The sequence below is a fragment of the Pan paniscus genome, chromosome 1 (genome assembly GCF_029289425.2).
Source record: "Pan paniscus chromosome 1, NHGRI_mPanPan1-v2.0_pri, whole genome shotgun sequence".
Classification (NCBI taxonomy): Eukaryota; Metazoa; Chordata; class Mammalia; order Primates; family Hominidae; genus Pan; species Pan paniscus.
In genome coordinates, this window is record NC_073249.2 from 48,142,391 (window position 1) to 48,251,843 (window position 109,453).

The 109,453-nt window shown below is 49.2% G+C and overlaps 2 protein-coding genes across 9 annotated transcripts; one reads left to right on the forward strand and one right to left on the reverse strand.

The window, feature by feature from the left end:
- Nucleotides 1–9,172: 9,172 nt before the first annotated feature.
- IGFN1 (immunoglobulin like and fibronectin type III domain containing 1) lies at nucleotides 9,173–46,348 on the reverse strand. Its single transcript, XM_063603424.1, has 26 exons — nucleotides 46,243–46,348; nucleotides 46,032–46,130; nucleotides 43,953–44,177; nucleotides 42,246–42,385; nucleotides 40,907–41,006; nucleotides 38,847–38,891; nucleotides 38,572–38,617; nucleotides 37,813–37,987; nucleotides 36,394–36,507; nucleotides 34,334–34,502; nucleotides 32,887–33,159; nucleotides 28,703–32,158; nucleotides 27,116–28,594; nucleotides 24,485–27,061; nucleotides 23,805–23,929; nucleotides 22,950–23,091; nucleotides 22,261–22,560; nucleotides 21,345–21,644; nucleotides 20,638–20,811; nucleotides 19,470–19,598; nucleotides 16,374–16,676; nucleotides 15,293–15,381; nucleotides 13,248–13,443; nucleotides 11,998–12,297; nucleotides 10,913–11,239; nucleotides 9,173–9,738 (listed from the first exon to the last, which is right to left on the reverse strand). The coding sequence occupies exons 1-26, from the start codon at nucleotides 46,346–46,348 to the stop codon at nucleotides 9,725–9,727; spliced, it is 11,403 nt and encodes a 3,800-aa protein (XP_063459494.1). The 3' UTR covers nucleotides 9,173–9,724.
- Nucleotides 46,349–66,542: 20,194 nt separating this feature from the next.
- TMEM9 (transmembrane protein 9) lies at nucleotides 66,543–103,386 on the forward strand. 8 transcript variants are annotated; one of them, XM_055109891.2, is made up of 7 exons: nucleotides 66,681–67,117; nucleotides 67,538–67,650; nucleotides 84,171–84,272; nucleotides 86,292–86,383; nucleotides 91,304–91,412; nucleotides 94,210–94,341; nucleotides 102,326–103,386. In XM_055109891.2, the coding sequence occupies exons 3-7, from the start codon at nucleotides 84,207–84,209 to the stop codon at nucleotides 102,476–102,478; spliced, it is 552 nt and encodes a 183-aa protein (XP_054965866.1). In that variant the 5' UTR covers nucleotides 66,681–67,117; nucleotides 67,538–67,650; nucleotides 84,171–84,206; the 3' UTR covers nucleotides 102,479–103,386. The 8 variants fall into 8 exon arrangements, with proteins under 8 accessions (XP_057157737.1, XP_054965866.1, XP_003823090.1 ...); XM_057301754.2 differs by lacking the exons at nucleotides 66,681–67,117; nucleotides 67,538–67,650 and adding an exon at nucleotides 66,543–66,612; XM_003823042.5 differs by lacking the exons at nucleotides 66,681–67,117; nucleotides 67,538–67,650 and adding an exon at nucleotides 83,566–83,685.
- The last annotated feature ends 6,067 nt before the right edge of the window (nucleotides 103,387–109,453 follow it).

A 109,453-nucleotide genomic window follows, 5' to 3' on the forward strand; every position in this document is an offset into this window, starting at 1 on the left:
AATTCACACATAAAAATATTAACTTTAAATGTAAATGGACTAAATGCTCCAAATAAAAGACACAGACTGGCAAATTGGATAAAGAGTCAAGACCCATCAGTGTGCTGTATTCAGGAAACCCATCTCACGTGCAGAGACACACATAGGCTCAAAATAAAAGGATGGAGGAAGATCTACCAAGCAAATGGAAAACAAAAAAAGGCAGGGGTTGCAATCTTAGTCTCTGATAAAACAGACTTTAAACCAACAAAGATCAAAAGAGACAAAGAAGGCCATTACATAATGGTAAAGGGATCAATTCAACAAGAAGAGCTAACTATCCTAAATATATATGCACCCAATACAGGAGCAACCAGATTCATAAAGCAAGTCCTGAGTGACCTACAAAGAGACTTAGACTCCCACACAATAATAATGGGAGACTTTAACACCCCACTGTCAACATTAGACAGACCAACGAGACAGAAAGTTAACAAGGATACCCAGGAATTGAACTCAGCTCTGCACCAAGCGGACCTAATAGACATCTACAGAACTCTCCACCCCAAATCAACAGAGTATACATTTTTTTCAGCACCACACCACACGTATTCCAAAATTGACCACATAGTTGGAAGTAAAGCTGTCCTCAGCAAATGTAAAAGAACAGAAATTATAACAAACTGTCTCTCAGACCACAGTGCAATCAAACTAGAACTCAGGATTAAGAAACTCACTCAAAACCACTCAACTACATGGAAACTGAACAACCTGCTCCTGAATGACTACTGGGTACATAACGAAATGAAGGTAGAAATAAAGATGTTCTTTGAAACCAATGAGAACAAAGACACAACATACCAGAATCTCTGGGACAAATTCAAAGCAGTGTGTAGAGGGAAATTTATAGCACTAAATGCCCACAAGATAAAGCAGGAAAGATCCAAAATTGACACCCTAACGTCACAATTAAAAGAACTAGAAAAGCAAGAGCAAACACCTTCAAAAGCTAGCAGAAGGCAAGAAATAACTAAAATCAGAGCAGAACTGAAGGAAATAGAGACACAAAAAACCCTTCACAAAATTAATGAATCCAGGAGCTGGTTTTTTGAAAGGATCAACAAAATTGATAGACCACTAGCAAGACTAATAAAGAAGAGAGAAGAATCAAAGAGACGCAATAAAAAATGATAAAGGGGATATCACCACCAATCCCACAGAAATACAAACTACCATCAGAGAATACTACAAACACCTCTACGCAAATAAACTAGAAAATCTAGAAGAAATGGATAAATTCCTCGACACATACACCCTCCCAAGACTAAACCACGAAGAAGTTGAATCTCTGAATAGACCAATAACAGGCTCTGAAATTGTGGCAATAATCAATAGCTTACCAACCAAAAAGAGTCCAGGACCAGATGGATTCACAGCCGAATTCTACCAGAGGTACAAGGAGGAACTGGTACCATTCCTTCTGAAACTATCCCAATCAATAGAAAAAGAGGGAATCCTCCCTAACTCATTTTATGAGGCCAGCATCATCCTGATACCAAAGCCGGGCAGAGACACAACCAAAAAAGAGAATTTTAGACCAATATCCTTGATGAACATTGATGCAAAAATCCTCAATAAAATACTGGCAAACCAAATCCAGCAGCACATCAAAAAGCTTATCCACCATGATCAAGTGGGCTTCATCCCTGGGATGCAAGGCTGGTTCAATACACGCAAATCAATAAATGTAATCCAGCATATAAACAGAACCAAAGACAAAAACCACATGATTATCTCAATAGATGCAGAAAAGGCCTTTGACAAAATTCAACAATGCTTCATGCTAAAAACTCTCAATAAATTAGGTATTGATGGGATGTATCTCAAAATAATAAGAGCTGTCTATGACAAACCCACAGCCAATATCATACTGAATGGGCAAAAACTGAAAGCATTCCCTTTGAAAACTGGCAGAAGACAGGGACGCCCTCTCTCACCACTCCTATTCAACATAGTGTTGGAAGTTCTGGCCAGGGCAATTAGGCAGGAGAAGGAAATAAAGTGTATTCAATTAGGAAAAGAGGAAGTCAAATTGTCCCTGTTTGCAGATGACATGATTGTATATCTAGAAAACCCCATTGGTTCAGCCCGAAATCTCCTTAAGCTGATAAGCAACTTCAGCAAAATCTCAGGATACAAAATCAATGTACAAAAATCACAAGCATTCTTATACACCAATAACAGACAAACAGAGAGCCAAATCATGAGTGAACTCCCATTCACAATTGCTTCAAAGAGAATAAAATACCTAGGAATCCAACTTACAAGGGATGTGAAGGACCTCTTCAAGGAGAACTACAAACTGCTCAATGAAATAAAAGAGGATACAAAGAAATGGAAGAGCATTCCATGCTCATGGGTAGGAAGAATCAATATCGTGAAAATGGCCATACTGCCCAAGGTAATTTATAGATTCAATGCCATCCTCATCAAGCTACCAATGACTTTCTTCACAGAATTGGAAAAAACTACTTTAAAGTTCATATGGAACCAAAAAAGAGCCCGCATCACCAAGTCAATCCTAAGCCAAAAGAACAAAGCTGGAGGCATCACGCTACCTGACTTCAAACTATACTACAAGGCTACAACAACCAAAACAGCATGGTACTGGTACCAAAACAGAGATATAGATCAATGGAACAGAACAGAGCCCTCAGAAATAACGCCGCATATCTACAACTATCTGATCTTTGACAAACCTGAGAAAAACAAGCAATAGGGAAAGCATTCCCTATTTAATAAATGATGCTGGGAAAACTGGCTAGCCATATGTAGAAAGCTGAAACTGGATCCCTTCCTTACACCTTATACAAAAATTAATTCAAGATGGATTAAAGACTTAAATGTTAGACCTAAAACCATAAAAACTCTAGAAGAAAACCTAGGCATTACCATTCAGGACATAGGCATGGGCAAGGACTTCATGTCTAAAACACCAAAAGCAATGGCAACAAAAGCCAAAATTGACAAATGAGATCTAATTAAACTAAAGAGCTTCTGCACAGCAAAAGAAACTACCATCAGAGTGAACAGGCAACCTATAAAATGGGAGAAAATTTTCGCAACCTACTCATTGACAAAGGGCTAATATCCAGAATCTACAATGAACTCAAACAAATTTACAAGAAAAAAACAAACAACCCCATCAAAAAGTGGGCAAAGGACATGAACAGACACTTATCAAAAGAAGACATTTATGCAGCCAAAAAACACATGAAAAAATGCTCATCATCACTGGTCGTCAGAGAAATGCAAATCAAAACCACAATGAGATACCATCTCACACCTGTTAGAATGGCAATCATTAAAAAGTCAGGAAACAACAGGTGCTGGAGAGGATGTGGAGAAATAGAAACACTTTTACACTGTTGGTGGGACTGTAAACTAGTTCAACCATTGTGGAAGTCAGTGTGGCAATTCCTCAGGAATCTAGAACTAGAAATACCATTTGACCCAGCCATCCCATTACTGGGTATATACCCAAAGGACTATAAATCATGTTGCTATAAAGACACATGCACACGTATGTTTATTGTGGCACTATTCACAATAGCAAAGACTTGGAACCAACCCAAATGTCCAACAATGATAGACTGGATTAAGAAAATGTGGCACAGATACACCATGGAATACTGTGCAGCCATAAAAAATGATGAGTTCATGTCCTTTGTAGGGACATGGATGAAATTGGAAATCATCATTCTCAGTAAACTATCGCAAGAACAAAAAACCAAACACCGCATGTTCTCACTCATAGATGGGAATTGAACAATGAGAACACATGGACACAGGAAGGGGAACATCACACTCTGGGGACTGTTGTGGGGTGGGGGGAGGGGGGAGGGATAGCATTAGGAGATATACGTAATGCTAAATGATGAGTTAATGGGTGCAGCACACCAGCATGGCACATGTATACATATGTAACTAACCTGCACATTGTGCACATGTACCCTAAAACTTAAAGTATAATAATAATAAAATAAAAAAAAAAGAAAATGAAAGGAACTGTGAAATGAAAAAAAAAGATAATTAAGTGAGAAAAGATAATGAGGTAACAGATTAAGAATAAAAAGAAGATACATGTTTCTACTATGAAGAATGAAAGAGGATATCACTACAGAGCCTACAGATAGTAAAATGATTATAAGGGAATATTATAAACAACTTTGTACCAACAAATTCAACAATGTAGATGAAATTGACAAATTCTTTAAAAGTCGCAAGTTATCAAAGTTCATTCAGGAAGTCATTGGTAGCTTGGATAGCCCTATATATTTGTTGAAAAAATTGAGTCTGAGATGAAATCCTTCCCACAAACAAAACTCCAGGTCCAGTGGCTTTATTGGTAAATTCTACCAAACATTTAACGAAGATGTAACATCAACTCTAAACAAACTTTTCCAGAAAATAGAAGAGGAGTAAGTAATAAAGAGTCTAAGACGACCCACACATGTATGGTCAATTGACTTTCAACAAGCATTCCAAGGTAATTCAATGGAGAAAAAGAAACTCTGATAAAAAAAACCCAGCTTGACTTTTAATACCTCACACCACACACACCACATACAAAAATTAACTTAAAATGCATAGAATGAAATGCAAGAAGTAAAACCATAACACTTCTAGAAGAAAACAGGAGAAAAATCTTTGTGACCTTGATTAGGCAACTCCTATTCTTAATTTACAAATGAAGAACAAGGCATAGATAGGTTAAAGATCTTGCACAACTAGTTAGTAGTGGAACTAGTCTTTAAACCCTTAAACTTATGCTTAGATTCTTTTTTTTTTTTCATTATACTTTAAGTTCTAGGGTACATGTGCACAACATGCAGGTTAGTTACATAGGTATACATGTGCCATGTTGGTTTGCTGCACCCATCAATTCGTCATTTACAGTAGCTATTTCTCCTAATGCTATCCCTCCCCCAGCCCCCCACCCTCCAACAGGCCCTCGTGTGTGATGTTCCCCACCCTGTGTCCAAGTTTTCTCATTGTTCCATTCCCACCTGTGAGTGAGAACATGCAGTGTTTGGTTTTCTGTCCTTGTGATAGTTTGGTGAGGATGATGGTTTCCAGCTTCACCCATGTCCCTGCAAAGGACATGAACTCATCCTTTTTTATGGCTGCATAGTATTCCATGGTGTATATGTGCCACATTTTCCTAATCCAGTCTATCATTGATGGACATTTGGGTTGGTTCCAAGTCTTTGCTATTGTGAATAGTGTTGCAATAAACATACGTATGCATATGTGTTTATAGTGGCATGATTTATAATCCTTTGGGTATATACCCAGTAATGGGATCGCTGGGTCAAATGGTATTTCTAGTTCTAGATCCTTGAGGAATCACCACACTGTCTTCCACAATGATTGAACTCCCACCCACCAACCAACAGTGTAATTTACACTCCCACCAACAGTGTAAAAGTGTTCCTATTTCTCCACATCCTCTCCTGCATCTGTTATTTCCTGACTTTTTAAGGATCGCCACTCTAACTGGTGTGAGATGGTATCTCATTGTGGTTTTGATTTGCATTTCTCTGACGACCAGTGATGATGAGCATTTTTCCACGTGTTTGTTGGCTGCCTAAATGTCTTCTTTTGAGAAGTGTCTGTTCATATCCTTTGCCCACTTTTTGATGGGCTTGTTTGTTTTTTTTTTCTTGTAAACTTGTTTAAGTTCCTTTTAGATTCTGGATATTAGCCCTTTGTCAGATGGGTAGATTGCAAACATTTTCTCCCATTATATAGGTTGCCTGTTCACTCTGATGGTAGTTTCTTTTGCTGTGCAGAAGCTCTTTAGTTTAAGTAGATCCCATTTGTCTGTTTTGGCTTTTGTTGCCATTGCTTTTGGTGTTTTAGTCATGAAATCTTTGCCCATGCCTATGTCCTGAATGATATTGCCTAGGTTTTCTTCTAGGGTTTTTATGGTTTTAGGTCTAACATTTAAGTCTTTAATCCATCTTGAATTAATTTTTGTATAAGGTGTAAGGAAGGGATCCAGTTTCAGCTTTCTACATATGGCTAGCCAGTTTTCCCAGCACCATTTATTAAATAGGGAATCTTTTCGCCATTTCTTGTTTTTGTCAGGTTTGTCAAAGAACAGATGGTTTTAGATGTGTGGTGCTATTTCTGAGGCCTCCGTTCTGTTCCATTGGTCTATATATCTGCTTTGGTACAAGTACCATGCTGTTTTGGTTACTGTAGCCTTGTAGTATAGTTTGAAGTCAGGTAGCATGACACTTCCAGCTTTGTTCTTTTTGCTTAGGATTGTGGATATGTGGGCTCTTTTTTGGTTCCATATGAACTTCAAAGTAGTTTTTTCCGATTCTGTGAAGAAAGTCATTGGTAGCTTGATGGAGATGGCATTGAATTTATAAATTACTTTGGGCAGTATGGCCATTTTCACAATACTGATTCTTCCTATCCATGAGCATGGAGTGTTTTTCCACTTGTTTGTGTCCACTTTTATTTCATTGAGCAGTGGTTTGTAGTTCTCCTTGAAGAGGTCCTTCACATCCCTTGTAAGTTGGATTCCTAGGTATTTTATTCTCTTTGTAGCAATTGTGAATGGGAGTTCACTCATGATTTGGCTCTCTGTTTTTCTGTTATTGGTGTATAGGAATGCTTGTGATTTTTGTACACTGGTTTTGTATCCTGAGACTTTGCTGAAGTTGCTTATCAGCTTAAGGAGATTTCGGGCTGAACCAATGGGGTTTTCTAGATATACAATCATGTCATCTGCAAACAGGGACAATTTGACTTCCTCTTTTCCTAATTGAATACCCTTTATTTCTTTCTCTTGCCTGATTGCCCTGGCCAGAACTTCCAACACTATGTTGAATAGGAGTGGTGAGAGAGGGCATCCTTGTCTTGTGCCGGTTTACAAAGGGAATGCTTCCAGTTTTTGCCCATTCAGTATGATATTGGCTGTGGGTTTGTCACAAATAGCTCTTATTATTTTGAGATACGCTCAGATTCTATACTTGACTGGCAGGGACTTTTTTTGGCTTTGTGTGGAAATGAATGAAAATGCCATGGCCATTCCTTTTGTCTTCATATCCCACCCCAGTTACAGAAGTATGCTAGCCCCTCCCAGGGACACCTAACCTGGCCTGCCCCAGGATATTGGCACTCTGCTGTCCACTGCCAAAAGAGACAACTGCTTTCCACTGTCCCAGGCCTCCGAGGGCAGGAACTCTGCCTCCATCGTGGTTGGTGCCCAGAGCACACATGCACCTGTAAATTTGTAGAATGTTTCCCTTTGGCATTAGACCAAAGGGCTGTGATAGCTACATAGGTCACCCTGAATTGTCTAATCTGAACCATTTTCCAGCCCTGGAACCCAATTTGTGCTTCCCTACCTCCTTGCCTTTGCTCATGGTGTTCTCCATCGTGATACACCCTTGCCCATTCCTGCCTGTCCAGTTGCTACTTTTCCCTCAAGCATGTTACCACTTTACGAAGCCCTCCTTGAGGTTCTCAGTCTGCAGCATCTCTCCTCCTCTGAACTTTATTGGTGCCTTTCTTAGAATATGCATTACAGGCTACCTTGGATTATGGCTCTTGGTATTCAAGTCTTGCGTCCCTGCCATGGGTCCCTTGGCTATAGGACTCATATCTGAGTCATCTTCATCTCCACCTCCACAGTGCCTGATCCAGGCTCATAAAAAAAAAAATGAAGGTGTCTTACGAAGCCATCATGAGTTATAGTCTTTTGTCCTTATATTGCCTCAATAGGTCAGTCCCCTGTAGCCCACCCTTAGAGGTACAGAAAGGTCTCTCTTCTCATCCTCAAGATGAGTGTCTGCTCAGAGCTAGGCATGCCACAGGCACTGGGTCACCCCCTCTGTGCAAACGACCTCTTCTCTGCATTTCTGAAACCACAGACTATTGGCCTGAGGCCCTGCCTTCCTTCAACTCCAGGACCGTGCAGCATGGAAAGAACTCATGAGAACTGCCCCACACAGGCTGAGGTGTCCAACCACTGCCTCTCAGTTTCTAAGAACTTCCTTCTTTTCCTATGGCCATGGTGTTGGCCTGCTGTGTTAGCAAGGTAGAGATAACAAGAGAAATTCCAAGGAAAACAGCTCATGCAGGTTTCTTTGGTGGGGGAAGGAATGAGCTATAAAAGGTTGTCTGGTCTGTGTCCCTGCCTCTGGGGGACACTCTTGGTCTATTTTAGGTGAACAGTTCTCTCTCCGGATCAGAGAACCTTCCCTTGGTCACATATTCTCACTCTTCAGAAACAGATTTTTGGCATTAACCCCTCCTCCTGTGATTCACCCTCCTTCCTTCATGCATCTGACCTGCAATTAGTGGCAAAGGGAGGCTGAGGGAAGCAGAAGCCAGGATCTGAGCAGAGGGAGTGAAGGGCAGACAGTGTTCTAGCTCATCGGGTCACCTGCTTGGCCTCAGAGCTGATGCCCTGGGAGAGAGTGGGGTTCAGCCTTCCCCGGGGCTCCTTCCTTTCTTTTGGCTCCTGGAAACTCTGGAATATTTCCTGGGAGCCTGAGAGTTTGGGGGCCATGCCTTGAGGATAATGGAGTGCAAGAGTTCTGGGGACAGTGGTGGGGTGACCCACCTGGGAAAGGGAGGCATCCCATCCCTCCTGTGACATGGGGCAGTGGGGACTGTGAAGAAGGTGAGGAGGCCTCATGCAGCCTTGAGTGAGAGTCACACCCTCATGCACTTGAGAGCCTCTTTCTTCTCCTTCTGACAGGGGCTCAGATCCTGGAGTAGGATTCTCCCCAACTCAGACTCTTTCTGGTCCCGGGGAGTGACAGACATAGGCCAACCCTAGGCAACCACAGCCCTGTGGTCCCCACACACGTAACACCTGGGGAGGCCTCCAGCCCTGCTGCTCACAGGATTTCTGCCAGTCAGAAGAGTGCAGGAAACACAGGCCAGGAGGAAGAGAAGCCTCTCCATTACCCTCTAACCCTTCTTGGCTTTCTCACCCTTGCAATCAACTATGCAGGCCTGGGCTGCAGGAGAAGAGTCCAGTTCTGAGCCCGTTCTTCCTCCATCCAGAACCCACCCATCCTCCCAACTGAAGCCTGGAATAAAGGCTCCGCTTTGGAAATCTTTCCTCCAACACACCCATCCCAAGTAAATTTGCCAATGATCTGCCTGTATTAGCCTAATGTTTTAATGAAGAAACATACAGAAAGCACATGCTGCAACCCTGGAATCTCTTGAATCCAGGAGGTGGAGGCTGCCCCCACCCCCACACACGCCCTTGATGCCCTAGTCCTCACCCATGTCCTCTGACCTCCTCTCCTCTTCCCTCCCAGTGGTCACAGCAGGCCCAGCTGTGCCCACCCTCCCTCCAAAGGGCTCAGCCCAGGAAAATAAGGAGCCGGCCCATCCTGCAGGCAGGTGCCCTCTGGATCTCCTGAAGCGAAGAAGAAAGAAACCCATATGGTGAGGGTCCAGGAGGTTCGCTGTCATTCTGTTGAGTGACTTAGCTTGGAGCCAGGAGGTGGAATGCCCTCCTCCCTTGTTTTTCTTCCCCAAGGACTTCACGTCCTCCTGGCCAAAACCTCGCCAGGCATCTTCTCACTCCCATTTTCCTGGGGCTCTGGGCACAGCCTCCATCCTTGGGATTGGCTTCCCGGGCCAGTGCAGGTGTCGGAAGTGAAGCTTCAAGGGTCCAGGACCATCCCAGGGTGAGGTGAGGCTAGGTGCTGGGTTCTGCAAGACACAGGATATTCCAGTTGGTCCAGAGGGGCAGCCACCCCACCCTGCATCTGTTCAGTGGTGAAGAAAACTCAGAATGGGGCTTAGACTACAGGCTCTGCCATCAGGGGGTGTGGGTTCAAATCCGGAGCCACCACGTGCTCTCTAAGCTTGGGCAAAACCCTTTGCTGGCCCCTCGGGGAACCATAATCACCCCCAATGCCATCTTCATTCCGGGACTACACGTGTACACAAGCTGGGGTGCTTTGAGAGTGGCTTCCTAAATGCCTAAGCACAGGTCCTACAGAGAGGAGAGATGCTCTGCTCCAGTGCAAAGGGGCCGTTTTTCCACAAAGGTCAATTGAGGCTTGCCTTTTATTGCTATTCAAAATATAAGGTGTTTTAAGTACTATCGAAGGAAAAACCTTTATTAACATATATATCTGTGCTACTGAAAAGGAGACTACCAATGAGAGAATCAGCATGGCTTTCTAGGCACTAAGTGTTCATATCTTGACATACTTAAGAAAGAGCAATACGGATGCCTGTTCATCTCTCAGCCTGCAATGTGTCGCGTGGCCCCACTGGGAAGCTTAGGTGAGCAGTACACAGCCCTTCAATCAAGAGTTGCTCACCAAGTTCAAATACCTCATTTTAAAAGTGGGCAAATCTGCTGGGCACAGTGGCTCACACCTGTAATCCTAGCTCTTTGGGAGGCCGAGGCGGGTGGATCACCTGAGGTCAGGAGTTTGAGACCAGTCTGGCCAATATGGTGAAACCCCGCTTCTACTAAAAATACAAAAAAATCCGCCAGGTGTGGTGGCGGATGCCTGTAATCCCAGCTACTCGGGAGGCTGAGGCAGGAGAATCTCTTGAATCCAGGAGGTGGAGGCTGCAGTGAGCCGAGATCATGCCATTGCACTCCAACCTGGGCAACAAGAGCGAAACTCCGTCTCAAAAAAAAAAAACTAAAACTAAAAATAAAATTTTTAAAAAGTGGGCAAATAAAGACCACATGTGGGCCGGTGTTGGTAGGTTAAATAGCTGAAAGTTCATAGAGTCAGGCAGAGAGTCCTGGTCTCCTGACTCCCCTGAATCCCTCTAGGCACCCCCCGGAGCCTCCCTGACAGGCAGGTGGTTGCTCTCCTGGCTCTCCTTCCTGCCCCACTGCCAGGGCAGCCACCATTACCTATGACAATGAGGGTGGCAGTGCTGACTGCCTGGCCCAGCGTGTTCTCAGCCACAGCCTTGTACTCCCCGCTGTCCTTCGGGGATACGCTGGGGATGGTGAGGGAGCACACGCCCAGCAGGTCGGTGCTGTACACCGCGGGGTTTCCTTCCAGGCTGCGGTCGTTCTTGAACCAGGTGACGTGGGGCCGGGGTGAACCCTGCACGGCACAGCTCATGCAGCACTCGCAGCCCTGGGGCAGCAGGTGGGACCGCAGGCCCACCAGGAACCGGGGCTTCTGGCTCAGGTCGGGCTCCCGGTAGCTCGGAGCCTTCACTGTGAACCTGTCTGTGGTGAAAGCCAGGGTGAGAGAAGAGGGTGAGAAAGCGAGGAAGGCCTGGCTGAGACCCGGGTCTGGGTAAAGAGTTCATGAAGCTACCATGTAGGCCTTATCTGGGATTTCCTGCCACATCTTGCCTGCAAATTTGGACCCCAAGGCTTGCCCCATTCTATCCTTTTCCTAAAATTCTTTATGGATTTTTTTTGTAGCTAATACACATTCACTGTGGACAATTAGAATACACAGAGAATCAAAGGAGAAAGAATAAAAACCAAATCATAATCTCACTACCTATAGATGACTATAGCTGACATTCTGGTGTAGAGCTTTCCTGAAATTTTTGTATTTTATGAAAATGAAACCTTGATTTGATTTTATAGCCTGCTTTTCTGTGACTGATCTTAAGGTCCACATCTACTTTGCTGTAAAATATACACTTTGTTTTCAGAGAAACATTAACCTCTATTTGCCTTATTGTCTGTGGCTGCTTTTGAAAATCCTCCCAAAGGCACCTCAGACACCAAAACACCCACACCAATCTCATTCTTCCCACGGAGGTCAGGGGTGCAGAGGATGCCAGTACAGGTGGGTGTGAGGCAGGAGCAGGAGGAGCAGCAGCTCGGGGCTGCTGGCTGTTATTTGGCATGCTCCAGGCCATCCCTGCCACAGTCCCTATCCTGCGCGCTTGCCATGCTTGGGTTCATCCCACTGCATTGCAGAGCGCAACCCCCACCCTGCCTGCTCCTCCCTCTCAGGGGCTGCTTACCGCGCTGCCGGGGGATGCACCAGGGCTGGCTGGTGTCCGAGGGTTTGCTGGCCCCCAGCTCATTCTTGGCCACCACCCTGAAGTGGTATTCGTGGCCGGGGAGGATGCCCAGGAGGGTGAAGTGGTTGGTGTGGATGCGGTCGGCTGCCTCGCGCCAGGGACCGTGCGCTGAGGAGCGTGTGAACACCGCGTAGTGCAGCGGGACATCCTGGGCCTCGTCAGGAGAGGGTTCCCACTCAGCCGTCACCGTCCCAGGCACGTTCTCCTGCAGGTGGATGGGCCCAGGCGCCTGCGGGCATGCTTCAGGAGAGACGGCAGAGGGAGGTCACGTGGAGGGGACCCAGCAGGGCTGCTACCAGCTCCCCTCCAGGTCCCAGGACTTCTGAGGGTCCTGGGGAACGCAGTCTTGCCACACAAGTAGCTGGACCCAGAGTAAGCTTGGCCAGCGGTCCACAGTTATCTCTAGAGGGTAGAAAATCTCCCCAAAAGAGTAATTTTAATTCACTTCAGTGTGTTTGTTTGTTTGTTTTTTGAGACGGAGTCTGGCTCTGTCACCCAGGCTGGAGTGCAGTGGCACGATCTCGGCTCACTGCAAGCTCCAACTCCCAGGTTCACGCCATTCTCCTGCCTCAGCCTCCCAAGTAGCTGGGACTACAGGCGGCCACTACCATGCGCGGCTAATTTTTTATATTTTTCGCAGAGATGGGGTTTCACTGAATTCACTTCAGTTTTTAAGTAAAATGACACAGGACAAGGCATGCATTTTTGGACAGAGGCAGGGCTCTCATGAGGCTGCATTACAGAGCCCCCACTGTTAGTCTATTTGATCATTTCTGGATATCCAGAAGCTCCTCCAGGGCAAGGGCTGTGTGGAGCCACAGCTGGGGAGGAAAGCCTTTATCCTGTGCAACGGCTGCAGACAATTTTGTCCCCTGGGTCTTTGGAGTGATGTAACAGTGGTAACTGCCTCTGCTCACTGACTCAACGGGAAGGATAACTGAGGTTGGAGAGGAGACATGACATGACTGTCTCTAGGCTCCTGAGGCAGAAGGACAATGGAAGTCCCCAGGGGATCTTCCGGGGTCCTTTCTACTTTCTATCATCAAGCATGGAGGAAAGGTGGAGAATGGTCACTTTGCATACCCAGCCCTGGTAGAGTGGCTGAGACCTATGATCAGACCAGTGGACACCTCTTTGCCTTGGTGAGTGGCCGAGCCAGCGTCCAGAGCCCAGAGCAAGGCCTGCCTCACCTGCCACCCTGATACGGAAGCTGTGGGCAACCTCCTTCCCCTGCAGGGTCCTCAGCACCACAGTGTATAGACCACTGTCCAAGAGTCCAGCCACAGGGATCAGAAGCTGCGTGAGGCCATCCTTAGTGACAGTCACACTTCTTTTGGGCAAGGGCAAGCCATCCTTCAGCCAGGTCACCTCAGGCATGGGCATGGCCTGAGACAGGAGAGGAAAGAAAAGTTGAGAAGGGGAAGCTGGCAGTTTCATGGAGGTGATGGCATTTAAGCTAGGCCAAAGGTAGAAGCGGTGAGAAGAGTCTTCTACAAGGAGAAAGTCGACCAGAAAACACAGAACATCAACAAGAAAACACAAGTGGGAAAAAGGGGTGGTGATAAAGTGTGAGGTTGGCAGGCGGGTATGGTAGGGGGGCGGTAGAACAAGGAAGTTGGACGAAGAGGTTCGGCAAAAATGCAAAGTGCCCTCCACGTCACACCTCTACAGACATCTGGACATTATCCTGTAAGCCAGGAGCCGCTGTTGTCAGATTCTGAGCAGGAAAGCATAATGAGTTCTGGATTCACATGGCAGGGGGTGGGATGGGAATGAGAAGGGATGTGTGGGGAGGGGAGTGTTAACCACCCTGGCAGCCAAGACCATGTAGGAGATAATTTGGCAATAGTCTAGGAGGAAGATTGCGGTGTCCTGGCCTTGAACTGTGGTGACCCTGAGCAGGGTGGGAAGGCCAGCCCAGCTGCTTGGTGACCATGCCGTCAACTCCCTACGGGGCCCTAAGTACAGGGCATGGTGGGCACCAGAGTCAAACGAAGATGCTGATAGTCACTAACTGACCTCACAGGATTGTTCTGAGAATTTAAGGCGTTAATAATAAATACACGGAAAGCAGAGAGAACAAGGCCTAGGACATGGTAACTACTCAATGTGCATTAAATATTTTTGTCATCATTATCATTGTCATTATTGTGGTTAAGAACAAGTCATTTAGAGTAAGATAGACTGGTTTGAATTCCTACACAGATGATGATGATTTTAAACAATAATAATATTAAAACATATTGGGTGCTGTCATATGCCAGGCCCTACATATACACTTTCAATATATTAATTCCTTGAACCCTCAGACCTTTGAGGTAGGTTACTATTATTATCCCCTTTTGACAGATGAGGAAGGTGAAACACAGAGATGTTAAGATATTTGTTCTGGCTGGGCACAGTGGCTCACACTTGTAATCCCAGCACTTTGGGAGGCCGAGGTGGGCAGACTACGTGAGGTCAGGAGTTTGAGAGGCCAGCCTGGCCAACACGGCGAAACCCCATCTCTACTAAAAATACAAAAATTAGCTGGGCGTGATGGCGGGCGCCTGTAATCCCAGCTACTTGGGAGGCTAAAGCAGGAGAATCGCTAGAACCCGGGAGGTGGAGGTTGCAGTAAGCCGAGATCGTGCCACTGCACTCCAGCCTGGGTGACAGAGTGAGACTCCATCTCAAAATAAATAAATAAATAAATAAATAAATAAATAAATAAAATTTGTCCAAAGTCAAACGGCTGTGAGTGATGACATCAAAATTTGAACCCAGGCAGTTTGTACTTTTAGCCACCACCCTACTGTTGTAAAGTCAGGTGGTGTTGGTGTTGGTTAAGGATCACCCTGAGTCAAATATAGGTCATGTGCTTGCACAAAAATACATTGTAAAGTCAAAGGGGATCATCTGCACGACCGGCTCCCTGAATTCCCAGACTAGGAGAGGAGGAGAACCGAAGAGCCTTAGTTTGGAGGTGCAGTAGCTGAAGCTACCACTAGAGGGATTTGCAGGCCTGGAGCAGAATGGCCACCCAGCCGCCAAGTGAGGGCGGTACCTTCAAGGAGGACCTGAATCCTTCCTGCCTCATGTCTCTCACCTGATTTCCACAAGCCCAGTCAGTGATTTCCACAAGCACTGACTAGGGGCCAAAAAGGAACAGGGAAGAAAAGAGAGCCACAGGGCTGAGTCTGGCCCCCTTGGCCTCTCTGGGCTTCCCTCCCCACACCCCTGTAGGTACACTCACTTCAAAGGAGACGGGCACACGAACCGTGTCCCCGACCTTGACTGTCAGCAAGTCCTTGGTGCTGGAGTCCACGAGGAACTTGGGACAGACTGAAACGCACAAGAGGACTGGTTACCTCCCTCCTCCCTCACAGTTGGACCCCAGCCCCAGGTCCCCAGCAAGGTAGGGCTGGAGGGGAAGACTGGGCCAGTCGGATTGATGCTGAGATCCCAACACACTGGGGCCTCTAAAGGACTGGGGTGCAGCTGGGAGCAGAATCTTCAGGGGAGACCCCAGGGGCTGGTGGGGAGATGCTAGCAGGGGAGGGACAGGAGCTGAGAAAGGAACCCCGCAGGGAGAGGGGTGGACTAGGCTGGAACAGAGGAAGATGCAGATATGTGGCAGAGTGCTTATGTTTTGCAGATGAGATAAACACCAATCTAAGACAGGAAATGACTTGCCTGAGGTCACACCTTGTTCGGGAGAGAGCCAGGACAAGATTCTGGGACTTTGGACTCCGTGTGCTGTGTTTGTGACTCCCTACTGCCACAGTGATGACTAGAGTCAGCTGGGGTGGCCCAGTGTCAGCTTGGGTCAAAGGCAGATCAGGTGCTTGTGGTGGTTAAAGCCCAAAGGGAAAGACAATCCTCTTTTCAATAATAACGGGGAGCTGGGCATGTCCCATTCTGAACGTGAACCATGGGAGCTGAGCTGCACTTAGGCCTTCGAAGGCCATGCCCGGGAAGCAGCCACTCTCTTTCCTACAGAACATCAACTTTGGAGTCTCCAGGTTTAAATCCTGGCTGTACCACATACCATTAGTGACAACTAGGGCAAAGTACCTTGAAACTCAGTTTCCTTCTCTGTAACTTAGGAATAAAAACATTAATATTGTAGTATAGTTATGAGTCGTAATGAGAAAACATTTCTAAGAAGGGACTGCCCAGCCCAGTACCTAGCACCTAGTAGGTGCTCAATAAATGTTACTTCCTGAAACTGAGGGTGGGGATCCTGGCTTAGCAAGTGCATTGCGGCTACTCAGGGGCCCCCTCTTAGGAGGGGCCTGCAGGGCTCAGGGGTCGGGGAAGGAGGCAGCACTCACCAGTAACAGGCATGGCTTGCACTAATGTGTCCAGGGCAATGGGCTGACTCTGGCCTCCTTCATTAACTGCTGTCACCCGCACGAAGTAGCCCTCTCCAGGCCGAAGCCCCTTGGCCGTGTAGGTGGTGACTGGCATGGTGCCCACATGGCACGGGAGCCACTGGAGACTGTCTGGGCTGCACAGCTCCACCACATACCCCTGGGCTTCATCCCCGTCCTGGGTGTCTGGCCCAGCCCAACTCAGAGTGATGCTGGTGTTCGATCTGTCTGTGACTTGGAGATTCGTCACCGGCCCAGGGGGTCCTGCCAGGCACCATGGGAGAGTCAGGAATGGCATCTCCTGAGGGAGGCCACTCAGTGTGGATATTGATTAGCCTTCCTTGTGGGAGACTGGGAATTGTTTTCACTTAGCAATTCTGCCTTTAGATTCTTCCTGAAGCACCTACCTTGTTCCAAATTCTTACTGTAACCAGCACTTTGTCTCCGTTATGCACACAGATCCCAGGCCACCTCCACCAGGAAGCCTCCCTCAACTCATTCCCCTCATTCATTCACCAACCTGCCAAACGCCTTCTCCTAACTATCCTTCTGTAATTCCTGAAAACTGATATTTTGGTTGATGACCTCTTGGGTTCCATTATCCCGTATGACTAGACTTCTATGTGTTTTTATTCTGGACTCTAAGCTCTTAGAGTCACGACTCTGCCTTTTGGGTACTCAGTGCAGGCTTCTTGTTCTCCACTTATTACATGAGAACAATAATAATAGCCCCACCTACCCACAGAGGTTTTAGAACAAGCAAAAAGCACAATGAGTATGAAAGGGCTCTGGCCCTCAAGCCTGGCTGCACGTTGGAATCACCTGGTGAGCTTAGAAATACTGGCACCTAGATGCCACCCCAGAGATTCTGATTTAATTAGTCTGGGGTGCAGTCTAGGCATCAACATTTTTAAGAGTTTTCCAGGTGTTTCTACATATGCAATGAAGTTTGAAAACCACTGGGCTAGGGCAGTACTTCTCAAACTTTAATTAGTATAGAAGTTACCTGGGGATTTTGGTAAAAAATATAGACCCTGATTCAGTAGGTCTGGGGTGAGGCCTGAGATTCAGCATTTCTCATAAGTTCTAATAAGATGATGTTGCTGGGCCATGGGCCTTGCTTAGCAGCAAGAATCCAGAAAATGTAGTGATTGCTGTGGCTACTGTTAGACACTGCTTATCCTATCTATTGTCTCTACTTCCCACCACTGATAAAAGAGATTAACAGGCTGTGGTCCCATGGCTCATGCCTGTAATCCCAGCACTTTAGGAGGCCGAGGCAGGAGGATAGCTTGAAAGCAGGAGTTCAAGACCAGCCTGGGCAATATAGTGAGACCCTGTCTCTACAAAAAGATAAATTAGCAGGGTGTGGTGGCACATGCTCATAGTTCCAGCTGCTTAAGAGGCTGAGGCAGGAGGATTGCTTGAGGCCAGGAGTTCAAGGCTGCAGTGAGCCGAGATTGCATCACTGCATTCCAGCCTGGGTAAAAGAGTGGACCCTGTTAGAGAGAGAGAGAAAGAAAGGAAAGAAAGAAGAGAGGGAGGGAGGAAGGGGGAGAGAGAGAAAAAAAGAAGAGAGGGAGGGAGGAAGGGGGAGACAGAAAGAAAGAAAAAGAAAGAAAGAAAGGAAAAAAAAGAAAGAACAGAAAGAGAAAGAAAGAAGACAGGGAGGGAGGAAGGGGGAGAGAGAGAGAGAAAGAAAGAATGACAGACAGAAAAAAAGAAAGAAAGAGAGAGAGAAATAGAGAAGGAAAGAGAGAGAGAAAGAAGGAAAGAGAGAGAAAGAAAAGAACAGAGAAGAAAAGAAAAGATAGGACAGGCTTGGTCCATTTGCAAGGAGTAAGTTGCATGGGCCGGCTTTCCTCCCCCATCCCTCCATTCCACGTCCTGCCCTTCCTAGGACTAAAACTCAGATACCACTTGAACAATGAAATGTACAGAATGTTCCGGTCTTGTTGGGTTCATTCAAACAGCCTGAACACCTGCAGTGGGCTGGGCCCTGTGGGGCACAGAGATGCTCTCCAGGTGTTGACCACTTGGCCCATCCGTCAAGTGCCAGAAATGTGCTGCTCCCTAGAGGACTTGGCGTAGGCAAACTGATTAGGGGATGAGAAATACAGAGCAGCATTTTCTAAGCTGTATGCCTTGGAGTGACGCTTTTAATAGGTATTTTGTGAAAAAGCTAGATTTGGATCAAGGTTAGACAGGTTTTTTTCCCCTGCAGGACTTGGAAACATCAAAAGCTCACATCATACACATCTTTAATCACAGACATTTTTTGCTGTTCCTGTTGTTCTCAGAATGTCTGTTGGCATCTCTCAATACACTCCATGTTCCCAAGACCACAGGTCTCAGATAGAAAATCCTATCTCAGACTATAAGTTTCTCAAGGGCAGAGACCAGGATTGATTTACCTACTTCCTGGCACAATGCTGGCCATTTAGTAGGTGATGGGCAAATATTCATTGGATAGAGAATTGATGCTGAGTTTCCCCTGTTACCTGCCCTCCGCCCTGCCTGATGGGCAACACTAGGGTGAGTGGATGCTTATGAGACTGGGGCAGGTGGGCCAGCTTGGGGGCTGGCCTGCCTAGAGGCCAAAGAGTGAGTGAAGTGATCTTGAAAAGGACTCTGCTTTTTTTTTTCTTCTTTCTTTTCTTTTTTTTTTTTTTTTTTTTGTAACAGGGTCTCCCTCTGTCATGCAGGCTGGAGTGCAGTGGTGCAATCATAGTTCACTGCAGCCTCAAACTCCCGGGCTCAAGCAATCCTCCTGCCTCTGCCTCCCAAAGTGCTAGGATTACAAGTATGAACCATTACTTGGCAGGGAAGGAATCTTCTAATCCCACTGCCTGGCTTCTGGGCCTGTTTGAGCTCATGTAGGGCCCCTAAGATGTGGCTCACCCGAGAGGGCTTTTGATTTTTATATCCCAGCCCTCCTGACCATCTCTTTCAGGACTGCGCCGACCTGTGACCTTTGACCTCCCATCAAGTCCCACCCAGCTTCAGGGCTATCCCGTGCTCACCTCCACCCCCATCCTGGGTTGGTGCCCTACTTACTCATGGGGTCCCGAGCAAAGACGGCATCTGATGGAGGTCCAGGCTCTCCGGGACCTGAGGGAGCCACAGCTGTGACCCGGAACTCATACTGACAGCCCTGCCGCACCTCCGCCACCGTCCATCTCCTCTCTGTGAACAGCCCGCCCATGTGAGTCCCACCCTGATGGGGCTGGACATGGGGAGATAGCTTGGGTGCCTCCAAGTTCTGAAGGAGACCAAGCCTGGGGTCCTAACACATCCCTCCCTACATCCCTCCACCCGCTGTGACTCAGTTCCCTCCAAGGTGGAAAGAGCACTGCTCAGGGCGTCAGGAGCCTCTGATCCCTGTCTGGTTCCACCACTAACTTGCTGGATATTCTTGGGCAAGTACCTTAATCTCCCTGGTTGTCTCTGCCTTACAGAGTTGCTGTCATATTTAAATAAAGCAGAATCACTAAATAGTGAAATTGGGAGAATGTTCATTTCTCTCTTTCTAGAGATAAGGAAACTGAAGCCCTGACAGGCCTCAGCTCCTAAGTAGCAGAACTATGACCTGAATCCAGGTCTCCTGGCAAGCTGTTCTGAGCCCGTTCTTTCCTCCTCAAACCTGGACTTCCGCAGCACGCATGCAGAGCAAGGAAATGCTAAGGGTTATCACAAGACCCTTCAGCATCTGCCCAGCCCTTTGGCTTTTCCAAGTTCTTTCTGATCTCAGAATGCAGTTTGTTTCTTTGGAAACTACTTAGTGGGGCAGGGGATCCTTCTCTCCACTTTATGGATATGGAAATTCAGATCTAGAGAAGAAGTGAACTGTCCAAGGTCAAGGCCAGAAGTAGAGGGGCCAGGGCTAACAGCTTCATCTCTGGCTCTCAGCTGGGATTTCTGAATCAGGGCTCACCTCAGCACAGTTGAAATTTTTTTGCCAGATTCTTCTTTGGGGTTTTTGAGAGGAGGAGGTGGGCTCTGTCCTGTATACTGCAGGATGTTTAGCAGCATCCCTGACCTCTTTGCACTAGATGCCAGTAACATTTACCCTCCACCCCATTGTGACCATGAAAAATATCTCCAGACGTTGCCAAACCACCCTAGACGAGAAGGACTGTATTAAACCAATCTGAACTGAAAAGTCCCTGGGATCCTGGAGCCAGGAGGGGTCTAAGGAAGCTCTGGAAGCCAGGACAATGCTCACCAGGCACCGGCTGGTCGTTCACTGCTGTCCAGGTGTTGCTCCCCTTCTTACGCCTCTCGATCAGGTAGCCCAGGATGTGGGCGCTGCCAGGGCCCCGAGGTGCTGTCCATGTCAGTGTGATGCCCTGGCTGGAGGCCGACAGGATGGCTGGCGCGGAAGGGGCCTTGGGGAGAGCTGGGGGTAAGAAAGATTCCAGTCGGCCAGAGGCCTGGGAAAGGTGCCGGCTCATGGGGAGCCCCTGGGGGTAGGGGGCACAGGCATCTGGGACAGGCCACACTCCGCCCTGTCCTGGTGAGTGTCGGGGCTGAGCCAGCCCGCCCTAGGTCAGTGTTCTGGCTATTCAAGGGAAGGAACGAAAGGACAGAGAAGGCACTGCAGCCTCGGAGCCTAGAACCAGCCCTGAGACCCCTCAGCCTCCAGTCCTCTGATAGGATATTGGAGGCGCATGCTCCTCTCTCCCCGGGACCCGCGACAGTGGGCTTTGCTGGCCCATACCCTCACTCCCGGAGACTCTGTAAAACACTTCCTGATCTGGGTGCCAGATCCCAAATGCAGCTGAGGGAAGGAGTCTCCAGAGTGCTACAGAAGGGCCTCCGAAGCCCCGAGCACAGGCTGGTGTCACTCAGCCTCTGGGACAGCCTGCCCTCCTCGGCACAGTGGGGAGCCCAGGAGTGTCCCCCACCCCCAGCCCCAGCCTTTTCTCTCACCCTCAGGAGCCACCAATATCTCCTCGGACTCCAGGGCCTCGCCAGCCCCCTCTGAGGTCACAGCCCGCACTCGGAAGGTATACTTCCTGCCTGGCTCCACATGGGCATCCGTGAAGGTGGTGCTGTCAGCGGGGGCCTCGCCCACCTTCAGCCAAGTGCTCCTGCCAGCCTGCCGTCTCTCCACCACGTAGCACTCTACAGTCCGGCCCCCATTGTCCCTTGGGGGCTGCCAGCGGAGGCAGACACCAGCCCTATGGCAATCCTGAACCTCCATGGGGCCTTGTGGGGGATAAGGCTTGTCTGGAGACCCACAGAGAGGAGCGGGAAGAGGAGGGGTCAGAGGAGCTGGAGGGGAGCAGCGCCAACCCCCCCCAACTCCCCCCCACCCCGACTCCCCCCCACCCCCATCCACTCATCAGCAGATAAGCCTGCAATGGGGCAGACTGTCCAGAGAGCCTTGGGCATTACCCAGAGGGCCACACATTCTTGAGATGTCTCCACCCCCAACACACACATGCACCCAGGGATGTGCCATGGAATGCACCAGCCCCTCCCGGCCCCACCGTCTGGTGGCTGGTATGGGCACCTGCTCGGCCCAGAGCAGTCCTACCTTGCTGGCACCACTCAGGGCTGGGGACCACCATCCTACCCAGCAACTTCCTGAGGGCCCAGTGTATTGGGGTCAGAGAAGCATAACTGGCTCCTCCCCCCGAGCAGGAGCCCAGCACTGTGTTCATCTCAATTGCTTCTTCCTAAGCAGTCTGAGCAGAGTTAGGGGTAGGTCTGGATCTTAAACAGCATGCAAATGAGGATCAGAGCCAGCAGAGATCATACCCCAGGCCTGCCCTTGATGGCAGGGAGGGCCCAGAACCCCAGGGACTCTCAGGCCTTAGTTGGGGGAAGACAGGGCTGGTACCTATGACTTGCAGAGTGAGCTCGGCCTGCACAGAGCCTCCCTCGCTCCTCAGCGTCACGCTGTACTGGCCACAGTCCTTCCTGCTTGCGCTGGGGAGGCACAGCCGCGTGTAGCCATCCCCCAGGTCCACCTGGGCCTCCCTGTCACTGCTGCCCACCACCTCAGCCCCGTCCTTCCTCCAGGCAGCCTGAATGGGGAGGTGGCTCTGGAAGGGGATCTTCACTATCACCGGCTTCCCAGCCTTGACCACCAGTGGCTCTCTCAGTTTCTCTGTCACATCTGGAGCAATGGTAGGGGAATCTAGAAATAAAACAAGAGAGTCAAGGAAGACCAGGGCACTGGGCACCTGGGGAATATAGAAAGGAGGACCCAGAGAAGGAAGTTTGGGGGAAGAGTAAGGAATCCCCTGCCCCACCACATGAGGACAAACAAGGGGAAGGGGCTTCATCTGCAGCAGGAGAGACCAGGCTTAGACCTCACCAAGGACTTCCCGACAGGGAAAGAGCTAAGACGCTGGAATAGGCAGGGTATGAGTCGGCTTTTTAAATCATCTTCTCTGGGGATGAGATTAGATACTGGCTGCAGACTAGCCACAAATTCAGGTGTTTTAAAGCAAGGCATATCACCTGGTACAAAGAGACTGTGGGACAGGACAGGGCAGGGCAGGGCAGGGCAGGGCTGGGCCTTACCCTGGACAGTCAGGGTGGCCTCGCTCTGCTGGTCACCAGCTACAAAGGTGTACCTCCCAGCTTGGGTCCCCTGCACATGCGTGATGAAGAGGCTGTGCACGAGACCATCTTGCTTAAAGATGACTCCATCCTGGGTGGTGAGCTGGAGACAGGGCCACAGCAGGAGAAGGTCACCCCACTCCCATCCCAGTTCCTTCAGGCCAGCTAACCAGAGCCCTTTACTGATGCTGGGATCCTGATAACAGCTGTGTGAATGGAATGCTTATTGTGTGCCAATGCTCTCTGCGCTTAGCACCTTATTTAATTGTCATAACAGCCTTATGAAGTAAGTACTATTATTTGTCCCACTTTATAGATGAGGAAGCCAGACTGTTTGGCAGCTTGCTTGAAGTCTTATAACTGGTAGTGGCAGAGCTGGGATCTGAAGCCAGACTTAGCTGATACTGAGCCCCATGCCCTGAGTCACTGTGATGTCTCTCTTGGGGTGACAACTTTAATGGAGGACAGGGGATTGTGCAGGGAGACGAGGGCCCCCTTCTGGTTGGGATGAGAAGATGGCATTTGTACGAGGCCTTGAAGGATGGGTAGGATTCAGCAGGTATGGGTATAGAAGAGGTGTTTTGGATGGTGGAAGAACAAGGGGTATGCTGAGGGGTGTAGGATACACATCATTTAAAAATCCAATTTTATTTTAAACACACCAAGTTATTGGCTATTTAAACTTCTCCTGAGGTGGATACATTAGCAAAATGAAGAATGAAAAATCTTTCTTTCAAAGCCTCTATGCTCTTGCCCCTCTCTGCTTTACCTCTGTCCCTCCCACTGGTAAAGAGAAGGTGTGAGGGGAGGCAGTACCTTGACGCCATCCTTAAACCAGGTGCCGGGTCCCAGGTCACTGGTGAGGGTACAGGAGAGTGTGGCAGCCTCCCCCGGCTGCACTTCCATGTCAGCCAGGCCCTGGGAGAAGTGGCCCATGGGGCCTGAAGAGACACAGAGGGAATCCCCAGGGCCGAGCCCCCCAGGCCATGGCCTGCGCTGTGCCCCGCAAGGCCACCATGGTCCTGCCAACTGGGCTTGGCTGGTGTCAGCAGGGCTGGTTCCCAGCACCTATGCTATCTTGGCTCCAATGCCCTGGTCTTCCCAGACAGGAGCCCAAGCATTGCTGCTTTTCTCAGCAGGACCTAGGCTGGTCCAGGAGACCTGGGGTGTAAGGTATATGAAGGGCCCCCCCGCCACAGGTGAGAAGTCTGGTAACCCACAGAGAGTTGGGTCAACAACTCTGGTGCTGTGGACATAAGGTTTCAAGAGCAGATACCTAGGAGACCTCTGAGCCTCTCACAGGCTGGACCCCATCTGCGTAAAGAGGAAGAGGTTGCTTCCTAAATTTGCAAAAGATTCCTGAGAATGGGGAGCACTGGCAGGGACAAACTCCTGGGGCTGGAGGCAGAACTGGGACAGACCCAAGCATCCCAGTGGCCAGGGAGCTCCCCACTGTCTCTAGCCCATGGGAACCAGCTCAGCAGAGAAGCACCTACCTCGGGCATCCTTGGAGAAACTGCCAGTGCCAGGCTTGTATCTGGATGTGGAACTCCGGGTAGCATCTCTCCTCTCTCCACAGATGTCCAACCTGCCGTCTTTGCCACTTCTCCTGCTACCAAGGTGACCAGGCGGCTCCCGGCTCTGATCTTCATTCAGCATCTCCTCCAGGCACCCCCAGTTCTCTCCCATAGGCTGCCACCCCATGCTTCCAGCCTCGTCTGCTTCCCTTCTCTTTCCTCCTCCAACCTCAGCCCCTGACTGTGCCTGAGACCTACTCCTGAGTGAGCCAGGCCTCCTGCCTGACCTCCCAGCCTCTTCCACTCCCTGCCCTTCATCCTCCTTTAGGGCCCCAGGACCCTGGACCTCACCATTCTCAGCCCCCAGGGACCCCTGCTCCCCGAGGGACCTCTTTCCTCCTCTCTGTCCCTTGCCTCGCTGAGAGCTTAGGTCCTGGGTCCCTCCTGACCTATCTCTAGAGGCTTTTCTGCCAAAGGGACCATCTAAGCCATTCCAGGCTCCCTGAGGTCCGGACTCCCCAGGTTTTGGGGTGAGGGCATTCCCCCACTCAGTAGAATTCCCCTTGCCCAGGATACCTGAGTCCTCTGCATCAACAGAACTGCCCCTTCCAGGACTTGAACCTTTGCTATCCAGGGACCATGGGCTTCGGCATCCACCAGCCGCCTCTTGGCCTGGTGCACCCTCCCCGCCCTTAAAGCCCCCTGGCCCTTCATGGGTCCCACCAAAAGCGGCATCTTTCTCCTGCAGAGAACTGGAAGCTCTGGAGCCTGCGGGCTGCTTCCCAGCATCTATGCTGCCTTGGTTAAACCCCTGGTTTTCCCAATCAGGAGCCCAAGCATTGCTCGTCCCTTGTCTATCAGCAGGCCCTGATGTTGACTTGCCCCTTCCCCCAGGCATAGAGCCGCTGTCCAGATCCTGACCTGTCCCCACTGAACTCCCTGAGCCTACCCTTCTGCCTCCCAAAAGTGAGTCCCCACCTCCCTGAGATGCCAACCCCCCCTGGCCAGCAACTCTACCCCTGTCTGTCATTCCTGGGCCTGCTTTCCAGATGTCCCGTTCATATCCAGACCCTAGAGCAGCCATTCCTGCCCAGGTCTCACCTTCCACTGCCCCCTTGCCATCAAGAAACCCAGAAGCCCCCATTATCCCTGCTTGGTCTGGAGACCTATCCTTCGCCCTGGGAGCCCCTCTGTCTCTAGAAGACCCTGGAGTCCCAGAACTGTCTTGCCATTCTTTGACATCTGGTTTTCCCTTGGCACCAGCAGCCTCCGAGGCCTCAGGGATCCCTGAAGTTCCATAGCCCCCAAGATCTTTGGTGGAGCCTCGCTCATCTGAAAGAGTCTGTCGCCCTCCCTGAGACCCCAGCACCCCTGTGCCCCTGGGGCTGTCTCTGTGTGCCATGCCACCTGCAGTGCCTGGCATTCCAGCCATCCCAGGTTCCACCCCAGGTCCTGCCCCATCCAAAAGCCCGGTTTCCCTGGCTCGCTCTGGACCATGCTTGGAGCTCATGCCACCCTCTGATGCTACCCAATATCCTGACCTGTGACCCATGGCTTTATGGCCTCTGGGCCCAGCCTCATGTCCTATTCCAGCCAGTGAGCCTGGTACTCCAAGCCTCCCTGAACCATCTCCATAACCCATCTCACCCTCTGGTCCCGTTTCCCCAGATCCTCCTGAGCCTCCTCTATAACTGACCTCACTCCCTGACCCCATGCCACTAGTTCCCCCAAAGCCTTGCCTAGAACCTACCTCATTCCATGACAAAATGTACCCAGAATCCTCCAAACTACCCCTAGAACCTGCCTCGCTCCCTAGTGGATTCCTCCCAGAACCCCTTAAAACATTCTTATAACCTGCCTCATCCCCTGAACTGATTTTTCCAGAAGTGCCTAAACCATTCCTGTAATCTGTGTAACTGCCTGAACCCATTCCCTTAGGAGCTCCCAAATCCTTCCTATAACCTGCCTCATCCATTGACCCCATTTCCCCAGAACTCCCTAAACCATCCCTAAAACCTGCCTTATTCCCTGAACCCATTCCCTCAGGAGCCCCCAAATCCTTCCTATAACCTGCCTCATTCACTGACCCCATTTCTACAGAAATCCCTAAACCATCCCTAAAACCTGCCTTACTTCCTGAACCTATTCCCTCAAGAGCCCCCAAATCCTTCCTATAACCTGCCTCATCCATTGACCCCATTTCCCCAGAACTTCCTAAAGCATCCCTGAAACCTGCCTTACTTCCTGAACCTATTCCCTCAGGAGCCCCCAAATCCTTCCTATAACCTGCCTCATCCATTGACCCCATTTCCCCAGAACTCCCTAAACCATCCCTAAAACCTGCCTTTCTCCCTGAACCCATTCCCTTAGGAGCCCCCAAATCCTTCCTATAACCTGCTTCATTCACTGACCCCATTTCTCCAGAACCCCCTAAACCATCCCTAAAACTTGCCTTACTGCCTGAACCCATTCCCTTAGGAGCCCCCAAATCCTTCCTATAACCTGCCTCATCCATTGACCCCATTTCTTCAGAACCCCCTAAACCATCCCTGAAACCTGCCTTACTCCCTGAACCCATTCCCCCAGAACTCCCTAAACCATCCCTAAAACCTGCCTTGCTCCCTGAACCCATTCCCTCAGGAGCCCCCAAATCCTTCCTATAACCTGCCTCATTCACTGACCCCATTTCTACAGAACTCCCTAAACCATCCCTAAAACCTGCCTTACTCCCTGAACCTATTCCCTCAGGAGCCCCCAAATCCTTCCTATAACCTGCCTCATCCATTGACCCCATTTCTTCAGAACCCCCTAAACCATCCCTGAAACCTGCTTTACTCCCTGAACCCATTCCCTTAGGAGCCCCCAAATCCTTCCTATAACCTGCCTCATTCACTGACCCCATTTCTGTAGAACTCCCTAAACCATCCCTAAAACCTGCCTTATTCCCTGAACCCATTCCCTCAGGAGCCCCCAAATCCTTCCTATAACCTGCCTCATTCACTGACCCCATTTCTACAGAAATCCCTAAACCATCCCTAAAACCTGCCTTACTTCCTGAACCTATTCCCTCAGGAGCCCCCAAATCCTTCCTATAACCTGCCTCATCCATTGACCCCATTTCCCCAGAACTCCCTAAACCATCCCTAAAACCTGCCTTGCTCCCTGAACCTGTTCCCTCAGGAGCCCCCAAATCCTTCCTATAACCTGCCTCATCCATTGACCCCATTTCTTCAGAACCCCCTAAACCATCCCTGAAACCTGCCTTACTCCCTGAACCCATTCCCTTAGGAGCCCCCAAATCCTTCCTATAACCTGCCTTATTCACTGACCCCATTTCTTCAGAACCCCCTAAACCATCCCTGAAACCTGCCTTACTCCCTGAACCCATTCCCTCAGGAGCCCCCAAATCCTTCCTATAACCTGCCTCATTCACTGACCCCATTTCTACAGAACTCCCTAAACCATCCCTAAAACCTGCCTTACTTCCTGAACCTATTCCCTCAGGAGCCCCCAAATCCTTCCTATAACCTGCCTCATCCATTGACCCCATTTCCCCAGAATGCCCTAAACCATCCCTAAAACCTGCCTTGCTCCCTGAACCCATTCCCTTAGGAGCCCCCAAATCCTTCCTATAACCTGCCTCATCCATTGACCCCATTTCTTCAGAACCCCCTAAACCATCCCTGAAACCTGCCTTACTCCCTGAACCCATTACCTCAGGAGCCCCCAAATCCTTCCTATAACCTCCTAAACCATCCCTAAAACTTGCCTTACTCCCTGAACCCGTTCCCTTAGGAGCCCCCAAATCCTTCCTATAACCTGCCTTATTCACTGACCTCATTTCTTCAGAACCCCCTAAACCATCCCTGAAACCTGCCTTACTCCCTGAACCTATTCCCTCAGGAACCCCCAAGTCCTTCCTATAACCTGCTTCATTCACTGACCCCATTTCTCCAGAACCTCCTAAACCATCCCTAAAACTTGCCTTACTCCCTGAACCCATTCCCTTAGGAGCCCCCAAATCCTTCCTATAACCTGCCTTATTCACTGACCCCATTTCTTCAGAACCCCCTAAACCATCCCTGAAACCTGCCTTACTCCCTGAACCCATTCCCTCAGGAGCCCCCAAATCCTTCCTATAACCTACCTCATTCACTGACCCCATTTCTTCAGAACCTCCTAAACCATCCCTAAAACCTGCCTTGTTCCCTGAACCTATTGCCTCAGAAGCCCCCAAATCCTTCCTATAGCCTGCCTTATCCACAGACCCCATTTCCCCAGAACCCCTTAAGCCACCCGTATAACCTGCTTTGCTCCCTGAACCCCCTCCCTCAGAAACCCCCAAATCTTTCCTATAGCCTGCCTCATCAATTAACCCCATTTCCCCAGAACCCCTTAAACCACCCCTGTAACCTGCCTTGCTCCCTGAATCCATTCTCTCAGGAGCTCCCAAATTTTTCCTATAACCTGCCTCATCCATTGACCTCATTTCTCCAGAACCCCTTAAGCCATCCCTATAACCTGCCTTGCTGCCTGTGCCCATTCCCTCAGGAGCCCCCAAATCCTCCCTATAACCTGACCCCATTTCCCCATAACCTCCAATCCCATTCCTATGACCTGACTCATCCAGTGACCCCATCTCCCCAGGACCCCTTAAACCAACCCTGTAACCTGCACCCATTCCCTCAGGAACCCCCAAATCTTTCCTATTATCTGCTTCATCCATTGACCCCATTTCCCTGGAACCCTTTAAACCACTGCTATAATCTGCCTTGCTCCCTGAACCCACTTCCCTGGAATCCTGTAAACCACCCCTATAATCTGCCTTGCTCCCTGAACTTATTCCCTCAGGAGCCCCTAAATCTTTCCTATAACCTGCTTCATCCATTGACCCCATTGCCCCAGAACCCCCTACACCATCCCTATAATCTGCCTTGCTCCCCGAACCCATATTCTCAGGAGCCCCCAAATCTTTCTTATAACCTTCCTTATCCACTGACCCCATTTCCCCAGAACTCCCAATACCCTTCCTACAACCTGGCCCATCTGCTGATCCCATTCCTTGGAGGCCTCCTGAACCATCTCTAAAGCCTGCCTCACCCCCTGGCCCTGTACTCCTAGGCCCAAGGCCCCTTGACCTTCCTCCATAGGCTGTTCTGACCCCAGTTCCCTGAGGCCCTGGAAGTTCTGATCCATCCTCATAACCCAGCATATTGCCAGCCCCATAAGCCCACTGGCTCTCAGAAGCGGCCCCAGTGTGAGGTGCGAGTGACTCAGGGTGCCTGGTATCATCCCTACAACCAGCTCCAGCTCCAGAGGCCTTAGCACCAGGGCATCTTGTCCCATCCCCCTCACCCACTTTGCTTCCTGCCCTCAGAGACCCTGGTCCCATGGCTCCTGGACCCCCAGAGCCATCTTCATAGCCTCCTTCTCCAAAGGCCCCCAGGGCCTCTGAGGCTCTGAAGCCCCCATAATTTCCAGTCTGACCCCAAGGCCTTATTCTTCCAGAGCTCTCTGGTTCTGCTTCCACACATCCCATCCCAACAGTCTCCACTACTCCAGGGGCCTTGAGACCACCTCTACCCAGAGACCCTGTCACCCCAGGACTCCCTAGGCCACCATCTGAATGGTGCCCTCCCCTAGGGTCCATGCCTGCCTGGCATGCAGAGGCCCAATTCCTGGTGTCATTCATGGGTGCTCCATCAGGACCACCTGAGCCATTCTTACGACTGGCAACTCTCCCAGACCCTCCTCCTGCAGGGCCAGAATCTTCATTTCCAGACCACACTCCCCCAGGCGCTCCGGAGCCATGCCTGTACCCACCCCCTTCCTCAGACTCCACTCCGGCAGGTGCCCTAGGGGAAACTCTACAACCAGCACCATGGCCGGACCCCATTTCTCCTGGAACCCCTGAGCCATAGCTATAACCAGCCCTGCTTTTAGGGCCTATTTCCCTAGAATATCCTAAGCCACCCTCGTACCTAGATTCCATTCTCCCGGGACCTTCCAAGCCATCCTTATAGCCTGTCTCACCTCTGGGTCCTTTTACTCTGGAGCTCCCTGACCCATTCCAGAAATCTGGTTCAGACCCTATTGACCCAGGACCTCTTAATCCTTCCTTATCTCCTAGTGTCCCCCCAGATCCCTGAGCACCCAGGCCTGGAGCCCTACTTAGCCAGTGGCTTCTGGCATCCACCCCCTGACCAGACTCCGTCAGTCCAGCCACCTGGATACCACCCATATCCTCTTGCCCTCCACTGGGCCCCAGCACTCCAGGCCCATGGTGGGCCCCAGTTTTTCTGAGGCTAGATGGTGTGTCATCCCAAGGACTTGTGCCCTTAGATTCTATTCTGCCAATACCCCCTGCTGCTCTGTGACCTGCTATCCAGCCCTGGGAAGACTGGAAGCTTCTGGGGTCATCCCCTACCTCACCCGAGGCCCAAGCTGTTTCCTGGCCATCCCTTCCCCTGAGCTCCTGTAGGCCACCTTCGCAGCCTCTGGGGTCTCCTGGGCCTCCAGGGCCAGTTTTGTAGGCACTTCCTCTAACTACAGACTCCCCCCGGCATAGACCATCTGCCTCCTGCAGTGAGTCTTCAGCTTTGATCTCAGGACTAACATCTCCCAGAAGGAATTTTCTACCATCTGATATTGATGGTTCCTGGAAGTCCTTGCCTCCAGGTATCTGTTCTAGCAACTCTCCTGACCCCCAGTAGCCCCTGGCTTCCCCATAGTCAGCATCTCTACCTCCCTGAGAACCCCAGGATTCAGGGCCCATGCCTACCTTGGAGCCAGAACCTCTTCCTCCAGTAAACTCCAGGGTGCCAGGACCTCCTGCCCCATTGCTGTCTCCAGCTTCTCCCAGGCCAGTCCCACCACCCCACACTACTATTCCTCTCCCCCTTTCCCTACTTGGAGCATCCCCTCTGTCCATCTCAGCCAGGCTGTCATCCTGTGAAATCTCTATCTGCTTTCCTCTTGGCCAGGACCCTACAGGATCAGACTGGCATCCCTGCAGGTCACTCTTTCCTCTCCCAGGTCCCAGCCGAGCATCCCACAGTTGCTCTGGGGTGTGCCTGTCCAGTTGTCTTCCACTGTCGCCTCTGTGTTCCTTTCCTTCCCTTTTGCTCCCCAGTCCTCCAGCCTGAAGCAGACTGGACCCAGCCTCCCAGCCTCCTGCTGTCCTCCAGCATTCGTCACCGTTGCTGTCTCTGCCACGATCTTGCTGTCGTTTTTCTGGGAGGCCCAACCCTGATTCTGAGCTCTCTCCCTGTAGATGGGGCCTCTCTGCAAGGCTTCTGGCCCAGCCTCCCTCTCTGTGGGATTGATTTTCCCTGGGAAGAGTGGCTCTGCTTCCCTCTGCTACTGGAAAGCCCTCGCCCTCCTGTCCAGGGCCCCAGGCTGAGTCAGCTGTCCCTTTGTCCCCCATCAAGGAGTAGCCATGTCTGCCAAGGGCATCCCTGTCTGGGCTGGCTATGTGCTGGAGCCCAGAAGCCGGCCCAGCCCCTTCAAGGGAGCCCTCCCTGGGGCCCTGCTCTCTGGATTTCTCTCCCTGGCTCTCGATGCTCCCAGACTCTTCTGCTCCTGAGGCCTGGGCTCCTTGCCTCTGCAGTTGGTGGTCAGCACTTGTGGACTGAAGGTCTTTATCCTTCCCAGCTTCGGTGAGGGGTTATTCATATGGAAGGTCAGTGCCCACATGGAGAGACAAGAGAAAATACCAAAACTCCTGTTAAATCTGGCCAAAGCACCTGCCTGAGCCCAACTGCTTGCCTGACCTGGACTTCCCTAGGAGAGAAGCAAGGTGACCACCTGGGAAGGAAGCCAGGGTGTTCCAGGGATGGATGGGTGAATCCCATCACCACCTCCTTAGTCCTATACCTGCAGGCCACCCTGCTACAGGCTTCATGAGGGTTTTGGAGAAAACGCATAAGCCAAAAGTCATTTGTTTATCAAACTGCCGCAGCAGGTGCATGGTTTTTAAAATATCGACTTGCTCTACCACCTGCCTTACTTATGTCCAATTTACACTTTCCTGGGAACATCTTGAACCCAAATTTCAATCCCCAGGGAAGTTTGAGAGTGCTCTCTGGTCTGGTGCAGGGGCTTGTCATCCAGACTGAACCTGGGCCACTGTCCCAAGGCTGCCTAGGACCCTAGAGCCATCTGTGCCCCAAAGTAATTCCAAGAGACCCAGTGGAGCAGGCACAGCTGAGAAGGGTTGGGTTGGCCATGAAGGTCTGCACTGCAGTGGGTGGAGACTAATCTAAGGAGCTTTCCTTATTCTCTCTGACCAAAGGAAATCCCACTGCCTCGCCTTCCTCATGCCTCCGCAGCCCCAAGGTCTTCCCTGGAGGCAGAGAAAGGCAGAGTTTTGAAGCACTCACCTTCAACCACCAGCCAGGCGCTGGAAGTGTAGAGCCCAGTGCCCAGCGAATAGGGGCCCATGTCTGAGAAACGTGCCCCCCTCACCACCAGCCGGTGGGTCAGCCCGTCGGGGGAGACAAACTCTTCATATTTGTCACTGGGGTGGAGTAGCCGGTGCCGGAAATGCCAGGCTGCACTAGGGCAGGGGCTGGAGAGGGTACATTCGAAGACTGCGTCACCCTGCTCCTCACAGTGGGTCTCCGCCAGTGGGACCACCACTCTTGGGGGGATGGCTGCCAGGGAAACAGGAATGGGGATATCAGCTTGATGGTATGACACAGTGTGACCTGAGGCAGCAAGGCTGGCCATTCAGAAATCCTGGCTTAGACCAGCTCAGCCACAAACTCCCCATGTTACCTTGGACAGGTCACCTCTGGACCTCAGGTGTCAATTCCCCCCAAGTAAAATGAGGGGTTACAATTATGAGCAATGAGGCTTATTTTCAGCTCTGGGATTCTATACTTCCAAACCCAAAAGTTATATTTGGGGACCAGGTGGATGCATGAAGGAAACCACTATGCTAAGAGCCAGTAGTTTATCTTATTCATCCTTGTGACCATCTCCAAGATAAGTATTATTAATTTCTTTTTACAGGTGAGAAAACTAAGGCTTAAAAAGTTAAATAACTTGCCCCAGTCTTACGCAGTTAAGAGAAACCAAGATTCACACCCAGGTCTGGCTGACTCCCAAACCCATACTCCTTTTCCCAAACTGCACTGTTTTCAGGCTTTCCAAAGCCCCATCTGGGCACCTCCCCCATGCTGGGGCACATAACCCCCTTTTTTCTCCCCCAACTTTGATTCAGCCATGTTCTTATGACATGTCTGTCCAAAGCTCCCTTCCCCAGGCCTCTCCTTGTCCTTTCAAGAACGCCCTTGAGCTGGCAGGTGCTCTGAGAGTGATGTGGACACAGGTACTCATGGGGATGGGACAGAGTTTGATGAAGGAGGAGTGTCAGTTCCTAGATGGGGAAGGAATACAGGAAGCAGAAAAGGAAAGGTCTGTATGGAGCGTGAGGATGCCTAACCCAGAGATCCTTGCTAGGGCGTTGTGGGAGATGAGGACATGCAACAGAAAGGAGTTCTAGAGGCTGTGCAATTAGTCTGGATCTGATCTGAAAATAATTGGTGGCTACAGAAGGTCTAAGCAGAGGCATGACACATATGTTCTATGTCTGTGACAGTAATTCAGTAGAACCCAGCTCAGCACCAGGAGAGACAACTCGCACCAAGGCTTTGGAAAACAGAAAGCATCAAAATTTGGCCATCTAGGTATGTGTCCCTCTCCCAATTGTCTTTGCAGCTGGGGCCACATCACATTTACCCCGCAACACACACATTGCACCAACATGGACTCCATTTCTAACATATCTCCCCAACTCCAACTTCGGCAGTGTAGACCACTCACCACTGGCCTCCAGTTCTGTGGAGAAGACCACAGCATCCTCCACCTTGACCTGGTAAATGCCAGAGTCCTCAGGCCTCAGGTCTTGAATCTGGAACTCATAGCGCTTCCCCAGCCGGCGCAGACAGTGCTTGGTCTGGTTGTTGAAGCCATAGGGGATCATCTCACCATCCTAAGGCCAGAAAAGGAAGAGGAGGCGGGCCTCAGTGGGTCCTCAGTGGTTCCTGTCCCAGTCCCATTCTGGCTATAACCAGCAGTTTTCTCCCACTGGCCCAGTCACCAGAAAACAGATTCCTGGAACCATAGAGGAGCTGGGATGGGGTGGACAGCAGGGCCTGGAGAACATAGGAACAGGGATTGTGAACTGGATGGGAATCCATGCTCTAGGAATGTCCATGCAGTGAAAAGTCTGCAAGCGTTATACAAAGGGGCACCTGAAGTTGCTGACATTCCAGCTCAGGCTGTGAGTAGAGTTACTCTCCAGCAGCCCTGTGAGGATAGCAGGGGAGGCCGGACACAACACCCATGGCCCAGAGGCCCCAGCTCAACTTATTCACCAACAGGAACTTGCAGAGAATAACATCAGATATCCATAAGGCTCTACAAAACCCAGTAATCTATATGCATACCTGCTTTAACTAAGCCCTAGATAGGTTTGCTACTTGCTGAATATTAACAATAGCTAATACTTATTAGGGGCCCACTGTGTGCCAGGCACTGTTTCAGGTACTTAGGACACATCAATGCATAAAACAAAGATTCCTGCTCTCACTAGCTAAAATCCTATGGGGGAAAAATATAAATAATAAATGTCATAAATAAGTAAATAATTTATGTTAGAAAAAAATAGAACTGGCCGGGTGTGATGGCTCATGCATGTAATCCCAGCACTTTGGGAGCCTGAGGCGGGTGAATCACTTGAGGCCAAGAGTTCAAGACCACCTGGCCAACATGGTGAAACCCTGTCTGTACTGAAAATACAAAAAATTAGCTGGGTGTGCTGGCAAACACCTGTAATCCCAGCTACTCGGGAGGCTGAGGCAGGAGAATCACTTGAACCTGGGAGGGAGAGGTTGCAGTGAGCCGAGATTGCACCACTGCACTCCAGGCTGGGCAACAGAATGAGATGAAAGGAAGGAAGGAAGGAAGGAAGGGAGGAAGGAAGGAAGGAAGGGAGGAAGGAAGAAAGAAAGAAAAAGAAAGAAAGGGAAAGAAAGAGAGAAAACTAGGGAACAAAAAGGTAGATATGGGTCCAGGGCTGCTGAGTGCCAGGATAGGGCTGGAGGGACATAGTGGAATCACACGGAGTGGCCAAGGGAAGTCTCTCTGCCATGAAGGAATTAGCCCTGTCGATATCGGGGATGAGCATGCCAAGCAGAGGGAACACCTGGGCAAAGGAACAGGGACAAGGCCCATGGGGCAGGAACTGAGGGACAAGGGGAAGAGAAGCAGGAATAAGCAGAGAGGTGAGGGAAGGGGCAAGTCACACATAATGTCATTTAGCGCTGCAGTACACCATGAGGCAGGTCCTATATTATCCACAGTTCACAAGTGAGGAAGCCGAGGCATGGGGAAGATAAATATCTTGTCTGAGGTCATACAGCTTATAAGTGATGAAGCTGGATGAGTTTGGCTACAGAACTAGCCAGATTTTACCAACTGCTCCCCACCTGCCTCTGCCCCCATCTGGTTGGCAGATAATTACTCCTAGAGCCCAGGTAGGGATGTATGAAGTCTCTGGAAAGAAAGCTCAGATGGAAAGGGGTGCACTTTCTCAGAACCCTCTTTTCACCCCCGTGCTCTGGTGTTAGACACAATTTACAGAGAATCACAGGCCCAGCTGGAGAGCCTAGTTGCTCAGTGTGAGATAAGAAGTCCCTGTGGATGGATGGTCTACACCAGGGTTTGGTCCAAGTCCAGCCAGGAACTCCATGGGATGAGGGGCTCACCACTTGTGTGCTCTGGTTGTTCCCTTGGAGGAATGCAGGGTACCCATAGTTCCCCCCCACTAGACCTGCAGCATCCCTGCCAGATCCCCCCACCCATAGCCCCTCCAGCCTCACCTTATACAGGTAAATCTTGCTCTGAGAATCCTTGAGATCCAGCTCCAAGTCAAACTTTGCAATCCCATCCTTGGTGACCCTGATGTGTCTTAAGCTGGAGAGGGCGTTGATGTACTACAAAGCAGACAAACCCACCAGGAGAGCTCATGAAGCTCTCTCTTCAGGGTACTCTGAACCCTCATAGGCCCTGGTACCATCCCAGGCCCACAGCGTTCCAGATGAGCATGCATTGGCCCCTTTTACAAGTGGGGGAAAGTAAGCCCCTCAAGGAAGGAAATTCTCCAAGATGAGAGATCAGATCAGGAAGACAACCAAGAAAAGACCCCAAGTGTTCAGTTGCTAGAAGACAGTGGGGCTTTTCCATTTATCTGTACTTCTAACGAACACTAGTTGAACACCTACTGTGTGCAAAGCTCTGTGCTGGGTCCTGTGTTAAAGCCAATGAGAAAGCTTGGAGGAGAGAAGGCTGAGACCCTAGGTGTTAGGTTTAAGGAAACTTATCTTTCAAGGGGATAAGATACTATTTTCAGGATAATGAAAACTAGTTGTTTTCCATTTTCAGAAGAAAAATTAGACTTATGCTATAGTTAAGTTAGACACAGGGAAGAAATTCCTGTACAGCTGATAAGATTCTGGGATCAGAATGCTAATGGGAACTGTGAAATTCCCTTCCATGAAAGCCTTTAGAAGTAAACCAGGTAGCCAGGCACGGTGGCTCATGCCTGTAATCCCAGCACTTTGGGAGGCCGAGGCGGGCGGATCACGAGGTCAGGAGATCGAGACCATCCTGGCTAACACGGTGAAACCCCGTCTCTACTAAAAATACAAAAAGTTAGCTGGGTGTGGTGGCAGGCGCCTGTAGTCCCAGCTACTCAGGAGGCTGAGGCAGGAGAATGGCGCGAACCTGGGAGGCGGAGCTTGCAGTGAGCCAAGATCCGGCCACAGCACTCCAGCCTGGGCGAAAGAGCAAGACTCCATCTTAAAAAAAAAAAAAAAGAAAAAGAAATAAACCAGGTACCTCCCCCCCGCAATCTGGTGACAATGATAATGATAGCAAAAATCAAGGCACTAAGCTAAGTACTTTAATTACATTCTCTCATTTATCCTCCCAATAACCCTACAAGGTAGGCATGACTATAATTCCCATTTTACAGATGAAGACACCAAGATACAGAGGCCCTAACTCTTCCAAAGCTCCAGAGTTTAGTAAGTATCAGAACCAGGTTGCAAAGGCAGGACACCAACCTGGGATCCCAGGGCCTTAGCCAGATACCCCACTGGGGACTAGATGGAGACAGGCCCCTTGATCATACTTGGTTTCCTAAGTTCTGCCTCCAAGCCCACCTCCAGGTGTGAGGCACCTATGGTCCAGGTGTGTGGGGTGGGCATGGAGTGAGGGGTGGGCATGGGGTGAGGCACCTGTGCCATCTTGTCCTCCTGTTCCTTCTTCATCTCCTGCAGCCTGCGCAACATGCCACGGTAGTCAACGATGCCATACTTCAAGCAGATCTTCTCGTAGTCCTTCCTGTCTGCTGTCATCAGCAGCTGCCATATCTGCTCAAGGTCCATCTTTTTCTTGGGGGCTGGTGGGGCCCTGGGGAGCAAGGCTGGCAGGTCAGAGGCCAGAGGAATCCCTGCTCCTCTGTTGGCCACCTGGCTCTGGTGCCCCAAGTAGTTCTGGGAAGCTGCTCTATCTGCACTCGAGGAAACGCAGAGCCTGGAATCTCTGGGACTGACCACTGTTGAGGCCAGAAGGATTCAGAGATGGGTGGGGCGAGCCTCAGCCTCACCCCACAACTTTCAGGAGAAATGCTCCTGACAACTTGTATTGTAGATTTCTGAGTAGGATGTCTGGGGAAAGTGGGTGTTGCACTGTTCTGTTGCTTAAAAAAAAAAAAGTTACATCATTGTTCTGGTGGACCACCACATTTTGCAAATGAGGAAATCAGAGGAGAGATGATTAACTCAAGGATATAGAGCTTTGAAATGGCAGAGCTGGAGCTCTGTCCCATTCCCATCCAGTTCAGTCCCCTTCCCATCCTCCCATCTGCTACTGGCAGTCTAGCCCCCTGCTGTGTCGGGTAGAGGTGGGGCCCAAGCCCAGCTTACTTATGGAAATAGCAGGGGATGAATACTATGGGAGCCTCCAAAATCCCTCATGGACAGGCCCAAACCCACCTCTTTTTCAGCAACTTCCGGAAGTCCATCAGCTCCTTCCTGAGGTCTGAAAAAGGAGCAGGAATGAGGCCTCAGTCCCAGGTGGGATGACTGAGGGTTGATGCAGAGCTTTTCTGTGTTGTCCATGCTGACAACTGAGCCTTTGGAAGGGGCTCTCTTGAAGACTGGTGGTGATCCACAAGGTGTTCATGGTGGCTCAACCAGGCAGGGAACACCAGGAAAGGAGTAGCCTATCCCCCACAGGCCCCAAGGAGGTTTCTGACAAATCTGCCTACCTTCCTGCGGTTCCCTGTGCCTCTTCCGATTCTTCCGAAAGCCAACTGCAACATCCAGGGAGGAGAGGAAGGAGTCGATGTGGACAAGCAGGGAGAGAAGCAAGACATGTTGATGGTCTTCCTGAGAAACTGATGGAGTCCAGAGCCCTGCTCTCCCCACTGTCCTCTAAGGCGTGGACGATCCCAGCAAGAGGGATGGAGCAGGGTGGAGGGTCTGTCCATCATAAGCCTTTTTACCCCAGAGCCTTACCATGACCAAGGGGACCAACCTAAGCATCATCTCATGCAGGGGAGGCCCAGTCATGTGTCCGCAGGGGCCAGGGAGGTGGCATAAATGCGTGAAGCAGACACTGGCAACCACAACAAACTCAAGAGTATCTAAAGGGGCAGCTGCTCTTTCACTCCACCTGGGAGCTGCCATTTCAGGGTATAGGCCCAATATTGCCAAATAGGTCAGACATTGCTGTTTGGCTAATCCTGCAGTCATTTGTAATCTTCATCATCTGCTTCCACTAGAGAGGCTGAAAAAGCTAAACACTCACCTTCCCCAGCTTCCCTTGCAACTAGCAGTGCTCATGTGACACTGTCCTGACCAATGAGCTCCAGGAATTTCTGAGAAAGCCTTTGCTTCCTCTATAAAAAGGGTGGATGGACTGGTCATGATGGTTCATGCCTGTAATCCCAGCACTTTGGGAGGCCGAGGGGGGAGGATAGCTTGAGCCCAGGAGTTCCAGACCAGCCTGGGCAACACAGGGAGACCCCGCCTCTACAAAAAAAATAAAAAAATTAGCTGGGTGTGATGACACATGCATGTAGTCCCAGCTACTTGGGAGGCTGAGGTGGGAGGATCACTTGGGCCTGGGAGGTCAAGGCTGCAGTGAGCCATAATCACACCACTGCACTCCAGCCTGGGCAACAGGTCTCAAAAAATAAAAAATAAAAGGCCAAGCACAGTGGCTCATGCCTGTAATCCCAGCACTTTGGGAGGCCGAGGCAGGTGGATCACCTGTGGTCAGGAGTTCGAGACCAGCCTGGCCAACGTGGTGAAACCCTGTCTCAACTAAAAGTACAAAAATTAGCCAGGCATGGTGGTAAACGCGTGTAATCCCAGCTACTCAGGAGGCTGAGGCAGGAGAATTGCTTGAACCCGGGAGGCAGATGTTGCAGTGAGGTGAGATTGTGCCACTGTACTCCAGCCTACACGATGGAGCAAGACTCCAGTCCATCTCAAAAATATAAAAATAAAAATAAGAGAGGCAGATGGACCTGGGCCACCTCTTCCACCTTCCTACCTTGAACATGGATTATGTTTGAATCTGCCACAGCCCTCTTATGGCCATGAGGTGATAAGCCAATCTGCTAAGGATGGCAGAGCAGTGGGAACGAAGGAATCAGCTCTCCGATGGCAGCCCTGAGCTGTGGTATGAGCCCTGGATGCCACTCGCAAAACTTCTTATGTGAAGGAATGAAATATCGTTATTTCTTAGGCTACTCTTAGTAGGATTTTCTGTTACTTGCAGGCAGATCAATTGTAAGCATAACCAATGGCGAGACTAGACCTGCTTCCTCAAGAGATATCTACCTTTTAATTACTACAGGTTGACAATTTTTAAAATTTCAAACACCACGCACACCAAAAAAAACATGTCTGAGAGAGAATTTGGCCTTTGTGTGACCTGTTTGTCACCTCTGGCATAGGCCTGTCCAAAATATCCTTTGCACGGTGGAGAAACTGAGACCCAGAGAGGAAAACGAAGCCCATTGAATGAGTTAGCAGAAGCTCTAGGACTAGAAGCCAGCTTTCAGGTCCTGCTCATTTACTGGGCCAAGAGAATATCCTTCAGAGTATCTGCCAAGGTGTGCCTTTTTAAACACATGCAGACTCAGTGTGCATGTGGATGAAGCCCGGGGCCCAGCACAAGGTGGGGCTGCGGCAGCGGCAGCAGCCTGGATGGGCCTCCCTTCCCTCCCCTCCCCTCCCTCACTAGCCACAGGGCCTCTGATTCCTCTGTGGGTCTCTGCCCTGTGCGCTGATGAGACAAACTCAGGGAAAAGCCCACCTTCGATGACGGTGAGTCTCGCTGAGCAAGCGGCCTCTCCGTACGCATTTACTGCTGTGCAGTGGTACAGATCCGTGTCCTCGCCTGTCAGCTTGTTGATCTGCAGAGAGGCCAAGGGCAGAGGAACAGGGCTACCACATCCCCTTCCTCCATTTACTAGACACGGCTATGTGTTGGGGGTATAAAGTGAGTAAGACATGGTCCTTGTCCTCCTGGAGCTCACAGTCTTTATCAGGAAAGACAGACCCCAAAACAGAAACCTGGTTTGGGACAGAGGGTGGATGTATCAATTCTTTGCCATCAGAGGCAATGTAGCAAAGTAGAAAGAGTGTGCTTTTTGGTGTCAGATGGATCTGGGCCTGAAAACAGTCTCTGTCCTGTATTTCTAGCTGTGGGACCTTGGGCAAGTTACCTAACTTCTCTCAACTTCAGTTTCTTCATTTGTAAGATGGGAATATAATACCTCAAAAAAGTGGTGAATAATTAGAATTAAATATATAATCTATGTCAAATATTTAGCCCCTGGGACATAGTAGGGCCTGGCACATAGTAGGGATCCCATGGTTAGTATTTATAATATTGCTCAGATTAGCCAAGATTGATTGAGTACTCACTATAGGCCAGGCACTAGCTAGACACTTTACATAAAACTTTCATCCTCATAACAACTCCTGGCCAAGCGCAGTGGCTCATGTCTGTAATCCCAGCACTTTGGGATGCCGAGGCGGATGGATCATTGTTGGTCAGGAGTTCAAGACTAGCCTGGCCAACATGGTGAAACCCCATCTCTACTAAAAATACAAAAATTAGCCGGGCGTGATGGCGCATGCCTGTAATCTCAGCTACTTGGGAGGCTGAAGCAGGAGAATCGCTTGAACCTGGGAGGTGGAGGTTGCAGAGAGCCAAGATCATGCCATTGCACTCCAGCCTGGGCGACAGAGCGAGATCCATCTCAACAACAACTCATAACAACTCCTTAAAGTAGGTACTATTATTACCCCATTTTTACAAATGAGGAGACAGAGGTAAAAAGAGTAAAATGACTTTCTAAAGCCAAGGTGGTGGGCCTGGGATTGTAAGTCCAGCAGTCTGACTTCAGAGCTTGAGCTCTTAAGCTCCAGTCTACACCACCTCCCAGTTTATCAGCAGAGGTATCTGCAAGCCTGCCAGATCCATTCTTGGCTCAGGCAACTTTGAGTCACAAGATGGAGTTGAATGGATTCAACCTCAACAAGGAGTATGTCTTACTCCTCTAGGGATTGGAGGCTGCCAAAGAGACCTTCAAGGGGATGGGAAAAGATGAGTAGACCCTGGTCGGGGGAAGAGCTATGGTTCTTACCTGCAGCACATTCTCCTTGCTGCCAGGGCTGGAGGAGATCTTGTACTTGCTGGAATCACTGAGGTCACCTTTGGAGTTCTGCCAACGCACCTCGGGCCTGGGCTCCCCACAGACCACAGCCCGAAAGACAGCATTTTTCCCTGCAGCAGGAAGAGACGAGTAGGGAGACTGACAAGTTGGGAGAGGGTGACTGTATACTTGATTTAAATTTTAATTTATATCGTCTTCCTCATCTAGGTATTTCAACTGCCCCTTCCAAAAAGGATGCCAGGCCTTGGTCCCCTTGACTCAGGACTCAGAATACGCAGGTGGAAAGCAGCAGATTCCAGGCACCCAGAAGGCAGTGCTTCCTCTTTCTATATTGCAGAAGCTTGGGCTGCTTGAGGGAAAGAGACAGGTGGACTGGCCCTGGTGAAAGGGGAGGCCAGCAGGGCTTTAGGGGACAGGGGCTTTTCTTTGAGAGTGGGTGAGCAAGGAGTCTGAAGGCTCTGCCAAGACTAGGAAAGGAATGAGATTTTGTGAGTTCCGGCCAGGCGCAGGGGCTCACGCATGTAATCCCAGCACTTTGGGAGGCCAAGGCAGTCGGATCACCTGAGATCGGTAGTTCGAGACCAGCCTGGCCAACATGGTGAAACCCCATCTCTATTAAAAATACAAAAATTAGCCAGGCGCGGTGGCACGTGCCTGTAATCCCAGCTACTTGGGAGGCTGAGGCAGGAGAATCACTTGAACCCCAGAGGCAGATGTTGCAGTGATCAGAGATTGCGCCACTGCACTCCAGCCTGGGCAACAGAGTGAGACTCCATCTCAAAAAAAGAAAAAAAAAAGGAAGAGATTTTGTGGCTTCCCTTCCTACTCTCTAGGGGGAGGAGGAATCACAACTAGGAGGAGGAGGAGTGGCTATTTGGTGCCCGAAGGATCTGGTCCTGAGACACAGGCTTCAGCCTCAGAAAAGACCCCATGCTCCATGCCTGTCATGGAGGCCTGGGAACTGCCCGCCCTCAAGGAATCCCTCAGCCTCCCACCAGGAACATCTCAGTAGACAGCAATATAGACCAAAGGCCCAAGGGCCCTTCCCAATTTCTCATTACCTTGTTCCAGATTTAGAAAAATAAAATACCATTCTTTTTCTTATTACCAGGATGCTATGAACTAAAATTTATTGCAGGGTGTGTGTTGGGGAAAGAACACCAATTCCCACTTTTTCCCCAATAAGCCTTTGTTCCCACCACTTTCTTGGACACCTTCTTATGTGGCCTTCTAGAAGGGCCTTCCTGAGCCCAGCCTGTGAGCCACAGCAGGTGCTGCTGCCTGGAGGCGAGGATTGGGAGGAGTCAAATTAACTGTTTTAACAGTGCCTCTCTGCAGCAGTGGCTTTGAAGCGAGGAGACAGGGACCAGGAAACATCACAACATCTCCCTGCTCCCCAGTTTAGCATTTTTCCATCCCTGCCCCCCAGATATTTCTCACACCAGAATAGCATGGTGTCTCTTCACTCTCTTTATCCACTCTTTTCCCCAGGCCCCTTGTCACTTCTAGGGTTCCAGGTAAGCACATACCCCCTCAAGGATAGGAGGGAGATGGGCTATGGCCTAGTGATGGATATAGGGCCTGGGTCCCCAGGAAGGTGGGTGCCCCAGCCCTCTCCCCTCGGAGGTAGGAGAGCAGGAATCTTGCCTCCCCTCCGCAGCTCCCCTCTGGGCTCACCCTCTGGCAGAGCCGAGGTGACGGGCTTCTGCTCAAAGTCCGGCGTGCTGCAGCCTTCGGGGATCTCCTCCACCAGCTGCCAGATGCTCACTCCAGGGATGTGGGACTTCCGGAGCTTTCCTGGAGAACGCAGGAGGGAAGGAGATGGGCCTTCCACTTTCTCCCTCTTGGGTGGCCCTTCAACAGAATGGGCATCCACCCACTCACCCAAGGAGCAAGAAGCCCCTTCTCACTCCTACTTTTGGGTCAGGATTATTTGTACTACCTCCTGCCTGTGCACAGTGCTTTCGAATTCTCTAGTGGGAATCTGGTGGCACACACTCTGGCAGTGTGAATGGAGCCTCTAGGAAGTGGGTGGGGCACCCTAGGAAGACTGAGTGTGTCACTGGGGAAAAACTGGGAAGAAAGAGTGAGAAAGGGCTCCTTCTCAGGAAGCCAAGAAGCACGAGCTCCTGTGGGGGCTTTGCACTCCTTACTCAGGAAAACAAATCAAAACCCAAAGCCAAGACTCAAAAAAAAAAAGCCAAGCACGGTGGCTTACTCCTGTAATCCCAGCACTTTCGGAGGCCGAGGTGGGCAGATCACCTGAGGTCAGGCATTCGAGACCAGCCTGACCAACATGGTGAAACCCCATCTTTACTAAAAATACAAAAATTAGCCAGGCATGGTGGCAGGCACCTGTAATCCTAGCTACTCGGGAGGCTGAGGTGGAAGAATCACTTGAACCTGGGAGGCGGAGGTTGCAGTGAGCTGAGATCGCGTCACTGTACTCCAGCCTGGGCAACAGAGTGAGATTCTGTCTCAAAAAAAGCCAACAACAATAAAAAATAAAATAAAATAAAATAAGGAGAAAAAACAACAACAACAACAAGATGGGCAAGTTCCCAGAAATCTCTGATCCCTACCACCTCTCTCCTCTCTGTCCCGGTAAGGATCGCCAGGGAGGGCTGGGGAGGGGAGATTAGTTCTTCTCTCACCTGCCATAGTTCTGCCTCCTCTTGGACTCCTCTGAGGGTAGAAGTTCTATTTCCCTGAGAACAGAAATGGAATTGCTTTTGAGAAATCCAGGCTGGTCTCACCCCACCCCTCCCACACCATCAGTGCATCAGCCAATGTCTGGGGTGGGAGCTGGAAAAAGCTGCTGCCCCCAAGAGCTTTTCTAACCCACTAATGGAACTGATTAGTTTCCTGCAATTCCCTGTCCCCAGCAAAACCAATTTCCCAGAGACCAGGGAGTAGGTAGCATGCTACCCAGTTGGTAACATTCCCAGGTAAAGGGAACCATAAGCTGAGCCTGCACACCGTGCTGGTGGCCTGGCCTCCTGGTGGGACCCCAGACCTGATTACCCTGCCCAGAGGGTGAGACACAACCCTCCCAAACCTGAGGAAATCAGACCCATTCAGGATCCTTTCAGCTATGTAAGGATTCAGCTGTGAAAGGATTTCAGCTGTGAAAGGATTCAGGATCCTTTCAGCTTGCCCCATGGACTTTGGAATGGGAATTCTCCAAGGACATTCTTTGGGCTTCCTGGCTCTTTCCCCAACTCTGAGATTTTCTGGCAGGACACTGAAGCCCTCTACTTCCCACGCTCCACCAATCTGGAATCCTTCCGGTCACAAAGTCTGCAGGGGAGAGGCCTCAAATTTGCTGCTCTTAAGCTCTTCTTGGCCCAGGCCTGTAGGATCCCCATAAATCCATCTGCTCCCCTCAGAAGCCAGTGAATTATAGTGTCAGGTGAATAGGAGTATTTTCCATTCTCTCACAACCATCTCTCCTGATTTCCTCTTAATTGCATCCATCTGTTATGGCCAATGGGGAGTCCCACACAGGAGAGGAAGGGGGTTGGGTCTGGGGTGGGATGAGATCCATAAATCAGGGAGGAGGGATGTCTTGAAAGAATCTTCCAGCAGTCCCACCCTCTGTGCGATTGGCCCACGGCCACGCGGTTCCATTTTGGGGATTCCATTTTCTGCCCAAAGAGCCTTATCATTAATATAGAATCACACATGACAGAGCAAATTCCTCTCTCCCATGGAGATCGTTCCATTTTGCAACGGCCACCCACTGGCACTTCTGACCCCTGGCGGCCCCTCGCCAGCCCAGCCGCTGCACCCTAGCGTGCTGGAATGCCATGGTACACCAACTGCGTTCTGGAGCTGTCACGGGTGCCACAGGCACTACGCCGAAGGGAGTCACGAGGAAGGGTGGGAGGGAAGGCAGCCACCAACGGATGAGGACCCAGCTGGACACAGCCAGGGGGAGGGCTGCAGGGGCCCCCATCCCACCCACCCCTCAGTGCAGCCTCCTGGTAGATGCAAATGCACTGGTGCCAGTCGGTGACCCCCACACTGGAGTAGTTTGAGTTCAACACAGCTATCTGAGTCATCATCCCCATCGTCACCCACATCATCACCACAAGCAGCTATCATCCTGTTACTCAGCTATTGGTCACACATGAAGAAGGATGACGCTGATACCACTCTTTTCCCTCCAGCCTCCTGCCTACAGCTCCCAGCTGAGGAGGGCAAAAGAAGCAAAGCTCTTGGGGGAACTTAGGGATGTGACGTTAAGCATCCACTTCTGGAGCTCCACTCTCTTTTAGAATAAGCCAGATTTGGTACAAAGTCAATGACACAGGGGAAGAGATCTGTTGGATTGGAGACTAGAGGGATGTAGTCTCAGTTGGAAGGGATGAGAAAGGAAATGAATTCTCTCCTCCATAATTCATTCCCACATTTGAGAAGAACTCCAATTCTTCCCAGAAGGAAACAGCAGTTTGTGTCCTCACTTCAGCTGTCCCAACAACACTCTCAGCACTGGATCCTGGGAGAGTCCCTCCCTGGCCCCTCTCCAGGACCTATGGCTCCCCATCCTTTTTCCCTACCCTCCCCGGATCCATCCTGCAGATCCAGGTCCCTGCTACCTCCAGTTGGTCCCTGCTACCTCTCAACTGGTAGAAATTGAGGCAGGAAGAGCCAAATGGGGTTCTCTCAACTGCTTTGACCATGATACTAACCAAAATATAACAAGTCCCAGCCCGAGGTCCTTATTCTGGACTACTAGTAATATTTTTAACCTGGTCATCGTATCACACCCAAAGTCAAGCCGTGTCCAGAAAATTAGAGCCAGGACAGAAATGCCCAGACAGGACACACTGAAATTCTCTCCTCCAGATATCCTGGAGTAACCTAGAGGGGATACAGGTGCACCCCAGCGTGTGATCCGCCAGCCAGGGAATGTTCCCCAGGCAGATGTCCTGCCCACTGCCTGCCCCTTCCTGCATAGAAAATCTGGACAGCAGGCTAGTGTCTCCATCCTGGCCCTACCCTGGCCCGGGTGGGCAGCCAGGTGTGAGCACCCACTTACCTGGGTGTACAGCTGACCTCCCGCTTCCTGTCTGCTCCCTCTTCCCCGTTTCCAGCTGCTGCTTGCTGAGGCTCTGGATCGACTGGTAGTGGACAGGCAGGGCTGGAGCAGGTGTTGGTTGCCGCAGGCGCCTCTGCTCCCTCTGCCCCTCCCACTCACCCCGCCTCCTCCTCCTCCAGTCCAGGCTTGGCAGGGCAAGGCCCCCCAGGGCTAACATTCTAGCTCAGAGGAGGTCAGAGATGGAAGGGTCCTGTGACATCAGTCCATCCAACTCCTCGCTTTGCAGAGCTTTAAGCTCTTAACCATACTGGCTTAGTGTAAATTTGCCCCATGAAGCCTCATTTATACGACCCTTTTTAGCAAGGACATTTTCATCATCCAAACCCTTAACTTTTCAGCTAAGCTGGTCCCTTGGGACCTTTGACACCATAAGTCACACAGATACATAAAGCCACTGCCCTCTTGGGAATCACACCTCCAAGTGGTATCAAACAAGCAGCAAACTTTGGGAGTGGGAGGGAAGGCAGCCACTAACGGAGTCACAGACACAGAGTCCACCGAGAGTGACCAGGAAGGAGGAGACCCTGGGAACTGTGTAGTCAGCAGGCCTGCTGGAGAAGGTGAGCTTGCTCAGGAGCTTTTCAAGGAACAGAAGGGGTGACCTGACCAGCAGGGTTGGGGGTGAAGTCGGCAGGGCAGATGGTTGGGTTTTTGGTTGGACAGATGGATGGCAAGTGGAAATTGGAAATACAATGGCTGGTAACAGATTTTCTTAAGGAGAGTGGAGGGCAGGTGAGGCCCAGGAGATAAGGCCACCTGGTGTGCTTTGAAAGAGCCACCTTCTCTCTCCTTAAGGACAGAGAACTGCTTTGTTGCCACCCATAAGCGAGGCTTGATTGAGGATTCAGGTGAAGTAGAAGGGAAATGGGGTGAATGTTTGCATCCAGGGGAGGACACTGAATATTTACATGTGTTGATTAGCATCTTGCCAATTTCTACAGGCGCTACCTCTGGATGTGCTCCGAGAGGGGAGGTATTTGACCTCTTCTGCGCAAGTATGTGTATGTGTGTGCATGCATGCACAAACACATATATTTGTGTTTCCTCCCTGTGTGTTTCTGAGTGTCAGGGCTGGTCTTTCATTTGTTCAACAAACATGTGTTGAACACCTACCGTGGGTTGAGCCCTGGCTCTGGCACTGTGTTAAGCTCTAGGAATACAAAGGTAAGCAAATGACAGGGCCCTCCCATCATGAAGTTCGCAGTCTAATGGGGCAGGTAGATGTAGGGGCTCCAAAGGAGACAATGGAGAGTGTGAGGGGAGGGCTGGACCTTGGAGAGCAAGGGAAAGAGTGGCAGTGAGAGTTGAGTTTGGACAGGTAGGCTTTGGGGGCCACTGAAGAGTTTTGATCTCTATTGTAAAGGTTGCTGAGGTTTGTTTAAGCTGGAGGGGTGACAGGATCCAATCTGCATTTTAGAAGAACTCATTCTGGCTGCAGAAATGGAAGGGATTGGAGGAAGGAGAAAGTGAGAGGCAGGAGTCTACCTCCCAGGAGTGCAGTCCCAGGAGAACACCCTAGGGTGTTCTTTCTCATGGTGGGGCCCTGAGCTCCAGGGGCCTCCTGAGCCACAATGCTGCATCATTCCAGGAGGGGGAAGGAGGAGGCTGCATCATTCCAGGAGGGGGAAGGAGGAGGCTGTGAACATGGCCCAATGCAGAGCCTTTAGCATTTCACGTGCCTCTGTTGCCCCCCTAGATAGCCTATGTGCTCTTCCCTGGGGCCTGGGGACGGCCTGCAGATCCATGAGTCAAGGTGTGCCCTGCTAACTGGCCTCCATTTTCCATGATGTTCTTGTTGTTTTCTAAACAGAGATGAGATCTTGCCATGTTGCCCAGGCTGGTCTCAAACTCCTGGGCTCAAGTGATCCTCCCACGTCGGCCTCCCAAAGTGCTGGAATGGCAATCATGAGCCACTACACTCACCCCATTTTCCATGTTTTAACAGCAGCCCACATTAGGGGACCTACTCCTCTCTGCGCTGTGTCATACATGGATCCCTATCGTTGCAATAAAATGGAAATTTCGGGACTCCAAGGAACTGAGAATGAGTTACACAGTTTTTACCACTCTCCCCACTTTATCCTCTATCAAATGTAATGTCCAGTAATATTTAGCTATGTCTGGATCGCCAGCCATCCACCACCACTTCCCAGGGTATAATCTTATTACACCTCCTGATAGACTTTTCCTTTGGGAGATAAAGAGACAAGTCCTGGCCGGGCACAGTGGCTCATGCCTGTAATCCCACCACTTTGGGAGGCTGAGGCGGGCAGATCACAAGGTCAGGAGATTGAGACCATCCTGGCCAACATGGTGAAACCCCGTCTCTACTAAAGATACAAAAATTAGCTGGCTGTGGTGGCATATGCCTGTAGTCCCAGCTACTTGGGAGGTGAGGCAGGAGAATCGCTTGAACCCGGGAGGCGGAGGTTGCAGTGAGCCGAGATCGCGTCACTGCACTCCAGCCTGGTGACAGAGTGGGACTCCGTCTCAAAAAAAAAAAAAAAAAAAAAGACACAAGACCTTACCTTCATCAATTAGGGGAATATCCATGTCAAAAGAACTCTGGGCAGTGAATTTGTGTGCATTATTCATTGTTCCTCAGTGCCTTATGGAAAGGGCTCAGGGACTTTGGGTAGGGATAGGTTCACAATTCATTAATGCTCTCCTGTCCCCACAAGAACGAAATGCATTATATGGCAGGTACCAAGAGGCTCAGGCCCCATAAAGGCCTCTCTTGGGACCCTTTTACTCCTGATGGCATGGGTCAGATGAGACGATCTCTGAGATCCTGGCCAACTTGAACCTTCCACAGTCCTGTGACTGAATGGGGAAGGCCGTGTGGACTTGAAAAGCAGTCCATGTGACTCAGGAGAGAGTTTAAATTCATTCACAGGAGTTCATTGCCTCTATGCTTGGTGTAAAACTGGTTCTGTCCCAGCTGGGTGAGTCACTGAGGGTGCTGTCCAGGGGAGGGTGTCCTCTCTTGCACCCAATGGGGTCCATGTAGATGGGTTAGCAGAGGAAGGTTCTAATCAAAGACATGCAAACATGCTCACACACAAACATACACATACACCACACAACACCAACAGAGCAGGTCTTTGTGAAAGGTAGAAGACTATGAGCTGCCCTGTGGAGATGTCTTCAGAGACTAGGGGCCTTCTCTAAGCCTGGAGCTAGGGCATAAGATTCTATTTCAACCACAGTTCCTACCCAGGAAGATGGAGCTGGGAGGACCAGTGGACAAACAACACCCCTCCTGTGCTTCCTTCCATCCTCCTTGGCCACGGTCAAGGATGCCCTCCAGTCCACCTGCTCCCTTGAACCATCCACTCTGCCCCCCAGCTGCCTGCCTGGCTGGTATTCCTCCCTATCTCCAGTCCAGCCCATGTGTCAGCCTTAGTTCATGTCTTTCTCACCCCACCTGCAGTGTAATGAATCCCATGTAGCCTCATGGCAAAGAAGACCTTGGAGACCCCAAGGGTAATTTCATGTTTGCAAAGTTGGCTTTCAGTGACAGAGAAACTTGAGTCAGGAGTCAATCCCTAATCTGGAAGGGCCTAGTCCAGCAGGCTCAGCTGGCGCAAGGGCTACAGGAGGGGGTCCTTTGGACCCTCAATGAGGAGAAGCTGGGGAGGAAATCCCACTCCACTTTCCAGGAATTGTTGAGCCACAACAGGCTTCAGTCTATTGAGGCAGTGTAGACTCTCACAGAATGTCAGAGCCAGACAGGACCATTGAGGGCATCTAACAACAGCAATAACATTATAGCAGTAACAACAGTATTTAACCCTGATAGAGTTCTTGCTACATGCCAGATATTCTTTTGAATCTTTAGTTATGTTAACTCATTTAATCCCTCACAACAAATCCAAAAGGCAGAATTGATCACTAACCCCATTTTACAGAAGGGGAAACTGAGATACAGAGACATTATGTAACTTGCCCAAGGTCACACAGCTAATGAGTGGCAGAGCCAGGATGTGGACCAAGGCCATCCAGTGCCAAGTCTACACTCTTAACGACCAATGTCCTGTGGATCCAATCCAACTCCCTTCTTTTCAGATATGGACACTGGGGCTTGGAGAGAAGTGGTTTCCTCCTGGAAGGCACACAGTGAAGTGTTTTGCAGCCAGATTCGCCTCCTCGTGGGAATGAAGCACCAAACCCTAAGTCATTCCAGAAAGCTGCTCCCTTCAAATCTCCATCAGGTGGTGAGGAGGTAAATAAACCACTCCAGCTAAACAGATGCAAACCCACTCAGGTTTCTAACGTTACATTGTCGTTTTGCAGGGACACTTGCCTATTTTCATATAATCAAGCAAATCACAGTACTCACAGGCCCCCAACCTACTGTGTGATGTTTTCTACATGGGTTATTTCATTTAGCCCACATAACACCCTATGACGTAGAAACATATCTCCATTTTACAGAGAAGGAAGTTGAAGCTAAGAGCAACTATAATGTTTCCACTGTTACACAACTAGTAAGTGATTGAGAAAATATGTAAACCAGGCCATCTGATTCTACTACACTTCTACCTCCTGCCCTAGATATTGGATTCTTTAAAAATAGACATAGTCTCACATTTTGCAGGCTTCATGGCTATATTCTTTTAATCATCAATGTTAGCCTCAAAAGATCTAACAGGGCCTATCAGAAGTTGAGAAGAACCTGGCCACTTGCAATTTTTGAGTCTTCTGGTATTTTTTTAAAAGAAGAAAATAGGACTAGAAATAATGGGTAGTACATTTAAAATATTTACATCAAACCACTTAAAACTTTTATAAATCCTGTAATAGTCTATGAAAGGCATGATTACATTGCAAGGCATTTTGTGTCTGTGAGTTAAAATGGTTCATTCCTGATGCCCTACCAGTAGGGTAATAGTGTTTACCAGGAATAAACACTATTTGTTGTTAAAGGTATAAAATGAGTATTCTCTTCTTTCATTTCCATCAGTGGTTTTTCTATGACCGTGTGGATAACTCATTTGTATATAGTGTTGGGCTCTTCAAGAAGCACCCCATCCCCATTGCCATGACAGGCTCTGTCTATGGCAGGAGCCCAGCAGGGAGGCAGGTCTGCAGGAGGTTAGAGGAGGCTCTGCCTCACCCCTTCCAGGCCCTGGCTCTCTCCGCACAGTGGCTCCAGCTCACAATGGCCTTGGAAGACTGGCCTAGAGACTGGCAGAGAGGAAGGAGGTAGCAAGTCGCTGGGAAAAAGGTGCCCTTCTATCCATCTCTCCCAAGAGCGGTGAGGAGGCTGGGGCTGTTGCCCCCACAGCTCAGAGCAGCCGTGCCACGTGCCTCTGACAACCACCACTGCTACTTCTTCTAGTGGCCCTGGGCCTCGCAGCAAGAGGCTTTATGCTGGCAGGAGATGGGGAGGGGTGGGACTGCAGAACCCACCTTGCGGTCCCCTGGAATCCTCACCCAGCTCTCAGCTAAGTCACTGCCCTGGGCAACTCTTAGAACCCAAGGCTGAAAGCCATTTGCTCAGGTGCAGAAACAGAGTCCAAAAGGAGCTAGAATGCTGGGTAAGTAGCAGTGAGGCAATTTGGAGGAGCCAGCCACCTTGAGTTGGGAGACCCTGAGGCAGACTGGGGCGGGGGAGCCAGGAGACCCGAGTCCTGGAACTGTCTCCTGGAAGCCCCAAGCCAGACAACCTGACTCAGACTCTTCTATTAGAAACAGACTCTGTCAGGCTGGATTTGGAGTGGAGTTGCTCTTCCATGCTGAAGAGGGCACTCTCCTGCCCATGCATAGAGCCTGGCTTATGACAAATCTGAACTCTTCCCGGCATCCAGAGCATTACACCAACCAACACTCTCACCACTGACCTCCCAGCGTGTTCCCTCCAACTCAGGCAGGCTGGCCTCTCGTCCCCACTGCGTTCTCCCTCCTGCCTGGAATGCTGACCTCCCTGCCCTCCTGTGGTCACCATATTAAGTGGCATTTCCATGTGACTGCATTAATTCACCTCAGTTTTTAGGTCTCAGTCTGTCTTGCAGACACTCTGTCTCCTTCTAAGTCCTGGGAATTTCCCAAGAGCCAGAATTGCCTCTCCTTCTATTTCACCTTTCCACAGCCCACCACACCCCAGGACACGGCTCTGATCACAGAAGCTTTATGACAAGGCAGTTTCTTCTGAGCCCGGAGTCGGGAGATGCTCAGAAGCTATATCGGCCCTTTCCCATCCCCACCCTGCAAGGAAGAGTTCCCTTTAAGTAAAAGAGAGTCCTGGCTAAACATGTGTTTAGCAGATTCCCAAAAACAAGCTTCAAGCAGGTCATATTTCTTGACATGACAGGAAAGAGCCCATTACCAACAGGACCACCCACATCCAGGCAAGCTGTAAAGTGTCATTTGTACTTTGCTATGGAGTTTGGCACTTATTTTGGAGTGGATGAGGAGTCATGGAAGGCTCTCAGGCAGAGAGATAACATATTTATATGCTAGAAAGAGCCCGTGGGTGGTGTGCATTGGTTAGATTGGAGTAGAAAAAATTCTGAAACCAGGACTTGACTCTCAAGTGTAGGGGCCATGTCTCCTACATCAGACTGGGAGCTCCCAGGGGCAGGGACAGGGACTCCCAACCCCTGTGCTCAAGCCTGGGCACACGCTCAGGGAAAGCTTAATGCCTGTGGACTGATTTACCTGAGGTGGAAATTGAGGCTGATGGGGACATAACTTATTTCCAGGAACCCTCACTCCCCCTGGCCAGCCCAGAAATGGACCCTGGGGATGCAACCATGTGATACAATCCCCCTGCCTCCAGCGTGGCTCCTTCCCTGGATCATCTGTCCTCTTTCTGGCACCAATTTCCTAAATTCCCAGCAGCCCAGCCACACACAGCTGGTGGTAAAGATCAGGCTGAAACCCCATCCCTGCCCAGTGGCTTGGCCCTGGGATACTGAGCCAAAGCAGAACACCGCGGGCAGGACAGGCTGAGGGCTGGGCAGGCAGCGGCTGGGGCCTGCTGGGCACCTCAAGTCCTTGGGAAGCCCAGCCATGGGGAGAAAAGGTGGCTGACACTCCCCTGCCTAAGAAACATGGGGATAGGACCCTCCCATAAGGGCTAGTGAGGAGACAGTTCCTGCCCACAAGAGGCTTAGCCTCAGGCTTCCACCTAGGATGGCAGAGGAAAAACTCAGTCTTCTGATTGAAGAGACACGATCTTCACTATCAGGTCACCATTAAGTGGTATCTGTCATTGCTATGGTCGGCTCCGACAGCCAGTCCTGTCCATGACAAGTAGAAATGGAAGCTCACAGGTATTAAGGATCTACAGTGGGCGACTGTGCAAGGCACTTGGCACTGTGCAATTCTCTCTTTAATTATCTCGTTTCATTTTACTGTTTCCGCTGTGGATTGTAGACAGGTGTTTGTACACGCTGTAGCCTCTGCCTAGCTGACTTATTTTCAGATTGGTTTAATGTGACCTCTGATTGTCCAATGCAAGGTAACAAGCACTTATTGTCATTGCAATTATCTCATCCATCTTTAGGGCATGTATTGGTTTATGGGCTCTCTCCCCACATAAAATGCAACTTAGATTGCAAGCCCCATGAGAGGGATTCTGTCTTGTTCACTGACTTTGAGAATAGGGCTTGGCATTCGTTTATTAAATGAACAGGGCCTGAGAGAATCTGCAAATAGTTTACCTGACTTTAATTTTAAGAGGGAGTAGGCGAGGGCAAGGAAGAATAGATTATTTACCACCGTGACTTGATTTTAAGTCTGGAGATATTTGGAGACTCTTCCGTAACTGTAACTATGAGAGAGGAGAAGATGTCTATTAAGGCTTTGTATAATAAAACTGGAAGACAGGGAAGGGAGAGGTTCCATGTCAAAGAGAACAATGAGATTCTGAGTTAGAATGGAATTACACACTTTAGGAGCCAAATTAGAAATGTGGCTGAGCTGGGCGCAGAGGCTCACGCCTGTAATCCCAGCACTTTGGGAGGCCGAGGCGGGTGGATCACCTGAGGCCAGAAGTTCGAGACCAGCTAGCCAACATGGGGAAACCCCGTCTCTACTAAAAATACAAAATGAGCCACTCATGGTGGTGGGTGCCTGTAATCCCAGCTACTTGGGAGGCTGAGGCAGAAGAATCACTTGAACCCAGGAGGTGGAGGTTGCAGTGAGCTGAGATTGCACCACTGCATGACAGAGCAAGACTCCATCTAAAAAAAAAAAAAAAACTATGGCTGGTCCTTAAAGCTAGGGGCTGAGAGTAGGGTCTTGATGTAGGATTAATAAAGAAACCCTCTCTTTCCTCAGCCCTGACTTTTGCATTGCTACAGTGTTTTACAGTCACTAAATGGCTTACCAAAGTTGTCCACCCTCCCAATTTCTGAACAGCGATGGAGAATTGGTTAACAACTGAAGACTCAAAGGGCTCCATGGTAGAAAGCCAAACTCACTTCTCTATTGATTTTGGTTTGAAAAGAGCAACTGATGCTTTAAGGATTCAATCAGAATTTGTGATGCAAACTGTTAAAACTTCCTCAAATATTTAAGTATTCCCAAACACAAGTACAAAAGAGCAGCAAAAGGAAATAACCATTGAGTGCTGGAGTAACATCAGTCACTCTAAAGTTAGAACCAGGATTTGGGGTGATATGCAAGGCATTTGCCTCTATGCAGTGTGGAAAACCTTGCCCCATGAGGTCTTTCTGTTTTAAATTTGCATCTTTTTTTGACTTCCCAAATGTTTTTACCACAATTAATCCCTACTCATTTAATTTCTCAAACATAGCCCCAAATAAATTTGGGGTTTCTTTTCTAAAAATTAAATCCCATGTTCTGGGAGGTTTGTGCCACTGTCAGAGTCCAGTGAATGAGAGGTCGGGTGAACATGAAGCCCTTTACCAGGACAGTAACTTTATGTCCTGGCTTGGTGCCAGGTGCCACGCTGGGCTCTTACATGTATGGAGATCTTCAATCCCACAATCCCCCTGTAAGGTGGGATTCTTATCCCTGCTTTACACATAGGAAACCTGGGACATGAGAGGTAAAGTCAGTTTAGGTGACAGAGTGAGCCCTGATGAATGCAGTGGTGGAGCTGGAAATGGAACTGGCACACAAGTCTCCTGGCCTCTCAAAATTTGGGCTCCTCCGTTTATAAAACAAGAAACCAAGATGTGCATGACAGCAACCCTGTTCTGTTCCCCCTACAGAAGTCCTCCTAGAGAACCAGAAAAGACAGAAGAAAAAGAAAGGAAGAGAGTAAGGGATGGATGGAAGGAAGGAAAGACAGCATGTGGAAGAAAGAGAGAGAAAGACAAACCTAAAAAAAGAAGAAGAAGAAGAAGAAGAGGAAGAGGAAGAGGAAGAAGAGGAAGAGGAAGAAGAGGAAGAGGAAGAGGAAGAAGAAGAAGAAGAGAATTTCACCAGAGGAATACCATTAGTACCAGTCATGAGAAAAGGTGACAAACCCTTTGGTTTGTTTAGCTCAGTGACATCCTTTGGTGCTGTTCTGTCCAAATGCCCAGACAGCACCAACCAGTGATTTCAGGCAGCCAGAGCGTGCTTCTCCCTCTTATGCCCCAGCTTCCCTTTTCCTAAAACTCCCATTCCTCCCACTCTCCCTGCAGTTAATTCTGGAAAGTTCCCCAGGCAGTCCCTGGGCTAACTTAGACAATATCCCAGGAGGCCACCTGTCAGCCTAGGTTGTTAGATGCTTGCTCCTGGGAGATTGACGGAGCCGGCTGGATCTCACTAATGCCCAGGGTGGAAAAGGGCTTTGCTGCCTGGTGACTGATTTGTGTTCCTGGAGGAACTCGATCAGGAACCGCTTGACAGCGCACCAGTACAGTGGCTTCACAGAACTGAGAACCTGAAGACTGGAGATCCATTCTTGGTTCACTCTTGTGTCCATCCTGAAGATAGTAACACAGGTGTTCATCTCCATGCTGAAGAAAATTGTCTGAGACTCTCTTCCCCATTTCTTCTCATTGCATGGGCATGATCTGACCCACATAAATCAAAAATGGTGTCTTGAGCCTGCTGGTTCTCTCCTGGGGCTTTCTTGTCTAAAGGGATTTTCACTGTCCCCCCATGATGGCTCCAAGGTGATACAATGAAAGCTCTCATTGGCATCTCCTGAATCTCCTAGAGTGCCCTCAGTGCCCTCTCTACAAGAGGCTGGGAGCAGACTTCCCATGTGCTACCCTCTACTTTATTTTAAAAACTCGTGGGGATGAAAAAAAACTGCCTTACATTCTGGTAGCATGAGAATTTAAAGGAAGAGAGATTTTCATTTCCTGGTTGACTTTCTGAGATCACTTTAAACTGACCATAAGCTAAAAGGACCAAGACCACAAGCTATGGTAGAAATGAGAATTGTGAGGAATTTGGTACAGTGGGAGGGACCTGAACTGTCAAGAATATCATATCCTGGTCCATATTGGAGGACATTTATGATCCTCTAGAAGAATTGTCGTGGAGACTATCTCAGGATTTACAAGTATGCTGACATTTCCTAGTCATGTGACTATAGCCTAGTCTTAAACTCACTGAATGTCTGTTTCCTCATTTGTGAGAAGGGATGACAATATTATTAGTGGAAGGAGCATGGACTTTTGAACCCATGCTTAAATTGGGTTTTTAATTTAAGCATGACCCAGGTTTAATTTAAGAGGGACCCAGGTTTAAATCTCACTTTTACTACCTGGAGGCCATGAGCCTGGAGTGGATGGAGCAGAGGGGAAGTGGGAGGAGAATTATCAGAGAGTGAAGGGGCCAGTGATCACATTGGGCTATAAGGCCATAGTAATGACCTTGGCTTTTACTCTGAATAAGATGGGAATCTGTTGCAATGTTTTGAGCAGAGGGATCACAAGATGTAATTCATGTTTTTAAGAGATTGGCCTGGCTGCTGGGTTGAAAATAGACTGAAGGGAAAAAAGGGTGGAAAGTCAGAGACCCAGATACACAGCCCCTGCAATAATCTAAGTGAGAGAGGATGACACTTTGGACAATGTGTCCACCACAGTGGAGATGGTGAGCAGGTCAGATTCTAGATGTACTTGCAGGTGGATTCTAAGGATTTACTGACTTGTCAAAGTTTATCATTATATAACTGAGTAGGTTTTTTTTAAGAATTTGTCTAATCTACTAAGCTGAATATTCTATGGGGCAAGAATCATGTGTATTTTATGCACTGATGAGTTTCCCATGTTGAGCTCAGTTCAGCAATATTTGATGAAGGAATGAAACCTGAACATCTTGACAAGCCGTGTCTGCTGTGCCCCCTAAGCCAACTCTCTCTTGCCCACCCTCTCCACTTCTCTCCAGCAATTCTCTGACTCCACAGCAAAGTGACAGGTTGGTTGGAGCTGAGGCCAGAGAGGAATTGCAGCCACGGACAAAGGGGGAGAGTGGTGGAAAAGTGGTGTTGGAGGTGGAGGGGAAGGAAATGTGGAGATGAGAAGGACATACTCAGGCAGCAGCCTGAATAATCACAGGGCCAAAGAGAGGGAGGAGATGGGAGAGTCACATGGAGGAGATGGGAGAGTCACATGGAGGATGGAGGCTGGGGCCAAAAGAAGACAGAAATGGAACCTGGGCTTTTCTGTGGCTAATGTTAGTGTAGGTGCTCCTCTGAGATCAGTCCACCAGTGACATTGATTCACTGGCATGGTAGGGATGGACTTTACATCAGAAATACTGGGAGGCATGGAGTTGTTAGCTTGTGCTCTTCCCTGGGCACCAATAGTGGAAGGTCTATATCTGACTTCCTCCTCTTTTGTAGCCTGGTGGTTCTGGGACAGGGTAGAAATGGATGTGGGTGGGTGGAGATATTGGGGTTGAAGAGGTGTCTAAGTCTGTTTTATGCTGCTGTAACAGAACACCACAGGCTGTGTAATTTATGAATGATAAAAGTTTATTTGGCTTGTCGTTCTGGAGGCTGGGAAGTCCAACAGCATGGCACCAACATCTGGTGAATGTCATCTCATGATGGAAGGCAGAAAGCAGAAGAGTGCATGAGACAGAAAGAGAAAGGGGAATAAACTTATCCTTTCTATCAGGACCCCACTACCATGATAACTAACCCATTCCCAAGATAATGGCATTAATTCTCCCATGAGGGCAGAGTCCTCATGACTTGATCCCCTCTTAAAGGCCCCACCTCCTAATACCACCACAATGGCAATTACATTTCAACATGAGTTTTGGAGGGGGCATTCAAACCATACCAAGGGGGCAAGTGTATGTGAGAGCAAACTGAAGGAGGAGAATAGTGCATGTGGAGGTGCATGGCAGGGCATGAATGCACCTCAGGGACAATAAGAAAGCAGACCATGGCTGGGGTCTGAAGGAGAAAAAGAGAAGGGATCACAAGAAAGGGGGGCACAGAGATACAGGGATGCCCCTCTTCTGACCCATGTCATCTTCTTTTTTTTTTTGAGAAAGAGTCTCACTCTGTCACCCAGGCTGGAAAGTGCAATGGCGCAATCTCAGCTCACGGCAACCTCTGCCTTCAGGGTTCAAGCAATTCTCCTGCCTCAGCCTCCTGAGTAGCTGGGATTATAGACACGTGCCACCACGACCGGCTAATTTTTGTATTGTTAGTAGAGACGGGTTTCACCATGTTGGTCAAGCTGGTCTTGAACTCCTGATGTGATCCACCTGCCTCAGCCTCCCAAAATGCTGGGATTACAGGTGTGAGCCACTGCGCCCGGCCTTGTCATCTTCTTTTTAAATTAGTGATCCTCCCTCACCAGGCCATCACGCACCATCCCTGTCTTCAGCAGGGATTCACACATGTTCACAGGCTGTCTCATAGCTGTGGCCGCAGCCCACGCTCACCCCTATACACAGCTCACCTTGCTACCTGTGACATGTAAGTGCACACACTCCTTGCTTTCTCCACTGCCTCACCCATAGAAGAACCTCACACATTTTGTTGTCTAACGTGTGTGTAAACACATGCATACGTACGACACACACACACACACACACACACACACACCCCTCTAGGCACCAGGCAATTTAGTCTTAAGATCGCAAGTCCTGCCCTGAAATGTGACGCCTTTCTTGCCTCATCATTCTTCTCCTAGGTCTAATCTGGAGAGAGAAAATTCTGGTGATACTGGAATTTTATTCTAGCCCAACATACCTACAAGAGCCTTATTGTAGTCCTTCCAATCAAAGGCCCCCTTTGCTGCCTCTGAGCCTATTTTAAAGTCACTTAATCTGCTCTGAATCTGGATCTCTTTCTTTTTGTCATGCGCCATTCTTCAAAGCTTGTTGAAGCACTGTCTCTGCCAGAAACCTTCCCTGGTTAACTCTTCTTGACTCAGTTTCCTCCTGCCCTCTCCTCCCTATCTCCCCCTCCATCTGCTGCCATTCCAGCATCACACGAATGCCTGCCAGAGACAAGGCCTGCATGTCTTATCCATTCCCCTCCCCCTCACATACACACTCAATACACAATCCCTGTGAGCTCCCTAAGGAGAGGACAGTGTCTCATTCTCCCTCTGGTTATCCCCACAGCACCTCAGCCTGGGTTCTGCCCAGGAATTACTCAGCCCTGGGTGTTTTGCCAGGAGATGGGATCTTTAAGGGCAGAGACCTGAGCAGACTAAGCATATCACATGTTTACCAAATGACTGCCTGAGGAATGGAGAGGGGTGTGGACGGGACAGTCAGAGAGTGGCCAGCTCAGGACTACAGGTGCTAGGGTGAGGCTTCTCATCCAGCAAGGCCAGTCTCAGAACTTGACACGGACCTCCCCTACTAAATGACCTGCAGGAGGTTGCCCTTGACTGGCTGGAGAAGATTTAGCACCTCTCCAGCTCTAGCAATGAATGAACTTCCCAGGCTGTTAATTGCCTTCAGTTCATTGTTAGCTTTTCTGCCAGCGACACTCTGGTGAGGAGAGGAGGTGAGAAGAACCTGGAACTATGGGGAAGGAGGGCAAGTCTTACAGGGCAGGGGGTTGCAGAGGCTGTATTGTCTAAAGGGGACCTGGGCAAATCAAGCCTCCGTACTGAGGGCCACCCCAGGAGGTGAGAGGCCAGAGGCCAGAGACAAAGGGTCAGGATAGAAAGAGATTTATATATTTGCTTGAAATCTATTTTTAATATCCCATAAACATGCTTTGCTCGTAACCAAGGCCTAACTGAGCTTCCAAGCAGGCTCATTCCAGCTGCCCCCCAAGAATTCCTCAAAGGTTATCCCATCAAAGTCACAAAATCCTGCAATCAAGAGAGTCAGCAACTCCTGAGTCACAGGTCTGGCACTACCCAAGAGCTGTGATTGGGGCCATTTATGGCTGGCCCCCCAAAAAAAGGGTGAAAATAGGTCAAGACAGGTTTTCCGAAGAGATAAGGAGAGATGGGCATGGAGGATGCCTGAACAGGCTGGAAACCCATCTCTCCTTCCTCCTCTCCCCAACTCCTTTCCACCCACAAGTTGGTCACTGACCAGCCTGGGGCGGCAGAGCTACCACCTCCAATGGCCCCAGTGAGGGCACTGAGGAACACAGCGGTGTGGCTAGAGCAAGGCAGTGTGCAGAAGGGAGGGTGGGCTGCTATTTGAATTCAAATTCTCACTGACTCCTTTCACCTGATTTTCTTCAACTTGTGTTTCAGTTTCCCTGACTCTGCAACATACATCTGGGTGCCTCTCCTCCTTTCTGGGGAAATTAGGAAGGTTGGTATGATGACATCTGGAAGGTTCTTGCTGCTCCTTGGGAGACGGTTGCTGAGTCCAAGGGGTATTATCAGAACCCTTAGGCTGCAAGCCTGGCCCTTGTTCCCTAGCTGGGGGACCGTGTCAACCCCCAAGAGAGGAGGGTTGGGGGTGGTCTGCAATTAATCTGTGGTGATGTAAAAATCCTAATCCCAGCTACAGTTGGAATTTTCTGAAGAACACAATGAGCTCAGGAACACCCCTTTCAAAAGAAAACCCCTCAAACTACTCCCAATGTAAACATTCACTCTACCAAGGGTCCCTTCACACACACACACACACACACACACACACACACACAGTACCTTTGCACTTATTTTGTATGTATGTATGTATTTTTAGAGACAAGGTCTCACTTTGTCACCCAGTCTGTAGTGCTGTGGCACAGTCATCATCGCTCACTGCAACCTTGCACTCCTGGGCTCAAGCGATCCTCCTCCCTTGGCCTCCCAGAGCTCTGGGTATACCTTCATACTTATGAAGGGGAGCTAAGTCACGGAGAAATAATATGGTGCTTAAGAATAAAGGGAGACACGAAGTTCCCCTTCCAGGAGGAGTCCAGGAAAATATTCCTTCCATCACTTTCCTCTCCAAATGAAGTTCCACTGAAACAAGATGCCTGCCTCTGTTCAAAAAATTATTGCAACATGTGGCACACATACTAATAGGAACAGAAGCTGAAAGGGAAACGTTGGTTCTATAACTACAGGAAAGGACCTTTGCTCTCTCAAACTTCTTGGGAAGTTTACAGAGAATGTGATGGACACATTCATTTTCACAATAGTTAAAGGAAAGTTCTGCCCACTGATGTGAGTGAAATTCATTAATTCGTTTAATAAATATTTATTGAGCTACTTCTGCAGATCAGATATTGTGCAAGGTGCTGGGGTCCTTGTCCTCACAGAGTTTTCAGTCTAACTTACATTCTAGTGGAAGATACAGGTGAAACAAGTGATCACAGAGAAGCATAACAAAGGCTTTAGTGGGGGACTATCAATCAGAGCTCAGTGGGAGCACATACAGGAACACCAGCCAAAAACTGGGGGAGGAGAGCAATCTGAGGAGGCTTCCTGGAGGAGCTGACAGGATGAGAAGGACTTAGCTATGTGGAGAAGATGGAAGAAACAGCAGAGAATGCAGCATATGCAGAGGCTTAGAGGTGGAAGAAAGAGGGGGTGCCCCAGAGGAAATGAAATAAGTCCATCACATCTGAGATAATTCCTTGAGGCCCCTCCTCACCAAAGACCTCCCAGAGCTGTTGGGCACCCTGTCCTGAGCAAAAACCGCCTCACCAGCCACACACAAGCTAATGAGATTCTGCTTCAGGATTTCTTCCTAAGTGTATCTGAAAGGCCTAGTAAGCTGCTGCTCCAGCTGCAGAAGATAAGGGCATTCGCCAGTGAGATTTGTGTGGGACTCCTTCCTTAGGGAGAAGGCTGTCTGGGCAGGTCAGGACTGAATACAGTGGTCAGAAGACCTGTGGGGGCCAGGCGCGGTGGCTCACGCCTGTAATCCCAGCACTTTGGGAGGCCGAGGCAGTCGGATCACCTGAAGTCACAAGTTTGAGACCAGCCTGGCCAACGTGGCAAAACTCCATTTCTACTAAAAATACAAAAATTAGCCAGGCGTGGTGGCACATGCCCGTAATCCAGCTACTTGGAAGGCTGAGGCAGGCGAATCGCTTGAACACAGGAGGTGGAGGTTGCAGTGAGCCAAGATCACACCACTGCACTCCACCCTGGGTAGCAGAGTGAGAGTCCATCTCAAAAAAAAAAAAAAAAAAAAGAACTATGGGCCTCCCCCCTCTTGACACAGCATCCCACAGCTCCATTACAGAAGAGCAATCTTGACCCTTGGTTAGTGCTCCCCAATGCCCTCTGTCCACCGATGACCTCTGGTAGGATGGGTGAGGGAGGTACCCCATGCTTGTGCAAATCCAGGGTGCACCTTAGGCAGCCAATGGCATTACACAGAAATTACCCACTGCTCTCCCCTGGGGTGCCCACCCAGGCCCCAACCTTAAACCATTTCTATCAGAGGCCAGCAAAACTATGGCCCACAAGCCTAACCTGGTCTACAGCCTAGTTTTGTAAATAACAATTTATTGGAAAAAGCCACACTCATTTATTTACATAGCACCTGTGGCTGCTTTTGTGTTCCAACAGCAGAACTGAGTCGTTGCCACAGAACTTATATAACCTGCCTAAAATATTCACTGTCTAGGCCTTTACAGGAAAAGTTTGCAGACCCCTGAGCTAGATTATCTGAATACTAAATCCTTATATATGCCCCAACAAATCCCTGAAAGCCTGCCCCCAGAAATTCCATTTCACCAAATACCCCGGCCTTATAAGTTGTCAACACTGAGAAACATTGACAAGAAACATGAAGAACCCCCTTCTATGGAGATTTGTAAGAAGAGTTCTCAGTTGGGCATGGAGGAGGGGTCATCCAGCAGAGAAGCAGGAAGTGGACTTTTTCACCTCCTAGCCCTCTGTGTGAGCTGAGACCGGATGATGGAGGGATGACGTGGAAGGTTATGACAAAAGATTATGAAATCATGGCAGCTGTGAGAGAAGCATCAGGTGGAAACAAGAAGGGCTGGGTCACGGGGAGGCCAGGGCTTCTGGAGGAGCAGGAAGAGGGCTCCATGCTCAGCCCTTGTGACTCATGAAATAGAGAGGCCCTGTCAAGTGATGTCTTCTGATGGCTGCCTCATCAGCACCCCTAATCCTGCAGGGTTTGCACACTCCTCTTCTGTCCCACAACGACAGCTGAACTCAGTCAGGAGGCCCAGGCCGGCCTGTTGGACAGTACAGAAAGAGAAGCAAGTGAAGTCTGAGAGGGGGGAATTCTCCAGGGAGGGATTGGAAGATTGTAAATCTGCAAGGGCCTCCAGAGGTCATCTTGATCACCCCTTCTCCAGCAAGAGCTGCACACACCCAGCTGGAGGGAGGAAGGATATTTTGGGTGGACGGAGTCTGAGGCTGACAACAGACTGTTAGTAAGTTCTTCCCAGGCCCATCCCTGCTGGGTGACTCAGAGGATGGACTCTGGAGCCAGAGGGTCTGGGTTTGAATCCCAGCTCTGCCCCTTCCTTGCTCTATAACTTGGGTGAAATAATTTAACCTTTCTATTCCTCTGTTTCCATGCTTGTAAAGTGGGAATAAAATGATATTTTGATGTTTGGGGCAAGGACTTTCAAATTCCAGAGTATTCATTAAGCACCTAATGTGTGCCAGACACTGTGTTGGGCATTTAACCCAGGTTGGGTCATTTGGAAGGACTCAGCCGGAGACCGTGAGACCATTTATATGTGCCAGTGTCTTCATGTTGGGAGCACTTATTCCACTGTCTTCTTCCTAGGACTGATTTTCGGGCCTCAAGGGTAACTGTAGGAGGTCCTTCCCTGGTTACTCCTGCCTGCGCCTGCCCCTCCTAACCATGGCTGGACTGTCCCTGTCCCAGGCTAAGCCAGCTGCAGTTGGCTGTGATTAATGGCCTCTATTAAGAGCAAGTTGTAAACTGATAAAGTACACAGTGCCCATGAAAATCTCCCCTCTGCTAAATTCCACACCAGTGAGTACTCATTCCTTAACCCCCGAAACCTCCTGCCTTGCCTCGTTTGAGAGACATAGTGACAGAGAGTACCTTTAACCAGAGGAATTCAAAATGCCTTGGAAGCAGGAAACAACTCCATGAATTCTTTGGGGGAAAAGCCCAAATCCTAAAACCTGGTTTCACATGGAGTGGAGCCTAGGCGAGATGAAATTAAAGTCCAGGTCAAGGAAGGTAGTTTCAATCAGCCTCAAAGAAATCCCAGAGCCAACTGGCCAACAGCTGCGTGCCCTTGGGTAAGTCACTTTCTCCTATCTGGGCCTCGGTTTCATTATTTGTTAAATGAGAGGTTTGGTTCAAAATGATTCCTAGTCTCCTACTCTACTCGCTAGACTTAAGAGCGGTTCTGAATACAGGAATCTTTACAAAAAAAAAGAAAAAAAAAATCACACTCCAGGCCTTAGTTCCATTCCTTCTTTCCCTGAGAGAATCTTTGCAAAGCAGCAGCCCTCTTCCACCTGGTCATCCCCTGCCTCTCTACACTCATCCAGCCAAGTAATTAGCTTGGTTTCCTTCAAGTCAATTATCACCATTAAAAAAACAAAAAACAATGAAATTCGCATTCCTTGGTGAGCAAACGTCCAGGCCAGACAGGGATGTGAGATCCACAATTCAAAGAAACCCTTGCACACTCCTGACGTGTTCTTTCCGAACACTCTTCGGAGTCTCAGTTTTATCCTTAAAAGGCAGAGATGCGCAGGTTTTAGCTTAACCCACTGCGCAGGTGAGAAAACTGAGGTCCAGGGAGACGCCATGATCTAGGGCGAGCGGCAGGTGGGAGATTAGAACCCGAGAGGCTGCCGCGGCCTCTGCTCCCTCCCTGCTAGGCTCTGTCCCACAATGCACCCGAGAGCAGGAGCTGAAAGCCTCTAACACCCACAGATCCCTCTATGACTGCAATGTGAGGTACGTAATCTCTCTCGTGTGAAGTGTTTATGTGTAAAAACAGCGGATTAGTGTCTCCGTGCTGCTATGTCTTCTGGGATCAGAAGGACCCAGCCTCCTGCCCCGCCCTGGGGCGCGGAGCGGTGACCTCCCGGCGCGGTAAATCGCCGCGGCGTCTGGGACCCAGCGGCCAGTGCACCCCCGCGGTGGGTCCCCGCGGGCTTTCCACGACCTTCGCCTCACGCTTTTAGCCCGCCGTCCGGCAGGGGGCCTGGGAAGTCCTCCCAGCCAGGATCCATTTCAAACTCTCCCACCTCCACCCGCCGCACCGCCCCCCGCAATCCTTCCAGGCTCGGCTCCCGGGTGGGGAAGGACGGAGCGAGCGGGCGGCTGGCTGGAGGCCCGAGTCTCGGGGATTGGTTACATTTTTCCCCGGGTTAATTACCACGGGGAGGGAATCTGAGCTGTGCCTGTCTCGGGCACAACAAGCCTTGTCGCCTGGTGAGAGAATCTCAATCTTACTCAGGTAACACCTGCTGGCCCGGGACAGAAATATTCTCATTCTGCGGGACGCCACCTCCCACAGAGGACTGCAAACGCCCCAGGCGGCCTGGACCCGGAGTGGAGCCTCCCGGGGTGGAGACTGGACGGGGTGGTGACGGGATTGGACGGCTGGAGTGTGCGGTCACTAGGGGGTGGGGCTAGGGCGGGCCACGTTTGGGCTGCGAGGCCCGGGCCTGAAAGGAATCTCTCCTTGGCAGGCGCCACCCTGTTTAACCCTGATGCAATACACTTGCCCTTTGCGTTTACCTGGGGCAAATATTTAACCTTTCCATTTTTTGCACTGACTTAATGAGCCTCGGTGTCTACCACAGGGCTTGACACATAGCAGACATCCGATATCTGTTTGTGAATGCTCAAGCCCATCAGCGTGTCTGTCTCCTAGGGGAATCGTGTTCTCAGACTTGTCAGCATTTCAGCACCCAGTTATGACATGTCATGTGGGCTACTACTGGTAAAAATTGAGCATCCAGATGAGTGCATTTTTCACTTTTAAAGGTAAGTTGAAATAGATTGAAGATTATTTCCATTATGCTGCTGCTCACTGTCTTGAGTCTGATATGCTGTCATAAATGGAAGAGAAAAGGGTGGAGGTTGTAGGGGACATGTTATTTGGCTCTTGTTCTAGTAATAGCTTTTGATTTCATCTTGGGGGATGAAATTGGGCTGATAATCAAGGTGTCCTGACCTTCCTGCCAAGGAGCAGGCTTGAGGCCAACTTAGGTCCAAGGGACTGACTCTGTCATCTGGACTTTGAATGCTGAATAGTGACCTGAGAATAAGGGAAAAATCCATCACAGCCAGTGCACCCCCATGGCATGCCAGGGGAGGAAGCTCTAGTTTCTGCCTTCTTCAAGTCTTGTTCTTCAGTCGTTTCATAGATTATATGAATTTCCCACTTCTTTCCAACAAACTCTTTTTTTTCCTTAAACGGTCAGTTTCTGTTGCTTAAGACCAAAGCACCTTAACTGCAGGAGTCACAGCTGAAGATTGGGAATATGTAGCACCACCTAGCTTCTCTGGGAAGCAATTCAGTAGATTGTGTTCAGCACTAAAGAATCCTTAGTCTACCTATTATTTTAAAGATGAAGAACTAAGGTTCCAAGAAGTTCAGTGACCAAGTCAAGGTCACATAGCCAGATTCACAGGATCTCAGAGTTAAAAGAGAACTCAGAGTCATTCATCAAACTTTTCATCTGATATTTAATCTCCCTCTGAAATAGCTTCAGCAAGTGCTCATCCAAAAAAATATGTGTGAACACCCTCACTGATAGCAAGAAATTTCTCTGGGCAACTCATTTCTCTTCCACATGACATCCCCTCAGAGAGCCAAAGACTGCTATCACCACCAAGATTTTTCTTTTCCAGGACAATGTTCCATTTCCTACAGCTGTTCCTCATGTGGCAGGGTTTGAGGCCTTCACCATACTGGCCACTGTCCTCTAAATGCATTCTGGTCTGTGTTCCTTGGAGCATGTGTCCCTAACATGGAACAGAGCACCCAGCTGTAGGCTACTAGTGCAGAGTGGGTGGATCACCACTACCCCTATTCTAGAGAAAATGAGTTCTTAGGTCTTAAGTTCCTCTAATTCAGCCTGAGGTCAAATTAGCTTGTTTGTTCTTGTCAGTCACGTTACACTTGTACTATTCACTAAGCTATCCTCAGTTACTTTTACCTGTCCCTCTCATATTTGTGTAAGTGGGAAACTTAGATTCAGCCTTCATTTCAACCTTACAGTATCTTTTTGCATCCTGATATTCCCTGCTCCTGTACCCTCCTCCCCAACCCACTTCTATACCTACACACAGCTTTGCAGTTTCCGCAATTTTCTAAGCATGTGCTCTCTCCTCATCTAAGTTCTTTACACAAATGTGTGCATTCTAAAACCCTCCCTCTAATCGCTTTAGCCCAGGAGTTCAGACCAGCCCAGGCAACGTAGTGAGACCCCATCTCTACAAAAAAAAAAAAAAAAAAAAAAAAAAAAAAAAAAAAGTAATATAATTAGCTGGGCATTATGGCACAAGCTTGGAGTCCCAGCTACTTGGGAGACTAAGGTGGGAGGATCACTTGAGCCCAAGAGGTCAAGGCTGCAGTGAGCCATGATAGCACCTCTGTACTCCAGCCTGGGTGACACAGTGAAACCTTGTCTAGAAAATAAGTAAATAAAAATAAAAATAATGCCCCCTGCCCCAGGATTGTTTACCAGGACACTAAAACCCTTTTATTTTATTTTATTTTATTTTATTTTTTGAGACAGAATCTCACTTTGCTGCCCAGACTAAAGTACAGTGGTGCAATATCAACTGACTGCAAACTCTGCCTCCTAGGTTCAAGCGAGTCTCCTGCCTCAGCCTCCCGAGTAGCTGGGATTACAGGCATGCGCCACCACACCCAGCTAATTTTTGCATTTTTGGTAGAAACGGGGTTTCACCATGTTGGCCAGGCTGATCTTGAACTCCTGACCTCAAGTGATCCACCTGTATCAGCCTCCCAAAGTGCTGAGATTATAGGCGTGAGCCACCATGCCTGGCCTAAAAACCTTTTAAAATTAGAAAATCCCTGTAAGAATCTGGAAAAGTTTAAGATCATCTTTATTCCCCTCCCGTAAAATACACCTGTGTATATTCATACAAGATTCATACAAGATTGTGTATGATGATAACACTGAGTATCCTATTTCTCAGCAATTCTACTCCTAGGTATATACCCCAGAGAGATGAATGCACATGTCCACCAAAAGACATTTACAATAGTAGTAGCTTTGTTCACAATAGCCAAAGAAAACAATGCAAATGTCCAGCTGCAATAGAATGGATAAGTGAATTGTGGTATATTCATACAATGGAATATTATTTAGCAATGCAAATGAATGAACTGCTACATAGAACAATATGGATAATTTTCACAAACATAATGATGACCCAGAAGAGCAAGGCACAGATGAAGAGTGGTTACTGTATGATTTAATTACAGGAAGTTCAAAACAGGCAAAAACCAATCTATGTTGAAAAAACTCAGAATACTAGTTACCTTCACAGTGAAGGTAGTAACTAGGGCACAAAGAGCTTTCTGGGGGAACTGGGAATGATTTATATCTATATTTACACAAGTTTATGCAAAGGTAATCCCATCCTTGCAAAAATTATATCAGTAAGAAACTTATGGCAGTAGGGGAGATCTGATCTAGCTAAACTTCATCTTGCCTTTGGCCTTCAAGCTGCCCTTAATTTTTCCTAGGCTTAGGCCAAACTAACTTTGGGAGACATTTAGTTTATAGTTTAAAGGATAATAGCCTATTCCCCAAACTCAACCACCTTTGCAAAGCTAATGAGAGACCACCAGGCTAGCAGGATAGAGAAGCCTGAATTCAGCTAAGGTGTAGACATAAATGATCGCCAGTCATTATTCTGGAAGTCACAAGATATGCAACTTCCCCAGTGACTCCTGCAGATAACGTCACTGTTGTAGAACCCAAGAACAGCTTTTTCAGGTTTTTTCCATGTCTACCACCATGCTCCACCTGGACTCGCCGGCCGCCCCTGTGGCCCCATGGAGAAGCAACTCAGCCCAAGAGGACAGCTTTGACTCCCTATAATTTTATCTCCGACCCAACCAATCAGCATTCCCCATGCCCTAGCCCCCTGCCCACCAAACTACCTTTGAAGAACTTCTAACCTCTGAGCCTTCAGAGAGACTGATTTGAGTAATAACTCTGTCGCCCGCGTGGCGTGGCTGGCCCCGCATCAATTAAACTCTTTGTGTACTGCAGTGCCACGGTCTTCAGGAATTTTGTTTGTACAGCTGGAAGGAAAAACCCATCAGGCGGTTATAGTAACAATTCATTGAACCCTTCAATTAAGATTTGTATACTTTATCCTATACAAATTGTAACTCAATATGAAGGTTTAAAAAATAAAAAAAATACATCTCTATCAAAACAAAATCTCCCCCAAATACACTTAGAATCAACCTGCATACACATAGCACACTTTGTAAAATAATGGTCTTGTTTAGTGCTCTCACTTTACAGTTAGGGAAACAAATTCAGGAGGAAAGAGCTGCCCTGCTCAGAATCACACAGAGATTTAACAGCAGAGCTGCAGCAGAACCAGGGTTCCTGGCTCCTAGACCTGAGTTTTCCAATGTAAAAATTCATGCAGCTGTACACTGGGGCTTATATACTTTATGGTAGATCTGTTATACCTCCATTTTAAAAAATTAAAAAACAAAACATATGACGGGACTAGGGTTCATTTTCTCCCTTTTGACCACTGGTAGAAGAGTCTTTAATAAAACTATAAAAAGTCAGGCTGGGCATGGTGGCTCACACCTATAATCCCAGCACTTTGAGAGACTAACGCAGGCGGGTCACTTGAGGCCAGGAGTTCAAGACCAGCCTGGGCAACATGACAAAACCCCGTCTCTACTAAAAACACAAAAATTAGCCGGGCATGGTGGCAGGTGCCTGCAGTTTCAGCTACTTGGGAGGCTGAGGCACAAGAATTGCTTGAACCCAGGAGGCAGAGGGTGCAGTGAGCTGAGATCATGCCACTGCATTTCTAGCCTGGGTGACAGAGTGAGACTCTGTATCAAAAAAAAAAAAAAAATCATAGTCTTTTTTTTTCTAAGTCCAATACTAGATGGACTTGGAAAAAGATTGTGAAGCTCATACACAGTATCGTGGGTAGTGACTAACTAACTGGGGCCAGTGGTGTGGGTGGTAAAAGGAATATACCAAGACAGTCATAAGAAAGAAAGGCAGATTTATTAGAGAAAGTAGAAAAACACATTGCAAGAAAGCAACGGACAAATTAGCAAGAGAGGAGCTGACTGCAAGGAGACAAAGGTTTGCTGGGGATTTTATAGGATGGCGCCTGGGCTGTGTGCTGGAGGGGGCTACATGCAGTACTGATAATGTCAAGGTTGCAGTGAGCTAACTTGCATTTTTCTATCAGCTGAGGGTCTGGTGATAAGTCGGTCACAGAAAGATTGTGAGATATTTGCACGGGAGGGCTCTATGTCCTGGACCACGAAGAAAGGCAGACTTATAGCGTATCTGCTTTTTCTTTTTGCTTTCCCCTGCTCCTGACAGTCTAACTTCTTTTCCCTAATTAGGACTCCATGCATAAGTGATCAGGGGACATGAGTGGAGAACAATTGCTTACAATCAAGGCCTCCATTTCAGTCTGCCATTTGGCTAAGCAAGGTCCCACCCTTTAAAATTAAAAGACAATTAATTGGCCAGGTGTGGTGGCTCACGCCTATAATCCCAGCACTTTGGGAGGCTGAGGTGGGAGGATCACAAGGTCAGGAGTTCAAGACCAGCCTGGCTAACATGGTGAAACCCCATCTCTACTAAAAATACAAAAATTAGCTGGGTGTGGTGGCGCACACCTGTAATCCTAGCTACTCAGGAGGCTGAGGCAGGAGGATCCCTTGAACCAGGGAGTCAGAGGTTGTAGCGAGTCAAGATCGCGCCATTGCACTCCAGCCTGGCGACAGAGCAAGACTCTGTCTCAAAAAAAAAAAAGAAATAAAAAGAAAATTAAAAGACAATTCTCTTCAGCAGAAACCATAGACATAAAACATTATCTGCATTTCTGTTCTCTTTTTTCTGTATTCACCATGAGCATTACAACCTTGGCTCCAGGTAGCAAACCTATACCTTCTTCTATCTCTAAGTTACTAATATAACTTTATAAAAGTGCCCTTTCTGAGTATTCTTAGAATTTTTGGCAGACTTCAGCTCATCGTGGACTTTTATCACTCCTAAATATTACCCTCATGATAATGAATATATATATATATATATATATATATATATATATATATAATTTTCTCTTAAAAAGTGATAAAATGTGATGCGTCCTCATTAAAGAAAAATTTTACTGGAAAAGTAAAATAAAAAACAAGTTACCCATTGTCCTTTCCTTATCCATTCCTGTGAAAAACAAGCAAACAATCTGTTTTTTCCCTGCTTAGCATCCAATTGGGCCTGACATGAGTTAATTATGGTATCTCACCCTCCCTAGGGAGACTGCCAATCAGAGTTATTCATCAACCTGGCCGCAATAATCGGTTAATGGATCAACTTGTGACGCAAGCAAAGACAATTAGAGTCTTCCCCGAGACTGGCCACATGGACGCTATGATAAAGAGGGTCACTTTTTCTTTGATGTTCATAAGCCACAACAATGCGGGGCTGAGGTCATTGGCAGCATCTTTCCAACTATGTGAAATGATCCTGTCTGAGAATAAAGCAAGTTCCCAGAGGAAAGCCGAGCCAAGAAATGGAGACAGTGATAGAGCCCTCAGGATACCATTTCTCTATTGGATCCCACTGTGCCTGAAGCTGGTTCTACACATTAATTTCCCAGTTATGTGTGCTAATGCATTACTATTTATTATTTTTATTAGGTTGAACCATATGAAACCACCATTTTTGTAAGTCAAAAGCAGTCAAATACTGGCAATTTTATATGACTCAGCTTAATAATCAAAGCAAAATTGAGTTAGATTGCAAGTTAGCATCTTGACTAATTCAGGTAGGCTTTTACTTTTGAGACAGTCGTAGATTTGCAGGAAGTTATAAGAAATAATATACAAAGATCACTTATAACATCTTATTAAATGATAGTACAGTATTAAAACCAGGTTATTAACGTTTCCATAATCAAGATACAAAACATTTCCATCACTACAAGGATCCCTTACTTTGCCTTTTATAGTCATATCCACCTCCACCCCCTCATTAACACCTGCTAATGTGTTTTCCATTTCTACAATTTTGCCATTTCAAGAATTTATATAAATGGAATCATACAGTATGTAAACTTTTGGGATTGGTATTTTTACTCAACATAATTCTCTGGAGATTCATCAAAGTTGTTGCATATATCAATAGTTGATTCCTTTTTTGTTTGTTTTTGGCTGAGTTCTATTTCACGGTACAGACGTACTGAAGTTTGTTTAACTGTTCACCCATAATAGGACATCTGAGTTGTTTCCAGTTTAGGGCTATTTTAAATAAAGTTGCTACAAGCATTCATGCACACGTTTTTATGTGAACATAAGTCTTCTTTTTTCTAGGCTAAATGCCCAGGAGTGCAATTGCCTAGAGTCGTGTGGTAGTTCCAGGTTTAGTTCTAAAGAAACTGCCAAACTGTTTTCCAAAGAGGCTGTGCCGTTTTCTATCCCCACCAGCAATGTATGAGTGAGCCAATCCCTTCACATCCTCACCAGCATTTGGAATTGTCACTATTTTTTTTTATTTTAGCCATTCTGGTAGATACATAGTTAGCCATTCTGATAGATATGTAGTGATAGCTCATTATTTTTATTTCTAAAATATTTTTTATTTGTTATTTATTTACTTCTATTTTTTGAGACGTAATCTCACTCTGTCACCCAGGTTGGAGTGCAGTGGCGTGATCTTGGCTCACTGCACCCTCTGCCTCCTGGGTTCAAGCAATTCTCATGTCTCAGCCTCTCAAGTAGCTGGGACTACAGGCACACGCCACCATGCCCTGCTAATTTTTGTATCTTTAGTAGAGACGGGGTTTTGCCATGTTGACCAGGCTGGTTTCAAACTCCTGACCTCAGGTGATCTGCCCGCCTCAGCCTCCCAAAGTGTTGGGATTATAGGTGTGAGCCACCGTGCCCGGCCTTGTTTTTTATTTTTTTATTTGACATAGGGTCTCACTGTGTCACCCAGGCTGGAGTACAGTGGCATGACCATGGTTCACTGCAGCTTCAACTTCCCAGGCTCAGGTGATCGTCCCATCTCAGCCTCCTGAGTAGCTGGTACTACAGGCGTGCACCATCACACCCAGCTGATTCTTTGTATTTCTGGTAGAGACAGGGTTTCGCCATATTGCTCAGGCTGGTCTCTAGCTCCTGGGCTCAAGCAATCTGCCTGCCTCAGCCTCCCAAAGTGCTAAGATTACAGGCATGAGCCACCACACTCTGCCTTCATTATTTTAATTTGCATTTCCCTAATGGCTGTGACGTTGAATATCTTTTCATGTACTTATTTGCCATATGTATATCCTCTTTAGTGAAATGTCTCTGTCTTTTGCTTACTTTCTAATTGTATTTTTTTTTTACTGTTGAGTTGTAAAAGTTCTTCATATATATTACATATCAGTCCTTCATTAGATATGTCATGTGCAAATATTTTCTTTCTCGTCTCTTAACAGGGTCTTTCACAGAGCAAAAGTTTTTAATTTTAATGAAGTCCAATTAACCATTTTTTTCTTTTGTGGATTGTGCTTTTGGTGTTAAGAACTCTTTGCCTAGCCCTAGATTCCAATAATTTTCTCTTATGATTTTTTTCTAAGTATTTTTAAAGTTTTCAGTTTTACATTTAAGTCTATGATTCTTTTTGAGTTATATTTTTTACAAGGTATGAGACTTCAGTCAGGGTTGTTTTTTTTTTTTTCCCTATGTATGTCCAGTTGTTCCAGCACCATTCATTGAAAGGCTATCTTTCCTCCGCTTCGTTGCTTATACACTTTTGTCAAAAATCAATGGGGCATAAGGCGAGGCACAGTGGTTCATGCCTGGAATCCCAGCACTTTGGGAGGCCGAGGTGGGAGGATTGCTTGAACCCAGGAGTTCAAGATCAACCTGGGCAATAGAGCAAGACTCTGTCTCCACAAAAAATAAAAATAAAAAAATTAGCCTGGCATGGTAGCACATGCTTATAGTCCCAGCTACTCAAGAGCCTGGAGGTCAAGGCTGCAGTGAGCCATGATTGTGCCTGGGTCACAGAGACCCTGTCTCAGGAAAAAAAAAAAAATCAATTGGGCATATTTGTTTAGATCTTTGCCTGGGTTCTCTGTTCTATATGTCTATACCTCCACTAATACCACACACTCTTGATCACTCATATGTATTAAAAGTTTCCTGGCATGTAGTAGATGCTCCATACATGGAATTATTATTCAATCACCCTATAAATATATACTACTATTCACATAGTTACTAATATTCTTTAATTTTCAGCAAAAATGCCCCTTATCTATTTAAGTAACTTGAAATTCTCTTAGCCTTAGAAATGGCTATCATAAAGTCTCTGCATTAAAAGAACCAAAAAGTGCATAAGTAGAATTTTATTTAGAGGAAAATTGCTTCCAAATGATAGAACCTGATCTGTTAATACTCAGGGAAAGGATCTAGAAGTCACTGGAGCAGCACTTCCCAAAGTGTGTTCCTTGGTACTCTAGCCTTGAAGGCTGCTCTTCGAAAAAGAGTTTGTGGTCAAAACTGTGGGGAAACACTACACACAATAATGTATTGTAAGGGATTCACAACATGTTTTATCACATCAAAGCATCTGAAAAGTCCTGAAGTAAAATGTGCGTATTTCATTTACTTTAAGGCTCCCCGAACTAATTTATTCATAGAAACCACATTTTCCCCACATACAGTTTGCATCCCACATACAATAACATCCTATGATACTGTTCCTGGGAGCATATTCCCTGAAGCGTATTTTGAAAAATGCTACCATAGAGTATTATCAGAAACACTTCAGAGTATCAGATCTGGTAGGAAACTTAGGGCCTTCTAAACCAGCCATTTTTGAAGTATGGTCTGAGGACTCTGTGGGTCTCCAAGGCTCTTTTAGGGAAACAAGTTCTAACTATTTTCCTAGAAATACTAAGATGTTATTTGCTTTTTTCACTCATTCTCCTACAAGCATATAGTGGGGTTTTCGGAAGGTTAGATGACGTGTGATATTGCAACTGACTGAAGGCAGAACCAGATGTGAAAATGCACCTGTTTTCTATTCAACCAGATGGTAAGGGGATTTACAAAAAAAAAAATTAATGCCACTCTTCGTGCTAAATTTTATCTTTTGGAAAATATAGGGGTTTTTTTGACCAAAAGATGCTTATGCATACAATGAATTTATTGTTATTTCAAAACAAATAAATATGTTTAAATTTTCTGTTTTAGTTTTAATACTGCAAATATTGATAGGACCCAGATAAACAAAATTCTTTAGGGTCCTCAATATTTTTTTTTTTTTTTTGGAGACAGAGTCTCACTCTGTCCCCCAGGCTGGAGTGCAGTGGCATGATCTCGGCTCACTGCAAGCTCCGCCTCCCAGGTTCACGCCATTCTCCTGCCTCAGCCTCCGCAGTAGCTGGGACTACAGGCACCTGCGACCACGCCCGGCTCATTTTTTTGTATTTTTAGTAGAGATGGGGTTTCACCGTGTTAGCCAGGATGTTCTCGATCTCCTGACTTCGTGATCTGCTCACCTCAGCCTCCCAAAGTGCTGGGATTACAGGCCTGAGCCACTGCGCCCGGCCCTAGGGTCCTTGATTTAAAAAAAAAAAAAATTTCCCCAGTATAACCTCAATATTTTTTTTTTGAGACAGATTTTCACTCTTGTTGCCTAGGCTGAAGTGCAATGGCGCGATCTCGGCTCACCGCAACCTCTGCCTCCTGGGTTCAAGCGATTCTCTTGCCTCAGCCTCCTGAGTACCTGGGATTACAGGCATGTGCCACCATGCCTGGCTAATTTTGTATTTTTAGTAGAGACAGGGTTTCTCCATATTGGTCAGGCTGGTCTTGAACTCCCGACCTCAGGTGATCCGCCTGCCTCAGCCTCCCAAAGTGCTGGGATTACAGGCGTGAGCCACCATGCCTGGCCTAATCTCAATAATTTTTAAGAATGTAAAAGGACACAAGACCTGAAAGTTTAAAAACTGCTCTTCTAAACAAATCTTTTCAGGGGGAAACTGAGGCCCAATGGACTAGTGCTTTGACAGGAGTAAGTTCAAACTAGAAGCCAGAACTTATGATTTCTGGCCCCAGGGCCTTACCATAACCCTACCCTGCCTCCTACTCACTACTGCGAGCTGAAAAACAAAAACCCAAGATATTTGATGAAGTTAAGAACACTGAAACCAAAAAGTTAGCTGTTATCCTCTATTTATGCAGTGCCATGAGGTCTACACCCAAAAGAGCACATGCAGCGGTGGGAGCTGAACCAGGAAAAATACAACAGAGAGAGCAGAACATGTAGCACCCAGGACTGTACACATCAGGGTACCTAATGGGCAACTGCTGGTAGAATGCCTGACATAAACTGGGTCTAGTATATCAATTTAAATATGTGTGTGCATATTACATCTGTGTGTGCATTTATATAGAAAAAAATAGTAAACCAGGTAGAGTTTGTCATTTATTAAGCTTTAGGTAGAATAATGCTTTTATTCTAAGTTTTGTTCAATTAAAATGTAATTCAGACAGGCGTACAGGCTTATGCCTATAATCCCAACACTGGGAGGTCAAAGCAGAAGGATCGCTTGAGGTCAAGAGTGTGAGACCAGCTTGGGCAACACAGCAAAACCCTCATCTCTTTAAAAAAAAAAAAAAAAAAAAAAAAGGTGTAATTGCCATTTGCTTAAGTGTTGCTTTAGTCAAGTGGTGTTGAGAGAGCTCTGTGTGTGTGTGTGTGTGTGTGTGTGTGTGTATGTGTATAAAAAGGCAAATGTGGGGACCCCAGCCAAAAACAGCATGCTTGTCCAGGGCCTTGCCAAGCTAGAAAAGGGTACGACACGGCAGGGCGCTCTCTGCCCTTAGCTTAGTGCCCCCATTTCCCTGATGCCTGAGAAATCCTGCTGTGGCCAGACAGGTAAGAGGTACTCAGGTATCTGAGGATGGTGCCCATACTATTTTAAGGACATCATCAGGCACCTGACCTGCCATCTGTGGCTACAGGGCAATGTCCTATAAGAGGTGGGTCAAGCGCTCCTTTGTACCCCCACATTACTGCCCCTTTGAGAGTGTTAACACATATCTGTATTCTATCACTTGAGCTTTGTTCTCTGTTTAGGTTGGATGATCTTTTAGTGTGTCTAAGACATGGTTGCTAATGTAAAAATTAGGAAGTCAATCATCTCATAGGAGCTTGAGGTTATGAGACACTGGACAGATAAGCTTCAGTGGGGATTAGAGGAAAAGCAGGGGCATATAGTTGATGCCAAGGAGAGTGGACACCATTTGGGAGTGATGACAGCGCTCATCCCCTATCCAGGAGCACCAATGGTAGGGACAGGGAGTAAGGAAGAACCCAGACCCACAGCTGTGGCACGGATGCCAAGACCTCGCCTCATAAAGTCAAACTGATTTTAGGGTTGTTGGATAAAAGCAGGTATGAACTAGAGGGTATGGGTTTTGGCCTGAGTTCTAGAGCTCCAAACTTGGAGGCAGGATGAAGGCTAAGTCCTGAGAGGAAGCAGTGGAAGGCTCCAGAGCTTCCTTAGGCCTCCTCTGCTGGGGAGAGTGCATTGCTGATGTTACCTGGTCTCCACCCTCTCACTGAGCCCCGAGCCAGGGGCTCCCTGCTCCCTCCTGGCTCACATTCTGACTCTGATGTCACTGAGCTCCCTGCCTTCCTTTCCCATTCTCTTGTCCTGGGATCAAGACAAACTGAACTGTTGACTCTTTCTCTACATGTCTCTCCCTGAACTTCCCCAGTCCCATCTCTTTGCTCTCCCTACACTGCCCCTGCCCCCGCCCCCACCCCCCACCAGAATGCCCTCCTCACCATCACCCTGCTCTTGAATTGTGCCTCAAATTTTGCCCACCCTTCCTGGCAGTATTTGTTTCCCACGGCTGCTGTCACAAATTACCATAAACCTGGTGGCTTCAAACAGCACAAATGTATTATCTGACAGCTCTGTAGGCCATAAGTCTGACAGAGGTGTTCTCTTGAACTAAAATCAGGGTGTCTACAGGGCTGCATTCCTTCTAGAAGCTCTAGGGAAGAATGCATTGGCTGGCCTTGACCAGCTTCTGCAGCACCCACAGTCCTTGCCTGGTGGCCCCCTGCCTGCATCTTCGAAGCCAGCAGCATAGCATCTCTCTGACCCTACTTCCATGTCCATCTCCTTCTCTAACCACAGCCAGAAAAGGTTCCTCTGTTAAGGAGCCATCTAATTAGATTGGGCCCACCTGAATAATCCAAGCCACTCTCCCCAACCAAGGGCCTTAATTTAATTATATTTGCAAAGTGCCTTTTACTGTGTAAGACAGTATTCACAAGTTCCAGGGATTAGGATGTGGACATTTGGGGGTGCGACATTGTTCTGCCCACCACTCTGGCCCAGCCCAAGTAGCCCTCACTGCCCTCTCTCCACCATTCTGGGCTCCTCTGGCCCTTGGTCTAGGCTTCCCAAGTGCCTCTGCAGCCTTCCCCCAGCACAGCTCTTACCACCCTGAATTGTCATTGCTTGTTGATTTGTGGTTTTTTTGCAATAAACTTCAAGTTCTGTGGGAACAGGGACAGGGTTTGTCTTGTTTACTGAGATATCCCCAGCACCTAGCACAGTGCTCAAAAAATTTTTGAAGGGAAAAAGCATTTCTGATACAGGAGATAGAAATTATTTAGGCAGATAGCAAGGACAAAAAAGTCCTTGGCAGAACTTCCCTTCTAATAAGAAGCAGCCCTAGAAATCATTTCTTTTCTAACACAGAGCAGCCTGAAAGATTGGGCTGCAAACATATATAAGGAAGCTGGAAGCTTGCACGGGGGAATGCTGGCAGCTGCACTCATAGAAAAGGGCTACCGGGGGGCCAGGCATGTTCACCATGGGACTCCACCTTCCCTTTTTTGCTAGCACATGTACAGTAAGAAAGAACTGGGCAACATGGAGAAGCTCAGGCAGAGAAACCACCTGCATAATAAAGATTGGGCTGGGAGCTGCCAGAGATTTGTGCCCTATGCAGATGGCACACCTGGTGCTAACTTTTTTTGAAATGCCCTGTATAGATGAGATACTGCCTCCCCACTAGCTCATCTATAAAACCCCCTGCATTTCACCTCAAATCGGCAACTCATTTTTCCAGGACCCCTCTCTGTAGCAGAGAGCTATTCTCTTTCTTTCACCTATTAAATTTCCACTCTTAACCTCACTCTTTGTGTGTCTACCTCCTTGATCTTCATGGCCAGGAGACAACAAACCTCGAGTGTCACCACAGACAACAAGGCTGCTTCACTTCTACAACACATCACTTTCTATGTTACATTCTGACCATGTGATTGGTCTGCTATTAGGTTGTGCATTACTTGAAAGCAGAGTTGCATGTGATTTGTCTGTTGTATCCCTGGGGTACCTAGCATCTGTGAGCCCTGGAGTTTGGCTCACAGATAGTGCTTGGCACATGTTTATGGAATTAAATTTAATGAATAGGTTCAGACTCACTTCACTGGCATGGCTCATAAACACAGGGCACATGGAGGATGTATGGGAATGTGGTGCCCTGGGTCAGGTAGGACTATTTGGGAAAAGCTTCTGCAAGGCAAACGCTTGGGCAAAGATTTGAATAAGATGAAAGATAACAACTGGCAGTGCTGGGGGTGATAATGTCCTATGGAGGACTGCAATGAGCCAAGTCAAATGTAGGGACAGCCGGTTGGGGGAGTAACCAGTGATGAGATGGGGTGGGGAAGTGCAGAAATGGTAACCACTTGGCTTGGTTGCCAAGTGGAGGGGTCTGAATTGGATGCAACAGGGTGCTTGCTACCAGGGATTGAGCAATGAGCGATGTGCTGAAAACAGAATTGGAGGAAGACAGGATGGACCTAGGAGCACACAGGAAGGGAGTGCATTTCAGGGAGCAGAATGCTAGCCGAGGAAAGATACAGGCAGGGCGATGATAGCTACCTCCTGGGGACACCTGGATAGACAAGATGTGGAAATATGAGAGGGGAGTCAAAGATAGTTTGATGCCACAATCTAGGACCTGCAGAAATGCGGAATGACAGTGGAAGGCCTCCCTTCTGTTTGATGAGGAAAATGGTGAGCTCAGCATTGGGTATCTTTAGTGTTGTGTGTCAGAGGGTCATCCATTGGAGGTGACAGACTCAGCCCCATGCTTTTGTCCCCATGAAAGTCCCACCTTCATATGGAATGTATATGGGGGGAAGAAGTGTCTTTTTCCAGTACTTGAACTATCCCTTCTGCCCCCACGAGGTAGGCATTCTGTCTCTGCCTGAGCTTGCTCACCAAAGCAGCCATTCTGACCTCCACAATGAGCTAACATTGCCATTTATAGAGCCTCCCTCTTTGTGTCAGATGCTGTTCTAGGTGCTTTGCATATGTAAACTCATTATATCCCGACAACCACCTTGAAAATTTGGTAATATTAATCCCATTTTATGGGCATGGAAACCGAGACTTCTGAAAGGATTCCAAAGACTTCCAAAGATCCAAAGGCGGTGTCCTAAAGGAAACCACCCAAATTCACACAACTAGGAAGGGAGGAACCAGGATTCCTGCCCTGGTCACTCTAGCTCCAAAGCCCCTGACCTTTGCATCACACTGCAGGCCTCCTGCCCCTGCCCCCTGGCAACTAGATTTAATTTAATTCTGTAGAATTCAGTTTAGCAAACACTTCCTGAGCACCTACCAAGCACAGGTCACTCTGCCAGGTGGCAAGGATATAAAGAGGAATAAGACATAAGCATAGGAGAGAGGAACACAAACTCAGTGGCCTCCAGATAAGTGCCCACCTCAGTTCACAGGGCCTGCGAGGGGCTTGATTCCACCTGGACCCAGCCCCTATACTAATCCAGCCACCAACCTCAAGTTTGGGCCATATTGATACCCCTCCCACCCACCCCTAAGGAATCCCAACATATCAAAGCTGAAGGGGATCTTAGAATCCAACCAAATCATTTTACAGATAAGGGAAGCAAGGGAAGTTGAGGCCCAGAGAAGGGAGGTATCTTTTCCAGGCTAACACAGCTGCTTAGGGGGAGCGCCAGGGCCAAAGCCCCGGTGTCCTCACTCCGGGTCTGGTGCCCTGAATTCATATGACTCCCCTTTCCTTCACAGCTGGCAAGAAGTTCACATCTGCCACATAGCAGCCAGGGACCCCCACCCCTGCATCCTGGCCATGCACACTTTGCCCCATTTTGCCAGGCCTAGCACCAGCATGGGGTAGGGGGATCAGGCTGAGGACGCTGTTGTGCACACTCTTCACAGGCCCAGCCCACACCACCCATCGCCAACCCTAGATTTCTCCTTCTCAGAGGTGTGTGTAGGGGTAGAGACGTTGCCGCGCAGAAAGTCTTCTGCAGCAAAGACGTGGATCCCTAAATAACATTTCCAGATTTTGAATGAGGACAAAGCCCTTCAATCTCGTATCGTTTTTGTTGACGTTACTAGCTTACAGTGTATAAAGCGCTTTCTTTCTAAAACAGCAAGATGAAACAAGCTGAGTTTTATAATACAAGGAAGGGAGAAGCACTGCAGTGGGAGCTCTCAGGCCACACAAAGGCAAGACCCTTCCCCAGGAGTTTGGAAGGCTGACGTTCCCTTTTCTGGTTTGGTCGGGTTTGAGAAATGCCCGCCTCTCCCTTGCGCAAGAGTCTCCCCGCCCAAGTGAAGGCGGGTCTTGTTGCCATGGCGACAGCGCGGTTGGGTTAAGGGGCTGCTCTGGCAACCAATAGAAGCTAGGAGAGGGCGGGGACAACTGGGTCTTTTGCGGCTGCAGCGGGCTTGTAGGTTCGTGGACGCGGCATTGGGGGAGGGGACGGGGGTCGCGGGGCTATTGGGGGTCCCAGTCCGGCTTAAGACCTCTGGGCGTGGTGGGCACCGGCCTTCGCCGTCGGAGCAGGGGTCCCAGACTCGCACCCAAAAGTTCCCGTCGGGCCCGAGCGGGGAGGAGCTGCGGGGCGGGCAGAGGCGGAGATGGCGGAGGGCGGTGGGACGTGATGCGCGGGTCAGAGCCGGGCCTTGAGAAGGAACTGGAGGCCCCTGGCAGCGGTGTCCCCTCGAGGACCCCTCTGCCGGGCCCACCAGGTGGCCGGCGGAGAGCCGGAGAGTTGGGCGGGAGGGAAGCAGGGTTTGGCGACCAGGTTTAGCAGGCCTTGGAATCCTGGAGCCCAGCCCCCAACCCCATTCCCACTTGGCCGGATGGTTAAGGGCCTAGCGTGCTGGCTGCGGTATGGCCACCTTCCCCTTCTCCGACTCCGTATCTCTTTTTCCAGGTGTCCGGCTTTGCTGGCCCAGCAAGCCTGATAAGCATGAAGCTCTTATCTTTGGTGGCTGTGGTCGGGTGTTTGCTGGTGCCCCCAGCTGAAGCCAACAAGGTGAGGGAGGTGAGCCTGCAGCACCTGGTCACGACCACCGTGCACGGCCACCCTGTCTACAGGGCTGACTCAGAGGTAGCTAGCTGCTCCTTAAGCCTGCCTCTCACTCACCTATGGGCCGTACTTCTTTTAGTGGTCTTCCTTCAGGTTCAAGGCTGCTGGCCTCCCTAAGGATAGTGCGGGGGAGGAGTGAGGAAGGGTGGGGCATAGAGCACTGGCTCACTCTGATCAGACAGATCAGTGGTGGACTTCCAGCAAGGAAGTTTGGAGAAGTTATCTAAGTTCTCCATACCTTCCTTTGCTTTGGACCAGAAGTATGTTTTGTTTCAGATATTTTTGGATTTGGGAGTATTTGCACATACAAAATGAGCTATCTTGGGGAGGGGACCTAAGTCTAAACCTGAAGTTCGTTTATGTTTCATATATGCTGTATATACATAGCGTGAAGGTAATTTTATACAATATTTTCAATAATTGTGTGCATGAAACAAAGTTTATCTACACTGAACCATCAGAAAGCAAAGGCGTCACTATCTCAGGCACCCATGTGGATAGTCTGGTTGGTTGGCATCACCACCATTCCTGACAGTGAATTTATATGCTACCGATAAATATTTTCTTACGTTACACATAAGTTCTTAACGGTAAAAAAATATGATGTACTATTAACACAGGGAAAATAAATGATGTGTTCAGGGTAACTAAGCACAGTAGCATCACCAGAATACCTGTATCAGCTGTTAGACACAGCAACATAAGGCTTTCTGTCTCCTGCTGTGATGCTGTGTTTTGATTAAAGGTTACTGTGCACAGTATTTTTTTAGGTGAGAAGTAGTATCTGAAGCAGTAGAGGGACCAGAAAGTGGGTCCTCTAGAGATGAGGAGGCATTCTGCCAGATGGCTTTTAAAAATGTTTTTGCCAGTCACCTGATTCATTAACAAGCTTTTGTCTTAGAAGTCTCTTTGATTTTATAGACTGACACGATTTCTTGTCCTGTTATGAATGCGCTCTGCTCTCGTCTTTCAAGAAGCCCGTCACTCATTTTTACCATGTCTGTAGGTGCTTTTCTGCGGTGTTAACCTCATCTTTGTGGTCATGTCTGTGCTTAACAAGTTTTAGATTGGGAGCATTTCGAATTTTTGTTTTAGGGATGCTAGTACTACCACCTGTAGTAGCAGTTGTATCTATTACTCTGCTTAGGGAGAATCAAATTACATAACAATGTAAAAATGCCCTGTAAGTGTAAAGTCCTATACAGTTTGAAGTTTCCATTATTAAGGGTGACCCACCTAAGTTCTGGGACTCCTGAGATAACTTCCATTCTTTATTGCTACATTCCTATGGAGCTGTTTGGGTAGATCTGTGGAACTAAAGATCATCCAGACTCGGAAGTAAGGTTAAGGCTGAGAGTTTGCTTCCATTCTCTCCTCAGAAATCCTAATTAGTAAAGACATTTATGGTGGTATCTCTTACTCATTCCAGAAGGGAAGAACTTTCAAAGGGGTTGCTTGAGTATTCCCACAGAAATGATCCACTTTTTCTTATTCACCCTCGCCCTTTATGTTTCCCCAGTCCTACCTAAGAAGTTGGAGAAGGAATGTGGGGAAGAGGGTGGCTGCCAAGTCCACTGGACAGAGGTGCACACACAAGTGTGGGGTCTGGGGTAGAGGACACACACACACACACACACACACACACACACACCCATTTCCCCTCATCCCTCTCCCCGCATTCCTCTCCCGGCATTCCTCTAAGTACCTGCTTTGGGACTGGCAGGCCTAGACAACTTTCTGTGAGTCTCATTTGCCATCTGGACATTTTTCTATCTTTAGGACCCGGTGCTGCAGCTTGCTTCCTACAGTGGCAGTCCTTGCTGGATTTGAACTTGGGGATGGAGAAAGCTCAAGAGCATAGATATGGTTCACCTAACAGGATGGGGAACAGAAAGTTGACAACCTTGCTAGAGCCTGAACCCCAGGCAGGGTCTCTGCATACTTGACATGTGCTTTCTTTTCCAGAGTTCTGAAGATATCCGGTGCAAATGCATCTGTCCACCTTATAGAAACATCAGTGGGCACATTTACAACCAGAATGTATCCCAGAAGGACTGGTAAGGCATTACACGCAGGCCCCTGGCTGCTATACCCAGTTGAAGTTATGGGTGTTTACTAGAGTTCTTGGACCCTGGAGGATAAGCATGCTCTCCCATTCCTATGGAGAGCCTTTCAAAGGAGTAATTATTCATGTCACAGAACCAATTTCATAGTTGTCAACTGTCTGTGGAAACAGGATCCAGGTGTCTGAATTCCAGCTGAGTAGTCCCTGGCTAGAGGAGTGGATTTTGTTGTTTTGCTTTGAATATTGGTCTTTAGTGATGCATACAGAATAGTAGTAGAGAAGTTGGCAAAGGTAGGTATTCTGACCACATACTGTAGGATACCTAATGCTTTTGCAAAGCTGTGTTACATGTGTTATTCTGTGCCAGTCTTATAGCATCCTTGTAAAGTAGGTGGGATGGATTTTGCTCCCATTTTATGATAGCAGAGACAGAGGCCCAAAGAAATAATTTAGAGTGTTGAATTCATTTCTGGGTACCTCACTTTTAAAAAGAGAAGAATAACCCAGAATTCATTCAGAGAAAGGAGACTAGTGCGGTGAAGGGAAGTTTCAGCACATTGTCCTGGAAGGAATGGTTTAAGGAAGCAGGGAAAGCCTAAAGAGGAGAGGACTTGGGGACACACGATGATTGATTGAAAGCTGGCATGTTATGGGAGGTGGGACACGTGGAAGCAGGTACTGGTGTGGATCAGTTATGTTCAGTGGGGTTTCTTGGTGTAGAGTTGGGGCCAAGGATAAAAGCTTCAGGGAAACCGACTTAAGCATGAGTTGAGGGAGCATTTCTAATCTAGGCACTTTTGGGAGCCAGGAAGCTCCGTCCTTGGAGGTCCCCGAGCACAGATGGGCTGAGGTCACTGTAGAAGAGATCAACATCAGATGAGAGGTCCGGGTCAGTGCTGCCTCTCCTGCTTTCTCAAAGCAGATGAGCTTTGAGAAAATACACATTTCCAGTACCACCACCACTGCTCGATTTTGATTCTTCAAATACGGAGTGAGGGTGAGGGGAGGCAGTAACCTTTCTTTCCTTTGGTGCTTAGGATGCAGTTGATCCAGAGCAACACTCGAGAATTTTGAAACTAGTTGAATTTCCAACTCTGAGACTGTCGGTGATTTTCTGAGAGGCAGTCTAGTTAGATAGGCAGACTCTGTGTTCCACCTTCCTGACTTCAAATTTAGCTTAGCTGCTTGTTAATTGTGTGACAAATTACTTAATCTCCACTGCACTTTGATTTCCTTATCTATAAATAGTGGCAGTATTTTCTGTGTTAAGTATGTACGTGTTTGTGTGTGTGTTGTGCGTGTGTGTGCACAGGTCAGTAACTATAGCACTTAGAACAATACCTGGCACACAGTAAATGCTTATATAAATGTTAGCTGATATTAATGTATATTATCATGCCTTACTGGTGGCCACATAGATAGTCATGGTCAAACTTACACCACAGACTGAGAAAATGGGCTCCTCCTGAAGCACTAACCTTCTACTTAGGAGAATTCCAAGTAACCCCCTTGTATCTTGTGGTTATAGTTCAAATAGCATCAGTAAAAACTTTGATGGGCTGTCTTAGCCCTTCACCAGATAACAAGGCTATATCCCAAACTCCTTATGCAGGCAGACACTTGCAAATTTAGGAACACTCTCTCTGTCCTGGAGCTATAGATGGCCTGAAAACCCAAGGTTGGATGCCTGCAGAGGACGGAGTCCTGTCTAGACCTCTCAGGCTGTAGTTTATCTCCTTCTTCCCCTCAGAAGTCAGAATTAAGGGGCTGCTTGATGAATAGCCTTACATCAGGAACCTCAGGGCAGCTCCATTAAGGGTGGTGGGTGTAAACTGAGGCTGGAGGAAAGACTCCAGGATTCTAGGACCCAGTGACACTGACCTTGACTGGGAGTCATCCTGTGCTTGCCTGGAGCCCCTTAAGGGTAGGGTGGGGCCTTGACATTGATCTGAGTACCTCAGTGCTAGGGTTAGAGGAGGCCAGTTTGAGCGGGTCTTCTGGTCTCTGCCACACTTTCACTTTGCTGTCACGTTGGTCCATGCTAAAGAACACTTGCACCCTTCTCCTTGGTTGTGCAGAGTAAAAGCCAGAATCATCTGACATGCGGTCCTCAGGTTTAATAGCCAAGCCATGTATGTTCCTGTGTTTACAGGTATCCTGCCACCTAGTGTTGAGAGTTTATAACCATATGTGCATAAAAAGGCAAAAACCCCAGCTTTGCCCCATTGGTGGGTCTGGCATGGAGATGTGTTATTAGAGACACTCCCAGAGCAGGAAAGCGCTGAATAAGTTGGTTAGTTCCTTGCCTTTCAAACTTGTTAAAATAGAACTTCTCTGCAAACAAAATCCGTTTTGGAAACAAAATCTATAAAACATAAAGTCGGAATTGCTCTGCCTGAGAGGGAACTGTCCCTCAGCCCCTCCCTGACTACCACCCCACCGTACAGTGGTTCCTGTGGGTCCCAAAAGAGTACAGTTTGAAAGACACTAACCAAGTTCAGTCTCCATTTATAAATGAGGGAACCGAGGCCTGGAGAAGTTAAATAAATTGCCCCCAATCACAGGAGAGTTGGAGACAGCAGAACTATTTCAGCTCCTTATTGCTGTTCCCCTGGGTAGCAAGATCCCACATTGAAGAACTCAGGTCGCCCTTCCAAACTGCCCCTGACACCTTGGCCTTGTGAGAAATCCATAGATTCCACTGCAATACTGGTATGACCTTCTAGACCCAGGACCCAGTGTAGCTCAGGTAAGGGAGGAATCTGGAGGCTTGTAGAGACTTCCTGGAGAAGGGAAGATGGCATTGCCTCTGGACAGGAATGGTAACCAAGTGCCCTGGGTGACCCTGGCCTTGCCCCTTAACCCCTCCCTCCCAGAGGAAGCAGCGTGCAAGGCCTGAAAGCAGTACTTTCAGTTACAACAGGGGAGACCTGCTCAGAGCAGGGAATAACATGTTGGACACAGAGGTGGAACTGGATCATGAAAGGTTTAGATAAACTCATGTATGCCACATATGGCTTTTTGGGAGAACAGAGTCTTTTAGAGCACATCCCATTCTTATTCCAACACATGATCTTTATATCACACACCCTTGATGCTTCTGCCAGAAACCCAGCCCTGTAGCTCAGAAGGGAGCTGTGCTTGACTCTTGCAGGACTCCTGTCAGAGCTGGAAGGGCCTTTTAAAGATTATCTGGTGCAACCGCTTTATCTCAAAGAGAAGAGAACGGGCCCAGGCTATAGACACTTGGTGGCAGAGCCAGGACAGAGCCCAGGTGCATTGCAGCATGACACCTGCTTCACCTCTGCACACCTCCAAGGGGTTTGGATTTTTCCATTGGTAGTAATGAAGGTGTATTCTGTAGAGTTTTTGCTTTGTCAGTGTGGTCCCTGAACCAAACGGGTTGGAACCATGCTGATCTGAGGAAGGCTGGGAATGAGAGGCCTGAGACAAGCCAGGTACCAGCCCAGGCCCCACTGAGGCTGAGTCAGAAGTAAAGACCTGTGGCTGAGGGTCTAGATTTGGGTTCTGGCCTCACTACCACTATGGAGATGCCACTTTGCCTCCTAAGCCTCTTTCCCTGTTTTTAGATGTGGAACCTATGATCTTTATCCCACCTTACGCAAGAATGCTGTTAGATGAAAGTGGGTCTACTCTTCCTTTGGGAATCATGTAGTTACTAAGCCTGCTCTGGCCAGCACCCAGCTAGGTACTGGGAATATGGAGATGTATAAGACATAACCCTGTGTTCAAGGAACGTACATCTCCTGGGGAGACAGCACGAATAAAGATTGGATTACAATGCAGTGCATTGGCGGGGGGTTGGGGGGAGCTGGCTATTGGGCACAGGCGGCTAAGCTGAGAGTTAAAAGATGAGGTGGCAAAGCCATGCCCTCCTGGTGAGAGTGTGGGTGTGGCTCCTTCGGAGAGCAGCCTGGCAGATCCATGTGGCTGGAGGTTGGGAAAGTGGGTGAGGGAGGCGTAGCAAGAGATGGAACTGGAGTGAGGTGGGTTGGGACCCCTGGCAGAGCAATTGAGTTAGCATTGGCCCTAGGGGCTCTGTGGAGGCACTGACCGGGCCTAAGCTGGGGAATGACATGACCAGAGTTGCATTCTGGAAAACCACTTGGCTGCCGTGGGAAGGTAGTATGTGTTAGAAAGGCCAAACCAGAGGCAGGAGGGCAGCGCGGAGGCTGGTGCGGTTGTCCGAGGAAGACAGGATGAGGGCCTCAGCTAAGACACAGCAGTGGGAGAGAATAAAGGAGATGGATTCTAGGAATTTTTAGGGAAGTAAAATCACTGGCCTTTGGTGATTTTACTTAGATGAGAGGAAGGTAGTGTCAAAGATGATTTCCAGGGTTTGACCCGGACAGTGAAGTGGACGGTAGAGGTGTTCTCTCTGCCATTGCAAATGGGGAGCCAGTTTGCAGGAGTAGGGAGTTGAGGGCAAAGGGTGTGCAGGGGCGGGTGTAGAGTTCATGGTCTCTATGGGACATGCAAATAGTGACTCCTGTAGCTCATAGAGGAGAGCGGCCCTGGCTGGAGATTCTGATATAAGATCCGTCAGCTTCTGAGTTGAACCTTTGGGACAAATGAGCACATGCAGGGAGAACATAGCGTGAGATGAGGAAGGCGGCTGGGGGTAGAACTCTGGGAACGTTGATGGTTTTGGAGCCAGCACTGTAGGCAGTTTGGAGAGCTGGTTTTGATGTGTAAGGGCATGGGCTGTGAGGCTGTGGGTTAGGAAGGGGTTCTGCCAGCCTAATCCTTTATAAGCCCTTGGCCCTCTCTGGGAGCACCCTTCACCTTTGCCTAGCCCCTACCTCTCAGCTCCCCTGGCTACCTTCTTCTCTGGTCTTGAGGCTCTAAGACCTGGTGACCCTGCCTCGACAGCCCTGTCTCTCTGTTGTAGCAACTGCCTGCACGTGGTGGAGCCCATGCCAGTGCCTGGCCATGATGTGGAGGCCTACTGCCTGCTGTGCGAGTGCAGGTACGAGGAGCGCAGCACCACCACCATCAAGGTAACGCCAGGGTCTCAGGAAGCCGGTGGGATTCCCACACGCCATTCTCCAATCGCAGACTGGCCTACACCCACAGTTTTTCACTTTATTCTGGAATGTTCCAATGGCTGTGAGACTGGCTTCTAGGCTGGCCTAGTGCAGACACTGGGACCCACATCCCACACCTTCCTGGAGCCAGCTCCCTTCTCTGCTCTCTTTCCAGTAGTTACCATTACAGTGAGAGGGGAGAGCCCTGGGAGAGCTGCTGGAGACTCCTTTTTCCCTGCATTCTTTACAGTTTATTTTGTTCCTCTCCCTTCTTGTATTCATCCAGTAAATCTCTTTTCGGTGCCTGCTATATTCTGGGCAAGATGCTGCCAATGGGGAGGTTGGGCTGCCCTCCTGGAGCTTAGTCTAATTAAGCTTCCAAAGTGACTAAGCTCCTCTAAAAAGCATCAGAGCTGTGGACCAGGGCTGGGTGTTGGGTGCTGGGAGAACTTCAGATTGGTTCTTTTGTGTTTTCCTGAACCTTCTTCTCATTGATCATTTGGGTGAATTCAGGAAAGAGATGATAGACACAGTCATCACCATAGACGTCACGAGGTGTCTGTTCATTCCTGCACCAGGCAGAACTTCCCGTGTCTTCTAGAGGCTGTGAAGCCGCCCTAGCAGAGACCCTCATGACCCCCAGCCTCCCAGTGCGGCTTCCTAGTCCAGGTTCTAACAATCCTGGGCCAGGCACCTGGCACACACAGTACTCACTGATTACATAGCCATTTCTTTTTTTGTTTGTTTTTTAGAGACTGGGTCTGACTCTGTTGCCTATGCTGTAGTCCAGTGGCACGATCACAGCTCACTGCAGCTCTGACCTCCCAGGCCCATGCAACCCTCCCACCTCAGCCTCCTGGTTAGCTAGGACCACAGGTGCACATCACCACACCCAGCTAATTTTTAAAATTTTTGGTAGAGACAGGGTCTCACTGTCTTGCCCAGGCTGGTCTCGAACTCCTGGCCTCAAGCAGTGCTCCAGCCTTGGCTTCCCGAAGTGCTGGGGTTGTAGGTGTGAGCTCCATGCCTGGCCTAATGTAGCCCTTTCTGTTCCAGTTTGTAGCATTTTTCTGCTTGTCCTTTGAAGAGTCTATAAATAGCATTGGAAAATAATTCTCATATTTAAAGGCACTGCTGGGTCCTCCATCAGGTTTCTCCTTTCGAGGCACAGTTAGGGGGCGGTGGTCTTCACTGCTGTCCTTCTTGCCTATTCCAGGGAGCCCTGTGCTGTAGCTCCTCTGTGTTCTCACCACTCAGGGAAAAAGCAGCTGTCTGTCCTCCACCACTCCCAGCCAGTGCCCTGTGCAGACCCAACTCCTTTCATCCTCCCACCTGAGGCAGCCCCTCCTGCAACTGTCTTTCTCCTTCTCTGAACTTGCTCCAGTGGGCCTCACCCTCCAGGGACCAGATGCCTGAGACCTGAAATTCAGAGCCACATGTCACCGCTGCTCCCTGTTTGGCCGGGAGGGAACTTCCTGGCACGGGGACCTCATCAGATACAACTTCCTAATCCCTCCCATTTCCCCCAGTCCTCCTACCTAGGAGGCTCCCCTCAACTTCAGCCTATTGAAGACCCAGCCTCTGTTCTCCTTCCGCCTTCCTGGGGTACAGGTGAGGTCTGATTATTTGCCCTGTTTAAACAGGCGTGAACACGGTGCCCCAATCAGGTGGGACATTGGTCCAGTGGAACTTGGCTATTGGCTGAGCTGGGCACCCAGCTTGAAAGTCCTGAGGTTCTTTTTTTCACTCTTCTTCACAGTCTAGGTAGGGCAGGGCTGAGATCAGAAGCCGGCAATGGCCAGGCATTGTGGAATTAGGAAAAGCATTTGAGAGGGAGTCAGCAAGTCTGGGTTTGAGTCACACCTCCACCATCTGGTAGCCTTGGGATCGCAGGTGATCTAGCCCAGCAGTTCTCAATCAGATGATTACAGCCCCCCCAGGGGGCATTTAGAGGTGGGTGAAGGTGCTTTTGTGGTCCCGATAACAGGTGTATTACCAACACCGTTACAGGGACCATGGATGCTAAATGTCCCACCCAAAATCCCAGAGCACCCACATTGAGAAACATTGAATTTGCCTCATTAAATCTGTCTTTTCTGTAAAAACAAAATGACTCCAGCTTGTGAAGCACTGTGTATGTAAGAGACTCGTGGAGTTGTTGTTCTACCCTTGGCTTTCCCCTCCCTGCAGAGGGGCTGATGGGAGGGCAGGCGTGACCTTCACCCCCAGCACACACCTTCTTACCAGCCCTAGCCACTCTGCTCAGGGGCATGCCATGAGTGGGCCAGCGCGCCCCATCCGTCCTGCTCTCCACAGGAGCAATGAGCCCACCAGCCCAGGTTTACTTTTCCTGGCCCCAGCTTTCCAGCCTCTCCACAGCCTGTTCTTCCTTACTGTTAGTTTCTGATTGCTTTCCACCCTTCATCATGAACTCTTCTACAGCCAGGGAGGCCCTTGTGTTCCCATCTCTGCCCTGGGAGCCTCTCAGGGCATCAGGCTCCAGACTTCTTCCTCTGTCATCTGCCTGCTCTCCTGATGCCTGCTGTGCAGACTCCCTCAAGTTAGGACAGAGTGCTTCCTCTGTGGAGTAGGACCCTCCCTTTCCTTTCTGGGCATGCTTTCCCTCTGAGCCCACGTTGCCTCCAAGTCCTTTCTTAGTGCACCACTTGAGGAGTCACTGCCAGCCAGACACAGATGGCCCAAGACTAGCAACGGATTTCTAGCCCTGGCCCCAGATAATGGTTCATAGGCACGCTGGTCTCTTCCTCAGGTCATCATTGTCATCTACCTGTCCGTGGTGGGTGCCCTGTTGCTCTACATGGCCTTCCTGATGCTGGTGGACCCTCTGATCCGCAAGCCGGATGCATACACTGAGCAATTGCACAATGAGGAGGAGAATGAGGTAAGAGGGCTTTGAGTGCCCAGGCCCTGGGTCCCTGCATGTGCATCCGTCCCCAGGGCAAAACCCAGAGGAGCGTCACCTAGGTCCAGGTCCCACCTCCCCAAAATGCTTCAAGTTGCTCTTCTGGTCAGTGTCGTACACATCACCCAGACTCAGCAGGGACCTGCCCTTTGCCCTTCCAGATGAAGCAGGACACCAGGCATCAAGCAGTCTCCATGTACAAGCCGGGGGAGCCATGTCATCCTGCTGCACTGTGCTTCCAGGCAGAGGGGGCGCAGCCAGCCAGAGCCAGTCACACATAGATACACATGATATCCCCCGCGTGCTCAGACATTGGTGACAAGCTGCTGGTGGACTGGACGGCAGCAGGTTAATTTGTTTGTCCAGTGATTCCACAAACATCTGTTAAACACTTGCTCAATGCAAACCAGAGCTCCAGGGTCTGGGGAGAAATGTAGGATTTCAAGAGCGGAAGAGGAATGAGACAGTGGTGCCGGGCAGGGGACATTGCCAAGTATGTGTGAGGAATTTTGAGCGTTGCAAGGATAGGGTAGGGATGTTTGAATAGTGGCAAAGAGAGCTGGCCAGTAGATTTAGGTCACATTATTAAAAGTCCCAAATGTCAAGCTAAGGGAGTTTGGCTTTATCTGACAAGGAAAGTGGGGAACCACTGACCCCAGACAGCCTGCAAGGCCTCCAGGAGTTCATGCAATGGTGGGGAGCTGGCAGGGCTTGGACCAGGCCCAGCGCAGTTAACAAGCGCTGTCACCGTCTTCCCATTCATCCTCATACTAAAAAGTTGTGGACACCATGGCGAGGAAACCCGGGGGGACAGGAGGGCTCAGGTGAAGGGCTCTTCGTGGGAGTGAGATGTGGTGTACCTCCATGCTGAGCAGAGTTGTGATGAGACCTGCACTCCCCAGGTGGTCTAGGGGAATCTTGCCTGAGTGAGGACTGCACAGCCCCGTGTGCCTCGGGCTCCCCCTTTATGCGCTCATGTACCAGCTAGCTGGGTGCACGAGACAGCAGAGCTGGCTGCTTAGAGGCGTGGAGCCAAGGCAGGCGGGGTTGGCTGCTGCTTCCACTCTGAGCTCTGTCCCCAGGGCCTTGCTGCTGGAAGATACTCCTGTTTATTGACTGATGGAGGGATGCCCTGAGTGAACTCATGCGTATGCATAAGGAATATCTAGTGGGGAAGCGCCTCAGCTAGGCCTCAGAGAATTAGTTGAAGAAACTGAGAGTCATTTAGCTTAAAGGAAAAGAAAAACAACTAAAGGAGACGCATGATAGCTGCCTTCAGAAGTTTGTAGGAGACAGCTTGGCTTCATCCAGGGACAGAGAGATTTAACACAATATGAGGAGGAGGCTGGGAGTCTTCCTGTAGACAGCGTGGTCTAACTGTGGGGTAGGTGGGCTGGGCTCCCTTGCAAGACCATGAGCCAGTTCCTCACCAAAAAGAGGACCCAGGGGCTCAAGTCTAAGTGTGAAGCTGCCTGGGTGATGTGGGTCTGGGCCAGCATGAACAGCGAAGAGAAGGGCAGGTCAGGGAGGGAGCCTGGCTGCTCTCGAGGGCTGTGTTGCCCCACCCTGCGCACATGCCTGGACTGCTCCCAGTTTGCCCCCAGCCTCCTGCTGACATGAGTTTGGCCGAAGGTGGAGCAGAGGGGATGAGCCTCGCCCCATTGAAGCTGGGGCCTGGGAGGTGGTGGCACTGGCAGTTGGGTGGTCTGTGTTCAAGAGGAAACCTCGTGTGCCTACCTGGTTATTAATGTAGAGTAATAGCAGCTCTGATAGGGGAGGAGCATCGCTAATAAACACTCAGCGATTAGGGGTAATGTGGTAATTGCAGTCCTGGCTGGGGTAGTAATTGAGAGATGCAGCCCAATGATTTCCGTGGAATGCATGGCTCTGGGGCATGGCCTTGTTATGTCTCCTGCCATCCTAGCCAGGGAGCCAGAGGGAGGGCAGCTTGGGGAGAGCAGCTTGCTGTCCCTGGGTATGAACCCAGGTCTCTCTTACCCCCAGGAGACCTGGAGTGCTCCTCATTTGAAGCCTGTTTGTATGAGGGGGCCTTGGGAGGAAGAAGGGCTAGATTTGGTAACCTGTGGCAGGACTGCCTGGGAGGACAGTAGGCTGTGATAGGCTGCAGCACATAGAAGCTGGCGAGCCATGCTCCCTCCTGTAGGGGAAGTTGCGGCCCTGGGATGGACAGGATGACACGCCCTCACCTCTCACCTGAGGTTCTAAAAGCTCATAAAAAGTTGTGTTTAATCTCTTTGATACCCTGACCTAGGGTGCAGCCAACTCTCGCTGGTTGTGGCCTGGGGCAGGTAGATCTCATTGGGTGCCCTTGGCTGGGTAAGGAAGTGCCCCCAGTCCCGTTCTTTGGCATCATCTCTCTATCCCCTCACCTTCTGTGATTCTGTGTGGTCTCCAGGTCACAGATGTCTGTGGTTCAGCAACTCTGCTTTTCTCAGTGTATTCAGAAAACCTGCAGGTGGCACAGTGTTGAGATTTGCACAGACCTTATGTCTGCCCTCGGGGGTTTAAGCCCCAAGACGGCCAAAAGCAGGTGAACCAGCAGGAAACGTAAAGGCTGGCAGTAAGATCTGGCTTCATAAGACGGGTGGTCAGCTGAAAAGTCAGGTGCCTTGGGAGGCCCCTCTTTACTAGACAAGGGGTCGGAAAGTTACCCTTCTCTTTGTGTTAGTCTGGGAAGGAAGGCTTCCTGGCAGAGGGGGATTTTCAGTGCCCGCTCAGGGTGGTTGGGAGAGTGACCGCTGAACTGCAGGGAGGATGAACAGGGCATTGGGGCTGGACAGAACCCAAGGAGCTTGTCTTTACAGAGACTGGGGGCCCTAGTCCTGGACGACGAGGGATAATCTACTGCCCCTCTCAGTGCACAGAGGAAAGGGATGTGGGGAAACATGGGGCTGGGGGGCAGGCACTCAGCTGAGCGGCAGCAGCACCTAGGCTGTAGCCATGTCTCTGGGTTTCACCCCAAGAGGAACAAAGTCAGGACATGGCCTCTTGGGTTCCTTGAAAGTTTGCCTAGGCCTGTACAACTCGATGACTTTAGAAGGAAAATTCTGTCTAGGCTCCAGGAGCTTTCAGGCCCTACGCCCCAGGAGTCTGGGACCCAGTTAGGGGTGAGATCTGGAGGTCAGGGCATTTTTTCAGGGTTAGGGACCCCTTGGTTCCTTCTCCCCAATTCCTGTGACCAGGAGCTCTCCTGCCCAGGGGGTAAAGAACTGGAAGAGGAAGAGGAGGCCTCCCCCTTAGCCTCAGCCCCGTTCATGGAGGGAGATGAAAGCTTGTCATGTTCCCTTTGAAAGCGCTGGCAGAGCCTCAGTAGGCCCTGATTGCTGGGCGCTGCCTCCCCTGGGATTCCAGCAGCATTAGGCGTAATCCCTGGGCTCAGACGTCCTTTGAAAGGAGGAAGCAAGCATGTTTGCTGGGGCAGAAACGGCAAACAGAGCTGTTTTAGATGTGCAGGTTGGGCCCTCTTTGAAGAGAGACACATGGTTTCTCTGAGGCTGGGGATGTCGCTGCTCACAGCATGGGCCCAAGCTCTGAAGAGGTCTTCAAAGTGCTCACCCTGCTGGGGCAGTGGGTAGCGTTCTGGGCCCCCTTTGGGAGAGAGTATACAGGGAAATCAAGGAAAGGTGATGATGATGATGGGAACTGGAACATGCAGGCCCTGGGGAGAAGACTCGGGCCACTGAGGAGCAGTCTCCCCTCCTGTCTGCACATGGGTGGCAGCTGTGTTCTGAGGACCCCAGCCCTGGGAAGCTGACAGTGAAACACAGAACAGACACACTGATGAGGGCAATCCAGTCGGCCTCCTCCCCTGAGGGCAGAATAGAAACATGTGCGGTTCAACAGACGCTTCTAGAGCCTCCAGTGGGGCAGCACAGCATTGTGGTTAATCACAGTCCTGGGAGGGGCCGAGCCCTGCCATTTACTATCCTTGGTGCTAACCTCCTGGTTTAGTTTTCTAAGTCTGGAATACACATAATCATTTTTACCTCAGCATAACTGTTGTGATCGTGTGTATGGAAGCTTTACAAGTGTTTGCTCATCCTTAAGAATGCGCTATTTCAATCAGGTGTTAATACTTAAGTAGCATCATGATTGCTGGAGGGAAGCCTGAGGGGCAGCGTGCACAAGGGCCTGAGTGAGGATCACCGCAGGTAGACAGAGGACGCATGGACCAGTGTGGCCAGAGGCTGGGCTGGGGGGTCAGGGGGGAGGTGAGGCTGGGAGTGCCCTTGAATGTCAGGCCCAGGAGGGTTTTATTTGTGAGCAGGTGTGTCCCAGCTGGGGTTTTTGGGCAGGGAAACAGCATGAGTTGGTGTGTCATAGGAAGGTGGCCCTAGCCGCAGCGTTCAAGGGTCAGGGAGAGCCTCGCAGCAGAGGTGCAGTGGGACTCAGCAACAGCAGCAAGGATTTGGGTCAAACATGGAAAACTCAGAGAGGCTGTATAGTCCTCTTGCTAAAGGGCTTTGCACTAGGACCATGCTTTGCTGAGTGGCTGGTAAGTGACGAGACCGCCTGGTCATGCTCCTGTGCCTGGAATTGGGGAGGAGGGAGGAGGAGCAGCCAGAGAGAGGAGAGCCGCCTGAGGTGGGGTTCTCACTCTCCCTGTCTCCTTGTCATCAGGCTTTGGCCAAGTCCAGTGCCAGCTCAGAACCAGTGCTTCTGGGCAGACTGAAGAGGGTTTCATCTGGGACGGCCTGAAGGGCTCAGGGCTAGTTTGATCAGCTGGGGCTTATCCACACAGTTACTTGGGTCCTCCCAGTGCTGGAGAGGAGGGCCTCGCTTGATGTCCTGAGCATTGGTTCCTTTAGAGGTGCTTTGTTCTTGCTCTAGCTGTGGGGAAATATACCAGCCTGTCTCTTTGGTTGTCCATGCTGGCTCCCTCTTAGGAGAAACCAGCCAAAGAAGGATCCAGCTGGGTCCTAGGATAAGAGATATACGTACATGGGTTCAAATTCCGACTTGGCCACTAAACAGCCATGCAGCCTTGGGCAGCAAGATGATTCATCTTTCAGAGCCTCAGTTTCTGCAGCTACAATAGGGGATGGTTTTACCCATTTGCCAGTGTTGTAAGCCTGGGAATAATCTGTGTAAAGTGCCTAGCAGAGCGCCTGGCACATAGTGGCACTTGTCATAGTCACACTGGTCTGGTCCCCCCGGGGACCTCCTGGGAATCCATCCATGTCCAAGCTCTTTTTCTGATTGGGAGGGGCTCCACCCGCCTCCCCTCCTAACTGCCCTTCTGCTCCCGAGTTAACCGGAGGCCCAGCCTCAGAGGGAGAGGGGAGGAACTGGTGGCATTTCTCCCACTTCCACCCACCATACTTGCTGCAGAGCAAGCAAGGATGAGGCCCCACTCTGGGCTGTCTCTGAAACAGATGTGGAGTCTTTAATACCTTTTAATCAGACTATTAGCGATGGAAACTCAGCCTCTCAGTGGCAGCTTTCCCCCACTTAGGAGCTGTTTGTTAAGACTTTACATGAAGGGAAAACAAATGATACTGTGGTAATGTGGTGAATTTCAGCATGTTCCCTTAATGCTCTGCTCTGGGCTCTCCCTGGCTTCCCCTTCTCAAGACGCTCCCCTGAGATGCAGAGCAGTGGAAGGAGGGCAGGGCTAAAGCTGCCCCACCCTTCCAAGCCTAGCACCCCACTCCACACACACACTGGAGCCCTGTCATGAGAAAGACGGTCCCAGAAGGGATGAGATTGGGAATGGAAAGAAGAAGAGAAGGCAATCCAGCCCCCAGAGCCAAGTCCCGGTGGGCCAATAGCTTCCCAGATGGGTCTTTAGTGCCCACCTCATGTAGATGGCCACACTGAGGCAGGACTGGGTGGAGGCTTGGTCTTAGCACTGTGGCCAGCTCAGTCAGCACAGTGAACAGGGAAGGCATGGAACTGGAAGGAGGGGCAGCAGCCATGGCAGTTTTCACAGGCTTTCTCCTGGCAGCCGGCCGCCAGCCTTACTGCCTAGTGGCTTCCAGAGCTAGGCTCTGATATTAGTCATCGCTCCTAGGGAAGAAAGAAACCAAACATTTCTTGAGCCCTAGCTCTGTGACAGCCAGGATAGTAAGTGCTTTATATGTGTGTTATTTAACTTTGCCATACCCATCTACTAATCTTAAACCAGTGTATTTCAAGCAAGCCATTAGGTCATGAAATGAATTTTGTGAGTCATGACCAGGATTTTTAAAAAAATGGAATGGAACAGAGCAAAGAATATCAGAATGCATTACACTAAGTATTGTTTTATGAAACTTCTTTTCACTCTGTGTGTGTGTGTGTGTGTTAGATAATTTGGTAACTATAATTCCTAATGACCGTATAGCAGAAAAAAGTCTCAATGACTACATTTACTACATTAAATTGAAGCTTGGAGAAATAAAGTAACTTGTTCAGGGACACATAGCCTCAGAAGTGACTGAGGCCATGTCTCCTTCCCAGCCCCCGCTGTGGATCTGTAGTTCCACCTGGGACGCGAGCCTAGGGGAGTCTGAGGCTGGAAGGGGCAGGTGGTCCCCAGCCCAGGAACAGAACCCAGGGGTCCTAATTCCAAGCTCAGTATGCCCCCTGCCTGACACGGCCACACCTGCCTTTCAGGCATTGCCTGAGCCTCACCTAGCCTGGCACAGGAAGCCTTCCTCAGGACCTGGGCGGGAGGCTCCCAGAAGGCAGTGTCCATCTCTAACGCAGCTTAGAGAGGAGCACTCACAAGATGAAGTCCTCAGAGCTCTGAGAGGACGATGATGAACCCTCTCCCAGCCTCCTCACTGGCAGCTTGTTCTCTGTCCACCCTACCCTCACCTCACCACCCCCCTTCGCCCCAGCGTAGCAGCTGCATGGTGACAGAAGCCGTGCCAGCTTGGGGCATTAGAAGCAAAGTTGCATTTACTGGGCGGCTCTGGGCTTAGAGAAGTGCACTAATCCCTTAAGAGATGTGTGGCAGGAGATGAGAGGCAGGGAAAGCTAGGGAGGAAATCCCCACGGGGGTGTGGGCCTGGCCCTCAGCTCTAATTCTCTCCAAAGATCAGGTTCAGGTCCTGCAGGAAATGCAGAGGCTCCGGAGCTTCAGAGGCAGAGAAGTGGTAATTAGGGGAGGATGCTTTTGACGGCAGCAACAGTTCTGAAAGCAAAGGGGAAGGGGATCAGCAGAGTCAGATAGGGAGGAAGCTGAGCTGTCCTCAGCTATCAAAGGAGGGAATGGGCCAGAGAGGGCTCTGCAAAGGGAATGCTGGGGCGGCTCTGAATTTCCATCCCTGTCAGACTCCCTGAGTGATGTCACATCCCTCTTTCCCAGGGAAACTAAGATCCCATGGATCTGGATCTATGCAGACTCCTCAGTAGGCCCCCTCCCATCTGGAGCAGATGTGCTGCCATCTCAGGGTAGCCAGACCCTAGCCCCTGGGCCTTCTTCCCGTCCCCTGGGCAATGGCGTGGAGGGCAGGGGAGTTCTCTAGCCTAGTACTAGCCCTGGGGGCACCTCGGTGCATTGCTGAAACAACAGATGTCATCAAGTCCTCTGCCTAAGTGAGGTCTTGAAGCCTATACTTAGCATCCTTCTTGAGAGTTAGAAATAGTGGAATGGGGCATGGTGAGGGGTGGGTTCAGGCTGGGAACCTCACTTGAGCTAGCTGTGTGGCAGTAACTGGAGCCCCAGCAGAACCTACTCTTCCTGGAGTGCTTCCTTTCCCAGGCCCCAGGGAGGGGCAGGGGCCCCATCCTGCAGATGCTACAGACACTAAGGCCTCCAGCAGACCTGGCACACTGTGTTCAGCTCTGCAGATGACAAGGCAAGGTCCTCAGCCCGCAGCACTTGGGGAGGCCCAGCCTCCCAGTCTGGGGAAGGTAAGGCTTTGGGGTTCGTTCTTTCCATGTCAGACTTTCAGGATCCAAGACCCTTCTGGCTTACCGTGCCAGATCTTCTCTTTTTTTCTTCCCACTACAGGATGCTCGCTCTATGGCAGCAGCTGCTGCATCCCTCGGGGGACCCCGAGCAAACACAGTCCTGGAGCGTGTGGAAGGTGCCCAGCAGCGGTGGAAGCTGCAGGTGCAGGAGCAGCGGAAGACAGTCTTCGATCGGCACAAGATGCTCAGCTAGTTGGGCTGGTGTGGTTGGGTCAAGGCCCCAACACCATGGCTGCCAGCTTCCAGGCTGGACAAAGCAGGGGGCTACTTCTCCCTTCCCTCGGTTCCAGTCTTCCCTTTAAAAGCCTGTGGCATTTTTCCTCCTTCTCCCTAACTTTAGAAATGTTGTACTTGGCTATTTTGATTAGGGAAGAGGGATGCGGTCTCTGATCTCTGTTGTCTTCTTGGGTCTTTGGGGTTGAAGGGAGGGGGAAGGCAGGCCAGAAGGGAATGGAGACATTCGAGGCAGCCTCAGGAGTGGATGCGATCTGTCTCTCCTGGCTCCACTCTTGCTGCCTTCCAGCTCTGAGTCTTAGGAATGTTGTTACCCTTGGAAGATAAAGCTGGGTCTTCAGGAACTCAGTGTCTGGGAGGAAAGCATGGCCCAGCATTCAGCATGTGTTCCTTTCTGCAGTGGTTCTTATCACCACCTCCCTCCCAGCCCCAGCGCCTCAGCCCCAGCGCCTCAGCCCCAGCCCCAGCTCCAGCCCTGAGGACAGCTCTGATGGGAGAGCTGGGCCCCCTGAGCCCACTGGGTCTTCAGGGTGCACTGGAAGCTGGTGTTCGCTGTCCCCTGTGCACTTCTCGCACTGGGGCATGGAGTGCCCATGCATACTCTGCTGCCGGTCCCCTCACCTGCACTTGAGGGGTCTGGGCAGTCCCTCCTCTCCCCAGGGTCCACAGTCACTGAGCCAGACGGTTGGTTGGAATGTGAGACTCGAGGCTGAGCGTGGATCTGAACACCACAGCCCCTGTACTTGGGTTGCCTCTTGTCCCTGAACTTCGTTGTACCAATGCATGGAGAGAAAATTTTGTCCTTCTCTTGTCTTAGAGTTGTGTGTAAATCAAGGAAGCCATCATTAAATTGTTTTATTTCTCTCACTTTCTGGTTTTTAAGAGATTTAGGGAACTAGGAATTTTTCACAAGTGACCTGGTAAATGTAGTATCCCAGAGGGGACAGAGAGCATTGCGTTTTGCTAGGTCCAGACAGGCAGAGCCTTGGTAAGTCCAGGTGGCCGTGGCAGAGCCAGCCACAGTGCAATCAGGCCAAGGCCACGGCTTGCTGGAAGTCCTCTTCACCTGATTAGGAAAGAGGTGGGTAGGCTGGGGCAAGGAGCACAGGGTGAACTGGCCCTTGGGAGTTATCCTGAGATTTTACTTCATGTTTATGGGCAGTTCCTCTGAAACGGAACAGTGCGTGATTCATCCTAATATCCTACAGACACAGTAAATAGCGCTCCCTGCAAAACCTGTAAGTATCCCCAAATGAAAACCAACAGGTATTAGGAGAGGGGTGGGTGGGGGCAGCTAGAAAACGAGCTGCCCCATATGGAAGGAAGTGCCAGCAGCTTCAACAGGGACATCCAGGGGAGCCCGGCACTGCGTCAGCTCCAGTATGGATGTGCGGTGCAGGGCATGTCCAAGACCCAGGCAGAGGCAAGGCATCTAGAGGGACCGAGCTGATCTGGTGTCTTCAGGGTTGTCCAAATAAACATGGATTAAGAACCTTTGTGGGCTGGGCACGGTGGCTCAAGCCTGTAATCCCAGCACATTGGGAGGCCAAGGCGGGCGGATCACGAGGTCAGGAGATCAAGACCATCCTGGCTAACACGGTGAAACCCCATCTCTACTAAAAAAAATACAAAAAATTTGCTGGGCATGGTGGCGAGCACCTGTAGTCCCAGCTACTCGGGAGGCTGAGGCAGGAGAATGGCGTGAACCCGGCAAGCGGAGCTTGCAGTGAGCCGAGATCGCGCCACTGCACTCCAGCCTGGGGGACAAAGCAAGACTCCGTCTCAAAAAAAAAAAAAAAAACCTTTGTGTGGGCCCCCATGCTGGGTTCTTGGAGAGGTGTGGGAGGCAAGAGAACGACGTGAGATGGGGGGTCAGTTTGCAACAGTTTGCCAAAGTTCCGAGACAGAAGCGTAAAGGGGATGGGACTGGGGTGACCTGCAGATGGGGCTCCCAGGAGGAGCAGAGACTCTGGTTGGCATTGGAAACAAGGGACACAGCTGAGGGGACCAAGTGGGTTGTGGGGTCCTGAGCAAGTGCACTTAGGAAGTTTGTGGTAGGGCTAGCAAGCGATAGATGTGCCCCCAGATGCAAGGCTGGGACAGAGGAGTTGGTACTGACAACATTTCTACTGGGTCATTTACTAGACAGCTGCTCAGTGCCTACCAGGGTCAAGTACTGCTGTGGAAGCTACAGTTGGCTATTTTATTCTTTCAGGATGGGGATGCTCTTATTTCAAGAGGCACACAAAAGCAGCACTTTCCAAAGGTGGGCAGGTGGGTGTATTAACTTAGCAAGAATAACCAGGCCAGAAATTGGTGCCTAACATTGCCAGGTCTCCCCTGTAAAACCACATGCCCTGGGGGAAACATTGAGTGCTATATTTCTCTGAGGCTTGGGTAAGTCCTGCAGATGATCCAAACTGGCTTTGGTGGTTTTCGGGACAACTGTTGTTAACTATAAATAAGCCAAACTATAAGTCCAGTATATGAACATTTATAAAAGATTAGGAGTGACTGTTCACTTTACTAAGGATTCAACTAGTAACCAAACGTCTCAATGTGTCTCAACTTCACACACACAAAACCTGATTTTCAGACGATGGCAGAGTACACTTCATCTTTCTGCGAATATGAAGGGGCGGAGATCCCCAGCAAAGGGGTGAGCGCACTGCTTGGCTGGTATCTGGAACAGAGATGAAGACCCCTGCAGCCAATGACGGAAAAGATCAGAAATGACATTCTTCACCCTGTCTCGTATGATGTAAAAGGAACAGAACTTGACTGGGCGTGGTGGCTCACACCTGTAATCCCAGCACTTTGGGAGGCCAAGGCGGGCGGCATCACGAGGTCAAGAGATCGAGACCATCCTGGCTAACATGGTGAAACCCTGTCTACAAAAAAATACAGAAATTAGCTGGGTGTGGTGGCGCCTGCCTGTAATCCCAGCTACTCGGGAGGCTGGGGCAGGAGGCTCGCTTGAACCAGGGAGGTGGAGCTTGCAGTGAGCTGAGATCGTGCCACTGTGCTCCAGCCTGGCAACAGAGCAAGACTCTGTCTCCAAAAAAAAAAAGGAACAGAACTTGGTGCTGTTGTGTTCAGAATCCTGTCTTCCCTCAAACCCACCACCCATGCTGTTCTGTAATAGATTGGTCCCACCTGGAAAAACAACTGGTTGGGGTTGGCCCTGGGAACCTGAGCCTTAAGAATTGGTCTCCACGGTTAGAGACCAGCACTTATCCCTCGTGTGGCTCACAGGGAGGCCGATGGAGAGGCCAGCCTGCTTCCTCGTGGCCTTTCCTTCATTTCTCACCTAGCCCGACTTGGTCCTCCTCCTCCTCTCATTTCCTGGCATCCATTGTTACGCATCTGCCAGCAAAACCCCAATCCCACCCAGTCTGACTTCCCTGCTCCTCCCTGGGCAGCCCAGTGCTGCCACAGAGGCTGAGGGTGCCCTGGCAGGTGCATGGCCTCCACCCCCTCCCTTCCCCCATGAGGGCCAATAATCCTCCCGTGAGGCTCACTCTTGAGGCCACTAGACAACCTTCCTGTCTCCCCGTCTCCCTTCCCTAGAAAATCTTGCTTATGACTTCAAGAAAATGGAGTGATTTCTTAACTCAGCCCCATTGTTAAATCATTCTTCATTCATACTCATCCTGACTGCCTTTGCTACAGTCTTGGGGATAGTGTGTTCCTGTTCAAAGCCAACCGCCCACCCCATACTGCATGGTATTTCCATCATTTCTCCAACCCCCAATACTGTCTGGGACCTCCATTTCTCCAATCCCCCTTGCCCAATACTGCCTGGGACCACCATCATTTCTCCAACCTTACCCTATTTACTGGCACTTCTCCTGAGCCTGGTAACATGCTCAAGTCTTTGTCCTGAGAACCTTCCAGGGGCTCCAGGTCCACCCCTGGCTACAGTGGAGCCTCCTCCCTGTCTCTGTGCGCTCGGTCATTCACCCCCTGCCAACTGACCTTGCCCTCCACGCTCCTCTGAAACTGCGCTCAGCAAGGTCACAGCTGGCTCTGGGAGCGCCAGGCCCAGAGGGTGTCTTTGGTTCTTGTCCTTCTGGCCCTCTCTGCTATATTTGGTGGTGTTGATCCTCCCTCCATAACACTCTTCACTTGGCTTCTGGGACCTGACCTCTTGGGCCTTTCTGACTGTCCCTTCCTGTCCCCATGAATGTTGGTTTCCCAGGCTTCCATGCTCAGCCTACTTGGCTCGATCTAAAGTTTAATTTCTAAGTACTCTCTTTGGAAGTTTATTCTGTTTTGCAGTTTCATGGTGTTTATTCATCTCTATCTCTAGCCCGGCCCTAACCAGCCCCTGAGCTGAGCCCTAACCAGCCCCCAAGCTGCATAGTTGGACTGTGCCCCTGAGCACCCCAAGATCAAGATTAAACTCATCTTTGTCCTGAAATTGGCTTATTTTATATATAATATATATTTATATGTTGTATCTATATTTATATATTTATATTTTATATATTATATATTATATAATATATTTATACAATATATTTATATATTATATATATTTATACAATATATTTATACAATATAATATATTTATACAATATATTTATATATTATATATAGATACAATATATAAATTATTTTATTATATATAGTACATATAATGTTTAATATGTATTTAATATATAAAATTATATGTAATTGTATGTAAATATATAATATATGTATACATGATATATTTATATATAATATATAATATATACATGTGTAATATATATTATATATAAAATAAGCCAATTATATATTATAAAATAATATAGATGTTATATATAATATTTATAATATACATTATATATAATATAAAATAATATATATTATATATATATTTTTTGAGACAGAGTCTGGCTCTGTTGCCCAGGCTGGAGTGCAATGACACGATCTTGGTTCATTGCAACCTCCACCTCCCAGGTTCAAGTGATTCCCTGCCTTAGCCTCCGGAGTAACTGGGACTACAGGCACGTGCCACCACACCTGGCTAATTTTTGTATTTTTAGTAGAGACAGGGTCTCACCATGTTGGCCAGGCTGGTCTTAAACTCCTGATCTCAAGTGATCCGCCTGCCTCAGCCTCCCAAAGTGCCGGGATTACAGCTGTGAGCCACCGCGCCTGGTGGCTTCTTTTATATTCTTAACTGGTGGTACCACCACCCACCAAGTTGTTCAGGCCAGAAACCTGAAGGTCATCAATTCTTGATTCTTCTCTTGTACAATCACTCACAACGTCCCACCAACTTTACCTCCAAATAGTCCTCAAATCTGTCCCCTCCCCTCAGCCCCTGTTACCACTGTCCCAGTCCTCCCCATTTCTCACCAGATACTGCGGTTCTTGTCAGGAGTGCCAGAGAGTATGCTTTTAATCAGACCAGGTCACTTCCCTCCTTCAGAGCCATCAGGGGCTCCCCATTTCCTAAGGCGTGAGTTCTTTATTGAGACCTGTAGGGCCTCGAGGCCATGTCTGCTCCTCTGGCCTTTAGCCTCAGAACCAATTGGCAGGAGTCTTGGAAGTGAGGGAGTTGGAAAGACCCTCCAGATGTGTGCACACCTAGGTGGGTGCGGGGTCTTGAGTACCAGGCAGGTAGTGAATCCCAGGCTGCCCCATGAGGCTCTGTGTCCTTGGTAGGAGCTGCCTCATCTCCCCACCAGCTCACACAGCTCAGGCCCTGCCCTAGGGGATGAGGCGGGAGCTGAGCTTGAAGAAGTGATGGAAGCGGTAAAGGGGGGATGCCCCAAGCCTACATTTACTGTCTAACACTGGAGCATGTGTTTCCTACTGCACAGGCAGTACCTGTGTGGCTGCAGGGAGTCAGTAGGTGCCGTGGACAGAGTGTGGTCTGAAAGCCGGAAGCCACCTGGGTTCTCAACCCAGCTCTGCCCCTTGGCAATGCCTGAACCCCTTTTGAGCCAGTTTCCTCATCTCTAATAATACCAGGCCTCAGGGCCTAGCCTGTAGTAAATCCTCAACAAATGAGGTGCTGGGGCCTAAAGCTCCCTAAATGACCAATCTTCCACCGAGTAAAGTAAGTGGCGTAGCTAAGAGCACGAACACTGAGCCCAGTACCCTGGGCATAAATCCTAACTGCCACTTACTAGCTAGGCAGCTTAGAGTAAATATTCAAACTCTTTATGCCTCTGTTTCCTCACTGCAAAATGAGGCTACAACTACTGACTGTGTTGGGTTGTCGGAGGGAGTGCATTGTGAATGTGTATAAAGCACTTAGAAGAGTTCTGCAGTGTAAGCGCTCAGCAAGTGTCGGCTGTTCTTGGTCACGTCACTATTATTACTATCACCACATAACCTCCAGCCATCAAGTCAAGGTTCTGCAGATTCAACAGGGACTTCCTACTCAGTGTTACCAGGGGCCCTTTAGGCTCCAGAAAACCCTGACCCCTCAGCTAGATCCCACCCTTGTTGAGGTCCAACTCCACACTTCCAGGTGGGGCGACTTCTCCTCCAGCTCCCCTGCCCCGAGGCGTGGAACTGAGCATGGAGCCAAGGCTGCAGGCAGTGCTGGCTCTGAGGGCGCCTGAGCTCTTGAAGGTTTGGGGGCTCCTCTGATTCCTGCCTCCAGGTGGACACGGAGGCCAAAGCTCCAGGCTGGGAGTCGGGACCCCTGACCCTGGCTCCGCTGCTATTCGCTGTGTGACCTTGGGCAGGGCAGGCCTCCTCTCTGAGCCTCAGCCTCTCCAGATATCCTCTCCTGATAGAGCACATTAAACTAGCCCGTGGTCTCGCAAAGCACGGTGTACACACGCGAGGCGATTTTAGGTGGTACCCAGAAGTACACTTTTTACTGTAGTAGTTATGTAATTACGTTAATGTGTATTAGAAAAAAACATAATTGGCACATACACCTCACAATTTTGTGGATATTAATGCTAAGGACAAGTAAGGGGCC

Bases quoted from the DNA above. Each gene is read 5' to 3' on its own strand.
- IGFN1 (XM_063603424.1), bottom strand. From the start codon at position 46,348: ATGGGGATGATGACTCAGATAGCTGTGTTGAACTCAAACTACTCCAGT. The intron at 46,131-46,242 runs GTGGGTGGGATG...CCTTCGGCGTAG, and splicing joins CCAGGAGGCTGCACTGAGGG to TGCCTGTGGCACCCGTGACA. The intron at 41,007-42,245 runs GTAAGAACCATA...GCCTCTCTGCAG, and splicing joins GCAAGGAGAATGTGCTGCAG to ATCAACAAGCTGACAGGCGA.
- TMEM9 (XM_003823047.5), top strand. From the start codon at position 84,207: ATGAAGCTCTTATCTTTGGTGGCTGTGGTCGGGTGTTTGCTGGTGCCC. The intron at 91,413-94,209 runs GTAACGCCAGGG...TCTCTTCCTCAG, and splicing joins GCAGCACCACCACCATCAAG to GTCATCATTGTCATCTACCT. The intron at 94,342-102,325 runs GTAAGAGGGCTT...TTCCCACTACAG, and splicing joins ACAATGAGGAGGAGAATGAG to GATGCTCGCTCTATGGCAGC.